Below are 144179 nucleotides of genomic sequence, written 5' to 3'. Positions count from 1 at the left end.
GAAAAAAATGGAGAATCATACATGCATTTGATAGAGTTAACATGCAACTAAGTAGGGACAATAGGGGAAAAGATAACATAATGAAGAAGAAAAAATCGGGGCTTAGAGCAACCTCCCTTTTCATGGACTGAAATGGAGGAGTGCTCAAGCTTCCAAAAGTGCATTCTAATCCATCCAAATGTCATGCATACATGGATGCAATAAGCATTAGATTTCATACTACAAATATGCACACGATTTTCTCTAGAGCAAAGGAATAAAGTGTCAAATATCACCTTGTTTTTCGAAAGAGAAGGGGAGGTTTGGTTGCAAGAGCTTCCACGCCAAAAATGGCTCACCCACACTACTCGGCCAAGGGAAGGAGAGAATGAGGAGAGAGAGAGAGTCTAAAAAAAATTGCCCTTCTTGGGCTCCTTTCCTTCCAAAAAAGTTTTTATATCTCTGCATGCCAAATGAATAGCCAGGATTACACCAGAGGATCCAACGGCTAGAGTGGATTTCACACCCCTCTAGGTGGTGGCAAGGATGAAATATCCTTGCATGGCCGCCCAACTCCTCCATTCAGCACTCGGATTTCAAAAGAGGCTCATAATTGCCTTCTTTGAAAAGCCAAAAAAAAGGATTTCCTTGAAATCTCATGGGGCGCAGCCCCATGCGGATTTCTTGGAGAGGCTTCCCATCTTCATGATGGTGTCCATTGCACCATCATGAACCAAGACCCAAAACAAAAAAATATATCGACTTTTATGGGCAGGGCCAATTGTGGCCCTCCCTTTTAAAACCGCCCCTCATAACTTACGAAAACACCATTGCCCCCAGCTGGTCAACTTGACCAGCTGGTTTCAAGGCTATAATCATCCCAAAGCATCCTAAGGTGGTCAACCCAAGGCTTGGTCGACCGTTTGACTAACCTATCCAAAAATGGTTTTACCAACAATTTACCAAATTCGTTAATTAATATTAAATACATATATTGTGACACATATCCTTATTTTAAATTTTCAATACACTACCCTCCAGAAGCTCAAAACAAGAAAAATGTTTCCATCTCATATAAAAATTGGTCTCGTATAGGCTTTCGTTCCATTACTAGGCGATCTCCCGTAAATCATATGCACTGACGGGGTTTTTTCATCGTTTGGGTCTCAAATTCGGGGACAAACTATACATATACATTATAGACTTACCTTTAAAATATCATAAGTCAAATCATCACAGATTTCTCTCAATTTCCATTCACATTCTACTTACGTGATTTACAACATGGTATATCCATACAGGTACAAAAATGAAAAATTCACGAATTGCACAAGAAATTTCCATTCGCTGAAAAACTTCTCATATTATTAACTCAAAAATATCATGGACCTTACAATGCTCGTATTGATTATCGTACTAGGGAGATAGATGTTTCTTTTGGTAACAAGCGACTGCGGATAAACATTTTTTATGTTGCCACGAGAGCGAGAGGAAATGACGAATGCTTCCATATGACAGATGTTAAATTGAAGCAATCTGATCCACCGTTTGATGCTTGCATGGATAGAAATTTAGTTTATGGCTCACCATCATGTGAAAATAGTCTTTATATGGAGACTAAGCTCGTTCTTAGCAAACTAGAGAGCCATTGCAGGGTTCAGAGGGGTAGAGTTTGAGGAAATATTGTGGGCAGGGTCATAGATGAAACTATTTTTCTCAGAACCCCCGATTGAGCATGACTTCATGTCCATTGATCTCATGAACGATGAAGGGCAACTAGAGATTCGTCCAGCTGAGGACATAAAACTTAGCGCTTTATGGGAGGCAGCCCATACTAGTATTGTAATATTAGCAAAAAAAATCTCTTTGTGATTTATGTGCATTAAAGATAGATCATGTATGCATTGCACTTGTGAATTATTATGAGTTGAAGACAGAGATATAGGTTGGAATCTCTACAGAGCCAGTACAATGCCACATCAGGTGAGATTTCACATCATGGATCATGTGACTTCTACTCCTTCCCTTGTATCTCTTTTGGTTCCATAGTGTGAATTCATCTAGTTTCATGCAAGCATGGGGGAGTGCCACTGAGGACAGTGTCATTCAAGCATAGGGGAGGGTGTAGTTTGCACACCCAAATTTTTTTTGTCTATTTAGAAAATTTGTAAGCCCCATAAAAAAAATCTTGACACTAATCTAAAAAAATATGGTTATTTATGTGGATTTCAAAGAAATGGCAATAGATGCATGTTAGAGTTTATTTTGAATCACAAATATGAATATGCATAATTTATTTTTAAAAACTAAGCAAATGAACAAAATTAAAAATAAGATTTTAAAAAGTGAAAAAGAGCATGTGTTTAGTTGTTTGATGTCTTTATATTCCCTAGTAGTTGGGCTAAGACACAAGTTGAAGTGTTTGATTCTCATGTCAAAAAGGATAATGAAGGAAATCACTTCTCTGTCTAAGTTGATATATGTGTCCTATTTGGTTCGAGCAAGTACAACCTAAGGGGTGTTTACACCTGGTGCCTTAAAATCATTTGGCTTGAGAGTTACCGGCCCAAAAGCTTGTTACATGGACTTTATAGAGAGCCTAAGAGATATTGACATTGCACATGACAAGAAGCAAGCTATATGTAAAACTATTAAAATGAAAGGTTTAGTGACTTGAGCAATTAAGTTCGAGAAATACTTTGTATCTGGTGCCCTAAGGTCGTCTGACCTAGGAGTCACTGACCCAAAGCTCGATACATGGGTCATGAAAACTGAAAATTTGATATAGTGCTCAACAAAAAGAAAAAAAAATATGAAAAAATTGAAAATTTGAAAAAGAAAAGAAAGAAAAAGTCAAGAGCATAAAGATTAAGTTCACTGCTTAGGAATAAGTATTGAGAAAACCTATGCAGAAAATATATGAGTGAAGATAAATAAACAATGACATGTGTGTATTTGATTTTCTGTGAATAAAGCATAAATAATTATGCTTTTTCTTGGAAAAGTAAAAGAAACAGTTTTACTCTGTGGTGGCAGGTAAAAGGCTTTAATTATATTTTGAAAGTATAATGACATGAAATATTTGTGAAAATAAACTCCTTAATTACCTAATGATTCTTGAATTGAAATCTTTATGCATACATGACCGAGATGTTTGTGGGTAGCAGCACTGCAAACCCTCATGAGACCTTACTCGTCCATTGGGGTAACCCAGGGATTTAAAGGGCTTATTGCAAATGCTAAATGCAACTGTGATTCATATGAAAGTAAGTTAGGTTTTTTTGCTTTGTTTAGTTTGTCTTTTGCTTTTTATTCAAGGTCAGTTTGCTCGAGGACTAGCAAACGATAAGCATGGGGAAATTTGATCATCCATAATTTTTGTATTTTATTCATACTATTTTATACATAATCCAGTGAAAGTTTACATTAAAAACTCATTATTATCAGTGTTTTTAAGAAACTGCTTTAAATTAAAAATAAAAAAAACACATATTTCAAGTTCTTGCATTTTTCAGTGTTTAGTTTTGTTTAGAACTTTTTAATTCTTAGTTTAATTAGTTTAGAAGTGTTTAATTAGTATTTTATTCAGTTTAGAAGAGTCCTTTTTTGTGAAACACGTTTTTTCATAAGTACTATTTTAGATTTTTTGAAAACTAATTGGAGTTTTCTAAAAAAATGTGTAACCTAATTTCAGAAGAAACACATCTTCTTCTCAACCCCTCCATCGAAGATAAATCATACGATTTGCTTCTCCTCCCCCTTCTTTGTAGTATTTAGGATTATTGTATGCATTATATTTAATTTGCTATATCTTCATAGCATAAAGCACAATCTGATTTGTATATGTTTCATTTTCGCATCTTAGAATAGTTCATATGCATCGTAGAAATTAGTGTTGTTGTGTTTCTCTGTCATAATTAATTTTTTGTTGGTTGTTTAGATAGCATGGCTAAAAATATAATTTGTTACCATAATTAATCGATAGATCATATTGTTTCTGTTGTTACTGTTTGTTTGTTTGTTTTTTGTTTGTTCTAGTTTATTTGTTAGTTGAGATCACGCATAACGTGCAACATCGGCAACACGATTGGATCGGCGTGATTTGTTGTTCATGTAGTCTGTATCCAACGACAGACGGTAGGCACTGATCAACATATGTGCTTCATGGCTGGCTGAATACAGTTTAAAGAAAATAATTTTTTGTACAGCAGGACAGGAGCTGCACATGACCACGAGCTGCAGTGTTTCAAGCTCCAACCAAACAGTGTGACACGTTGTTCCGATTTCGAGTTTAAGCCAGCACAATGTGAAACGTTGTGCCCACATCACACACTCAGCATCAAACATGCTCGGCGTGATTGACGCTAAGTCTAAATCTGATTTTTTTTTGTTGCATGATCTGCGTTAGTTGTTGAGTCAAGATTGGTTTAGCATTAGTCTTAACAATTAATTGTAGGATTAGCTTAAAGTATTTTATATTTTCCGTCAAGTTACATAATTTGTTTTAATAACATTATACATGTGACAGATCCATATCATATATATACAGAACAACATTTCACGTTGTTTTGTTTTAAGGGATTAACGCCAAACATGATTCTGTGTGTTTGACAATAACTCTAGTCCAACGCCTGCATGTTTAGTAATAGAGTTGTCTTTAGATTTAATTTATTAGTTCAACAATAGTTTATTTAATAAAAATAAATTAGTTAGCTTCTTTTATTATAGTTAATTTAGACAAACATATTTTTATTATTTAGTTTATTCATGTTTTCTTTACTGTGTTAGTCTAAATAGTTAGTTTAATTGGGCATAGTTATTATTTTGTGGTGTACAAATTGCTTGTTTTGAATTCATTAGGTTCATAGTTTCTTTAGGTAGTTTAGTTTGTTTCATATTTGTTACACAGTTTGTTAGTTTGTTTTGCTATTTTGTCTTTTAATGAGTTAGTTAGTTTGATTGTTAGTTGTTTAGATTCTTGTTTTGCTGATTTTTAATTCAATTAACCTTATGTTTTTGTCTAGTTTTGCATTGTTTTTTTTTGTTTTGTGATTTTTTTTTGCAGGGAAGCAGTTGAACATGCAGTGAGCCCTCAAAAGTACCTCTGAAGAGCTCTCTGAGGTTTCCAAAAGGTCCATTTAAGCCCTTCTGAAAGCCCCTCAAGGGAGCCCTTTATGAATAAGAAAGAAAGCATAAATCAAAAACATCAAAAGGACTAGAAGCTCATGCACTGAAGACCCTTTTTCTCTTTTCTTTTATATTAGGGTTGTTTATTTCATTAATTTAAACTTATAAAAGGCTTGTAACTATTTATTATTTGTTTAAGCCCTCCGCAGAGGGTCACACTCTTATTTACTTAATTAATTATTTTTATTTTTTTCAAGGCAATAAAGAGTAGATTCCTGTGAAATACACAGTTTTCTCCCGTCCCCTGAGTTCGACCAAGATCTCACCTTAGTGTGAGCCGGTTTTTATTATTTGGTGTATGGCTTTCATAAATATTTTTTTATCAAAAATATCTTTTAAAAATCTATTTCATAAAATTCACACCAATAGTATACCACCAAATAAAGGACCCTATCACAAAGTCCCATATCATAACCCTCATCGTGAATAACTTCAACTAGTAGTTAAATGGGCTCCTGGCCACTTAGAAATATGATATATTTATGGAGCTCATAGATGCATCTAGTTAGATGGAGTCAAAACACAAATGAAGGATGTATGATAGTTACTGGTTAAGATTGGTGACAATCAAGTAGTCAAATCCCAAAACCCATGTCAGCAATTTGAACCCTTAGAAAGATAAAGGACAGTTTGGGTCAACTCAAAATTAGAACCTGTAGAAACTTTAGGGTATCACAGGCCACATGGAGAACAGAAACAATGACTCCCAAGTCCAAACCGAAATCTCAACTGAACACGAGATCATAAGTTTACCTAATTTCGTCAATTTCTCAATGGTCATGGAATCCTTGCTAAAAGCTTGAATGACTAAGTTGCTAGAGGTTCCTAACCCGCTTCTAGTCAAGAGAAGGATCCTAGCTCATCGAACACTGTGACATGATACTTTGAGATGCATCACTTTCGGACACATCATCCAAGATTTTCTAGACAAAAGAGATTCTAGCTCATAGTAGTCGAAGAACGAGCCATAATGAACAACGATTTGGGTATTTATACCACCCCATTCCTTGACCATTTGCAGGCAAACAATTTGGAGGTTGTAAAAACCACCAACCACGATGAATGGTCACAACAGTCCTCGCACCATAGATGGTCACATATCATGATACTTCCTCGAGTCTCTATCAACGAAGAGGACAAAAGTCAATACCAATCAGTTTCAAATTAGATCATCGTGCCAGTTGTCAAGGTGAGATAGGCAGCGCATAAAAAATAGGAGAACTAGAAATAATTGATGTTGTATTCTTGGATTAGTCAACTAAGAAAATTTTTGTACCAACAAAACAAGGTAGCGATCGACAAAAAGATTCAAGGGCACAATCTTCCATCATTATCTCTTCGGATCATTTTCTGACAAAAGGAGTCGACCACTTCACTTAGTACAAATGAATTTATCAACCTGATAACCTTCGAAAGGGTGCTCTTCTCCTTCCCCATCAACCCAGATCCTGCACATCACATACCCTTGAAGAAGTCATGTTTTCTCCTACTGGGTCAAATCCTACGGAGAAGGAACATTATGACATTAAGAGTCACATGTCCAAGATCGCAACGCCTATCACTATACTGAAGCTAATCAAAGTGTTAGATTAGCAAGGAAAAGCACTCGAAGACATTCTGAACAAGGTCAAAATCGCTCTTGCTATAGATCCCTACAGTTTGGGGACACTGGTGTTCCAAGACATGAACTAGATGCCTATCACATTTTTAGAAGGTGACTCACCTAGGCCAGTGTTCTGACACACCTAGGTTTTACACATCACTATCCATATCAAAGGATTTTTCATTCTCAATTGTCTGGTAGATGGTGGTGGAGGTCTGAATATTTGTCCCTACATTATGACTTAAAAACTCAATGTTACTTGATCAGAATTTGAAGACCACTACATTAAGATTAGTGGTTACCACGGGGACATCACCATAACTTTGGAGATGATAATATTGGATGTGGAAATCAGACCGGTCTCCCACCAAACCTTGTTCTACGTAGTGGACATACCTGCCTCCTGTAACTTTCTCTTGGGAAGACCTTGGATCCATGAAGGTTGTTCCATCTACCTATTACCAATGTGTAAAAATTTTATGAAAATATCAGATTATTGTTGTATTTGTCGATGATCGGACCATTAGGGTAGCTCAGCCAATGCTCTCTAGGTTGGAAAGGTTGTTAGATAACTTCATCCATAGAGCCTACTTCTAGAAAAGCACCCAAAGTGTCCACCATTGATTGTTCGAAGAGGCCAAGATTCATCAAATTCTTTTAAAGAATTGATGACTCAGATTTCAGGAATTGTGAAATATATCCTAAGTTTGCCAAATATGTCAAGGAATGGTCAATACTTCTAAGAATAGGACACCAACCTTTTAAAGGTTCGAAGAAAGATAACCAGGGCATACTAGTCCCAATTCAACCCCATAAGACCAACTGTAGAGAAGGCCTGGGTTACGACAAGGACAAAGGAAAAATAGTAAACAAGATGAATCTCAAGTCACCTCCCGAATTTATTCACGGTGACACTATCTATCATGAAGTCGTACCAGAACCCATCCCTAAAGAAGGAGAAATAAGGAATAAGGATGTCATTTCAAAATTGCAAGAAGAATTGGGTCTTGAAGGCCTAACCACAATGTTCCATGAAGTCAACCTAGAGAGTAACATGGTGGGCTACTTGGATTGGAGAAAAATCAGAAATCCAGAAGAACCCTCCACTCTAATGCAAGGTTTTAAAACCCAGTGACTCGGGACTCGACTCGTTCTTTATTGACTCGTGACTCGGCGGGTCAACTCGGTGACTCGGACCGGGTTTTGTTAACTTTTGATTTTAAAAGAAAAACAATATATAATTTGTCTCAAACCATGTTTTTCAGTAAACAATAGATGTTTTTTGGCTCCATGCAGAATCTTGGGTTGAACTGAAATAAGGAGATCGTAGCATGTGGATAAATTGTTCATTAATGAGCAATAAGTTGGAAATGTGGAATGAAAGAGCACAATTTATTCCAGTTACATAGATGCCTTTATGCATTAAAAATGCACATGCCTATAAAGAAAAGAGAAATTTTTGTTGGATGTAATAAGGCAAGGTGAGGACAATTGGTTCTGATTAAAGGGGTATAGCCTATATGAGATTATGAAGTCTGAAAGGACAAGAAAGAAGCACCAAGTAGATGTTGGAACTCTATGGATGTTAAGGCCAAAGTTATGTATGACTTTGTTCCAGTTTCTTGTCTATTATGCCTTCATAAAGATGGGGCAAAGAGGAAAGGTGTGAGGAGAAAACCAAATTCTTCCTTGTTATATAGTCATGTTAGTAAAGTTTAAAGCAAAATATTAAATGCATTTATGCAAAGAAACTGCAAAAAATATAATTGTGTAGAACATAATAAAAGCAGCAATCTACTTGATCATAAAATATTAATTAGCTGTTGTTGAATTTGAAGATTGTCCTGCCTGATGCTTCTAGAAATAGATTCATATCCAATGACATTTACCTTAGATCATAGTCACATATTGTCTTCTTTACATATTGAAGACATTAAGAAAGTAACAACAATATTCTCAATAATATTACAAATTTTTTTTATTCTGAAATACTCAAAAAATCAAATTTTAAACATTCCAGAACTCGCCCGAGTCAAGCCGAGTCACAGCCGAGTCTTCGCAGACCGAGTTTAGCTTGTTGGGTTGACTCGCTGGAGGGCCGAACCGAGCCGAGTCACCGAGTTGACTCGGCGAGTTTTAAAACCTTGCTCTAATGAATCTAGACCTCCCGAAAGAATACGCCGAGCCAAAAGTGCAGAACTCAGTCCTGACATACAAGGAAGTAGCCCTCTTCACAGAAAAAACCAGATATGGTACATGGGGACAAAATTCCAAACTAGGCACTGAAACGGAATCTGCCTTCTAACAGTGGGTCATCTCCATCCAAAACGACTTTGAAGGAAGTGCATCTTAAGAACCCTGTGACTACTATTTTCAAGGGAGACTACAGTTGTTTATCTTTGCAGCATGAGACAGTGCAAACACCATAAATAAATGGGCAATACTGTGAGGTGGCGATTGAGATATATGCCGATTGGAGCGGGTATTTCCATTGGTGTTGAGAGTTGAAAAGTAGTATTTGTCAGTTAAAGAAGCATCTAGTGAAGTTTGAATATGGGCATTGGGAGAGTCGCTTAAAGAAGTTGTATCTGTCAGTATCCACCAACTGGTGTTGAGAGTTTTGTCTGTGTAAAGCTATATATCATGTGAAACCCGAGACAAAAGGCTTTCCCATTAATTCAAAATCTCTTATTGATCCAACCACTTCCTCAGATCAGCAAAGGGGACTATGTCTTGGCCCTGCCGGCACCAACTATCAATAATAGATACAATGATCCATAAACCCTCGATGGAGCAGATTAAGATATGGAATCTTGGGGAATATACAGGCCTTTCATGATATACGTAAGATAAGGTCTTCTAGTACATGCGATCAAAGGCACTTGCAATCCGGGGTCACTTACCAATATACCCAATCTAAAAGCTTCTGGTACGTGGTAGGAGGATCTTGCTATCCAAGAAGTAAGCCAAAGTAGTTTGAAAACTTTTAACATAAAAATTAGAGTGACTAATCCTAGAGAGAGTGGATAAAAAAAGGAGAAAACACAAGGACTATATTTCATTCTCAAAGTAGATTTCATTTTTCCTTTTGACTCTTCTTGGCACTTCCTTTCTCGACTGCCTTAGCAATGTTGGCACACCAGGGTAGAACAAATGGCTCGTATTGCTTTTTTTCTTAAAAGCCTTTGCATTGTTGTCAGGACTTCACATCAACGAACAAAATTTGTCACATTTTTACCTTCAATGTGGATGTCCGAACCAAGATTTCAGCCTCCATCATCTTCGATTGCCCATTTGGCCTTCTCCCAACTAAGTATTTAGGTCTTCCCCTCCACTCCTCTCTGGTGAAGGCATCTTTGTGGCACCCTGTTGTCGATCAGTTTAGGGAAAAAATGCGATCATAGAAGGCTCGTTACTTATCCCACATGGTCAGGTTGACATTAATCAAATCCGTGCTGGCGTCTATTCCAATTTACGTTATCTCGGTCCATAGGATTTTTGCATCTGTTGCGAAGGAGATTGATGGGAATCGCAGACAAAAAGAAGCCACTCCCTGTTAATTGGGACTTGGTCTTATCTCCTCCAGATCACGGCGGACTGGGCATTCATCCCCTGCATAAGATGAATTCGGCTCTTCTATTTCTAATGAAGTGTGGTTGTGGCCAATCTGTGACTTCAATCGGGAAGACGAACTGGTACGTATGCTTAGTTCAAAATATAACTTAATGCCACCCTTGGAACTGGGCTCCTTGGTCCAAGAACCTGACGGTTTCAATGGCCGTGTTTCTGTTACAATCACTACTCAGCTTATGGTCACTTGGAATTGTTCAAGTGATGGAAGGTTCACACCTTCTTCCTGTTATAAATCCCTTATTGCACCTGGGGTCGAACTTCTGCCGGAGAGATGCTTATTGGCACCAGGACTGTCTTCTCGATCCAAGTTTTTTGCTTGGATTCTGCTCTTTGATAAAGCCCTAACACAGGAAAACCTTCCTCTTGGGGATCGTTATCTCTGTCGGTCCATGAGGACTCCTGGAGTAGAAATCCATTCATTGGCCCTCTCTCCTTCTCTACTGAGAAAGCCTTGGCAAAGTATCTAGAGAAGTTGGATCTTAACCTCTTGGTAATACATTTGGAAGGAGAGGAACTCTAGGATGCATCATGATAAAGGTCTTCCTCCACAATGGCAGCATATCTTCACTGATGAGAGGGTGGTGTATGTTCTCCCCCGATGATTTTCCAGGTCTGTGTTCGGGGGTACGAATGAGCACCACCTATACCAGCACATGGGGCTCGTATTCCCGTGTATGTTGACATTCTTAGCATTAGAGTTTGGTGTGGTTGCAAAGACTTAAGTACCCTTTCTTGCTATTCTTTTCATAAAATGACGGTTTGAGAAAATAACAAAAATGCCCTTCATTCAAAAAAGAAAAAACAAACAATTCAAAAAAAGACAAACATGTCCTCCATCTAGAAAGTCAATGATGATGTTGACTCTTCAAAGTCTACACAGCGAAACGAACCTTAATCATTTCGTCGATAGTGATCCAGCGAAACGATGGTGAGCCGACGATCCGATGATGAGCCGGTGATCCGATGGTCATCCGGTGAAACGAACCTGAGCCATCAAAAATGTTTGTTTGAACTTTTTATTGTCATTTTCTTCTTCTTCCTTCTCCGTAAAACACTGTAAAACCCTCTGTCTATCTCTCTAGAGAAGAAATCAAGGGAGGCAAAGAGTTTCTCCTGGACAAGACCATGAACATCAACTCTCTCACTCTCTCTCCCTTCTTTTTCTACTTCTATGCACATCCAACAGACGATCATACATTGCTCCATCAAACACCAACTGACCTACACACTAATTGTAGCATCGTTCAACTTGATGAGTGGTGGAGTCTGATTTATAGTTTTTGCCCTTACAGGAGGGGGTTTGGGGGCTCCTCCCAGCGCGGGTAGCATCATTCAACTTGATGAGTTATGAAATCTGATTTAGAGTTTTTTCCCTTACATGAGGGGGGTCCGAGGGCTCCCCCCCAGCGCGGTCAGCGGGCGGGGGTCCAGGAGGGGCAGCGCCTCCCGGACCAAATTTTTTTGGGGCCTTGTATAATTTTTTTATTTTCTTTCCCTCTTTTAACTATCGAAAAAGAGCAATAAAGTGTTTTCTTTCCCACGATTTTTCTATTTTTATTTTTTTGTTTCTTTCCCACGATTTTTTCAAGGACTCTCCTATAGCGATTTTTAGTATTGTCGGGTCTCCAACGAACCCCACAGCGATTTATAGTATTGTCTGGTCTTCCAACAACGATTTGTAGTATTGTCTGGTCTTCCAACAACGATTTGTAGTATTGTCGGGTCTTCCTACAGCGATTTGTAGTATTTTTTGGGCTCCAACAAGTCCCACAACGATTTATAGTATTATCCGATCTTTTAACAACGATTTATAGTATTATCCGATCTTTCAACAACGATTTGTAGTATTGTCGGTCCTTCTTAAAGTGATTTGTAGTGTTTTCAGGTCTTCAACGAGCCCAACAATGATTTGTAGTATTATCTGGTCTTCCAACATCGATTATAGTATTGACGGGCCTTCTTACAACAATTTGTAGTGTTTTCGGGTCTCCAATAAGCCCCACAATGATTTATAGTGTTATCCGGTCTTTCAACAACGATTTGTAGTGTCTTTCGCAAATCATTATAGCGATTTGTAGTGTTTTGGGGTTACACAACACAGAATAATAGGGGTCTGGTTTTTTAGTTAAAATGGGGAATGAAATGACCATGGAAATCGCTAAAAATTTATAGGAATAAACTAGACTCAATAATGAAGACACCACTTTTTACGAATTTGGAATATGACCTCCGGTTAGGGAGATATGACCATGACAAGTTGGTCCTAATTCAGGTAGCGATTTACAGCGAATTGCTTACTGAATAACACTACAAATCGCTATAGTTATTTGTGGAAGGCACTACAAATCGCTTTATTACTCTTTTTCGATAATTAAAAGAGAAAGAAAATAAAAAAATTATACAAGGCCCAAAAAATTTTGGTCCGGGGCGCGCTGCCTCCCGATCCCCCCTCCAGGGGTGGCCCCCTCTGGACCCCCACCCGCTGACCGCGCAGCGGGACTCGCGTCGGGGGGGAGCCCCCGGACCCCCCTCCTGTAAGGGCAAAAACTCTAAATCAAGCTCCACAACTCATCAAGTTGAATGATGCTACCCACGTTGGGAGGAGCCCCCAAACCCCCATCCTGTAAGGGCAAAAACTCTGAAACAGGCTCCACAACGAATCAAGTTGAACGATGCTATCCACGCTGAGAGGAGCTCCCAAACCCTCCTCCTGTAAAGGCAAAAACTCTGAATCAAGCTCCACAACTCATCAAGTTGAATGATGCTACCCACGCTGGGAGGAGCCTTCAGACCCGCCTTCTCTAATGGTAAAAACTCTGAATCAGGCTCCACAACAGTCAATGTGCAGGTCAGTCGGTGCTTGATGGAGCAATGTAGGATCTCCTGCTGGATGTGCACAGAAGCAGAAAGAGAAGGGAGAGAGAGTGTGAGAAGGTTGATGTTCATGGCCTCCTCCAGGAGAGATTTCTTTCTCGGATAATCCTGCAGTGCAGAGACTGGGTCTTAAATAATCATCTTCGGAGCACTTAAGTCTTTACAATCACTCCTTTTCTAGAATCGCTATTTTTTTTTGCACCAATGGAAGAGAGGGTACTTAAGTCTTTGCAATCACATCAAACTCCAATGTTAATTAATGCTGACAAACATGGGGATACGAGATGCACATGCTTAAATACGTGGTGCTTTTTGGTACCCCGAGCATGAGATGCCCTGTTCGGGGGGGAACATATAACCTGCTTCGTTCACTGAGGCCTGTTAGAATACCATATCCATAACCATACCCGATTAATCCCTCTTTGTTCGCTTGTTGTCCTCACATTTTTTTAATCCTTCTCTGTCGACATCTAGTCGATTTCTTATGTTATATAAGAATGTTTTGTGAATGAATCATTTTCCTTTGCCACAAAAAAAAATGTCCCTAATTTTCACATATCCTTCAGATATTTTCTGAAGTGAAAAGTTTGTCTAATTTGAGTGATGTGATGCAAATCTTTTTATGAAGGATAACGCACCTTCGGATGAATAGAACCATGGATCCTTAGAGATATTTTCTAATGTTTATCATAGTTACGTGCAGCACAACTTTGGTTTAGTTTGTAGAAAGGATAACTTTTTGGATGAATAAAGCCATATGGTTGTATTTCCCCTGTATGACTTGCAGGCCATATCAATCCCCCATGTATGAGCCTAACCAACTGCCGCTCAATCTGCAGCCTATGGTGTATGCTCGAACCTTTAGCTATTATAGTTGGGAAATAAGTTTACTAAACTTGCCTTCTTTAAAGAGTTCACGTATAGGGGTGTAACTAGGATAGTGGACCCATCGGTTTGGGTCAGCTCCAAAATAGACCTGTTATGAGAATGGGTGGTGTCTTGGGTATTGCAATTGAGATCCCGACCCTTTTGGACCCGATATGCTTTTTATACCCAACCCAAATGGTTTCCCATATTAGGAGTGTCAATGGTCGGGTTTGACTGATACCAAACCCTATAGGGCCAGGGTTTGCTAATAAAGAAGAAGGTCCAATTAGAATCTGGGTCAAACCCAAAAAATCAGACTAATATATGGAGCCATGTATGGTTTGGAAAATTTCATACGAAGATCTGCAATTTTCAATATAAAAAAAGATAAAATTTATTATTTTATCGGGTATGGTCTGGGTTTGGTTCATTCAATTCTTATAGGACCTAGGTATGGTTTCTCTTATGGTCAGCCCTTGTACCATCATCTTAAATGAGACCCGGGTTCGGTTTCACCTGGGTCCGAACCAGATCTGACACGTTGACACCCCTACCCCATATTGTGAAATCCAACCGACCCGAACTAGACCCGCTTATGTACCAAAATCTGTTTTATTCTTGAATTGACCTGAACCCAAAACCGTTTCATACCCGAACCCGAATCAGTTATGTAGTACCAAGAAATAACTAAAATAATTAATAAATATTATGTTATATGGTAAATTAAATATTAAAAATTGTTGATAAACATAGAAATAATATGTATTATTTTTAGTGATCAAAACTTTAATTATTTTTGTATAGATACTTTTGATTACCCTTTTAGTGTGAAAATTATTGGGTTGAAGTGAATCATAATACTCAAGAACTTGCCAAATTTGATACATCTTAAATATCATATATCATTGATGTTTTTTATTTCAACTTAAAATGATTGGCTTGGTATGGAAATATTCTTTTCATATTTAATTTTTGGCAATATTTAGAGTAGTTAATAACTTCTCATTTGTTAGCATATAAGTTCTTAATGAATAGTTAATTCTATTAATTTACATATTTTTGTTGTGATTGTTACCTGCAACCCTAAGACTTATATCGCGGTACATCTCAGTGGTTTGGGAGGTACTAAAAAAAGATGGTCAAACAACTAAATCGGGTAGGTACGGTTTGGGTCCAGTAAGTGTTTCGAGTGTAGTTTCAATTCAGAACTGAGAGGCTTTGGTTCAGGGGTTCTAGGGATACTTAAGAACGTATGTGAGGGTTTGAGATATAACCTAAACTTAGGAGAAGGCTGTTGGTAATCAAGGGTTATCGGTGTAGTGAATTCAGGCATTTCGGGCACCCGACGAGATGCAGTTTTGTGTTTCAAGGCTTAGGAAGATAACGAAGGCTAAATTAAGGCTAAGAAAGGTTGGTAGAAGTAATTGGGAGGTCTAAAGCAGAATGGTATGAGGTCTCACATATTCTAAAACTTAGACACATGAATTGCAATGCGAAGATGTTACCTGGCTCACCAAAAAAGCAAAATGCACGGTCCGAGCATTGAGGTAAGGCTCAGGCTTCATAGAAGGGCTGAACATCCAACCCTTGTAGGTCTGTTGTGCTTGGAATGTCTAGGGAGGACCAAAGGTCATGAGCGGGGAGAGAGAATAGAGTGAGGAACAAGAAAGAAAGAAGAGAGAAAGAGATGTTAGAGAAAGAGGGAGACAATTAGAGAGAGTGAGAACTTCAATTCAATATTTCATTATCAAATAAGCTCTCTAGGCCTCCTTATATAGAGAGAGCTAAGGTTGAATCATAATTACTAGTACTCCATCCAATTATAAACGATAATAACCCATCTAAAGCTAAGACTCCTATATATCTAAGAACTTCACACTAATTAATTAAATTAATTAAAGGCAAGTTTGGAATTTGTAGCTAGGATGGGCATTTATGTAGTTTATGCATTTGAAGAAATGGCAGCTGTCAAATCCATGATTTAGTGTAAGTACAAAGGAGAAAGCGCCTCACTTTTCATCCCAAATGCATGAGCGCCCATTCTAGCACCAAGATTCCAAACAGGACCACCAAGGTAGTTTGACCAAGATTTTACCTTGGGACCACCAAATGCATAAACGCCCATCCCATCACAGAGATTCCAAACAGGCCCTAAGAACTCTTAATTAAAAAGTAAATAATGAACTTTTAGAAGGAGGGGCGTCCTCTAGAACTCTTTGGATTCATGCCCTCTCATGTGGGGTCCTTCTACTAATTGACTTGTCTTCTGGTGATGCCATGTGTTTGGCTTCTCCTATTCTTGATTGAGACTCTGAACAATTAGTCTTTCCTTAATTAGATAAGTCACTTCATCTACCATGTCATCACCTTGGGACCCACACACTGTTGGTTGACCCTTTTGGGGCTCCAGTCTGGATCCTGAGTACTAGATCTGGATCATCTTCTAATTTTTTCAGACCATAACAAATCACCACGCTCTGCACCACTTTGCGCCCAAAGTGAATACCACAACCCTTTAAATTACCGTTGTGATGCCCCAAAATTTAAAACCAGAAAATTTATCGAAAATTTTGAAAATTTTTCCTTTTAGATATTGACAGGAAAAAGTGATTTAATGTCATATATGGGTTTCAAAAATTTTGGGCGGGCCACAAGAGTGAATCAACAATAAGCATTATGAGAGTAAAACCAAAATATTATTTACATCATCATTATCAAAATGTTCAAAATGCAAAACTTGGGAAACAAGATTTTATAAACAAAATCCCAAGCTGGGTTCTGGATCCACTGGAGAGTATTGGTCCTCGATATTGCTCCTACCCCACTTCATTCACTGTGTGCCATGACTTATACCTGAACAAAATTTCTTTAAAGGGTCAGTCTTCTGACAATCGAGTAAGTTTATACCAATTCTATGTAATTCAGAATATTAAAATATGTTCAACTATCACAGTTCATCTATGACTGGAGCTATTTCACATAAAGTATGACCAAAACACAGAAAAGAACATACTTAATTGTTTGCATTATAAGGGCATATTTTTATCTCAAACTGTGTGATTCAAAGGTCTTTGTTTCAATATTTACTAGCCAACCTGGTACGTGAGAGAGCACAATATTGCATACAACCAAAGCATCTGGGGGTATATTATTCTTAGTATTTTAACCTGGGTGTCTAACTGAGCAGACCCAAAGTAGGCAGTCAGTGACCGAAAGAAATCCCTGCTAAGGCGAAACAATATAAGATGTATCTTAGACTAGCTGCAGTAGTTGGTGAATCTATCACCTATGACATGTTTGATAACCCCGACTTCAAAAACCTATAAGTGAGTAGAGATTTTGGGAAACCTTTCGCTCCCAAACACAATCAAAATCACTCAAGGTTGTACCATCTACCTTCTCCAGGGTAGAGATCAATCAAGAATGGGTATGGAGGTTTATCTTTATTACATGAATCATTATTTCATATTCCTTACCTTTGGAGGCCAAACTGGGGTTTAGTAACCTACGTACCCATTTTAGGGTAGCAATTATAGTCTTTCGACCAAATTTAGTGAGCACTTTGCCTGTAAGGTGAATCCGAATTTTAGTTGTGTGTTGGCATATTTCACTTTTCACTTAGTGCCTTTTTTCGCACTTTGAGGGTTCAAGTTACCCCGAGCTTGTATTTGAGACAAACTCAATACAAATATATTCCCTACACACTATTGTGTGCTTATAGCACTAAAAAGGTTCCTCGAACCTTGGCCTCCTTTGGGCCACAAGTGTTTTGTTTAACTCATCGCCTACAAAGTATCGAAACCCATGTCTCTATTGTCAAACCACAACCATTATTGCAAGTTTTTATGTATGTTTATTGTATGCGAACTAAAATATATGTGCAGATCTTAAGGTAATGAATGCATATCATATGCACGTGAATCTAATTTTATCTGTAAAACCATGTATGCAAATATCATTTTTGCACATAAAATGATGCATGCAAATTTACTGTTATTTTAAGTAGAGCGATGCATGCGAATTAAATATTATTCAAGTAAAGAGATGCATGAAAAAATATCTTTTTTCATGTAAAGCGATGCATGCAAAATTGAATATTATTTAGGTAAAACGAAGCATGCAAAAATATTTTTTTTATGTAAAGTGATGCATGCAGGTTTGAATATTATTTAAATTAAGAGATGCATGTGAAAATATCTTTTTTCACATAAAGCAATGCATGCAAGTTTGAATATTATTTAAGTAAAACAATGCATGCAAAAATATCTTTTTTCACGTAAAGTGATGCATGCGAGTTTGAATATTATTTAAGTAAAGCGATGCATGCGAGTTGAATATTATTTAAGTAAAGTGATGCATGCAAAATATTATTTTATGCATGTAGCAAACAAAAAACACATGTGATACGAAACTATAAATTTCTCATATACTAAGCATGCGATGATTTAACGTAGTGAAAACACATCTGAAAACAATATTTTTCTCATAATCGAGCATATACGTTAAACAATATATTTTAATACCAAAATTATGAGCATTCGATATATGGACTTACCTCATAGAGCGTAACGGTAAGAGAAAAAATTTCTAAAATATCCTTGAGGAATTTTCCTCCAAGATATGAATATTTGATAATTCCTAAGCATATGCGACAGAAACAAAGAACTGGTTTGAGGGAGACTGGGTTGCTAGGGAACACCGAATCAGGGGGGTACCAAACCGGCTAGGGGAACATTGAACCGGTTAGGGAAGGGACCAAACAGGGCCAAGGGTGACCGAACCAGGTCAAAAGGGGACTGAACTAGGTCAAAATGAGGCAAACTGAGTCATTAGAAGGGGGAACCAGGTCCAAATGAGAGGAATCAGGTCAATAGGAGGGGGAACTAGGTCACTAATGGAGAGAACCGTGTCACTATTGAGGGAACCAACTAGGCTACTTAGTGAGCACTACCAAAAATGGTGGTAATAAGGCTTAATGGAAGAGAAAGAGGGAGAGAGAAGAAGTGTGTGTGTGTGTGTGTGTGAGAGAGAGAGAGAGAGGGAACTTCGAATGAGTGGCAACACCAAGCCCTCCACGTGAGAGTTATTTTCCTAACAAGTGTTAATGTTTATTAGCACTTGTTAGTATAGCCAAAACCATGTACGGTTTTGGTGAAGAAAAATGTGTATGGATCTTGGGTAAGATCCATATTCAACCCATAAGACCCAACCAGATCTAATCTGGTTAGTTTCTAATTGGTTTTTAGTTTAGTTGTGTTTTAACTTTTACTAAGTCTCTAGATTTTTCCTAAATTCTAACTAACATCAAATGAAAACCTTTAATTATAATTGATGTTTTATAAAAGTAGGATTTTGACAAAAATAATTATATAATTGGTTGAACTGGGTCAACAAGGGCATGAACGATCATGACCATGAGGTCGCTATGAACCTTAAAATCCTTTTAAATTACTAATTTGCCATTGAGTTTATCGGGTGAGTTTTAAGAGTGTATGAACTTCATTTTTGAAGAAATCACTTTCATTGTCTTCAAAATTTTGATGTGAACGCAACCATACATTCGAAAATCACAAAAGAAGTCATCAAAATATCCACCACTTAGATATTATCATTGATAAAAAATACCATTTTTTTTTGTTATTACGGTCATGCCTCTGGGGTCAAACACAATGTTTTGATTGTCCTCATGCATTGAGACGATTTTGCGGTTGCTCAATCACGGCTTATTACCTGTTACTAAACTCGCAATCTAAATCAAGTCTTGGTGAAGGAGTTAGGGACAAGGCCTCTGAGTGCATGCGTTGGTGAGGAGCATGCCGCTGAGCTCATAACGACAACAGGGTAGCACTTTTGAGGAACTGTCAGGATGTCGCAACTGCATAAGAATGACCACAATCAATTGACAATAGACACATCCTTCATGGTGACCCTGGTGGTCTTTTCCACTTGTTTGGCTATGTTGTTCATCAACTGCACTGCACTGCGTTGTTAACTGCAAGTGCAATTGTATCTTGTCGTTGCTTATCTTATTGGGTTGCTGATGAGCATGAACAAAGAGAGGTTCAACCTGCACCTCAAGATCTACATGGCCCTCTGTAGGGCTCATGTGGTTTCCTTTTATGCATATGGTTATATCCTTTTTGCATTCAGGGATACACTCGATCAATATAGAACTTGACTCATCTACCATGCATAATGGTGCTTCCTCACTAGGCACAATGTGTCGTGTGCATTCGGTCCATAATTGCGGTTAGGTTCGTGCACAATTTTAACAACACATCAACCGTCGTATTCGAGGTTACGACACGCTTTGGTGATACCTTGCTCTGATACCACTTATTGTGGCTACTACCCATAACCTCAGTACCTATGTCATGGTACATCTCAACAGTTTGGGAGATACAAAAACAAGATGGTCAAATGGCTAAATTAGGTAGGAGCAGTTTAGGTCCGGTATGCATTTCAGGTGTAGTTTTAGTAGAGAACTAAGAGGATCTAGTCCAAGGGTTCTAGAGACACCTAGGGACATATATGAGGGTCTGGGATATAACCTAAACTCAGGAAAAGATTGTTAGTGATTAGGGGTTATATGTTTAGTGAATTTGGGCATTTCGAGCATTCGATGAGATGCAATTTTGGGTTTTAGAGCCTAGGAAGCTAACAAAAGCTAGACTAAGGCAAATGAAGATTGGTAGAAGTACCTAAGAGGTTTGTAGCAGGCTGGTATGAGGTCTCACACATTTTGAAACATGGATACATGATCTAAAATATGGAGATGTCACTTGGTTCACCGAAAAAGCAAAATGCATGATCTGAGAATTGGGAGAAGGCTCAAGCTTCAGAGAAGGGTTGGACGTCCAACCCTTGTAGGCCTGCTATGCTTGGAAGGTCCAAGGAGGATCAAAGGTCATGAGAAGGGAGAGAGAATAGAGAGAGGAACGAGAAAGAGAGAAGAGAGATGAAGATGTTAGAGAGAGAGGGACGACTAAAGAGAATGGGAACTTTAATTCAATATTTCATTATCAAATAAGCTCCCCAAGAGTTCTTATATAGAGAGAGTTGAAGTTGAGTCCTAATTATCCAGTACTTTATCTAATTCGAAAAATCAATAACCTATCTAAGCTAGAACTCCTACCTATCTAAGAACTCCACACTAATTAATCAAACTAATTAAGAACTCTTAATTAACAAATAATTAATGAACTTTGATTCACGACATCCTCATATGAAGCCTTTTTACTAATTGGCTTATCTTCTGGTGGTAATGCCATGTGTCTGACTTTTTCTTTTACTGTCTAAGACTCTAAACAATTAGACTTTTCTTAATTAGAGAAGTCATCTCAGCAGCCATGTCATCATCTTGAGACCCACGCACTACTGATTGACCCTCTTGGGGTTGGGTACTAAATCTGGATCTAGATCATCTCTAAATTTTAGGCTGTAACAATTTTTTAATGCCTTTAACTGGTGGACCATGTAGGGCCTCACTTGGGATTTACCTTGCATAGGGGCAGGTCTATTAAGTGACTTGGTTCTTGGCGAGAGTACCTTGTCATAAAAAAAATCAAAAAATGATTGTATTATATTATAAAAATGATGTATTTTCTGAAACACCCTACAATTTTAGAAATTCACTCTATATCCAAATTCACAAATTTTTTACAGTAAAATAACCTTTTTACCTTTTGCACAAGATAATTTTCCCCAAATATGCGAACTTTTTTTCAAATATGTATCTTTTCTCTCAAATATGCGATTTTTCTTCTAAATGTGTGAATTTCCTCCCAGACATATGTGATAATCCTCCTAAACATATGTGAATGTCCTCCTACTTATGCCCCTTATGCAATTTTATTAAAAAGAGGCTCACACATTTTGGGGACATTTGTAACCATGAGTTGCGAAAGTTCTCAAAATGTGCACACCTTTTTTAATTGAATACTCCCACATTTGTGAATGTCCTTACACATTTATGAATATCTGGTTGCTTGTTCCCCTTATGCGATTTAATTAAAAGAAATTTGACGCTTTCAAAGTGCCACTAATGCTTTTAGGAAGAAATTCACATATTTGGGAAAAAAATCACATATTCTCACATTTGAGAAAGAGAATTCATATATGTGGGAGAAAATTCATATGTTTGAATATTTGGGAGAAAAGTTGCATATCTAGAAGAAATTTGTTCGTGTAAAGGGTAAAAAGGTTTTTTATAAAAAAAATACAAATTTAGACATCTGGCAAATTTCGAAAATTATAAGGCATTTCTAGAAACAAATCATTTTTGACATAAGTATGGTCATTTTCTAAAAAAAAAAGTTAGGTCTAGAATACCTCATATGAAGACTCAAGCGCGTACCCAAACTCGTTAAGACCTTAACTGATCCTACCCAAGCCGGATAACCCATATGGGTTTACTTTTTCAGCCATACGTCTATTAAAGACCTGAGTCGATGCGTACCTGTTAACCCATATAGGCCAACAATTTCTGGTTGTATCCGAACCCCAACCTGAACCTAAATTAGATTGGATGCGACCCAATTCAAAGCTCCAAACAGATCCAACCCATTTTCCAGCCTTTGGAATGGAGCCGTCAGGTTTAGCGTGAAAGACATGCTAACCCCCACAAAATCCCCAATTCTTGTAAATGCCAATGATGACATCATAAAGAGCATAAACTTACAAACCACATTAGGGAAATGTACTATGGTATATTCATTATCCAATACAAGGATCAAGAAATATGGCAATTGGCATATTCCTTCTAATACAATGGTCTCTTACAATCTTAATGCCCATTTACCTCTACTCATTTGGAGGGTCTATTTTAGCTAGGGCGAAAGTGGGTTAGGTTCTATTGGATCACTAACCCGAATTTGGTACTTTTTTTCTTGGATACAGATTGAAAAATAGGACCCGGTTAGGTATTATCTAGATCTGGATTTTCATGACAGACTTTGCTAGGTCTGGATTCAGTTTCAGATTGACATTTTTTATCAGATCTATGTTTGGGACTGAAATAGACATGGTCCTTTTCTAAAGGATCATATGAACTTAATCATCATTCAAGCGTTTTTTTAGAAAACCGTTGGCATATTGGATTCAGAATCTACCAACGACTTTGGATGTGGGACAGATCCAAATCTGGACTTGGATCTACTGTTCCTTAATTAGCTTTCGGGCAATAGCTTTTTTTTTTGAATTTATATACCGAAGAAACTGCATCGGGCACGAAGACCTGGTTGCGGTGGCTCAGCCTGCCATACCTATGGTCATCTTGCCAACAGCATAAAACTCTGAGGCTAGGACCTCTGCCCCGGGGATTTCCGACAATTAGCTTGCTTGGACCTATGTCAAAAAGACATGGGTAGGACCGGACACATGACTGGAGCTCGGCATGTGCATTATTTTTTTTTGAAAAGTGGGGTTTTTAAAATTTTGATCAATAAAAAACTAATTTTTGGTTTTTAATATATAATTTTTTTATTTGAATGTTATTGAGAATGTTAAAATAATTCTAAATTATTAGAATAGAACCTATACATGTAGAGTAATAATGACAAATCTTGCTAGATTCATGAAAAATCTCGCAAAAATATCACAAGAAATTACTTGAAAGTTAAAAACGGCAATTGCTCACAATATTTTTAATTTCTTGCAATTTTTTAATCAAAAACATGAATATCACGTTTTAGATACGATATTTATGTTTTTATTAACTTATTATCATGAAAAAATAGTATGTTTTTATTTTTAAATAATTTGTATTTACATTTCTATATACAAAATTATTTTTATATTTTAATTTAATTTTATTGTCAAGATTTTGTAAAAAAAAACTAGATTAAAAAAAAAAAATCAATTTCTCGCGAGTTTCTGGGTGCCAATAATTTGCCATTTTTAAACGTTGTCACTATGGTCAGAGTCAGTGTCAGCGTGTCTAATTCGTTTCACCTACAACGTGTCCTCCAAATGGCGTGTCACTGTGAAACAGGTTTGGAATTGTAGGAAATAACCAAAAAAGAGAAAAACAAAAAGGCCAGTCAAGGTGGAAGCAGATCAGGTCATGCTGAACATGAGCGTTTTTGCTCATGCTGACATCGTGGCCATTTGCATTTTAAAAAAGCTCAAAAGTCAACAAAACCACGTGGCATTCATCCAAAATACAAACAGACGGCCACGATGTCGGCATGAGCAAAAACGCTCATGTTCAGCATGACCTGATCTGCTTCCAGTCAAGCTATCCTAATCTCATTATATTAAGAGAGAAAATGTTAAATAGGGGCGGCTTAATTCAGATAATCTCATAAAGATGTATGTATATTATCTTTTAAAGCATGATCTCCTTTCTTCGTTTGATCATTCTTTGAAAGAAACGGGGTACTTTAATTTCAAATTAGCAACTAATTTTTCAGCATAATTCAAAGTGCACCTAATCTATGAAAATTATATGACTGGATTTCACTATATATTTTCAGCAACATTCCAAATATGTCTGCTAAATTTTTTCTTCAACTTGAAAGTTTGATTTCTCTTTTCTTAAAAGTTTTTTTTTATGACGACCCTTCTTCTCTTAAACTAATTTACCAACGGGGCTCCATGTGGTTGGTAGGAGTTGTCAGTGCACGTCTCCTTGTGGTGGGACGTTACAGGTTCAAACCCCAGTAGTAAGATTGAATAATAACTGGTAGGGTCTAGGGGTGGCAAAACCTAACCCGACCCGCCAACCCGCCTCTTAGGCGGGTTTGGAAAAAACAAACCCGTTTAATAAATGGGTCGACCCCCTAACCCATTTATTAAATGGGTCAGGTTCATGTTAGGGGTATGCCAACCCGCCAACCTGGCTGACCCATTTAATAAACGGGTTAGGCGGGTGGGTCAACCTGCCAACCCGACCCGACAACCTGCCAACCCTCGACCCGCCAACCCGACCCGTCAACCCGACCCATCAACCGAACCCGCGAACCTGAGAACCCGTTTACCCGACCCAACCCATTTAAATGGGTTGGCGGGTCGTGTTGGGTTACCCGTTTATTAAACGGACCGGGTTCGTGTTTGCCACAGCCGACCCGTTTAATAAACGGGTCGGGTTCGGGTTGAGGTATGCTGACCCGCCAACCCGTCAGGTCGACCCGCCAACCCGACACGATTGCTACCTAGGGTCTGCCTAATCCCAAATTGCCTTTCAAAAAAAAAGAAAAAGAAAAGTTAAAACTAATTTATTCCACTGGCATACTTATGTTCGTTGTGGACCTGTTAGTTATTTCTAGAAAATAACGAGTGCATTTTCGGCAATTCAAGTGACACACCATCCGGTCAGAACCAAGCAATCATGGGTAGAACTTTGGACAATGGTCCAGTCGAGGGTTGCCATGCCGTCTCTTCTTCTGCTTCTTCTTCAACCTCTCATTCTTCCTCTTCGGCTTCTTCTTCTGCCTCCCCTCCTCCGACCCCAATCCTCACCCTGACCGCCGTAGTTCTTTGCCTGAGATGCTTGGAGGTTCCGGCTGGTTCTCGTGCTTCCGACGCCGGAAGGCCCGCAGAAATGGCAATCCGGAACCCGTTCTCCTGGTCTCCGGCATGGGGGGTTCCATCCTCAATGCCAAGAACAAGAAGAACGGTGGCGAGTCTAGGGTTTGGGTGAGGATCATCTTGGCCAACCTCGAGTTCAAGCGGAAGCTTTGGTCCTTGTACAACCCCAAAACTGGTGAACCTTCTCTCCTTCCATTTTCTCTCTCTCCCATTTTCTGGTGAACTTTTGGTTGAATTGAACTTTTTTTTTTCGCTTTTTCTTGTTTTTCTTGTGTTTTTTTCCTGATGGATAAAGCCTAGATTTTGAATTCGTCGCGATGTTTTATGGTGGTTTTGATGAAGAGAATTCATAAAGAGTTTTGCATGATTGCGGGGTTTTCTGCGGGGGTTTTAGCGGCGCTTTTGTGGAGTGTTCTGATTGTGAGGAGTCATGGTTTTTTAGGTTATACGAAGTCATTGGATCCCGATGTTGAAATTGTCGTTCCAGAAGATGATTACGGTCTGTATGCGATCGACATTTTGGACCCTGCGTGGGTGAGCTTCTTCTTTCGCTTCTGTATTTCTTTCTGGTTGAGAGCACATGGTTGGCTTCTGTAAGGGCTGAAACTGAAAATAAATACATTCCTCCTGCCATGAGCACAGCGGAATGAAGATGATGTTAATGAAGACGTCAAACATGTGAGGGAAAGGCCTTCAAATCTCTCCTAGATAGCACGGGAGATGGGCACCCACAGGCATGTGCACTTTTCTATCTAGTGAGTTACCCGTCGCAGAGGAATCCAAAATGGATGGGTAACTGAATAGGATGAGATAGGGATTATCTAGATTCAAAATATATGCCCTTCTTAATGTGATGAACACGGGTCATAACCCAACATTCTCCCACTTGGCCTAATTCATCACAATTCTGCAATCCCAATCAAAGTCTTAAACAAGAACTCCTAATGGCATGAATCATGGCTTTAAATACTCTCAAATGAATATATCCTTCAATGTATTACATTACCACTAGTTTATCCTTGAATGAGTTCTTAAGGGAGACAATGATACTTAATTATCTAATTATCAAGCTACTTAAAAGCTAACTTAAGGTCCAAACAATAACAATAATGAAACTGAATTGCTTTCTATTCACCATAATGACATGTCTAAAATGAAAGCATTAACAAATGAGATCAACATAAATGATGACATGAGTCAAGTGTCAGATATCACATATCTAAAGGTACACAAAGTCCCATACGGGTTACATGTTCATTAAACACTTTTGGCACCAATCCCTTCGTCAAAGGGTCTGCAATCATGAACTCTGTACCAATATGTTCAGTAGACACTATCTGATCTTGCACCAAATCCTTCAAAGTTAGATATTTAATATCAATACGCATGCCAGCTCGCGTAAACTTATTATTCTTGGAGAAGAAAACTGCAGAGGAATTATCACAAAGTAACTTAAGAGGCTTCGAGATGGTGTCAACAGCTCGAAGATCATAAATAAAATTTCTCAACCAAATAGCCTCTGGTAGTGCATCATGACAAGCTATGAATTCTGCCTCCATAGTGGAAGAAGCAATAGTGCCTTGCTTTCCACTCCTCCATGAAATAGCACCTCCCAGAAAGTAGGAAGTTTGACCCTGAAGTAGACTTTCTATCATCCGGGCATTTGATATAATCTGCATCTCAATAACCAACCACCTCTAAATGATCAGTCTGTTTGTATGTGATCATGTAATCTTTCGTGCCCTGTAAATACCGCATAACCTTCTTTGTAGCTTTCCAATGATCCGATCCAGGATTGCTCTGAAATCATCCCAGCATATTCACTATATAGCAAATGTCAGGCCTTGTACAAGTCTGAGCATACATCAGGCTACCAACTGCTGATGCATAAGGTATGCCTGTCATTTGCTTTTTCTCTAATTCATTCTTCGGACACTGTGCCAAACAAAATTTATCTCCTTTAACAACAGGTGCAACTGTAGGTGAGCAGTTTTGCATACCGAATCTTTCAAGAACCCTTTTGATATAGGTTTTTTGAGACAGACCAAGTATTCCTTCAGTTCTATCTTTGTAAATTTCAATGCCCAAAACATAAGAGGCATTTCCCATATCCTTCATTTCAAATTTCTTGGAAAGAAGCTGCTTAGTTTCATGCAACATGTCCAAATTATTGGTTGCAAGTAAAATATCATCCACATAAAGGACTAAAAACATAAACTTGCTCCCACTTACCTTAAGGTATATACAATTATCCACAATGTTCTCAGTGAAACCAAAAGAATATACCACATCATTGAACTTAATATACCATTGACGAGAAGCTTGTTTTAGCCCATATATGGATTTCTTAAGCTTGCAAACAAGGTTGGAACCTTTATCTGAGATAAAACCTTCAGGTTGACGCATGTACACCTGTTTATTTAGGTCTCCATTCAAAAAAGTTGTTCTTACATTTATCTGGTGAAGCTCTAAACCGAAATGAGCAACTAAAGCCATGATTATCTTAAATGAGTTGTTCTTAGAAACTTGAGAGGTCTCATGGTAATCGATGCCTTCCTTTTAAGTGAATCCTTTGGCTACAAGTCGGACTTTATAACGATCTATGTTGCCTAATGAGTCTCTTTTAGTCTTAAAGATCCATTTGCAGCCAACTGATTTGGCCCCTTTAGGCAACTCGACTATATCCCAGACTTGATTTTTAGCCATAGATTCCATCTCTTCCTTCATGGCATCATACCATTTTATGGAATCACTCCCACTCATGGCTTCTGAGAACAATGTAGGATCTTCATTAACCCCAATGTCATAGTCAACTTCCTGCAAATAAGTGACATAATCTGAAGCAATTGCAGGTCTTATCACTTTACCAGATCTTGTTGATCTTACCCTTTGTTCTGTATCCTGTAAGGATATAGGAGTAGGATCTACAACTTCAAAGATGATTGATTCTTCATTGGATTGTACATCATTGATTGATTGTCCCTCTAATGCCTTCCTTTGTTCAACACAAGGCATTTGAACAACAACCATATCACCTGAATTTTCAGGAACCGAAACAGATTCCTGTATATTATCGAAATTTATATCTCGAGGTTGTACACTCCCACTAATCTCATCATTCTAAAAAAATCTGGCATTTCTTGCATCAACTATTTTCGAAGTATGAGATGGACAATAAAATCTGTAACCCTTAGACTCATTCGGATAACCAATGAAATAACCACTGGTTGTCTTCATGTCTAACTTTTTTTTCATGTGGATTCCAAATATTAACCTCTGCAGGACAACCCCAAACGTGTACATGTTCCAAAATAGGTTTCCATCCTTTCCACAATTCAAAAGGTGTCTTTTGAATTGCTTTAGTAGGAACCCTATTTAATATGTACACTATAGTTTTCAAGGCCTCTCCACAGAGATAAAGGGAGAGTAGAATTACTAATCATACTCCTAACCATGTCCATTAATGTTCGATTCCGCCTTTCAGCTACACCATTTTGTGATGGTGTACCTGACATTGAATATTGAGGTTCAATACCTTGTTCTTTAAGGAATCTAGCAAATGGACCAGGTTTTTGTCCATCATCATGCTTCCCATAATATTCACCACCTCTATCTGATCTCACTATCTTGATTTTTTTCCGGTATGCCTTTCTACTATTGATTGATATTCCTTAAAGGCATGTAGTGCCTCAAATCTCTCATGCAGTTATCTAGAGAAGTCATCAATTAAGGTAATGAAATATTTTTGACCATCAAGACATGAAGTAGAAAACGATCCACAAATATCTGTGTGTATAATTTGTAAGAGCTCAGAGCTCCTTCTGGCACCTTTAGCGGTATTATGATTAGTTTGCTTTTCCTTAATGCAATCTACACATACCCCAAAGTCAGTGAAATCAAGAGTTTTAATAACTCCATCATTCACTAATTTCTTTATTCTCTTAATGGAGATATATCCCAATCTCCTATGCCATAACATTGATGACTTACCGTTATCACATTTACGTTTCATGCTAACATGCAGAGTTAAAAGGGTTTGTTCATAATGAGAATCAAGAAGCAATTTATATAAACCATTTATAAGAATTCCAGAACCAACAATACGGGAGTTTTTATATAAAGAAAAAGATGTCCCAAATTCAAATTGAAATCCAAATACATCAAGTTTGGAAACTGAAATAAGGTTTTTAGAAAATAAAGGAATATAAAATGTATTCTCTAAATCCAAAACAAAACTAGACTGAAGAATAAGCCTAAAAGTTCCAACTGCTTCCACATGTGATTGCATCCCATTTCCCATACAGATGCATGATTCACTTAGCATCAGACTCCTTCGGCTTAGAAAACCCTGCAAGGAGTTGGCAATATGGATTGTAGTACCAGAATCAATCCACCAAGTATTATGAGGCACATCAATTAAATTAGATTCAAAACACACACACATATAGAGATTACCTTTCTTCTTCATCCATTCCTTAAACTTGAGGCATTCTTTCTTTACATGTCCTGTCTTCTTGCAGAAGAAGCACTTGCCATTCGGCTTCTTAATGTCCTTCTTAAAACTTTGGACTTTCTTCCCCTTTCTTGCATGTCCCTTTTCCTTATGAGTGACCAGATGGGCACTATCTAGTCTCTCCTGCTTAAGCCTCCCTTCTTCTTGAACACACATGACTAATAAGTCATTCACAGACCATTTAGCCTGTTGTGTATTATAAGAAATCTTAAATGGCCCATATGACGAAGGGAGTGAATTAAGAATAAAATGGACAAGGAATGATTCTGACATCTCAATCTCAAGTGTCTTAAGTTGGACAACGATATTGTTCATCTCCATGATGTGTTCACGCAGTCCACTGGAACGGTTGTACTTCATGGAATAAAGTTTAGTCATTAGGGTGCTGGCACGAGCTTTATCAGAACTTTCAAACTGTTTTTCAACAACCCTCAAGAAGTCCTGAGCAGTCCTACATTCAAGGATAAAACCCCTCATGTTGTCTGCTATATGAGATTGCATAAGCATTAAGCTCAAGCGGTTAGACCGCTCCCACTTATCATATGCGTCTTGTTGTACTTGTGTACTTTTTTTTGTAGGCTTGGATGGTTCATCCTCACAGAACGCAAGATCTAAATCCATGCACCCTAAAGCAAACTCGATCCTCTCTTTCCATAAATTGCTTAAACATGAAGCACATATAAAAATTCACTTAATCCAAAATATAACACATGTTATTATTTTGGTAAACAACACATAGCATTATTATGATTCTTGCTGTGGCCACATAATCAAAATTATGCTAATATAATATGAACATGATAAACATGAGATGCCATAAAATGCTAACTTAATGTAATAATAATAAATTTATATCATATTCTCGGATGCTGTGGCTATTCCATAGAACAATCAATAAATTTATAATATCACCTTCTTAATGTGATAAAATATTATTATTCTCGTATTTTGAGATGCTGAGGCTATTCATAAAAAATACTCAAATAATAATATAACTACTCTTTAACATAACGAAAATAAATATATTTTATACATAGGATGCTGAGGCTACTCCTAGTATAATAAATATTTATTTATCCATAAAGAATAGGCATCAATTAATATCCAACAATCACATGAGTATTCATATCGAACATGAATTTCTTACTAAATGCATAATCATACATTATATAAACAAAAATACTACATAGAATACTCATTTAAATTATCATGCACAATCATACAATAGACCAAAATTCAGTACATATTGAATGAATTCATATTCATGTCGAACATATAGACCCGATTTGACTCCAAAGCATATGATTCAAATTGGATTTAAATTTTTGGATCAAATTTAATTCATTATTGAATAATGGACACAAGACAATTAATCTTAATTTGTATCTATAAATCAATAAATTAATGAATTAAATTTAACTGAATCTTAATTGATCCAAAACTGAATTAAATCCAACATTAACAACTTTAGACACAAATCTTGCTAAAAAAAAATGAATTGACACAGGTTTATCATAACTTGATGAATTCAGGTTTAAACTGAATTGGATCAGCCCCATTGAAACATACTTGGGGATTGAACCCAAAACCCGACATACCGATGTCAATTGGTTTAGCAAGGATTTGTGTATACTTTAAATCATTTGATCGGATCTAAATGGTCCATAATAAAACCCACAACCTCCGCACGAATGTTGCTCAACAATGTGAGCTTGTAACCTAAGTGCATAAATCCAACAGCATATGCACAATATTCAACAACAGTTTGGGTCAGGTCTTAATGACCCACATAAGGCCTGGACCCAAAAACCCAACGAGCCGTGACTTAATACAACAAGTTTAAAACGTGAGTCACATGGACTTGGGTTGGATCCAAATGACCCAAATCAGGTAATGAGGCAAAAACAACCCCTCACAACATGAAATCATGCGGTTACAGAAAGAAAAAAAAATTAACGTCACCAACCTCCCTGTCACGCCATAGGCAACAAGGCGCTGGAAAAACCAGAACGTCGAACGCGACCACCACCTGCGGCGAAGGCACACCGACGTCAAGGCTGCCAGCACCGTTCTATAGAACACCTTTCCGGCGATAAAACAATGCCGATGAAGATGGTCGCAACATTGCCGCCATGGCTAAGGGTCGGGTGCAAGGCATGAATCGTCGAGGCCAAGTGCCAAAACGTCACCGTCACAGGGATAATTCGAGAGACATTGCAGACGCAGGGCGAAAACGACCCCGTCGCTTACCGACATGCCCCTTAATCAGCGATAAGGGCTGATGGGCGTTCACTGGCAATGACGATATCCGCCGGCGAACCGGCGTCAATATCCAACCATGGGTCGTCTGAGTGACGCAGCAGAGGGTAAAGCCCCATCCCAGTTGACTGATTTTCGGCTAACTGTATCTAGCACTTCGCCGGATCTCGAATATCTTAATGAATCCTATATATAGATTTCATAAACGACGACCAACATCGTCGGCGGCGGAAAGGCTAGGCTCTGATACCAATTGTAAGGGCTAAAACTGAAAATAAATACATACCTCCTGCCATGAGTGCAGCGGAATGAAGATGATGTTGATGAAGACGTCAAACAGGTGAGGGAAAGGCCTTCCAATCTCTCCTAGATACGCACGGGAGATGGGCACCCAGAGGCATGTGCACTTTTCTATCTAGTGACTTCTGGGGACCTCTCTCTTAAAAATATATATTCATATTCCTCAACCCATCGTAGAGGAATCCAAAATGGATGGGTAACTGAATAATGAATGGGATGAGATAGGGATTATCTAGATTCAAAATATATCCCCTTCTTAATGTGATGAATACAGTGTTAAAATGTAAACTGCAATATATATATATATATATTATTTAATATTATTATATTTTCTTTTTCTATTTTTTTATTTTCTTTTTTTAGCATCTAGTTCAATAGAAACTAGATATTTTGATCCAGTCAAGTTCCTGTTGGAACTTGACTGTGCAAGTAGCTGTTGGACTGTAGTCCAACAGCTATATTAAGAGACGTTGGAATCCAACGTCTCTTTTTGGAGAGCTCAAAATGAGCTCTCCTCTCTCCCATTTTTTTGTATATATAGGGGTGAACCCCTTCAATGTAAATAACCATGCTTCTTAAGCATTTTGTTCATGAATAAAGTATTATTTATTTTTCAAGTGTTCTTCCCTTTATACCCTTTCAAGGGTCATGCTTGTAGTGTCTCCAATAGACACTTGTTTGTGAGTTATTTGTGCATTTGTTGAAGACCACCATTTTATTACATGGTATCAAAGCTACGAAATCCTTAGATCTTGAAGTGCTTTCGCCTCGATTTCCGTGCCACATTTACAAAAGGTGTTTCATCACCTTGTTCTTGGCTCAAGAAGATTTGTTTGAAGAAAGGCGAACTTGTGCTACAAAAAAAAATTGGTTTTGTATCCTCTCTTATTCCTTTGTCTACTCTTTTTCTTTTCTTTTTATTTTTCTCTCTCTCTCCTCCTATTTATTCCTCTCTTACCCTTGTAAAAGATGGATGACAATGATAAGATCACCATCATTCCTATGAAGCTAAATGATACTAACTATGTAATGTGGGCTTCGATTATGAAGCACCACATTTGGGGAAAAGGTTTATGGGGTATAGTGGATGGTTCCGATTTGGAACCTAAACTATCTCTTACCAAGAAAGAGGGTGATAAAGAGGTTCCTCTAACGGAAGAAGAGAAGAGTAAGGCGTTAGCCACTTATGAAAAGAAATGAAAAGAATGGAGGATAGGGCATGCAAAAATTATGTCATGGCTCATCAATAGCATAGACATTAAAAAATGCTCTAGTCTAGCTAAGTTTGAGCATGCCGATAAGGCTTGGGAATACCTCAAAAACATGTATTCCCTTAAAGATATTGCACATGTATGCAATTTACAAGATAAAGTTCGGACAATGACTCAAAAAGATAAAACTATTCGAGAATATTATAATGAGTTGTCCGAACTTTGGGAAGAGTTGGCTCTTCTTGATCCCAAATGGCATTGTGCCGAAGACATCGAGCTTCGCCAAAAGCAACTCGATATGGAACATTTCTATCAATTTGTGAATGGTCTAAGGCCAGAGTTTGAATCCACCAAATCGGCCCTTTTACATCGTGGAAAAATTCCTTCTATTGCTGATACTATAGAAGAGCTCATTATGGAGGAAAATAGACTTAGAAAAAGTACTCCAAAAGTTGATGATGACTCCGTTTTAGCTGTATCTAGACCGGGGAATCATACTCGTACTTACAAGCCGCCTCATTTTGGAAGGCAAAACGACGACTTTCATAAAAGAAAAGTTATTTGTCATCATTGTCATGAACCGGGGCACTATAGGCCTCAATGTCCAAAGTTAAAAAGAAGAGAAGAAAAAAGAGTTGCATCTGTTGAATCTGAGTCAAAAGATCAAGATGCACCTGTGTCTATGATTCAACTGATGGAAATCCTTCAACCTCTTCTCAAAGGGGTATCCTCCTCAACCGAAGCCTCAATTGGAGCGGCAGTTGCATCTTTCTCCGGTCCAGGTAACTTTCCTTGGCTTTTAGATTCTGGTGCTTCTTTTCATATGACCCCAAATGTCAATAGTTTATCCGAATGTCAAGTGTGTCAAAGGTTTTTACAGCCGATGGCACATCTCTCGAAGTAAAAGGAATAGGATGTTTTGAAAATCTTCAAAAATCCAAAAGATTTTTTATCCCAGAAGTTAGATATATCCCTAAACTTAATTTGAATCTCTTATCTGTCTCGCAAATATCTGATTATGGATGTAATATCTCCTTCTCTTCTCATGGGTGTTGGGTACAGGATCGCCAGTCAGGGAAGCTGATTGGGGAAGGCCATAGAGAATGAGGACTTTATTACATGGACTTTTTGGAATTACCCAAGAATGCATTTTGTTATAATATTCAGAAATTAAAATTGGATTTATGGCACAAAAGGCTTGGCCATCCTCATATGTCTAAAATTCAATATTTTCCAAGTTTGGAAAAATTTTGTAATTCTGAAAATTTTTCTTGTAAAGACTGCATTCTTGGCAAAATGAAAAGGTTACCATTTCTTAGTAGAACTTTTGTTTCCTCACGACCACTTGAGTTAATACATTCGGATGTTTGGGGCCCCGCACCAGTTATTTCCAAAGGTGGTTATACATATTATGTCATTTTTGTTGATGACTTTTCTAGACATACTTGGATTTATTTTCTTAAACATAAATCTGATGTCTTTGCTAACTTCCAAATATTTCATAAAATGGTTAAAAATAAGTTTCAAAATGATATTTCTGTTTTTCGCACTGATTCAGGGGGAGAATTTATGTCCAACGAATTCAAAGACTATCTCAATTTACATGGTATTACACATCAAAGATCATGTCCACACACTCCACAACAGAATGGCCTAGCCGAACGCAAACATCGGCACATTATGGAAACTACTAGGACATTGCTAATTGCAAATCAAGTTTCAAAAAGTTTTTGGGCTGAAGCGGTCCTAACTGCCACCTACCTCATTAATAGGATGTCATCTTCCTCATTAAAGAATACAACTCCAATAGAAAAGCTTGTTAATTTAACTCCAGATTATTCTAGATTAAGAGTCTTTGGATGCAAATGTTTTGTTTTCACCAACAGAAATGATAAACTCTTTCCTCGTGCAATCCCATGTGCCTTTTTAGGATATGCTGATAATCAAAAAGGCTACAGGTGTTTCGATTTTCAAAATGACAAATTATATGTGTCAAGAAATGTATCTTTTTTGGAAAAAGAAAGCTTCTTTGAATTTGAAAAATCCAAGGATGTCACTGAATACTCGTTTTTAATTGATCCAACTTCAAAATCCAATGAATGTGATGTTGGATGTGACCTTGACAATGATCAAAGTCCTATTGTTGTTGAAAATGATGATAATGAAGAGCAAATCCATAGGGATGTTAGTCTACAATATTGAAGACGTAGAGAGCAAAATCTTCCATGTGCATTACAAAAATACTCTGAAGTCTCACCTAGAAGAACGTCTAGAATCTCTAAACCTCCAGAAAAATTTGTGTCTTATGAATCTTTTTCACCCACGTATAGGGCCGCCATTACATTAATACAATCATATGTTGAACCATCATCCTATTCTCAAGCAAAAAATCATATAGAATGGATAGAAGCCATGAAAATAGAATTGGATGCACTAGAAAAGGCCAATACTTGGACGATACAAGATATTCCTCCGGGTAAGAAACCTATAGGTTGTAGGTGGGTATACAAAGTCAAAACCAAAAGTGATGGGACCCTGGAAAGATATAAGGCCCGTTTAGTAGCAAAAGGATATGCCAAGAGTATGGCATCAATTATGAAGAAACATTTGCTCCTGTGGCCCGTATGACCACTGTTAGAACTTTAATAGCCTTGGCCTCCATTAGAACATGGCCTATCTTTCAATTAGATGTCAAAAATGCTTTCCTGAATGAGAATCTCGTTGAAGAAGTATACATGGAAGCCCCACCTGGTATTAGTATCCCTAAGGGTAAAGCTCTTCGTCTAGAAAAAGCTCTTTATGGTCTTAAACAGGCTCCAAAAGCCTGGTATGACCGATTTAGTCATGTTATGCTTGATATTGGTTTTCAACCTTGTTTAACTGACACTGCTTTGTTTGTTAAGAAATCTGATGCAGGCATCATTATTCTTCTTCTCTATGTGGACGATATGATCATCACCGGAGGCGACAAACAGGGAGTTGCAAATATCAAATCTCTTCTTACCACTCACTTTGAAATGACTGACTTAGGTTTATTAAGATATTTTTTAGGCATTGAAGTTGCTTATTCCCCTCGGGGGTATTTGATATCTCAATCTAAATTTGCTCTTGATATCGTTTCCAGGTCTGGAATTACAGATGATAAGAAAGTAGACACTCCAGAAGTTGTCAATGTTAAAATGAAAATTGATGATGGAGAACTTCTTGATGATCCTACTCCTTATAGACAACTTGTTGGAGCTCTTTCTTATCTTTCCATTACTAGGCCAGATATAACTCATGCGGTTCATACAGTCAGTCAGTTTCAGCATGCTCCCACCTCCGTGCACATGGGAGCGATTTTGCGTATTATTAGATACTTAAAATCCTTTCTTTCACGAGGACTCTTGTTGTCTACTTCATCTTAATTAAATTTAATTGCATATACTGATGCTGACTGGGGAGGTGATCCCAATAATACACACTCAACTACTGGTTTTTGTGTGTTCCTAGGTGAAACCTTAATTTCGTGGAGGTGCAAGAAGCAACAGAAAGTCTCTCTTTCCTCCACCGAAGCTGAATACAGAGCCATGGCAACCACCACTATGGAGGTTGTTTGGCTCAGACGATTGCTAGCGGATATGGGAGCTAAAGCAACGCAAGCTTTAAAGATGTGCTGTGACAACAAAAGTGCGATCTACATTGCAAGCAACCGGACATTCCATGAGCGCACTAAACACATTGAGATGGACTGTCACTATGTCAGAGAGGAATACTTACATGGAACCATTGATCTGCCATATGTTACATTAGAATATCAATTAGCAGACTTCTTCACCAAGCCTCTCGCTGCTCCCAAATTTCACTTCCTCTTAGACAAACTTTCGCTCATTGTACCGTAAGTTTGAAGGGGAGTGTTAAAATGTAAACTGCAATATATATATATATATATATATATATTATTTAATATTATTATATTTTCTTTTTCTATTTTTTTATTTTCTTTTTTTAGCATCTAGTTCAATAGAAACTAGATATTTTGATCCAGTCAAGTTCCTGTTGGAACTTGACTGTGCAAGTAGCTGTTGGACTGTAGTACAATAGCTATAATAAATGTTGTTGGACTATAGTCCAACAGCTATAATAATAAATGCTGTTGGACTGTAGTCCAACAGCTATATTAAGAGACGTTGGAATCCAACGTCTCTTTTTGGAGAGCTCAAAATGAGCTCTCCTCTCTCCCATTTTTTTGTATATATAGGGGTGAACCCCTTCAATGTAAATAACCATGCTTCTTAAGCATTTTGTTCATGAATAAAGTATTATTTATTTTTCAAGTGTTCTTCCCTTTATACCCTTTCAAGGGTCATGCTTGTAGTGTCTCCAATAGACACTTGTTTGTGAGTTATTTGTGCATTTGTTGAAGACCACCATTTTATTACATACGGGTCATAACACAACAACTTCATCCTACGCTTCAGCTTCATTATGTTGCATCGTTTTTTGGTTGGTGGTTTAAAACTTTAAATAAAGAAATTCAATTAATTTTTTCACTCGGTGCTTTTTTCTTATGGTGTAAAACATCATATTTTAGTCAACTTCCACACATGGGAATAGTAAATAGAACATGTTAAACATTATTTTTGATATGTTCTATTTACTATTTTCATGTATTAAATTTGACTGAAATATGATCTTTTATACTTTCTAGACAACATTTATTTTCACTAATTGTGAGCAGTTGATTTTCACTGTCTCAAAAATAGGATCTTATGATCTATGTAACAGGGACACGACACTTAGGGTGCCGTACCTGTGTCGACACGGGTACTGGTACCTGGACACGACATTTTCCCTGTCCTATATTATATTATATATTTTCAGTATATATTTTAGATATATAATATATATTTAGATATATAATATATATTTTAGATATATAATATATATATTTTTAGTATATATTTAGCCGTGTCCCCGTACCCACATTTTTTGGAATTGCTGTGTCGTACCCTTTGAACCCGTACCCATACCCGCACCCTTACCCAGGTGACATAGCTTATGATGTATTAGACATGATAAAACCTTCTAACATAGTAAATAAACCATATAAACACATTTGTATGCTGTCTATATAGTTAGATCTACCATTTGGTGGCTAAATGCATAAAAACAAGAGTGTGTACCACCGTATGGTGTCATGGTATAAAACCACCTTATATTTTCCTTATATATAGTCAATAGAATATGTTTACTAGAAATATGTTTTACTAGAGCGTGAACTAGGTATTTTTGAGGTTTTTTGTTGTGAATCTGGCCTTGCAGATGCTTTGATGCGTTTCAGTGGGCTTGGGTTAGGTTTTGAGCAGAGTTGCCAGTCGAGTAAGCATGAGTGATAAGCAGAAGTCGGAAGCAGAAGCGGGAAGCGAGGCACTTTCAAAATTTTAGGAAGCGAAAAATGTGAGACGACTTAGAAGTGAACCAGGAATCATCTCGGAAGCAACCTAGAAAGCGAATCAGAAGCAACCTAGGAAGCGAGGGGGAAGCGAAAAAAGAGAAATAAATAAATAAAAAAAACTACAAAAAAGGAAAAAAGCGAGAAGCGAGGGGAAGCGCACTTTCCCACTCCCTATGGCGCTTCCTGTAACTCTGGTTTTGAGAATTAGGTGGGTTAAGTTAGGTTGAGGGTTAAGTCAAAAAGTCAATTCGGGTAACAAGGTAGGTTGGTTCTCACAAAAGTTTGGTATAAAATCTAGTATGCCCAAATGGGGTGACAAAAAAATCCCAAAAATTAGGGGATGATTTTAGACACCTTAATGAATATGAGTGCCAAATTTTAGGGTCAGGGGATTTGTATTTTGACAATTAAAAATCGGGCAAGTTGCAGGTCAAGATTAAGTTTTCTGCAGGATAGACTGGGTTTGGGTAAAACAAACCTGGTTTGTAAAATCAATATCTTCTTACGGTGATACGATAAAATTTTGATTTTTGGAGGGTTTGATATAGGTATCCTATGGGAGTTTGGATCCAAGTTTCAAACCCGAATGACTAACTGTTTGGGCTGGGCTACTTCTGCAAGTCTGACAAAAATTTAGCTATGCCAGAAAACAGATTCTGAACAGGTTTGGTCTTAGGAGGGGTTAAGGCTTAAGTGAGGCTTAGGAAAGGAATTCCAACGACTTACACATTTTAGAAAGGATGTTCTAAGGCTGGGGAAAGGTTTGGTCTGTTCGGGGTTGGCCAAGGTTCTATATACGAGGCTAGGTTGGGTCGAGATGTTGGTGCAATCCACATGAACTCAAAGTAGAAGCAGTCCTACTTTGTACTTAGGAAATTTCAGACTCAAGCAAGGTCTAAACTACCTCAATTGGTAAAGAGAAGAGCCCTTAGAGAAGGATGAATGGGTCAGGAGGTAAGGACTCACATGGGTAAGGAAGGAGAGAGGGGGACGTTAACTAGAGAGAAGAAAAGAGAAAAGAGAAGAGAAGAGAAGAGAAGAGAAGAGAAGAGAATAAGACAATTTTGAGAGAAGGGTTCTAATTCATTTTATGTTTATACATCCAAAATGAGCTCCTTTTATAGACCAAAAGATCTCTCATAAAAACATTACAAATAACAAAGCACAATTAAACAATAACACCTACTTAGATACTACCTATTTCCCTACTTAGATACTACTTATTTCCCTAATTCGCTTAATAAGGGCCCAAATTCACAAGAGTCTCTTGGGTTTCAAAGGATCATTAAGGAGAGAACCCCAAAGGGCCACATGATTTCCATGAGAGGGCTTAATGACCCTTGGGAGGCGCCAATTGGGTAAGGCCCACACATCTTCCATGTAGGCTTCTAGAGGGGATGCCCTATGTTGGCCCCACTTGCATTTATTTCTCTCATTGAATGAGGGGTACGCATGGGCGGGTCCCACATGGTTGATGTGGTGTCACTTTGGCATGGGTCTCATGTGGCTGAGGTAGCATCAACTGGTGTAACGACCCCAAACTAACCCTCGAAAAATGCAGATTTTTTTTTTAAAAACCATTGTGGAAAACCTCCCTAGGACCAGAGGCACATTAAGATTTAATATTCCTAATCCATCAACCATTTCAAACGTAGAGTCAATTTAAACTATGAATTGAACTTCATTTATTTAATCAAATAAGTCAAGAGAGTTCATAAATTTAAAATCAACTCTATTTCATCCTGTGCACATCAAAACCCCGACCACCAGATCACAAGCCTCTACTACTCTAGCTAGCCAGTTCCTCTTATCACGGAGCCTCAGTGTCTGAAAAACATTTTTAAAAAATGGGTAAGAACCAAAGTTCTTGTACGAAATCCTCTAACTTTCCAACAATAAGAAAAATAACATAAAATAAATCAAACACAAGTTTAAGAGAAATCATATGCAACAAATCATCAGAACAACGTACCATCTAAGCAATTCAAGCAAGCATTCAACAATTTCATGCTAACTCAAACATATCAAACATTTAGGGATGCATGAAATTAATGCTAAACAGTTAAGGATGCATAGATTAATGCAACATGCATGCTTAGCTTTTTAAGTTAATTATCATAATTGCTTTTGTATGCATGTCCCTATTTAAATGCACACAAATTTAATTTTCACTTTCTTACAAACTTGCAGATACTGAAAACGGATAAAGTTCTCGAGGTTCAAGAAAGTTCACAGTCATAGCTTAACACACAAATTATATTTTAATTACTGGGTTCCACACTTGTTCTTCGACCGATATCAAGAATCCTCATCATTTATCAGAATATTAGGAATCCTCACCTAATGCCAGGACATAAATGTAAATCTACAACCATTGATGCACTTTCTTGGTATATCAATAACTAAAGCTAAGTCAATAAGACCACCCCCAGGCAAAGTGGTTGAAAGTTTCCTACAACCGTGGCCGGGAACATGAACCACATATCGGGTTCTTGGGGACAACAATTGTACACGATGTTTAGTATCCTCACGGTCTCCCATGAGCACCATCCAAGGTTCTCACCCTTTCAAAGGGATACCAAGAAAGAAAATTATTATAATGTTTAGTTTCTTTTACCATTTTAATTTATCAAGAGTTCTTTACACAAGAACAATTATGCAAATCCATATGCAATAACAAATTTGGGCTCTTCCCTTATTAATTTAACAGTGTAATTAATTCAATTTTTTTTTTCAAAAATCATTTTGCAATGCATTTACAGTTTCACTAACTCAAGAACAACACATGCTTCTGTCCTTGAAATCCTTGAAAGGCCCATCAATAATTCACACATAACCACTATTCAATTGAATGACAATTTAAATGTCATTGCAAAATTTTAGTGAACATATATCACACAAAGATATTCAAGCTGGAGTCCACAATACCACATCAATGCATATCCACCACACATAAGCTAATGCACATTGAACCAAGCAACTAAAAATATTCAGATTCCTTTTACATGCATGAAAATCAGATTTTTGTGACATGCTAGGGAAATCAATTTTTAAAAATATGCCCAACTTTCATTTAGAATCAGGTTTAGTTAAACATCCACACAAACCGAATGACAACAAACAACATTCGGTTTAGATATAACTAATTATCCAAGGCCAACTGATTTTGTGGTTCCCAAAAAGGATTTGAACATTCGGAACAGCTAATAACATAATCAGTTTTGTGCTTGTTCAATGCTCTAAAAATCAGTTTTAAGAATGTTTGTGCAAACTGATAAAAAAATTAGTTTATAAGTGAGTGACTGTGCACCTCTGAAATTCAGATCTATGTGCGTAAGTGTACATATCTGAAAATCAGATCTAGGTGCGTCAATGTGCATGTCTGAAAATCAGACCTAGATGTGTCAACGTGTATTTCTGAAAATCAGATCTATATGTGTCAACGTGTATTTCTGAAAATCAGATCTAGGTGCTTGCCTTGCTCAAGTGCAAACAGATATATGCCTTGTTCGAAATCATGAACATATATATATATATATATATATATATATATATATATATATATATATATATTCTGGTCGACGTATGTATGCATATATATTTCGGATTCAGAGATCCCATCCAAATCTGAAGATTCAAGAGAATTCAAGAACTCAAACTTGATGGGTTCTAGGCATATGCAGTAGCAAACAATTTTACATGCCCATAAAAATTTTACACAGTAAAAAGAATCAGTAAAGAACTAACAACCGAAAATACTTTTTCAATCTAAGAGTGATCTGAACCTGTCTGCATTGAAACTGTTTGTAACTAACATGGTTAAATGCTTATTTCAATTTCTACAGATTGCAAAACAAATTCAGGCTGTAATTAAAATATACAATCAGATTCAAAAACATGCTGATAAATACTTACAAAATACAACATAATTCACAAATCTGATTCATGCGGGTGTGCACAGCACACAACCGTGGGTATGCATGACACACACCACGTACCAGTTTCTATATACATTTTTTTTTGGCGCGTGTGCACACAGCACACATACTTCCAAGGATAAAACCTTGATGCCTGAACACGCAAATCAAGCTGTAATTTCACAGGTTTAATTAATACATCACAGTTAAATAAATCTGGACAGCATCAGTCAACTCCCACACGCATATTAATTTCATGCTAAGTTATGTCTAAAAATGATAACTAGTTAAAACCTCAACCAAAAATAAAAATAAAAGTTCAGACTTTTTAAAAAAATTCATGTCTACGCTAAAAAAAATGACAGCTAGATTAACAGTATATATATATATATATATATATATATATATATATATATATATATATATATATATATATATATATATATATATATATATATATATATATGTGTGTGTGTGTGTGTGTGTGTGTGTGTGTGTGTGTGTGTAGATACTTATATATAGGCTGAAAAGAAAATCGACTCTATCAATGTAGTTCCAGATTTGATAACGTTGATAAATCTGTATAGAAATATACGATTTGATTTCTCTTCAAACCTATACTTTCAGTTTACATAGATCTTTCCACTCATCGGAATAGATAGAGAATCCGGTACCTTGTTTTGATGATTCATGAAAAAGAAGTTAGAAGACGAAGAAGAAGTTGATGGTGGTGACGTTGAGGAGGTACACACTGCACCTCTCTTTCTCTCTCTTTTCTTTCCACTTTCTCTCTCTCTCTTTTCTTTCCTTTTTTCCTCTCTCTCTCTCTCTTTTCTCTTTTTTTTTTTCAGCTCACGATTTTTGAGAGGGGTTTAATCTCTCTTTTTTTTATAAAGAGAGAGGTTTCCCTTATTAGGGGGTGACACCCCCTTCTAGTTAGTTAGGGGTAGAGTTCTACCCAAAGTAGAACTCTATCTCTACATTCTTTCTTATTATTTTTTATTTTTATTTTTATTTTTAATGAGGAGTTTCCTTCTTAAGGGGTGACGCCCCCTTCTAGAAGGATTGCTTGAAGGTAGAACTCTACCCTATCATATCCTCTTTAAATATATAAATATATACATTTTACTTATATATATGTTTCTTAAAGTTTAAATTCATTTTTGTGTTTTAAATAAGTTATGAGTCCAGGTTGGATCCATGATCCAAATCCACATTCATTTGGTTCTCAGCCTATACATGACACTAGTCAATATGGATCCCAAACTAGATCCAGATCCATATTGATGTCAATCCAAATGTAAATATTGCGGGTCGATTCTGATCCAAATCGAAAAAGACCCAGAATAGAGGCCGGTCAAATCAGAAAAATGTATTTTCTGAACCAACCTATGTCCAAATTCGACAAATCAGATCTCTTACGAGATCTACGTTACATAACGGATTTAATTACGGTCCTAGATCCATTTCACTCCTAAATTTTGCCTGAATTTAACCTAAATTTTGCTCGAATTTAAAAGTCCAAAATAAATAAAATTCACATGTTTTGCATATCATATTTAGACATCTTCAGTGGGCCCTGGACAGGTCCGGACCTCCATTGACGTCAGCCATATTTAATTATTTTCAACAATTTCGACATATTAAATATAACTATTTAATTAAAAATAGTATTTTTGAGCTTAAAAATATAGGAAAAATTACAAGATATTACAACTGGAGCTTGGATAACGGATCCAGATCCACCACACTTGGACCCGTTTGCATGATTTGGACCTTTGGAGTTGGATCGGGCTTACTCGAGACTGGGTCCGTATCACGTTCGACAATCCATTTGTAAGGAATTGACTGTGGGATCATGTATTTTTGATAAAAAATATGATTTTTGGATGCTCGAATATTTACAATAATTTTGAGCCATCAATTTTCAAGCCTTAAAAGGCTTTGCATATGTGTTTTAATTGGCCGATCCAAGAGTCAGTCCCCATATGCCTGAGCATGTGGATCACATCCGTGTGGTGAAATTTAAGAAAAAAATAAAAACTCAGAAAAATCTCGGTTCACACTCCGTTAAATATATTCTAGTGATTGCATATATATAAATATTTAAAATATAGATATTGCCAATATTTTTAAAATATCATGATATTACCACTGTATTTTGGACAAACAATATTATAGGTAAAATATCATGATATTTTGAAAATATCGCCAATTTGATAATATCGCAGTATTCTCGTGATAATATCACAATATTATCAAATATTGTTACTGTTTTTATTTATTTTCTACATCTTAAACATGTTTTTCTTCTTTATCTTGCATTTTTTACTTATTTTTTTATTATATATCTATTTTATTATCTAAACATGATACTTTCTTACTTATTTTTGTTATTTTTAGATATTTTTTAATTTTTTTAATCCCTGAGATTTTTCCAAGATTTATCATTAAACCTATAATATTGCAAGAAATAGCCGATATTGATATTTGTGACTATGATATATATACCCTCGTGAGTAAGGAACAGAGTTACCGGAAGCGCCTAGGCGTATGGGGAAGCGCGCTTCCCCGATACGTGATTCGGAAGCGCGAAATGTCGCACTTCCGAAATGCGTGGGGAAGCATCCCCTTTTTTGGGAAGCGCGCTTCCCATTTATGGGAAGCACGCTTCCCCCTCGCTTCCCCATTTTTTTTATTTTTTTCGCTTCCTCCTCGCTTCCGGTTCGCTTCCTAGGTCGCTTCCGAGATGGTTCGTAATTTTCTTCTAAGTGGTCCCACACTTCCCCGCTTCTTAAATTTTTGAAAGTGCCTCGCTTCCCGTATCGCTTCCCGCTCCCACTTCCTCGACTGGTAACTCTGGTAAGGAACCCCCCCTCCAGTTGGAACTCATAGTGGGGGATGTTTTGACCAAATCTAATCTCATGGATGTGTTCTGCATGGTCAAAATCATAGGAATCAACTCTTGGATTGTAGTTTTTTTGACGTAAAACATGATTTTATAAGGGTTAAAAATTTGGTACATCATAGGCTGTTGATTTTTAAGGCCCTACAAAATCTTACATACATGTTAGAATAACATGATCCAAGCACCAATTTCTACTAAGTTACTAACCCAAACATGTAGGTCACATCTCTGGAGGGTCTGATGTGCAAAAACATTAAAAAAGTAAAAAATGTTACAGTTTTCTACTAGTGGATGTATACGGGCGTAACATCGAATGAATGCCTCGTCAAAAAATGTTAGATGCACCTGGCGTGTCCGATTCTACTAAAAAATGACTTTTAGCGCGGTCACAACTGCCACTAAAGGTAATTTCTTTTACACTTTGTGAATGCTGCCGATCGTGCACGGCATGCGCACACCCGATACAACAAGTTTGATGTTACACTGGTTCATATATATATATATATGTGTGTGAGAGAGAGAGAGAGAGAGAGAGAGAGCCATGCATCTAATAATCTTATCTAGTTACTGTCTGAAATGTCTGTTTGTAACTTTATATGGTTGCATCAGAGCTTTGTTTATTTTTCTGACAATCATTTTTTGCATTTCAGTGGGTAAAATGCATTCATCTGACTGATGTTTATCATTTCCATCATCTGATCAATATGCTTCTCAAGTATGGATACACGAAGGGAAGCACACTGTTTGGTTATGGTTATGACTTCAGGCAAAGCAATAGGTATGTAGTCTCTATTAGTTTGAACCAGGAATTCTTAAGTTGAAACCTTAGACCATTTGCAATAAACTGATGTAGCTTTGTCTCGCTGCATGATCTGTTCTACCTCTTTTTAGCGTCTTTCAAAACTCGAAATATTAGGCATTTGCAGTCAAACTGAAAATTTGCATTAGTCACTGTAATTTTTCACTTGCTTGTTGATCATGTTGTTTAGGACTGACAAGGTAATCGACGGCCTGAAAATAAAGTTGGAAACTGCTTACAAGGCATCTGGGGGGAGGAAAGTGAATATAATCTCACATTCAATGGGTGGACTGCTTGTGTTATGTTTCTTGTCACTTCATAAAGATGTATGTGTTTCTTGTTGTAATTATCATTCAGGTTATTTGTACATAGTTTGTATCTGATAGGTTTAGGCCTTTCATCTTTACATGTTGGTTCACATATTGTGCATTCTGTTTTTTTTAGCTGTTTGAGAAGTATGTGAACAAGTGGATCTGCATTGCTTGCCCCTTTCAAGGTAATGTTTAACTGACTTCATTTACTATATGTCCATTTTGTGGTGTTTGGAGATTCTGTTTGTTTCTGATTATGTTATAAGTATTTTATGTATCTACTTTGAATTGATTTATTAGTCACTAGACTCTTATCTAAAGTTAATGCTTGTATTATAACAGGTGCACCAGGATGCATCAATGATTCACTTTTAACGGGTCTCCAATTTGTTTATGGTTTTGAAAGCTTCTTGTTTGTATCCAGATGGACAATGCATCAACTGGTAACTTTTTACTCCATTCAAGTTTTTTCATTATATGACTACTATGGCATTTCTTCCTTTGTAATTAAAGATTGAAGGGTATGTTAAAACACATTCATTGACACAAGTGACCATTAACCTGTGAACAACCATGTATAAGAAAAGAATATAAATTTTTGTGCAAGTCATGAAAAAATCCACCCACCCATGAATATGGTTATAGATGAATGAAACAACAATGTACAAACCATCTAACATTTATCCTGTTATCCATCTCCATGGAAATCTCCATCTGTCAAATGTCAAATTATGTACGCTCTGAACAGGAACACAATCCATGGTTTTCCTTTCCTGAATCACCTCTTTGTTTTTTACCCACTCTCCCTGTCTCCCTTAATGCATCACTTCTATTTTGTATGTCAGAGCTGTAATGAAATATGCGGAAAAGCAAAGAGTGCATTAAGCACTTACAACATCCACTAATGAACAAACAAAAGGGCTAACACCCAAACCCACAAGAGACAACACAACATAAAAATATAAATGTCTCTTATTGAAAAGAGAGAGAGCTCTCAAGAGTAAAGAATACAAGAGGGGTTCACCCCTATTTATACACAAAAGGAGAGGAGGAGTGGCCTTGGGGTCTTAAAAGAAGAGCCACCTAGGGGCTCCCATGGAGTCGTTGGGAGCCCCCAACGGTCACAAATGTGACCGTTGGGGGCCCCATCGACTCCATGGTGGGGCCCCTTTTAGGTGGGCAAAAATACAAAAAAGAAAAAATAAAAAAAGAAAAAAGAATTTACAAAAAATAAAGAAAAGAAACAAGTACCCCTATCGGGTACTTGTGAAATGACTAAAATACCCCTATCGGGTATTTTAGATAATACATATATATATATGTATATAAACATATACATATATATATATATATGAATTACATATATTTTAACACCCTCCCTCAAGCTTTACGGGGATATAACCGAAAGCTTGTTAAGGAGAAACAAAAAACGAGCAGCAAGGGCCTTAGTGAAGAAGTCCGTCAACTGGTACTCAGATGTGACGTAAGGTAGTGCTATGGTTCCTCTCAGGTATTCATCACGTACGTAATGGCAGTCCATCTCAATATGCTTAGTACACTCATGGAAGGTGTGATTGCTTGCAATATAAATTGCACTTTTGTTATCACAACACATCTTCGAAGGAGTAGAGATGACAATGGCCATATCACCGAGAAGACTTCTTAGCCATACAAGTTCCATGGTTGTAGTGGCCATAGCACGATATTCCGCTTCCGTTGAGGAAAATGATACTTTGTGATGCTTCTTGCATCTCCAAGAAATCATAGTCACCTAAGAAAACACAAAATCCCGTAGTTGAGACTCGGTCATTGGGATTTCCTCCCCAATCAGCATCAGTATAAGCAATTAAATCAAGTGATGGGGAGGAGGAAAGAAAAACTCCCTTAGTTATGGTGTTTTTGATATATCTGACGATCCTTAAGACTGCACTCATGTGCATGGTTGTAGGAGCATGTTGAAACTGACTGACATAGTGGACAACATGAGCTATGTCTGGCCGAGTAATGGATAAGTAGGTTAGAGACCCAACAAGTTTCCGGTAGGGAGTAGGATCCTCGAGAGGTGTTCCATCTTCCAACCTTAATTTTGCATTGATGACTTCAGGGGTTTCTGTCTTCTTATCATCGGAGATACCAGATTTGGAACAAATGTCAGCAACCAGTTTCATCTGAGAGAGAATGTACCCTCGAGGAGAGTACGCCACTTCAATCCCTAAAAAATATCTTAAAAAACCAAGATCAGACATCTCAAAATGTTTTTTTAAAACTTTCTTAATATCATAAATTCCTTGCTCATCACTTCCAGTGATGATCATATCATCAACATAAAGTAGTAAAATAACTACTAAAGACCCTGCACTTTTCACAAACAAATCAGTGTCAGTATAACATGAACGAAAATTCAAACTTGTCATTACATTACTAAATCTATCATGCCAAGCCTTTGGGGCTTGTTTTAAACCATATAATGCCTTTTTAAGTTTGAGAATTTTATTTTTACCAATACATACTCCTGGTGGGGGATCCATGTAAACTTCTTCATTTAATTCGCCATTTAGAAATGCATTCTTAACATCTAGTTGATAGATAGGCCATTTTTTCACTGACGCAATGGCAATAAGAGTCCTAACATTAGTCATTCTAGCAACAGGTGCGAAGGTTTCTTCATAATCTATACCATATTCTTGAGCATATCCTTTAGCTACTAACCGTGCTTTATAACGTTCTAATGAACCATCACTCTTAGTTTTAATTTTGAAGACCCATCTACATCCAATTGATTTCTTTCCAGTGGGTAACGAAGTTATTTCCCAAGTTTTTGCCTTTTCAAGGGCACTAAGCTCTAAGTTCATGGCTTCAACCCATTGGGGAATGTTTTTGGCCTTATTATAGTGTGAAGGTTCATGAAATGAGTGCAACGCAATTAGACACGCTCTATATCTTGGAGTTAGGGACTCATAGGAAACAAACCTATTAGGAGGATTGGAGATCCGACCGGATCTCCTTAGAGAGGTTTCTTCTATGTTGGATCCTTGAGAGTATTTTTCTAAGGCGCTCATTTGAGTTTGTTGACCACGCCTAACATAGGTTTGTATTGGTCTATCACTTTCATCTATAACATTGTCAAGAGGAATATCCTCTAGCTCATTCAAAGATTCATTAGAGATTTCCTCTTCTTGAGGAGTCTCATCTTCTTGAGATAGAAGATCAAATAAAAAAACATATTCACTTTCGTCAATATCTTTAGTTTTCACAAAACCATTTTCATTTTCCAAAAAGGTTACATCTTTGGATACATAGAGTTTGTTATTTTTCAAGTCAAAACATCTAAAACCCTTTTGATTTTCTCCATATCCTAAGAAAACACATTCAATAGCTTTAGGAGATAATTTGTCCCGTTTATGTGTAAGGACAAAACATTTACATCCAAAAATTCTTAATCTATTGAAATCGGGTGTTCTTTCAAATAGTTTTTCATATGGAGATGTATTTTGTAAGGATGAAGATATCATTCTATTTATTAAGTAAGTTGAGGTTAAGGCCGCTTCGGCCCAAAAACTCTTTGGAATTTCTTTGGAAATAAGGAGTGTCCTAGTGGTTTCCATGATGTGTCTATGCTTTCTTTCGGCTAAGCCGTTTTGTTGGGGAGTCCTAGGACACGATCTTTGATGACAAATTCCATTTACTTCTAAATAATTTTGAAATTCATTTGATAAATATTTTCCACCCGAATCGGATCTAAGAGTAGAGATATTACTTGAAAATTGATTTTTAAGTATCATATGAAATTTTTTAAAGAAGTCAAAGACTTCGGATTTTAAATTGAGAAAGTAGATCCATACATACCTAGTGAAGTCATCAATGAAAGTAACGTAGTAGGAGTACCCTCCTTTAGACATGACCGGGGAAGGACCCCAAACGTCCGAATGGACTAACTCAAAAAGTCTTTTGGACACAAAAGTTCGGTTTGGAAAAGGAGTAGATTTCATTTTGCCAAAAATACAACTCTTGCAAAAAAAATGTTTTTCATTACAAAATTTCTTTCCAAATGGAAAAGAGTACATTTTTGAGAAACTTGGATGTCCAAGTCTTTGATGCCAAATTTCAATATTTTTATCTTGGACATGGTTACAAAAAGAGTTAGTGGAGAGTTTCAAGTTGCTCATGTAATAGAGATCTCCCCTCCTATGGCCTTGCCCAATCTGCTTCCCAGACCGGAGATCCTGTATAGAGCAATCCTTAGTTGAGAAGGAGATTTCACATCTATGATCACATATTTGAGCAACAGAGAGGAGATTTAAATTAAGTTGAGGTACAACTCTCACGTTTGGCACAAAGAAATCTTTTGAAAAGTTTAAAGTTCCAAAACTTTTTACTTGTAAAGATGTACCATCAGCAGTTGAAACATAGGAGTTTTTCTAATTATTACACAAATCGGAAAGCTCATTTTCAAGTGGGGTCATATGAAAGGAAGCTCCAGAGTCAAGGATCCAAGAAGACATACCTGGAGGAGAGGAAGAAGCTATGGCGGCACCCGAGGTTGATGGTATCTTGAGTAGAGTTTGTAGTGCTTCCGATAGTTGAGCAAGAGAAAAATATTCCTTTCCTTTGATGGTTTCCTCTTTCTTTTGAGTAGCTTCTTCAACGGAAGCAACCTTATTTTTAGGTGCTTCATTCAACTTAGGGCAATTAGGTCTTATATGACCCGACTCTTGACAATGATGGCAAATGGCTTTTCTATAGTTGCCATTATAATTATTTTGCCTTCCAAAATGTGGAGGTTTGTAAGCTTTCATATGGTTGCCGGGTTTTGATACGGCCAAGACATCATCTCCTCCTTTAATCATGCCAAGACGAGTTTCTTCTTGGCATATTTCGGCTATGACATCTTCCAAGTGAAGAGACTTAGATCTATGTAGGAGGGAAGATCTAACTTGTTTATATTCGGGCCTAAGCCCATGTAAAAATTGGAAAAAGTGCTCTTTTTCCATTTGTTCTCTCCTTAATTCCACATCCACACTAGAAACCCATTTTGGTTCTAGTAAAGATAGTTCATCCCATAGGGGACCAAGAGTGCTAAAGTAATCCCTTACACTCATTTCTCCTTGCTTGATAGTCCGAATTTTTTCTTGAAGAAAGAATTGACGAGCAAGGTCTTTTTGAGTAAACATACCTTTCATAAAGAACCATGCTTCATTAGCCATCCGAAACTTGGCAATGTTGGCGCAAATCTTGAGCTCCACATTGTTCATGAATCAAGCTAGAATCTTGGCATGCTTACTTTCCCAATCTTCCACTTTAGATTGGTGATCTTCAATGGCCTTCATGCGGGCATTTCCTTCAAGAGCTTTTTCTTGATCACCATCCATCTTAGTTAGTTGGAGTTGTGGTTCCGGAATGGTGCCCATAACGTATCCCAAAAGTTTTTTACCTTTGAGGTTGTTCTCCATGGCGGCGGCCCACATCATGTACTTGGAGCCATTGAGCTTGAAGGAGAGATCAATCTTTTGTTCTCCTTCCATTTTAATCACTCACAAGAGGATAAATGAAGAGAGATACAACAAGAAAAAAGTACAGCTACACAACTAGCTATATTAAGAAGAAGAGCATACACAAGGCTCTGATACCATGTAATGAAATATGCGGAAAAGCAAAGAGTGCATTAAGCACTTACAACATCCACTAATGAACAAACAAAAGGGCTAACACCCAAACCCACAAGAGACAACACAACATAAAAATATAAATGTCTCTTATTGAAAAGAGAGAGAGCTCTCAAGAGTAAAGAATACAAGAGGGGTTCACCCCCTATTTATACACAAAAGAAGGAGAGGAGGAGTGGCCTTGGGGTCTTAAAAGAAGAGCCACCTAGGTGTAATAAAATGATGGTCTTCAACAAATGCACAAATAACTCACAAACAAGTGTCTATTGGAGACACTACAAGCATGACCCTTGAAAGGGTATAAAGGGAAGAACACTTGAAAAATAAATAATACTTTATTCATGAACAAAATGCTTAAGAAGCATAGTTCTTTACATTGAAGGGGTTCACCCCTATATATACAAAAAATGGGAGAGAGAGGAGAGCTCATTTTGAGCCCTCCAAAAAGAGACGTTGGATTCCAACGTCTCTTAATATAGTTGTTGGACTACAGTCCAACAACATTTATTATTATAGCTGTTAGACTATAGTCCAACAACATTTATTATAGCTGTTGGACTACACTCCAACAGTTACTTGCACAGTCAAGTTCCAACAGGAACTTGACTGGATCAAAATATCTAGTTTCTATTGAACTAGATGCTAAACAAGAAAATAAAAAAATAGAAAAATAAAATAATAAAAGAAAATATAATAATATTAAATAATATATATATATATATATATATATATATATATATATATATATATATATATATATATTGCAATTTACATTTTAACACCCCTTCAAACTTACGGTACAATGAGCGAAAGTTTGTCTAAGAGGAAGTGAAATCTGGGAGCAGCGAGAGGCTTGGTGAAGAAGTCTGCTAATTGATATTCTGATGTAACATATGGCAGATTAATGGTTCCATGTAAGTATTCCTCTCTGACATAGTGATAGTCCATCTCAATGTGTTTAGTGCGCAGATTAATGGCAGATTAATGGTTCCATGTAAATCAAAATTTTATCGTATCACCGTAAGAAGATATTGATTTTACAAACCAGGTTTGTTTTACCCAAACCCAGTCTATCCTGCAGAAAACTTAATCTTGACCTGCAACTTGCCCGATTTTTAATTGTCAAAATACAAATCCCCTGACCCTAAAATTTGGCACTCATATTCATTAAGGTGTCTAAAATCATCCCCTAATTTTTGGGATTTTTTTGTCACCCCATTTGGGCATACTAGATTTTATACCAAACTTTTGTGAGAACCAACCTACCTTGTTACCCGAATTGACTTTTTGACTTAACCCTCAACCTAACTTAACCCACCTAATTCTCAAAACCAGAGTTACAGGAAGCGCCATAGGGAGTGGGAAAGTGCGCTTCCCCTCGCTTCTCGCTTTTTTCCTTTTTTGTAGTTTTTTTTATTTATTTATTTCTCTTTTTTCGCTTCCCCCTCGCTTCCTAGGTTGCTTCTGATTCGCTTTCTAGGTTGCTTCCGAGATGATTCCTGGTTCACTTCTAAGTCGTCTCACATTTTTCGCTTCCTAAAATTTTGAAAGTGCCTCGCTTCCCGCTTCTGCTTCCGACTTCTGCTTATCACTCATGCTTACTCGACTGGCAACTCTGCTCAAAACCTAACCCAAGCCCACTGAAACGCATCAAAGCATCTGCAAGGCCAGATTCACAACAAAAAACCTCAAAAATACCTAGTTCACGCTCTAGTAAAACATATTTCTAGTAAACATATTCTATTGACTATATATAAGGAAAATATAAGGTGGTTTTATACCATGACACCATACGGTGGTACACACTCTTGTTTTTATGCATTTAGCCACCAAATGGTAGATCTAACTATATAGACAGCATACAAATGTGTTTATATGGTTTATTTACTATGTTAGAAGGTTTTATCATGTCTAATACATCATAAGCTATGTCACCTGGGTAAGGGTGCGGGTATGGGTACGGGTTCAAAGGGTACGACACAGCAATTCCAAAAAATGTGGGTACGGGGACACGGCTAAATATATACTAAAAATATATATATTATATATCTAAAATATATATTATATATCTAAATATATATTATATATCTAAAATATATACTGAAAATATATAAGATAATATAGGACAGGGAAAATGTCGTGTCCAGGTACCAGTACCCGTGTCGACACAGGTACGGCACCCTAAGTGTCGTGTCCCTGTTACATAGATCATAAGATCCTATTTTTGAGACAGTGAAAATCAACTGCTCACAATTAGTGAAAATAAATGTTGTCTAGAAAGTATAAAAGATCATATTTCAGTCAAATTTAATACATGAAAATAGTAAATAGAACATATCAAAAATAATGTTTAACATGTTCTATTTACTATTCCCATGTGTGGAAGTTGACTAAAATATGATGTTTTACACCATAAGAAAAAAGCACCGAGTGAAAAAATTAATTGAATTTCTTTATTTAAAGTTTTAAACCACCAACCAAAAAACGATGCAACATAATGAAGCTGAAGCGTAGGATGAAGTTGTTGTGTTATGACCCGTATGTAATAAAATGGTGGTCTTCAACAAATGCACAAATAACTCACAAACAAGTGTCTATTGGAGACACTACAAGCATGACCCTTGAAAGGGTATAAAGGGAAGAACACTTGAAAAATAAATAATACTTTATTCATGAACAAAATGCTTAAGAAGCATGGTTATTTACATTGAAGGGGTTCACCCCTATATATACAAAAAAATGGGAGAGGAGAGCTCATTTTGAGCTCTCCAAAAAGAGACGTTGGATTCCAACGTCTCTTAATATAGCTGTTGGACTACAGTCCAACAGCATTTATTATTATAGCTGTTGGACTATAGTCCAACAACATTTATTATAGCTATTGTACTACAGTCCAACAGCTACTTGCACAGTCAAGTTCCAACAGGAACTTGACTGGATCAAAATATCTAGTTTCTATTGAACTAGATGCTAAAAAAAGAAAATAAAAAAATAGAAAAAGAAAATATAATAATATTAAATAATATATATATATATATATATATATATATATATATATTGCAGTTTACATTTTAACACTCCCCTTCAAACTTACGGTACAATGAGCGAAAGTTTGTCTAAGAGGAAGTGAAATTTGGGAGCAGCGAGAGGCTTGGTGAAGAAGTCTGCTAATTGATATTCTAATGTAACATATGGCAGATCAATGGTTCCATGTAAGTATTCCTCTCTGACATAGTGACAGTCCATCTCAATGTGTTTAGTGCGCTCATGGAATGTCCGGTTGCTTGCAATGTAGATCGCACTTTTGTTGTCACAGCACATCTTTAAAGCTTGCGTTGCTTTAGCTCCCATATCCGCTAGCAATCGTCTGAGCCAAACAACCTCCATAGTGGTGGTTGCCATGGCTCTGTATTCAGCTTCGGTGGAGGAAAGAGAGACTTTCTGTTGCTTCTTGCACCTCCACGAAATTAAGGTTTCACCTAGGAACACACAAAAACCAGTAGTTGAGTGTGTATTATTGGGATCACCTCCCCAGTCAGCATCAGTATATGCAATTAAATTTAATTAAGATGAAGTAGACAACAAGAGTCCTCGTGAAAGAAAGGATTTTAAGTATCTAATAATACGCAAAATCGCTCCCATGTGCACGGAGGTGGGAGCATGCTGAAACTGACTGACTGTATGAACCGCATGAGTTATATCTGGCCTAGTAATGGAAAGATAAGAAAGAGCTCCAACAAGTTGTCTATAAGGAGTAGGATCATCAAGAAGTTCTCCATCATCAATTTTCATTTTAACATTGACAACTTCTGGAGTGTCTACTTTCTTATCATCTGTAATTCCAGACCTGGAAACGATATCAAGAGCAAATTTAGATTGAGATATCAAATACCCCCGAGGGGAATAAGCAACTTCAATGCCTAAAAAATATCTTAATAAACCTAAGTCAGTCATTTCAAAGTGAGTGGTAAGAAGAGATTTGATATTTGCAACTCCCTGTTTGTCGCCTCCGGTGATGATCATATCGTCCACATAGAGAAGAAGAATAATGATGCCTGCATCAGATTTCTTAACAAACAAAGCAGTGTCAGTTAAACAAGGTTGAAAACCAATATCAAGCATAACATGACTAAATCGGTCATACCAGGCTTTTGGAGCCTGTTTAAGACCATAAAGAGCTTTTTCTAGACGAAGAGCTTTACCCTTAGGGATACTAATACCAGGTGGGGCTTCCATGTATACTTCTTCAACGAGATTCTCATTCAGGAAAGCATTTTTGACATCTAATTGAAAGATAGGCCATGTTCTAATGGAGGCCAAGGCTATTAAAGTTCTAACAGTGGTCATACGGGCCACAGGAGCAAATGTTTCTTCATAATTGATGCCATACTCTTGGCATATCCTTTTGCTACTAAACGGGCCTTATATCTTTCCAGGGTCCCATCACTTTTGGTTTTGACTTTGTATACCCACCTACAACCTATAGGTTTCTTACCCGGAGGAATATCTTGTATCGTCCAAGTATTGGCCTTTTCTAGTGCATCCAATTCTATTTTCATGGCTTCTATCCATTCTATATGATTTTTTGCTTGAGAATAGGATGATGGTTCAACATATGATTGTATTAATGTAATGGCGGCCCTATACGTGGGTGAAAAAGATTCATAAGACACAAATTTTTCTGGAGGTTTAGAGATTCTAGACGTTCTTCTAGGTGAGACTTCAGAGTATTTTTGTAATGCACATGGAAGATTTTGCTCTCTACGTCTTCAATATTGTAGACTAACATCCCTATGGATTTGCTCTTCATTATCATCATTTTCAACAACAATAGGACTTTGATCATTGTCAAGGTCACATCCAACATCACATTCATTGGATTTTGAAGTTGGATCAATTAAAAACGAGTATTCAGTGACATCCTTGGATTTTTCAAATTCAAAGAAGCTTTCTTTTTCCAAAAAAGATACATTTCTTGACACATATAATTTGTCATTTTGAAAATCGAAACACCTGTAGCCTTTTTGATTATCAGCATATCCTAAAAAGGCACATGGGATTGCACGAGGAAAGAGTTTATCATTTCTGTTGGTGAAAACAAAACATTTGCATCCAAAGACTCTTAATCTAGAATAATCTGGAGTTAAATTAACAAGCTTTTCTATTGGAGTTGTATTCTTTAATGAGGAAGATGACATCCTATTAATGAGGTAGGTGGCAGTTAGGACCGCTTCAGCCCAAAAACTTTTTGAAACTTGATTTGCAATTAGCAATGTCCTAGTAGTTTCCATAATGTGCCGATGTTTGCGTTCGGCTAGGCCATTCTGTTGTGGAGTGTGTGGACATGATCTTTGATGTGTAATACCATGTAAATTGAGATAGTCTTTGAATTCGTTGGACATAAATTCTCCCCCTGAATCAGTGCGAAAAACAGAAATATCATTTTGAAACTTATTTTTAACCATTTTATGAAATATTTGGAAGTTAGCAAAGACATCAGATTTATGTTTAAGAAAATAAATCCAAGTATGTCTAGAAAAGTCATCAACAAAAATGACATAATATGTATAACCACCTTTGGAAATAACTGGTGCGGGGCCCCAAACATCCGAATGTATTAACTCAAGTGGTCGTGAGGAAACAAAAGTTCTACTAAGAAATGGTAACCTTTTCATTTTGCCAAGAATGCAGTCTTTACAAGAAAAATTTTCAGAATTACAAAATTTTTCCAAACTTGGAAAATATTGAATTTTAGACATATGAGGATGGCCAAGCCTTTTGTGCCATAAATCCAATTTTAATTTCTGAATATTATAACAAAATGCATTCTTGGGTAATTCCAAAAAGTCCATGTAATAAAGTCCTCCTTCTCTATGGCCTTCCCCAATCAGCTTCCCTGACTGGCGATCCTGTACCCAACAACCATGAGAAGAGAAGGAGATATTACATCCATAATCAGATATTTGCGAGACAGATAAGAGATTCAAATTAAGTTTAGGGATATATCTAACTTCTGGGATAAAAAATCTTTTGGATTTTTGAAGATTTTCAAAACATCCTATTCCTTTTACTTCGAGAGATGTGCCATCGGCTGTAAAAACCTTTGACACACTTGACATTCAGATAAACTATTGACATTTGGGGTCATATGAAAAGAAACACCAGAATCTAAAAGCCAAGGAAAGTTACCTGGACCGGAGAAAGATGCAACTGCCGCTCCAATTGAGGCTTCGGTTGAGGAGGATACCCCTTTGAGAAGAGTTTGAAGGATTTCCATCAGTTGAATCATAGACACAGGTGCATCTTGATCTTTTGACTCAGATTCAACAGATGCAACTCTTTTTTCTTCTCTTCTTTTTAACTTTGGACATTGAGGCCTATAGTGCCCCGGTTCATGACAATGATGACAAATAACTTTTCTTTTATCAAAGTCGTCGTTTTGCCTTCCAAAATGAGGCGGCTTGTAAGTACGAGTATTATTCCCCGGTCTAGATACAGCTAAAACGGAGTCATCATCAACTTTTGGAGTACTTTTTCTAAGTCTATTTTCCTCCATAGTGAGCTCTTCTATAGTATCAACAATAGAAGTAATTTTTCCACGATGTAAAAGGGCCGATTTGGTGGATTCAAACTCTGGCCTTAGACCATTCACAAATTGATAGAAATGTTCCATATCGAGTTGCTTTTGGCGAAGCTCGATGTCTTCGGCACAATGCCATTTGGGCTCAAGAAGAACCAACTCTTCCCAAAGTTCGGACAACTCATTATAATATTCTCGAATAGTTTTATCTTTTTTGAGTCATTGTCCGAACTTTATCTTGTAAATTGCATACATGTGCAATATCTTTAAGGGAATACATGTTTTGAGGTATTCCCAAGCCTTATCGGCATGCTCAAACTTAGCTAGACTAGAGCATTTTTTAAGGTCTATGCTATTGATGAGCCATGACATAATTTTTGCATGCCCTATCCTCCATTCTTTTCATTTCTTTTCATAAGTGGCTAACGCCTTACTCTTCTCTTCCGTTAGAGGAACCTCTTTATCACCCTCTTTCTTGGTAAGAGATAGTTTAGGTTCCAAATCGGAACCATCCACTATACCCCATAAACCTTTTCCCCAAATGTGGTGCTTCATAATCGAAGCCCACATTACATAGTTAGTATCATTTAGCTTCATAGGAATGATGGTGATCTTATCATTGTCATCCATCTTTTACAAGGGTAAGAGAGGAATAAATAGGAGGAGAGAGAGAGAAAAATAAAAAGAAAAGAAAAAGAGTAGACAAAGGAATAAGAGAGGATACAAAACCAATTTTTTTTTGTAGCACAAGTTCGCCTTTCTTCAAACAAATCTTCTTGAGCCAAGAACAAGGTGATGAAACACCTTTTGTAAATGTGGCACGGAAATCGAGGCGGAAGCACTTCAAGATCTAAGGATTTCGTAGCTCTCATACCATGTAATAAAATGGTGGTCTTCAACAAATGCACAAATAACTCATAAACAAGTTTCTATTGGAGACACTACAAGCATGACCCTTGAAAGGGTATAAAGGGAAAAACACTCGAAAAATAAATAATACTTTATTCATGAACAAATTGCTTAAGAAGCATAGTTCTTTACATTGAAGGGGTTACATTGGATTCCAACGTCTCTTAATATAGTTGTTGGACTAAAGTCCAACAACATTTATTATTATAGCTGTTGGACTATAGTCCAACTGCATTTATTATAGCTGTTGGACTACAGTCCAACAGCTACTTGCACAGTCAAGTTCCAACAGGAACTTGACTGGATCAAAATATCTAGTTTCTATTGAACTAGATGCTAAAAAAGAAAATAAAAAAATAGAAAAATAAAATAATAAAAGAAAATATAATAATATTAAATAATATATATATATATATATATATATATATATATATATATATATTGCAGTTTACATTTTAACACTAGGGGCTCCCATGGAGTCGTTGGGAGCCCCCAACGGTCACAAATGTGATCGTTGGGGGCCCCATCGACTCCATGGTGGGGCCCCTTTTAGGTGGGCAAAAATACAAAAAATAAAAAATAAAAAAAGAAAAAAGAAAAAAGAAAAAAGAATTTACAAAAAATAAAGAAAAGAAACAAGTACCCCTATCGGGTACTTGTGAAATGACTAAAATACCCCTATCGGGTATTTTAGATAATACATATATATATGTATATAAACATATACATATATATGAATTACATATATTTTAACAAGAGCTCTACCCTCCACCATATTGGAGAACAAATTATGACTTTATCATGTTCGAGATGTCCCTTTGCTTCTGTTTTTGTCCATGCGGGATGTGCAATTTTTGAAAGCCATGTCTCCCATCTCCCTTTGAAAATAATCTATTGCTTTCCCTCAAAAAAGGTGCCATTCATCAAAACTTTAAAGGTTTTCTTGAACTTGCCCGTACCCACCATATCGGCGAAGGTTGCTAGAAATCTGGATATATATATATATATATATATATATATATATATATATATATATATATATATATAGTGCATATATTTGTGTCTATATGCACATCCATAGCCTGGTGGGCTTTAAACTTGAGAATCTGAGACAAAGTTGCCAGGCGAGGAAGCGGGAGCAGGAAGTGATTTGGAAAGTGGAAGAGGAAAGCGAGGCACTTCTAAAATTTTAGGAAGCGAAAAACGCAAAATGACTTAGAAGCGAACCGAGAATCAACTCAGAAGCGAGAAGAGAAATGAACCGGAAGCAACCTAGGAATCGAACAGGAAGTGAACCAGGATTCAAAGGGAAAACAAAGAAGGAAGCGACCTAGGATTTGAGTGGGAAGCGGATAGGAATCGAACAAGAAAAGAAAATGTAATTATATTTTTCCTAATTTATCAAAATATAAAATTTATGTTATCATTGACAAAGTAAAACATGAATAGATAACATTAAAGCTGATCTATTAATCTCAAACTCATTCAAATGCATAATTGGTACCCACCATCATAGGAAATCCAGCTATTGGACTTGTGAAACACAAAAAGGTATGCAGTTCATGTATCACAGGACCAATAAATAGCAACAAAACGAAATTTAACATAGCAAAATCCAAGCACATATTAACCACAAATCCAATCAAAATTTACAATCACATAACAAGGGTTCCCTCACTTTGTTGGACGGGTGGGGGTAAAGAAGTTAGTCCAAGACCATAAAATTAGGTTAGCCACTTGGAACATAGGGTCTTTAACTGGTAAGTTGGTAGAGTTAGTAGATGTTATGTGTAGGAGAAAGATTGATATTTTATGTCTTCAAGAGACCAAATGGGTAGGTGAGAAGGCTAAAGTGATAGAACCTTGGGGATATAAGATTTGGTATACAGGAATAAATAGGAATAGGAATGGAGTAGGGATTGTTATGAGTCGTCAGTTTATAGATAATGTAGTTGAGGTCCGTAGGAAGGGTGATAGAATTTTACTTATTAAATTAGTATTAGGTACGGATATTATTAATATTATTAGTGTTTATGCACCTCAAGTAGGTTTAGATGATTCCATTAAGCATCAATTTTGGGAAGATTTAGATGGAGTAGTACAAGAGACATCTTATGGAGAAAAGCTTTTCATCGGCGGTGACCTTAATGGACATGTAGGCATTAGTAGGGATGGATTTGAGAATATCCATGGAGGCTATGGTATAGGAGAAAGAAATGAAAGTGGAGAAAGGATTTTAGATTTTTGTTTGTCCTATGATATGATCTTAGCAAACACTTGGTTTAGGAAAATGGAGTCTCACCTAGTAACATTTAAAAGTGGGGTTAATACGAGTCAAATAGATTTTTTCCTACTTAGAAAGAGAGATAGGGGTTGTTGCATCGATTGTAAGGTTATACCAGGAGAAAGTGTAGCTACACAACATAGAGTCTTAATTTTAGATCTTAGAATTAGACAATGCCGCAAAAGGGATAGACATAGGATAGATCCTAGAATTAAGTGGTGGGCACTGAAAGGAGCTAAACAAGGAATGTTTGTAGAGCAGGTAGTTAAGGAAGTTGATTGGTGTCTCGAGGAGGATTCAGAATCAATGTGGAATAAGATAGCGGGTGGTATGAGAAAAGTAGCTAAGGAGGTATTGGGTGAGTCTAAAGGCGGTGCACCACTAGGTAAGGATACATCATGGTGGAACGAGGATGTCAAATTAGCTATTAAGGTTAAAAGAGAGTGTTATAGAAATCTAAGAGTCGTGATAATGAGAATTTGGAGAAGTATATGATAGCAAAGAAGGAAGCTAAAAAAGTTGTTCGAAACGCGAGGGCTAAGGTATATAAGGAGGTTTATGACAAGTTGGATACCAAAGAAGGCGAGAAGGATATTTATAGGCTTGCAAAGATGAGAGATAGGAAATCGAAGGATTTGGGTATGGTTAGATGTATCAAAGATGAAACGCAAAGGGTTTTAGTCAAAGATGAGGAGATTAAGGAGAGATGGAAAGATTATTTGGATAAGCTATTTAATGATAGTCATGCTCAAGATCTTGGAGACTTCTCCATTCCTTTTCATGAGATAAATCGTGACTTCATGCGCAAGATTCAAAAGAAAGAAATTGCAGAGGCTTTGAAGAAAATGAAATCAAGAAGGGCAGTTGGCCCAGATGGTATACCTATCGAGGCTTGGAAATGCTTGGGAGAGAAAGGTTTAGAATGGTTGACAAATCTTTTTAACTTGATTTGGCGAACAAATAAGATGCCTAATGAGTGGAGGAAGAGTACTTTGGTGCCTTTATATAAGAATAAGGGTGATATACAAGATTGCACAAACTATCGTGGTATAAAACTCATGATTCATACTATGAAACTTTGGGAGAGGGTGATTGAGTCTAGGTTGAGGAAGGTTGTCATGATATCGGAGAATCAATTTGGTTTTATGCCTGGAAGATCAACTATGGAAGCTATACATCTTCTTAGACAACTTATTGAAAGATATAGAGAGATGAACAAAGATTTGCATATGGTTTTTATTGATTTAGAGAAGGCATACGATAGAGTACCTAGGGACGTTCTCTGGTGGACAATGATGAAAAAAGGTGTTTCTCTCAAGTACATTAGTATAATTAAAGATATGTATGAAGGAGTAGTAACCAATGTCCGCACTTGTGGAGGGGTGACAACCAATTTTCCGATAACGGTTGGGTTACATCAAGGATCTGCTTTAAGCCCTTTCCTATTTGCGATAGTGATGGATGAACTTACGAGATCAATTCAAGAAAATGTACCGTGGTGTATGTTGTTTGCTGATGATATTGTTTTGATTGATGAGTCTAGAGCTGGGGTTAATGCTAAGTTAGAATTATGGAGACAGACATTGGAAGCTAGAGGTTTTAAGTTGAGTAAGAGTAAGACTGAATATATGGAATGTCGGTTTAGTAAGCAACGAAGTAGTGATGGGAGTGTAGTGAAGCTTGGTGAGCAAGATATACCGGTGAATGATTATTTCAAATATTTGGGATCCATCATTCAAAAGTATGGAGAAATTGATGGAGATGTAAATCATAGGATAAAGGTTGGGTGGATGAAATGGAAAAGTGCTACTGGAGTGCTGTGCGATCGTAGAATGCCATTGCGGTTGAAGGGAAAGTTTTATAGGACGACTATTAGACCCGCTTTACTATATGATACGGAATGTTGGGCTGCCAAGAGACATCATATTCAAAAAATGAGTGTAGCTGAGATGCGGATGCTTAGATGGATGTGTGGAAATACAATAAAAGATAAGATTCGGAACGAAGAGATACGTAAGAAGGTAGGTGTTGCACCCATTGAAAATAAGATGCGAGAGAATCGTTTACGGTGGTTTGGACATATTCGGCGAAGGCCTAATGATGCTCCAGTTAGAAGGTTGGAGAAATGGGAAAATATATTAGTTAAAAGAGGTCGGGGTAGGCCTAGGAAGACTTGGATGGAGATGATAGGAAAGGATATGAATGCTTTGAACCTCACCGAGGACATGGCGTTGGATAGAAATGATTCGAGGAAAAGGATTCATGTGGAAGACCCAAAATGAATTTCTTTTTGGTTCATATCGCTGACCCCAATTGTTTTGGGATGAAGGCGTAGTTGTTGTTGTTGTTGTTGTATAACAAAATTGGAACCACATTGAGAAAGAGAGACTCAAAGTTTCAAACTCACCCACTACAAGAAAAAAAACCACCCAAGAAAATACCAAATAACACGTTGCATCTCAAAAAACCAACTAGTGACTAGAATTGGGTATTTTGCAATATAGATATGAGCATCAACATTGGGTTGAAATCATGGTTGCCAGTTGAGGAAGCGGGAGCGGGAAGCAATACTGGAAGTGGAAGCGGGAAGCGAGGCACTTTCAAAATTTTAGGAAGCGGGAAGCGTGGGACGACTTAGAAGCGAATCAGGAAGCGTCTCAGAAGCAACTTCGGAAGCGAACCGAAAGCGACCTAGGAAGCGAGGGGGAAGCGAAAAAAGAGAGAAAAAAAATAAAAATACAAAAAATGAAAAAAATGAGGGAAGCGAGGAGGAGGCACGTTTCCCATAAAAGGGAAGCACGCTTCCCCAAAAAATGTGTTTCCCAACACGTTTCGAAAGCGTGACATTTCGCGGTTCCGAAACTTGCTTTGGGGAAGCGCGCTTCCCTAGTTACCTAGGCGTTTCCGGTAACTCTGGTTGAAATACAAGAGAGAGAGAGAGAGAGAGAGAGAGAGAGAGAGAGAGAGAGAGAGAGAGAGAGAGAGAGAGAGAGAGAGAGAGAGAGAGAGAGAGAGTACCTGAGGACCCCCATGGTTGCTGAAGACTATCGAAGTCGCTGGTGAACGAGAGTGAGACCACTGCCACAAACCCTAAAAACTCGAAAAACCTCTCCCCTGGTTTTTAACACGATTTTTTAAGGACAGTTTTTCCCTTTCAAAAAATAATGCTTCTTTTTATTTTTATGGTAAAAACACTTTAGGGGGAAAGATTATCCAAGCCCCAAAATACAAGGGAACACGATTCCCAGAGTTGGGAATCACGTTTCCTTCCAAAGAGAAACTCACTTCCCAATAATGGGAAGCTCGCTTCCTCTAAAATGGGAATTGAGCTTCCCATTTAAAAAGTGCACTCCCCATGCTTCCTAGCACTTCTGGTAACCCTGATCTGTGACCCCTTAAGATAATGCAACTAACCCAGACCTCATTTGGTCCGCTTCATAGGATAATTTGCCCTGTTGTCATTGTTGATCCTACTGGGTATCTCTCTCTCTCTCTCTGTATGTGTGTGTGTGTGCTAGGGTTACTTTATAAAAGCATCTTCCCTGGACAGTTAAACAATGTACATTAAAATGACTAGACCTCTCTCAAAAGTAATAATGTTAAAATATATATCTATATATATTTCAGTTAATACAGGTGCAGTGCTCAAGTTATATATCAACCTAACTTATTTGCTGATATATGCAAATGACCAATATCAATATGTTGTTGCAGTGATTGCTTATGCTTGTTTTGTGGTTAAAATTTTTTAATGTTCATTCTAGATACTCATTCATAACTGGGTTTGTGCCTGCATTTATTTGTTTTTGGTGCATATTTTGTTCTTTTTAGAGCGTTCTTTTGCACTAGATTCATATTGCTAGTATCCACATCATAAGCATGATTTCTACTCATTGATAAGGAAATGAAACCATCTTTGGATTATTTGTGAAATTCAATATTTTGAAAAATGTTGAGGCGTAGTGAAGTGCTCCACCAAAACATGAAGCGTGGCGTAAATCATAAGCCTCAAAAATATATATTTTAAAAACTTTTAAAAAATATCTAAAAATACAAATAAATAAAAGAAATGGTTTATTCATGAAGCAACAACTGATAAATAATAGGAAATATCAAATAAATATCGAAAAATATAAGAATAGCAGGTAACATCAACTTGTTCTATCTAAGTATCTAACAAATAAAACATGAGCATTCAATAAAAATTTAAGTAACAAATTCACTAACAATTAAATTCACCAACCTCTTAGCATTAACAACCAAAAGTTAATGTATTTGTCCAAGACTCTCCAAAACGAGAGTGTTATGACATTCACAAGTGCAAATAAAGAACCAAAAAACAAATCACTATAGTTGACCAGTCGGTTTTTACTTGACAGTTAGTTGGCAGGCGATCTCTATCTAGGCAAGTGTGATTAAGGCGCTTGTACATAAAAGCGGGAAAAGGGAGATGGCATTCCATTGCTGTCTTATTTGGAGGAAAAATGCCCATAGTCCTATTATATGAACTAGGCTCTAGGTTCTTCTTGTGTCTCGTCATCATCAATATCCAAGCTTCCCATGTCATCATCACAGGAATCCATATAAACATGTTCTCCTTCATCCTCAGTCTATGTCTCTTCATCATCTGCACTTTCTTCCTCCATATCAATCGCTTCATGTCCTTTTCTTTTTTCTTTAATAAAAAATCATGTATTAAATGCTTATTCAATATAATTAAAAAAAGCATTTATGTTCATAACAAGGTAAAAGGTAATATAACTTAAGCTAGAGCTCTTGATGACCTTACATTATTGTCTTGCCTAGAACCACTTTATGAACCATGATGTGAAGTGGTTTCTTCAATAAGCACATGCTCAATGACACTTATGTTGAAGTTCAGATCCAACCATGAATCCTCCAACCAATTAGGATCACTAGGCAATACTTGATCTTCTTTCTCAATAATCCACTCATCATTTGAGTCTATGTGATCTAGACAAATTTATTCTTTGGTAGCCTTTGTCCTCGTATTTTTCTCCCTTAACTTCATAGATCAGCAGAAGTGGGAGAAGGGGGGACGATCTACTGAACTGATCAGTCGCTGCTTATTGTTAGCTAAGAAATAGCTTACCTCTCTATAGATGCGAAGCTTAAGCACTAAGGCTTCAATCGATTCTTTCATCTTCGGCCTTCGGATAGCGAGACGAGGAACTTCACCTTCACTCCTCACCTGCGTCATGACGCCCTGGAAGGGCTAGGCTTGCTGCTCTGATGAATTGTCTGTTCACTCTTCCCCTGTACAGCTGCTACAGGATGCCTTGGAAGGGCTAAAAGGCGCATAGTGAGGAGGGCTCAATTCAATACATGACAAAAACTAATGCATTCATCTTCTCTTGCTCAAGTCTATTCCTCCGTTTTGAATGCACTTATAATTTCAAATTATTCACTGCGCAATAACCAATTTGGTCCCAAGGTAAAGAATAACCAGTTACAGTCAATACAACCAGAATTGCACCTGTAACCCACGCTAATTAGTGTGGTTTCTTAAAGCCGCCTGTGAGATAAACACGAAATACGTCAGGATCATCATTAGAACCATCATACTTGTTGACCATTGATGAACTGATCGGATTAACCAACCGAAGTTGGCTTCAGTTATTACGTATTGAACAAAGGCAAAAGCTTCTGTGACGGCCGAACGATAGCAAAAAGTCATAGCAAAACATGTAGCTACTTGTACTAAAAAGCAAGTGTGATCCCTCCTAAACAATGAAATATATTGACATAAGGAGGAACATATTTACTAGTTATATCATCTTCCATTGCATCCAATCACTTTTTCGAGAAATATGAGACATCTAAGTCGCACAAGTAAATAGATCTATTCATTGATAAGAAAAAACATGTACAATGATTGGATTGATGATCAAATATAATCTTGGCTCTCGAATAGTGATTTGATTGATGATGAATAAAGAGAATTCTTAGTTCAGTTCTCCACCTTAACGACAAAAAAAAGGATTGATCAAATTCTATTGAGTCTGACTCATAGTGATCATTTATCAAAGAATGACTCTGGTTATCAAGTGATTGAACAACCAGGATCCATTTACTTACGATACTTAGTGGACATTCATAAAAAGTATCTAATGAATTATGAGTTTAATAGACCCTGTATAGCAAAAAGGCGTTTGGACCCATTCATAAAACACTCAAAAAAATTTAGAAAAGTCAAAAAGATTTTTTTTTAAAATTCTAAAAGACAAAAATGGTTTCTTAGAGACTTTCAAAGAAAAAATAAGATGGGTTATCAAAATAGTTCTATTTATAAAATAAAAAGTCATTTTCTTTTTTAGATTGACGTGGGTCTTGGACCCAATTCAAAATAAGAAAGATTCCAAAATAAGTAATAGGATCAACCATGAATCACCCATTAGAATTGGGTCCAGAGATTGGGCAAATGTTCATCGACAGAAAGAAAAATTAATGATCTAGCTAATAAGACAATCAAAATCCGAGATCAAGTAGAAAAGATTATGAAAGAGCAAAAAGGGTTTTCTGTGAGATGGGGAAATGAGAATTATTAGACCCACACGGGGTTTATGAATAAGTAATTGTTTGACGATGAGCAAGGAATATCCGTCTTTATGCTAAACAGGATCTATTGAACTCATAATTCATTAGATACTTTTTATGAATGTCGACTACATATCGGTTAATACTAGGGGTTAAGTAGTTATTAGCTTTTGATATGGATCATGAGATCCACAAATGACTCATCCCAACAAGTTCTATTTCAGATCGAGTAGGAAAAATGCATGGAGGAGAGGCTGATATATATGGGATATAGCTATCCATATTGAATTGCGGATACATCAATGATATAATCATTTATGACTCACTTATAAATCCATTCATATTAGAGCTCGTCGAGAAGTATATGGTATTATACGAGCTATTCGTACCGAGGGTTCAAATCCCTCTCTCTCCGTTCCCTATGCTCACTTGATATTTATCTTTCTAATTCTATAAATCCTGAGTCCCTTTGGTTTGGTTGGATTGATGATTTTATATTATGACATACATAAGTGTTGGATTTAGGTTTTCTGAGGTTCCTGCAGAGAGAAATAAGACAAGAAAAAGGTTTGTGCTGAACTCTCATGATTCTCAATGTAGGAAAATCGTGCCTAATTGTGACTATATATATTCACTTTACACTAAAATACATCTTTACTAAAACACCCTTATTAACACAAAATACAAGGAGACTAATAAAGGGTATTTTAGGAACACAATATATAATAAAATACAATAGGAAACTAGGAGACGTGAACAATAACATCGTGAACAATGATGTGAGTGATATGGATCTGGATTAAGATCCAGATCCGACCACCTCAAACCTCACACCCTAATAGCCTCCCTCAAGTTGTACATGGTTAACAACCGTGGACAACTTGCTTATTAAATACCAAAACCTATTCTTTGTGAGACCTTTAGTGAACAAGTCAACCACTTGGTCTTCAGTCCAGACATAGCTGGTCTCAATCTTCTGATCCTCCACTTTCTAACGAATAAAATGTTGATCAATTTCGATATGTTTTGTCTTTCCATATTGAATGGGATTTACTGAAATCTTGATAGCTCCTTGATTATCACACAACAATAGTGACTTGGGGATGACTTCTCCCAAATCATACAACATGTGTCTGATCCATATCATCTCAGCTGCAACTGCAACCATGGAACGATATTCAACCTCTGTACTAGACCTCGCAACAACCTTTTGTTTCTTACTACTCCATGAGACCAAATTTCTTCTAAGAAAAATACAGTATCCAGAAACAAACCGTCTCTCATCAGGATATTTTACCTAGTCGACATCTGAATAAGCCGTAACCATTAACATATTTTCATGTGGTGCGTTATTTCTGTAGAGCAAGCCATCTCCAACAGTGCTTTTTAAATATCTCAAAATTCCTTTCACACCTCCATATGTGATGTTCTAGGTTGATGCATGAATTGTGACACTTGATTAACAACAACGACAATATCTAGACGAGTGAAAGTGAGATATTGCAACATTCCAACTATGCTTTTGAACTATGTTGGGTCATGAAACAATTCTGAGAACTGGGGTTACAACGGGTTTACAATCTTTCATGCCCATTTTATTTAGGAGATCCTTCATGTATTTGTCTTGAGTTAAAATAAGGGAATCAACTTGCCGATCTACCTTTATCCCAAGAAAATATCGTACCAGACCAAGATCTTTCATCTTAAAATTTTTGTGCAAGAACCTCTTCACTTCTTCAATATGTTCACTACAAGTGCCAGCTGTCACTAACAATTATATCATCAACATAAATTAGTAAGACAGTGATAAAATTGTTACCTTTGTAAATGAAAAGTGAATGATCTAATGGGGACCGAGTAAAACCATAGCCTTGATTTGCAACCGAAAAACTCTCAAACCAAGACCTTGAAGCTTGCTTCAGTCCATAAATAGCTCTTTTTAACCTGCAAACATGAGTTTTTGAATCCTTTTCATTATACCTTGGTGGCTGCTCATTATAAACTCCCTCCTTAAGATGCTCCTTAAGAATACATTCTTTACATCCAACTGACTTAGTTGCTACCTATAATCAACTGCTAGAGAAATGATGATTCATATAGTGCCTATTTTGTCTATAGGATTGAAGGTCTCATCATAATCATGCCCATACTCTTGAGTGAATCCTTTTGTTACTAGGCGAGCTTTATATCTCTCGATAGTTCCATCCAGTTTATATTTTATTTTATAGTATTATACACCCATTTCGAACAAACTACATTTTTATCAGGCGGTCTTTTCACTATCTCCCATGTCCTTGCATTCATGCAAGGCCTGCATTTCTTTATTCATAGCTTCTGTCCACCTATTTGACTGCACTGCATGCTGAAATATTTTGGGTTCTTGCTGCTATCAGATTTGAGTAAAGAAGCACTGAAAATCTATGCTGAAAATTTCATAACTCACTCATCTTTCAATCATATGTCTCTATAAGAAATCATGCACCTGTAATCTGCGTCTTCTGTATCACTGCTGTAAGGAAGAGAAGAGAGGAGGTAGCGACGAGAAGCACGATTCTTAATCAATAAGAATCGTGCCCTATTCCTTGATATATATATATATATATATATATATATATATATATATATATATATATATATATATATATAATACACTGATCGGATCGGGTCTGAGGGTCCAAATCTGGACCCGTATGTACATATACACTCTTAATAATCTCCCTCATGTTGTGCATGGTTTCGTACCATGGACAACTTGTTCTTCAAAAACCAAAAGTGGACGCTGGTAAGTCCCTTAGTAAACAAATCCGCCACTTGATCAGCTGTGGGAACATAAGCTGGCTCAACTTCTCTATCTTCGATCTTTTGCCGAATGAAGTGTTGATCAATCTCTATATGTTTGGTACGACTGTGATAAATGGGATTAAAAGCAATTTGTATGGCACTTTGATTATCGCAAAGGAGATTGGTGGGCATAATAGATTCTCCGATCTCAGTCAAAAGATGTCTCAGCCATGTAGCCTCTGCTGTAGCGGCCGCCATGGATCGGTACTCAGCTTCTGTACTGGATCGTGCAACTGCACGTTGTTTCCTGCTACTCCATGCTATCAAGTTCCCATCCAGAAAAACACAAAATCCAAAAACCGATCGCCTGTCATCTGGATCTCCAGCCCAATCTGCATCTGTGTAAACATCTAATCGATGTCGCTCCCCTTTGGACTTGGACTGATGATAAACTAGACCATCTCCAAGAGTGTCTTTTAAATATCGAAGAATTCTTTTAACAACATTCATATGCTCTGTTCGTGGATCATGCATGAATTGTGACACTTGGTTCACTGCATACACAATGTCTGGTCTGGTAAAGGTGAGGTATTGAAGCATTCCAACAAGACTACAATATTGCTTGGAGTTTTTATATGATTCCCCATCTTGAGAGCTGAGCTTGTGGTTTAATACACTAGGAGTGGATAGTGGTTTACAATTTGTCATGCCTGCCTTTTCCAACAGATCCAAGGTATATTTGTGTTGGTTTAATGAAAGAGATCCATTCTGTTTATCCACTTCAACTCCCAAGAAATAACGTAAGACTCCCAAATCTTTCATCTTAAACTGTCGACTTAGTAAGTTCTTCGTGGCTTTTATGTGTTCATCTGAATTTCCAGTAATAATAATGTCATCCACATATATAAGAATCAAGGTGCGTACCTGACGATCACAGAAAATAAACAATCAATGATCGAGGTGAGAACTAATAAAACCGTATCGCTGAACTTCAAGGGAAAAACTGTCAAACCATGAACGAGAAGCCTGCTTTAACCCATAGATGGCTCTTTGTAGTTTGCAAACATGTGTGCTGGGGCTATATTCTGCATAACCAGAGGGTTGCTCCATATACATCTCTTCTTTCAGGCTACCATGCAGAAATGCATTTTTGACATCAAGTTGATCAAGAGTCCATCCATACTGAACCGACAAAGACAAAATTAGTCGAATAGTTCCCATCTTGACCACAAGAGTAAAAATCTCATCATAATCTTGCCCATATTCTTGAGTGAAACCTTTTGCCACCAACCTCGCCTTTTAGCGTTCAATAGATCCATCCAGTTTATACTTTATTTTATAGACCCATTTAGACCCTACAACATTTTTGTCGGATGGTCTGGGAACATTCTCTAGTGGACAATGATGAAGAAAGGTGTTTCTCTCAAGTATATTAGTATAATTAAGGATATGTATGAATGAGTAGTAACCAATGTCTGCACTTGTGGAGGGGTGACAACCAATTTTCCTATAACGGGTGGGTTACATCAAGGATCTGCTTTAAGCCCTTTCCTATTTGCTATAGTAATGGATGAGCTTACGAGATCAATTCAAGAAAATGTGCTGTGGTGTATGTTGTTTGCTGATGATATTGTTTTGATTGATGAGTCTAGAGTTGGGGTTAATGCTAAGTTAGAATTATGGAGACAAACATTGGAAGCAAGAGGTTTTAAGTTGAGTAAGAGTAAGACAAAATATATGGAATGTTGGTTTAGTAAGCAACGAAGTAGTGATGGGAGTGTAGTGAAGCTTGGTGAGCAAGAAATACCGGTGGATGATTGTTTCAAATATTTGGGATCTATTATTCAAAAGTATGGAGAAATTGATGGAGATGTAAATCATAGGATAAAGGTTGGGTGGATGAAATGAAAAAGTGCAACTGGAGTGATGTGCGATCGTAGAATGCCACTGCGGTTGAAGGGAAAGTTTTATAGGACGACTATTAGGCCCGCTTTACTATATGGTACGAAGTGTTGGGTTGCCAAGAGACATCATATTCAAAAAATGAGTGTAGCTGAGATGCGTATGCTTAGATGGATGTGTGGAAATACAATAAAAGATAAGATTCAGAACGAGGAGATACGTAAGAAGGTAGGCATTGCACCCATTGAAAATAAGATGAGAGAGAATCGTTTACGGTGGTTTGGACATATTTGGCGAAGGCCTAATGATGCTCCAGTTAGAAGGATGGAGAAATAGGAAACTATATTAGTTAAAAGAGGTTGGGGTAGGCCTAGGAAGACTTGGATGGAGATGATAGGAAAGGATATGAATGCTTTGAACCTCACCGAGGACATGGCATTGGATAGAAATGATTGGAGGAGAAGGATTCATTTGGAAGACCCAGAATGATTTTCTTTATTGGTTCATATCGCCGACCCCAATTGTTTTGGGATGAAGGTGTAATTGTTGTTGTTGTTGTTGGTCTGGGAACAGTCTCTCAAGTTCCACACTCATGTAAGGCTTTCATTTCCTCATTCATGGCTTCAACCCATTTGAGTGACATAGATACTTGTAAAAAATTAATAGGTTCATTTTTTTTTTCAATCTGAGAGATGAATAACTGCAAGTCTGTAGAGAAGTTGTTATAACTAACCCATCTTTCAATAGGATGACGAATCCTTTCAGGCCTTCTAGGGTGCACATCGGTTGACTCAACATTGTCTTTATTTCGCCGTACATAGACAGCCCCTTGAAACTTGGTAATATCTGTAGTGGTAGACATAGTATTATGCGTGGTCGGCGTCTCTTCCCTTTGTGTATACACATCAAGTTTATTCTATTCAGTCGATATTGTATGACATGAGGGATCATCATGGGTAGCCATTTGATCAAACACCTTAGCAGCAAGCCACGACTGATAACCTCCATCATTCACGCTGTGTTCTTTTACCCTTCCTGGGCTCTCAGTATGAGTCTCATCAAACACAACATTCTGTGAGATTTTGATGCGATTAGTAGTGGAATCGTAGCAGCGATAACCTTTGTATTCATCAGCATAACCAACGAACTTACACTTGCATGCCTTGTTTTGGAACTTGTCACGTTGGGAACTGTGAATATGAACATAACATATGCAACCAAACACTCACAATTCATTATAATCAGGGTGAGTCTCAAAGAGTGTAAAATAAGGAAATTGATTCACAAGTAATTTCATTGGCAATCGATTTATGATATACACAGCAGAATGAAAAGCTTCTGTCCACAAGCTTAAAGGGACGTGAGTGCCATGTATCATGCTCAATGCACTTTCAACAATGTGTCGCTATTTTCTTTCTGCCACACCATTTTGTTGCGGTGTGTGCGGGCAAGATTTTCGCCGACTTATTCCTTTATCCTGGAGAAATTGAGTAAATTCCTTTGATAGATACTCACCCCACCATCACATTGGAAATGTTGGATTTGAGATGAGAACTGATTACAAACTAAGGCACAAAATGAGCGAAAAAGCTTGAACACTTCAGATTTGTGTTTAATAAAGTAGATCCAAGTATATATGGAATAACTGTCGATAAAAGTGATATAATAGCGACTGCCCGATAAGGAAGATTGTGGGGCAGGTCCCCAAACATCAGAATAGACAATTTCAAAAGGCACAAAAGCTCTTTGATTTATTGAGTAAAATGGAAGAACATGACTCTTACATAAATGACAACTGGAACAAAGAGAAATATCAGACTCAATACTCAAACTGGACTGTGAAACAAGTCCACTAGACACAAGTTTCTCAATGAATGAACAATTACAATGACCCAAACGACGATGCCATATTTCTAACTTATTACACTGAGACAGACTAAAACAATTTTTAAATGACACTGGCTGAACTGACTGTGGATTTATTAGAGTAGCACGAGCATAAAGACTCCTTGAGGACATACATATTTTCTTGTCGTTCTCCTTCAACGAGCGTCTTCTTCGTGAGAAGATCCTTAACACATACAAAAGTTGTAAATTCAATACAAGAATTAGTATCATCGACAAGTTTAGAAACATAAACAATATTTTTAACAATACTGGGTGAGTGATAAACATCAAACAAAAGAAGTGAAGAATTGGGGAGTGAAAGAGAAATATTTTCAACATGGGATATAGGGTGGAGGGCACCATCTCCAGTTTTAATATTAAATTTATCATGATAAGGAATGAGTTGTGAAATCTTACCAACATCACCTATCACATGTGCAGCAGCCCCAGAGTCAATGTACCAAGTGCCCTGCTCAGTTTGCTTGAAACTTAACTCGGAAAGGGCAGAGATCAAGAGGTTCTTCACATTCTCCTTTTCATCCCTTGCTTGTCCTCTAGTGGAAGGCCCAACACCACCAAATTTGCTTCTGTTTTGCGGATTATGCCAACAATTTGCCCCCCTTTTTATTACACTGAAAACACGTTGGTATCTGTCTAGAAGATTGGTTAGCTGAGAATGAGTTGGGTGACATGTTAGGCATGGGACGCAATCCACGACCTCCTTGATTACCTTTTCCCTGTCCCTGTCCACCTCAAAAGCCTCCACGACCACGTCCTGCCACCATGCCTGTGACAAGGACCTCATGATTGCTGGAATTGGAAGTCAACTCCTCACCTCTAATAGTAACTTCATCCTGTAGGAGTTTCGCGCGCAAATCATCAAAGTTAGGCAATGAAGGAAGGCATAAAAGCGAGGTGACCAACATGTGATAGTCAAATTGAAGACCATTCAGCGCCTGTTGAACTTTCTCTTTGTCCGGAATAACACATCCCACCATCGCTAATTGGTCTGTGATGCTCTTGACTTTGTTCATGTATTCTGTAACCGATAAATTCTCTTTCTTTAAGAGCTGAAACTCTCTCTTTAAATGAATAATCCTAGCCTCAGAAATCTGTGAATAGGTCTCTGCTAGTATCTCCCACAGTTCTTTAGCTGAACATTCATATGGAATGACCACTAATACCTCTTAAGAAAGTGTAGAGGTAATGTAAGCCACAACCGCCTGATCTTTTCTTTTCCATGCTGTAAATTCTGGTTTGCGAACTAGTTTATTAGAAACCTCCCCTTTATCATCTTGCTCTTCCTGCGGGAGAAACTCGAAAGGGGCATGAATTGTTCCATCGAGGTGACCAGAGAGGTCCAAACTACAAATAAAAGGCAAAATTTGCCTCTTCCAGGTGAAGAAATTAGAGGTATTCAATTTCTCAGATATGAGTTGACCAAGAAAATTGGACGAAAGTGATAGGGAATCCATGAAAATAAATAAATAAATGAACGAGTTGACTAAAGGGAAGAAGGAGAAAACACGAGATGATGAAAATGAAAGAATGGATTAAGAGATAAAGAGAAAAAGCTTTGGTTCAATTCCTCAGCAATTCATTGACCCAACAACACAAGTCCGTCCGTCCACTTTTTTTTTTTTGGAACAGTCGTGCTGTAGTTCTTCAGACAGACTTGGCAGAAGTCGTGATGTTGGAAGTCAAATATAAAAAAAAAGCCAACTCGTGATGTAGGTAAGAAAAAGAACAAGTATGGTTTAATTTGAAAAAGAACAAATGTAAAACGAGAGCAAAAGAGGGGAAAAACGAGAGCAAAAGAGGGTAGAACAGTGTTGTTAAAAATGCGCCTCAAGGCGCAAAAAGCGCGCCTCGCCTCGAGGCGAGGCCCTTTTCGCCTTGAGGCGCACTTAAAAAGCGCAACAGGCTCAAGGCGTACGCCTCATGCGCCTTGAGGCGAGGCGCGCCTCAAAGTGAGGCGCACATTAAAAATCGATGGCCCGGACCCGAGTTTGACCCGGATCCGGGCCCGTATTCTCGAAAGATCGAGAACCTGTGTCTTTAAAAAAGACACATGCGCTTCGGGGCGGGGGAAAGCCCTCGCCCCTTCTCTCTCCACTCCGTCCCCTCTCGTCCACCGCCACTGCTATCGCCGGCCACCACCCGTCGCCGATCATCGCCTCTTCCACCTTCTTCTTTCCTCTGCTGAGAAGGCATCGGCGACCCGCTGCGCCAGCGACTCACAACCACCGCCGTGCAACCACTCGCCGCCGCCACTGTTGTCGCCGGCCACCACCCGTCGCCGATCATCGCCTCTTCCACCTTCTTCTTTCCTCTGCTGAGAAGGCATCAGCGACCCGCCGCGCCAGCGACTCACAGCCACCGCCGTGCGACCACTCGCCGCCGCCACTACTGTCGCCGACCACCACTCGCCGCCGGCGACCTCTGCGTTTTTCGGTGACAAGTAAAGTTCTCTGTTTTCTGAGACATCGTTATCTGTAGGTAACGATTTTCTGGGTTTTTCTTCTACCCTTTTCGTTTTTTATTTTGTTTCTCTGTCTTTCTTTCTAGTTGCTTTTCGTGATTTATACGTAGATGTGTTTGTTTCTGAACAATATGTTCCTTTGTTTTTATGTTATTTTGCATCTAAATATGAATGAAATGATACCATTTTTATCTTTAAATGTAATTGGTATGTTTTCTTTCCCTGTTGACTGATTTCGTTCATTAGAATTAGTGGGTTCCTCTTTTTATTAAGTTTCATCTTTTTTTTTTGGTGTTGATTTGTGTGAACTCATCTGATCTAGATATTTTAAGTTTAATTAAAATATGTATTTTTTATCCCTGTCGAATTGCTGGAATCAAAAGATCTCAGTCCTCTGATTGGGAATTTTCCATATATTCCCCCTTTCTTATGTTTTCTTTCCCCTGTTGACTGATTTCGTTCATTAGAATTAGTGGGTTCCTCTTTTTATTAAGTTTCATCTGTTTTTTTTGGTGTTGATTTGTGTGAACTCATCTGATTCAGATTTTTTAAGTTTCATTAAAATATGTATTTTTTATCCCTGTCGAATTGCTGAAATCAAAAGATCTCAGTCCTCTGATTGGGAATTTTCCATATATTCCCCCTTTCTTATGTTAAGCATCTGAAATATTCGAACATAATGGTGACCTCTGTTTAGCATATTCAATATATGTTTTTTTTTTCGGCATTTTCACAATTTCTTGGGGTTGATCTCCAGAGAAGTTCTTGATATACCTTCTTGTTGAATTCTAGGGATGGTTATTTTGTTGGTTTAACATGCTCTTCTTTCTTCGAAAAAAAGGAAGACAAATTTCGTTGGTGTTTTATTTGTGTTTTTAAGGATATTTTTTGTCTTTTGTTGGTGCTTTTTTGTGATGGTATTCATTTCAATCGATGCAAAATTTGTTTTGAGTGCCTTGGAGTTGGTTGGTGTTTTCTTTTGTTTTTGAGAAGAAATTTGGGATCCAAACCACTTCCACTCTATCTCTACTATGTGTGTGTGTGGCTATAAGTGTGCATTATTGAATGAACTTTGAGACTCAATTAAAAAACTGACCTAATTATATTTATTATTTTTTTCTTGTCAATTATGTTTTTTTCTAGGATTCGTATATAGCTTATACACCAAGATTGTTTATTTTGCATTTGTTTTCATGTAATGTGGTCAGCAGAATGCATGATGTTAATATATATTTTGTGTTATGTATTTTTGCAGTTGAACAATGACAAAAGATGTAGGATGGGATCATGGAGTTAAAGTTCCAAATCCTACTAAAGATCCCATAATTTGCAATTACTGTCATAAACAGACTACAGGAGACATCTATAGGCTAAAACATCACTTAGCTGGCACAAAGCATGGTGTAAGCATGTGCGAAGCGGTTTCACCTGACGTGAAAAGATTTTTTCAGAATCATCTAAAGGATCAGAGGCTAAAGAAAGAAGAGTTAGAAAAAAATAAGTTGGATATCGGGAGAAGTGTTTATTTTGGATCATCAACCGGCGATAATGTGAATAAAGAAGTTAGTGGATCAGGTAGTGATGCAAAAACAAGTGCAGCTGGTCCTATGAACCTTTTTGTGAACAAAGAAGCATGACAAACCACAATAAACACTACTTTTAAAAGGGATGAAAGAAAAAATGTATGTCGTGCCATTGGTAGATTTTTTTATTCAAATGCCTTTGCAACAGTCCATATTTTGGTGCAATGGTAGAAGCTATTGCAAATTATGGGCGAGGGTTCAAACCACCTTCTTATCACGAGATCAGAACGTGGATTTTGAAGGACGAGGTAGATTGTACTCATGAAATTTTGAAAGAGTTCAAAAAAGAGTGGCCAAAGGTTGGTTGCAGTATTATGGCAGATGGTTGGACAGATGGGAAAGGAAGAAACTTAATTAATTTTCTTGTGAACAACTCATCTGGGACAGTATTTTTGAAGTCCGTTGACATCAGCGACATGGAAAAAACTGGTGCAAATTTGTGTAAGTTGTTTGAAGAAGTTGTTAAAGAAGTTGGTGAAAGTAATGTGGTGCAATTCATTACAGATAATGCAGCAAATTATGTGGCAGCTGGAAATATGTTAACAGCAGGAAAAACATGTTTTTGGACACCATGTGCAGCCCACTGCTTGGATCTTATGTTAGAAGATATTGGAAAGATATCAATTTTTAAAGATACAGTGGAAAAGGCAAAAAAAATTACAAGATACATTTATAGTCATGCATGGGTATTAAATTTAATGAGAAAAATTCACAAAGAAGAAAGAACTTCTGCGTCCAGCCGTCACTCGTTTTGCCACAACATATCTTACACTTCATAGTATTGGATGTTATAAGAAAGAGTTAAAGTCGATATTCTTATCTTCAAATTTTAAAACATCTAATTACTATAAGAAATCTGATGCTAAGAACATTTCTTGTATTGTTCTTAATGATCATAAGTTTTGGGCTGCCATATCATATGCAATTAAAACTACACTACCTCTCGTGAAAGTGTTGCGACTCGTTGATGCAGACGAACCTGCTATGGGATTTTTGTATGAGGCAATGGATAGAGCGAAGGAGGAAATTGCTTCAAACCTTGACAATGTCCAAAGTAAATATAAACCTATTTGGGATATCATTGATAGACGATGGGACTTGCAATTTCATAAACCTTTGCATGCAGCTGTCTATTATTTAAATCCACATTTTCATTATGCTAACAACTTCAACCCTGATGGAGAAGTTATGGGTGACTTTTATGATTGTGTTGAAAATTTAGTTTCTGATGCAAATATTCAGTTGAAAATTACAACACAAATGGATGCATTTAAAAAGGCAAAGGGCTTGTTTGGCAGAGAGACAACTCTTACAACAAGAAAATTAAAAAGTCCTGGTAAGTTTGCAATTATGTTGTTATTTGTCAATATTTTTTTATGTTTTTGTTAATTATGACATTCTTAATGTTTTTATCAATTTTTTATTATTTTATTTGAATGCAACTGATTGGTGGAGTTCATTTGGGCACGAAAATCTTGAGTTGATGAATTTTGCAATTCGAATTTTAAGTTTGACATGCAGTGCATCAGGCTGTGAGAGGAATTGGAGTACTTTCTCATTGGTTTGTGACTTTGTATTTTATTTTTGAAATACATTTTTATAAGTTTAATTATCTTATAATTGATTATCAATGATTTGCAATTATAGGTGCATACAAAACGAAGAAAATTATAGGTGCATACAAAACGAAGGAATAGACTTGAACATGAGAATATGAATGTATTGGTTTTTGTAATGTACAATATGAAATTAAGAGAGAGAAATATGAAGATGAGGGTTACCAAAGACCCTATATGTCTAGATGATATAGACTCAGACCATGAGTGGATTGTGGAGAAGGAAGATCTTGTGTTGCCAAGTGATCCCAATTGGTTGGAGGATTCATGGTTGGATCCGAACTTCGACATAAATGCCATTGAGCATGTGCCTATTGAAAAAGTCACTTCACCTCATGTTTCACAAAGTGGTTCTAGGCAAGACATGTCTTCAAGAGATCGAGGTAAAGTTATATTCCTTTTACTTAGCTATGAATATAAATGTATTTTTTTAATTACATAACATAAATATTTAATACATGATTTTTTTATTGAAGAAAAAAAAAGCAAAAGAAGTAATTGAGGACGTGGATGAAGAAAGTGTAGATGATGAAGAGTCAGAGAATGAAGATGAAGAAGAACCTATTTATATGGATTCTTCAGATGATGATATTGAAGACTTAAATATTGATGATGACGAGACACAACAAGAGCCTGGGCCCTAATTCATATCATAGAGCTAGTGGTCATTTATATGTTTTTTGTGACTTTCAGTTGTAATTGTGAATGTTAACACTCTCATTTTGAAGAATTCTGGACAAATACATTAACATTTGGTTGTTAATGTTAACGTGCATTTTTTAATTATGACATGATGTAGTTAGTGCTAATATGCATTTTGTTGTTAATGTTAGTTTTTTATTGAATGAATGCTCATATTTATGCAATTAGATAGTTATATAGATCAAGTTGTTGCATTAATGTTACTTTTACATGTTAATCTCATATTTTTTTCGTATTTATTTGAGATTTTTTATTTCATGTTGATTGGCGCTTCATCAATAAAGCATTTCTTATTTATTTATAATTTTAGATCATTTTTATAGTTTTTTTTAAGTTAAAATTTTTTTTGAGGCTTACGCTTTGCGCCTCGAGGCTTACGCCTCGCCTCAGATTTTGGTGGAGCGCCTCGCTACGCCTCAACGCTTTTCACAACACTGGGGTAGAAGAATAATCAAAATTTAGAAAACTGATCGGATATGATCAGATTCAATTTGACGTTGGAAAGAGGGGAAAATCAATTTACCGCAAGCAGATCTGATTCAATCTGCCTTCAGACGATAAGATCTGATCAGAATGATCAGATCCGACGAAGAGAAGAGATTTGGGTGGCAATCCGGATTAAAAAAAATAAGATCAAATAACGGGGCCTGGGTCGATATCGGAAAGGGAAAAACCTTTTGAAGAAAAAAGAAGAAGAACAAATCTGATCAGACACGATCAGATTCCGATTGACGTTGAGAGTGAAAGAATGGCTGAAAGGAAAATGACCCAATACGATCAAATCAAATTTTTTTTTTGAGAAATGAAAAAAAAGAATCTGATTTAGAACAAGAGAGAAAAGGGAGGAAACCGACCTGATCGTTAGGCTTCAACTTGCTCTGATACCATCTAAGAAATCACACACCTGCAATCTGCGTCTTCTGTATCACTGCTATAAGGAGGAGAAGAGAGGAGGTAGCGACGAGAAGCACGATTCTTAATCAATAAGAATCGTGCCCTATTCCTTGATATATATATATATATATATATATATATAATACACTGATCGGATTGGGTCTGAGGGTCCAAATCTGGACCCGTATGTACATATACACTCTTAATAGTCTCACCCTGCTTGATCTTCTTATTGACTGAAGTTGTCTCTCTTGATCTGACGATTGTTGTTGTTCTTGCATAACCAACTGGCTTTGATTACGCCTTGTATAAACACATCCTTGTTTGAATCTCCCTGATGTGCTTTCTACACTGCCTGAATTGGTTTCTATATCACAATCCAATTCGGTTGGTGGATCTTCTAAGACATCTTGGCTTTTATCAGGAAAAAGATCAAGCTGTTGTACCCTATCATTCATGGTTGAAAATAGGCTATTATCCATCCAAGGCTGATATACTTCAATATTATTCTTGTCTTGCAAAACATAATGGTTGCATTGATCATTAGAAAAGTTGCACTCATCAAACACAACATTTTTAGATATTTTAATTCTGCCTGACTTGGAATCATAGCACATGTAACCTTTGTAATCATCAGCATATCCAACAAAACGACAAACATGGGCTTTATCTTGAAATTTGTCTCTCAGCTGGCTGTCCACATGAACATAACACACATCCAAATGCCTTTAACTCATTATAATTTGGGTGCTTCCCATATAGTAGGGATAATTGTTCTGCAAAAGTTTCATAGGCAATCTGTTTATGACATATAAATGCTTCGGTCCATAGCTTTATGGGAACTTTTAATCATGAATCATGAACATCACACTTTCTACAATATGACGATGCTTTCTTTTAACAATGTCATTTTGTTGAGGTGTTCGTGGGCATGAAACTCTTCAACCAATTCCATTATTCTATAAAAATTCAATAAATTCCTTTGACGAGTATTCACCACCACCATCATATTGGAGATTTAGAATATTTGATGAAAATTGAGTACGAACATAGACCCAAAAGGTTTTAAACACACCAAAAACATCAGACTTATGCTTTAAAAAAATATCCAAGAATACCGAAAATAGTCATCTAATATTTGCTACCAGAAGAGGAAGTGAAGATGATCCCTAGACATCAGAATAAATAATATCAATAGGTTTCAAAGTTCTTTTATTTTATGAATTAAATGGTAAAACATGACTCTCACAAACTTGACAACTAGGACATAGACTCACAAAACTCTTCACCCAAGACAGATTTGAGTAACAATTTATTTAAAACTAGTCTTTTAAGAAAAACTCCACCACAATGAGCTAATCTATTATGCCAAACATTTGACCGACTGAACTTGTAATATTGAAAACACACGCAGAGGACTTAGACTTCAAGTGACTATCTAATGTAGCTTGAGCAGTCAAAGGATCTTCTTTGAAGACGTACATGTTGCCATATCTTTTTTCCTCAGCGAATGTCTTTCTCATTTGAATATCCTTGACATACACAAAAGATAGAGTAAATTCAACAAAACAATTGATATCATCAACAAGCTTAGAAACAAAGACTATATTATTTTTTATATCAGAGGAACACAATACATTAGACAACTGGAAAAAACGTGATTTAGACAAAGAAAGAAAAATATGTCCAGAGTGTGTAATGGGGTGGCGTCTTCTATGTATTCTTTACTTGTATTTGTTATTTTGTATTTCGGGTCTGGATAATATATCAGACCCGACCCATACTGTAAACAAAGGATATATATACATGTTTTAGGTCACAATTTCATTATTGAAAATCGTGACAATCACAACTCCTCTCTCTTTCATCTCTCTTTCACGTGTGACAGATCCTAGTGAAATCTAACATTGTATCAGAGCAGAGATCCATCTAGGGCTCCAAAGCTGCTTCCAGAAGGTCTGACCTGAGAGATCGACCTGCATCCAATCAAGAGGTTTTCTTCTTCCACACTTTTCTTCCATCTTCTTCTTCCTTCTTTCATTTACTCCTCTACTATTCTTCGTGCCTGAATATTCAGATTCGACGTGAATCTGCGTTAGATCTGAAAGACTTCGGTTCTTCTTTCTATTATCGTCTCACAGTTTGTTTTGAATATTCAGATCTGATTGTGTACATACGTCATATCTGAAATATTCAATCATCGCGTCAGATCCCAAATTTTCTTGATCATGAATATTCTTCGTCTCGCACTTCCTCGTTCTGTCATATATGAAATACTCAGATCTGATCATGAATATTCTTGGTCTCGCAATTTCCATTTCTGTCAAACCTTGTCTGAAACAATCAAATCTGATCATCCATCAATATTAGATCTGGAATACTTCTTGATTGCTGAATCACGCAAATCGCTGTGCCAACAAATCGTTGTGGCTACAAATCGTTGTGCCTACAAATCGTTGTCTACAAATCGTTGTGCCTACAAATCGTTATGCCTACAAATCGCTGTGTCCACAAATCGTTGTGCCTGTAAATCGTCATGTCTGCAAATCATTGTGCATGAAATATACCTGTTGTCAAATTCCATACTCACGGAACCCTTTGTTCTTGAACCAACATAGTTCCCATCTGCGATTTATTAAAGTTTGTTCAGCGTGAGCTGTTCTGCTTGCTTTCCTGCATTTATCACAGCAAAAAAAAAGCAAGAAGGGACGACCAACAAGTTTCTCATGCAGTGGACTGTGCATCTTGTGAACACCTTGTTAACTTTAAGCTATGGACTCCTCCCATTCTTCCCAATCTGGTCTCTCTTCGAGTTTTCTCAATCAGCTTGTTTCTGAAAAGTTGACCACCTCAAACTTCTTGATTTGGAAAGGACAGATCATTCCTTTTATAAGGAGTCAAGGTCTCTTAGGTCATCTGGATGGAACTGCTTTAGCTCCACTGGAATTTATTGCGCGAGAAGAGAAGGATGATAAAGGGGCAATCTCTATTGTGTATATCAAAAATGCAGAATATCTCAACTGGAAAAAAAAAGATCAGTCAGTGGTCGCGTACATTACCTCTACACTCTCTCAAGAGGTACTTATTGCAATTCCTGACGATTGCACAACTATACAACTTTGGGATAGACTGGTTCAGACCTATTCACAAGTTTCTCAGGAAAGAATGTTTTTTCTCAAGAGAGAATTTCAACTACTGAGAAAAGACTCCATGACCATCATGAAGTATCTAAACATGATGAAGACTATCACAAATCAACTTGCAGTTATAGGATGTGCAGTGAACGACAATGATATGGTGCAACAAACCTTGAGTGGATTGAGATCAGAATATAACATGATTGTTACCTCATTACTGTGTTTGCCTGCTCTTCACACCTTTGATGAGCTTCATGCTAAATTAATCCAGTATGAAATGACTCTGAAAGGCTTTTCTGAGGAATGACTTATGGTCGAGGACGAGGGCGAGGAGGACAAGGGCAAAATGGACACAGGGGACGTGGATTACTTTCCACTCCCATCGTTACTCAAGGATCAAGACCCATCCCCACATGCTTCTTTTGCAACAAAAGGGGCATATCAAGGCGAATTGTTGGCATAATACTGAAAATAAATGAAGTCTCATCAGGCAACATCCAATAGGAAGTCCAACAGCACCAAAGACAGTGGAGAGATTAAAGAATTATTACTATTTGCCTTGTCAGGATTGAATCTAAAGCAGAATGGACAAGGAACTTGGTTCGTTGACTCTGGGGCAACAACTCATGTGACCGGTGATGTAGGTAAACTTTTCAAACCTATTCCCTATTTTGGAAAACGTAAGATTGTCACTGGAGATGGATCTTACCACCCTGTTACTCACATTTGAAAGTCTATCATCCCCATGTCACATTCTACTCTTGAACTCTCCAATGTCCTTCATGCTCCCAATATCAAGAAAAATATTGTCTCTGTTTCTAAACTTGTTGATGATAATCATGCTTCAGTCGAATTTACTCCCTTCTCTGTGCAGGTCAAGGACCTTCGCACAAGGGAAGCATTCGCTGAAGGAAAGAGACAAGGCAATACATATGTCTTTCAAGAAGATCCATGTCATCCTGCCTGTCCTGCTCACCCTGATTTGAAGTCTCCATTAGAGTTATGTCTTTATGAAAATGTTCTTAGTATTTATGAATGTAATAAGCCTTCTCTATGGCACAGTCGTTCAGGGCATTGTGGGAGTCATTTTATTGAGAAACTTGTTTCTAATAATCTCATTCCAAAAGAAAGTCTCAATGTGGAAGAGAGAAGTCAAAAGTGTTTCAGTTGTCTTTTATGCAAGTCATGTATTACCTTTTCCTTCCATTAACAAGAAAGCTTCAAATACTTTTGAAATAATATGTTCTGATGTATGGGGGCCTGCTCCCGTCATCTTTGGATCTGGAAGCAAGTACTATCTAATTTTTGTTGACAGTTACTCTCGATACACTTGGATATACTTCATGAAAAATAAGTCTGAAGCTTTCCTTTTGATTCAAAACTTCCTGTCCTTAGTAAAAAATCAATTCTTCGAGTCCATTCAATTTTTCCAATGTGACGGAGGAGGGGAGTTCACGTCCAATGACTTCATTTCCTTTCTTCAAAATAATGGGATAGGAATAAGAGTGTCCTGCCCACACACGCCACAATAGAATGTGATTGCTGAGCTCAAACATAGGCATATTGTTGAAAGTGCGATGAGTATGCTTCATGACAGTCATCTTCCCACTAATTTGTGGACAAAAACCTTTCATTCAGCTGTACATATGATAAATAGACTGCCCATGGTTGTCTTAGACAACAAGTCTCCTTATCATTGCCTTTTTGGAATTCATCCTAATTATCATGACTTACGTGTTTTTGGATGTGTTTGCTATGTGTATATTGATCAGTCATTGACAAACAAGTTTCAGCATAAGGCTCAGAAGTGTAGATTTGTGGGATATGCGGATGACTACAAAGGATACAGATGTTATGATCCCATTAGCAGACACATCAAAATCTCGAGAAATGTTTTTGACGAGCTAAACTTCGATCATAAAATTGGCACATGTGACATGTCCTCTTCTTCAGTTGAAGTTTATTACCCTTGGCTGAATTCAGAGCTCTTTGATAATTCAAATGAAGAATGTCATTCAGACTGTGTGCAACACGAACAAGAGAGTCCCACGATCGTTGGTACATCAGAATCGCAGAACTGTGAAGCACCACCACCATTGGAATTGGGAAGGTACAACGCCATTTCCTACACTAGACAAAGAACGACTGCTTCAGGACTCCTAAATCGGGCTCAAGAGGCTCCACCTACCTCCTCACACATCATTGACATCAGGAGATCCACTCGCATGCGACAACCTATTGATAGGTGGGTCAGCTACAACAATTTCTCCATGGATTTTCAACTAAACTCTTTTTGACCGCTCTCAATAAGGAGGATGAACCTATTATGTACTACCAGGCAACCACTTCTAAGAAATGGGTAGAAGCCATGAATGATGAGATGCAAGCCTTGCATGAATGTGGAACCTGGGAAATTGCTCCTAGACCGCCTGACAGAAACGTGGTAGGATGCAAATGGGTCTATAAAATAAAGTATAAACCAGATGGGACCATTGAACGATACAAGGCAAGACTCGTGGCAGAGTTTCACACAAGAAGCAGGACAAGACTATGATGAGACTTTTAGTCCAGTAGTGAGAATGAGAACGATTCAAATCATTCTTTCTTTAGCTGTTGAACATATGGATGGACACTGAGTCAACTTGATGTTAAGAATGCATTTTGGCATGGAGATTTGAAAGAGGAAGTTTACATGGAACAACCACCTGGATACTGTGAGGAAGATTGTAAGACAAATGTATGCAGACTAAAAAGGGCTATCTATGGCCTAAAGCAAGCATCTCACTCTTGGTTTGGTAGCTTCTCTCTTGAGATTCAGAAGCATGACTTTGCTCACTCCCTACTAGATCACTCATTGTTTATCTTTAGAGGGCAAAATATAATCACCTTATTGCTAATTTATGTTGATGACATTGTCTTCACAGGAAACTCTGAGGATCATATCAAAGAAGTCAAGAAACTTCTGAGTCAGAGATTCAAAATGAAAGACCTTGGTGACCTGCGTTATTTTCTTGGAGTTGAAGTTGACAGCCGAGCTGATGGGTTGACTCTCACCCAACACAAGTATACGATGGACGTTCTAACCAAAGTAGGTATGAAGGATTGTAAACCTCTAGGGACTCCAAGTATTCTTCACTAAAAACTGAGCGCTCATGATGAAGACTTGTGTGAGGATCCCACCAGGTACCGCAGTCTAATAGGGATGTTACAGTATCTCACACTCACTCGACCTGAAATTGTTTATTCAGTCAATCAGGTGTCTTAGTTCATGTATGAACCGCATACTGGGCATATGGAGGCTGTTAAAAGGATACTCAAATATCTGAAAGGAACAGTTGGGGATAGATTGATATATTCTCTAAAACCATCTGGCAAGGACATGCACGATATTACTGTATATTGTGATGCAAATTGGGCAGGGGATCCAGATGAACGAAGGTCTACATCAGGATATTGCATCTTCATTGAAAGAAATTTAGTATCCTGGAGCAGTAGAAAACAAAAGGCCATTGCTAGATCAAGTACTGAGGCTGAGTACAAATCTATAGCTGCCGCTACTGTTGAAGTCACATGAGTCGGACATTTGCTAACTGAAGTGGGAGAAGTGATCTCTCGGTCTGTCTTGCTGTGCGACAATCAAAGTGCTTTCAACATGTCATTCAATTCGGTTCATCACAGTCGTGCCAAGCACATTGAGATAGATCAACATTTTGTGAGACAAAAGGTTGAAGAAAAGGAGATCGAGCCCGAATTTGTTAACACTGAAAGACAAGTTGCAGACATATTCACAAAAGGCTTGACCAAGGATCGTTTTTGAACACTTAAAGGCTAGTTGTTCATGGTTCAACACCATGATCAACTTGAGGGGGGGTGAAAAAGTATATTTGTCTATGTATCCTTCCTAGGGGAGCTTGCTCCTCTGGTTGGAAAACTCGACTTGGGTCGACTGGACTGGTTACTACGGGAGGTCCTATATTCCTGCCTTCTTTTCAACTTTTCCTCAACATTCATGGTGTAACTGCTTGCTTGATCTAATGTCTCGACTGTGACACAACTAAAATCGTCAGAAATAGCAGGACGAAGACCAGAAACGCAGGGATAGACGATGGGACTCAACCGTGTACTCCGATACGGTACGGGTGCCTTAACGCAGGGTCAGGTATTCCTTGTAGGCTCGCTCGACGTGGTCTGAAGGCACAAACTTTGACTGCATCTCCTCCCATGAGATGCAGGGTCAGGTATTCCTTGTAGGCTCGCTCGGAGATCGAGCCCGAATTTGTTAACACTGAAAGACAAGTTGCAGACATATTTACAAAAGGCTTGACCAAGGATCATTTTTGAACACTTAAAGACAAGTTGTTTATGGTTCAACACCATGATCAACTTGAGGGGGGTGAAAAAGTATATTTGTCTATGTATTCTTTACTTGTATTTGTTATTTTGTATTTCGGGTCTGGATAATATATCAGACCCGACCCATACTGTAAACAAAGGATATATATACATGTTTTAGGTCACGATTTCATTATTGGAAATCATGACAACCGCAACTCCTCGCTCTTTCATCTCTCTTTCACGTGTGACAGATCCTAGTGAAATCTAACACATCTACCATCTCCAATAATAATGTTATGTTTACTAGAATAAGAAATTAGTTTGGAGAATTTACATACCTGATGCAGCAAAGAGGATCGACTTGCTCGTTCCGTGATGTCGACTGACGAGGCAAGACTATCGTGTTCGTGCAAGGTGCAGAAGATGAAAAAAAAGTAAAGGCCCACCGAAACGATGGGGCTTATTTTATTCAATGGAAGCTTTAAAGGTACAATAAAGAATGTAAACTAAAAGGGATCAAACAATTGAATGGAATAAAGAAAACAAAAGGAAAAGTCGGCTCGAAGAAAACAAAACAGAAAACGTAAAGGCTGCTGCTCTTCTTCAAAAATCCCCCTTTCACGCAACCCTAGAACAGGGCTTTAAAGGCACCTACTGGATTCGGGTCTCGGGTCCGGACCCAGACTCGGACCCGAGACGACTTCAGTTTGGAGTCGGATCGGTGGCGATCTGGGCCTTCCCTCTTCTGGAGTAGGTGCGCAGTACATCCCTGCATCGAGTCACCTTACCTGCGATCGGGTCATGCTGTTGAACCCGATCGTCCATCCCTTGTGGTGGGTCGGGTTCCCTGGCCGTGCCAGGGTCACGCAGTATAGCCTGCTCTGCATCATTCTCTCCTGGTTGGGAAGAAGTCGACTCTGACGACCCAAACTAACTGGCCTACTTAGAACTGGATATCTCGATGACCTTGGTCAACGAAAGCTTTGTAAGCTTCGTAACTCTCAACGAGTTTGGCTCGGACTTGCCTATGTATATTACGCATGTATTCAACGGCATCAAAGGCGTCTGGGGTTGGGTCGGGGGGACTGGACATTGGTGCTAGATCTACGACATGAGTGGGTGACCGACCATAAACCACTTGAAAAGGAGACATGCCCGTGGACCGGTTGATGAAACTGTTATATGCGAATTCGGCTTAAGGCAAGACTAGGTCCCATGTTTTGACATTCTCCCCCATAAGACTCTGTAACAAGTTCCCTAGGGTTCGGTTCACAACTTCGGTTTGGCCATCCGTTTGAGGGTGTTATGCACTGCTGAACTGGAGCTTGGTTTTCAATCAGGCCCATAACGATTTTCAAAAATGGCTCATAAAATGCGTGTCACGATCTGATGCGATCGTGTGAGGCAATCCATGAAAACGAGCTATGTCCTTGAAGTAGTATAAGGCTACTAACGAAGCATCAATGGTTCGCTTACACGGGACAAAGATAGCCATCTTGGAAAATCGGTCAACCACAACTAAGATGGAATCAAAACGATGCAAGGTCCTGGGAAGACCCACAATAAAATCCATGAACACATGTTCCTGGGGCCGCTCAGGGTTGGGCAACGGAGTATACAAGCCACTATTCTGACGACGACCCTTGGACACCTGACACACTCGACAACTCTGAACAAACTTGACAACGTCTTTACGCATTTTGGGCCAAAAGTACCACTCATCCAACAGGACGAACGTCTTATCATGTCCAAAATGCCCAGCTAGTCCCCCTTCATGTAACTCAAAAATCAATTGGAGTCTAAGGGAGAATGCAGGCACAGATAACTTATTACCTCGAAAAAGGTAACCATTATGAATACTAAATCGTGGATCGGCTGTGCTATCAGGACAGAGACACCCCTCCTAGACCTGCTGGAAGTCAGGATCTGTCGGGTACAACTCATTGCACTGCTCGAACCCGATGACCTGCACAGACATAGTCATCAAAAGGCTATTCTTCCTGCTAAGTGCGTCAGCTACCTTATTTAGAGTACCAGATTGATGACAAATGGTGAAAGTGTACTCCTGCAAGAAACTGACCCACTTGGCATGCCAAACACTCAATTTCTTTTGACTATTCAAATACTTTAATGCCTCGTGATCCGTGTACAAGACAAACTCCTTATAAATAAGATAATGCCTCCAATAACGAAGGGCTTGTACCACGACATAAAACTCAACATCATAAGTGGAGTATTGGCACCTGGCTTGAGTCAGTTTTTCACTGAAGAAAGCAATGGGTTTACGGTTTTTACTCAGGACTGCACCAATTCCCACTTTGGAGGCATCATACTCAACCTCAAAGACTGCATTAAAATCAGGGAGGGCTAAGGTCATTTTCTCCTTGATGAGTGTGAGGGCTTTTTTCCAATGAAAACTAGAACCCTTTAGGCATTCCGTGATGGGGGGCATGAGGGTGCTGAAGTTTCTCACAAAACGGCGGTAGTAAGTGGCTAACCCATGGAAACTACAGATTTCTCCTATAGTCTTTGGGGTAGGCTATTCCACAATCGCACGGACCTTGGCGGGATCCGCCTTAACTCCATCCGAAGACACAATAAAACCCAAAAATACGACACTTGGCGTCATAAACTCACACTTTTTAGCATTGACATACAATTTTTCCCTTCTTAAAATCTCCAAGACCTGACACAAGTGACTTAAATGATCGGACAACGACGAGCTATAAATCAAAATGTCATTAAAATAGACAACAACAAACTTCCCTATGCACTAACGCAACACTTGGGTCATCATATTTATGAAAGTACTAGGGGCATTTGATAGCATAAAGGGCATGACTAACCACTCATACAACCCATCGCGTGTCTTGAATGCCATTTTCCACTCGTCCCCCTCTCGGATACGGATTTGGTGGTACCCACTTTTTAAATCAATTTTGGAAAAGATAGAGGCACTAGCCAACATGTCAAACATATTGTCCAAACGAGGAATGAGAAAACGGTATTTGACAGTAATGCGGTTGATCGCACGACTATCAACACACATGCGCATGGACCCATCTTTCTTAGGGGTGAGCAGGGCGGGTACGACGCAAGTGCTCACACTCTCACAAATAAAACCCTTTTGCAGTAACTCCTGGACCTGCCTCAACAACTCAGCATGTTCAGTTGGGTTCATGCAGTACGCAGGGAGGTTAGGGAGACTAGACCCCGGGACAAGACAATTGCGTGTTGAACCACCCTCATCGAAGGTAGACAATCAGGGAGATCGTCTGGCATAATGTCGCGAAACTCCTTAACAATGGGGGCGATGTCCGCGGGAACGGGCAACGACGTACTCATCGATGGCTTAGCCACCAGGGCATAGCAATAACCATCCTCCCAACAATGGCTCAAGAAAGACCGATAAGATAGGCCCACAAGTCAGGGAACTCACTAAGGCTTATCCACAGTGGGAAAACCGGTCTCCTTGATAGGGAGAAGGACTATTCTATGACCCTTAAAGATAAAGGAGTAAGTGTTCCGACGACCATCATGAACAGTCTTGCGATCAAATTGCCAGGGACGCCCCAAAAGGATGTGACACACACTCATAGAGGCTACATCACACCGCACCTTATCGTGGTAATGCTCCCCCGTAGAGAACCGAACTGGACAACGCTGGGTGATGAGAACTTCGTTCCCTCTCTTAAACCATGCCATTTTGTAAGGTTGGGACAATTTTTCCGTTTTCAGGTTTAGGGTGGACACGACACTCTCGGACACCATATTCTCACACGCCCCAGTATCGATGATAACATCATAGGCGTGACCCTCACAGTTGCACCGGGTTCTAAAAATGTTGTTCCGCAACCATTTTTCAGTTGTCGGCTCACGGGGTGTAGTCAAAATGTGACTGATGGACAATAAGTTCTCGATGTTGTCATCGAAATCTACAACTTTCCTCTCATCCTCTTCCTCAACTAATGACTCACCCTCACTCTCACTATCAGATGCTGACTCAACAATACCCTCGACAAGGTGGGCGAACTTGTTCACAGTAGGACACTTAGATGCGACATGCTATAACTCCTGACATCTAAAACACCAGATGGTAGACTCGCTAGGTTTGACTTTGGATCTGGTATTGTATGCGGTGCCAGACTCGTCAGGTTTGCTAGGATCTACTCTAGGTGTGGACTTGGAATCTTCGTAGGGGAGTTTGCTCTCCTGGTTGCGAAACTCGACTTGGGTCGACTGGACTGGTCAATACGGGAGGTCCTATATTCCTGTCTTCTTTTCAACTTTTCCTCAACATTCATGGTGTAACTGCTTGCCTGATCTAATGTCTTGACTGTGACACAACTAAAATCGTTAGAAATAGTAGGACGAAGACTAGAAATATACCTCGTAACCTACTAACGGGCAGTCTCCTCGATATGCACTCACAGGGATAGACGATGGAACTCAGCAGTGTACTCCGATACGGTACGAGTGCCTTGACGCAGGGTCAGGTATTCCTTGTAGGCTCGCTCGGCGTGGTCTGAAGGCACAAACTTTGACTGCATCAATCTCTGCATCTCCTCTCATGTCTGTACGCGCTCTAGTCCCTGCCGTTCCCTCGACCTCTGCAGTTCAACCCACCATGTCTGCGCTAGGCCCCTCAATCGGGTGGATGCTAAAGAAACACGACAATGTTCAGCTACCATGTGGTAATCGAAGAAAAACTGTACGGCATCGGACCAGTCGAAGAACTGCTCTGCATCGAATCGTCCTGCGAACTCTGGAAGGTCGAGCTTCACCCCATAGGTGGAGGGGTGCTTTGGTGTTATCTGCTGACGGGTCTCCACCATTCCTGCAGGATGTTCGTTCCAAAAAACGTCGTCATCCCACACTGCTTCATCACCCTCTGCGCGGTACTGCTCGCCTGGATGCTGGTGCTGACGAACTCCAACGACATGTGGTCGACACTCAGGTCGCGCCGGTCCTTGCTGAATCTGCCTCAGTCTGGCTGGCCCGTGGGTGGGAGCCATCAGTGGCCGACGTTGTGGCATCGGTATGACAGGAGGTCCAAAGCAGGGTTACCGGAAGCGCCTAGCTAAAAGGGGAAGCGCGAAACGTCGCGCTTCCGAAGCGTGGGGGGAAGCGTCCCCCTTTTTTGGGAAGTGCGTTTCCCTTTAATGGGGGACGCACTTCCCTTTAATGGGAAGCGCGCTTCCCATCATGCTTCCCCCACGCTTCCTCCTCGCTTCCCCTGTTTTTTTCAATTTTTTTGTATTTTTTATTTTTATTTTTTTCACTTCCACCTCGCTTCCGAGACACTTCCTAGGTCGCTTCCGAGACACTTCCCAAATCGGTCCTAAGTGGTCCCACGCTTCCCCGCTTCCTAAAATTTTGAAAGTGCCTCGCTTCCCGCTCTCGCTTCCTCAATTGGCAACCATGGTCCAAAGTAAGGGGAATGGGGCTGCCGGGTCTCAGGCTCTAAGTGGTTAGGAACGGGATAATATGGATCTGGGTTGGGATAGGGGCAGTGGATCGGGTTTGGTACGAGGTTCTGGATCGGGGGTGGGTTAACGGCTTGGGTCTGGTGAGGGTACCGGGTTTGGATAGTGTAGTATTGGGATGAATCAACCGATTGGATCCGGATCGGGTCTAGTCCTAAACTATGCGTCAGACCCAGATTTGGATAGGTCGGATCGGGGATCGAGTTGTGGGGATAAAAGGTCTGGTTTGAACTCGATCCACGGTCCATATGAGTATGGGTCTGGTCCTGACCTGACTCAAATCCAAACTGGAGTTCCGTCCGGGTCCGATATGGGTTTAGGTCGGTAAGGAGCAGGGTTACCGGAAGCGCCTAGCTAAAAGGGGAAGCGCGCTTCCCAGAAGTGCGCTTCGGAAGCGCGAAACGTCGCACTTCTGAAGCGTGGGGGGAAGCGTCCCCCTTTTTTGGGAAGCGCGCTTCCCTTTAATGGGGGACGCGTTTCCCTTTAATGGGGGACGCACTTCCCATTAAAGGGAAGCACGCTTCCCATCACGCTTCCCCCACGCTTCCCCCTCGGTTCCCCTGTTTTTTCAATTTTTTTGTATTTTGTATTTTTTATTTTTATTTTTTTCGCTTCCCCCTCGCTTCCGAGACGCTTCCTAGGTCGCTTCTGAGACGCTTCCTAAGTCGCTTCCCAAATCGGTCCTAAGTGGTCCCACGCTTCCCCGCTTCCTAAAATTTTGAAAGTGCCTCGCTTCCCGCTCCCGCTTCCCGTATCGCTTCCCGCTCCCGCTTCCTCAGCTGGCAACCATGGTAAGGAGTCCATTTTGAGGCTCAAAATGAATGGGTTGGGTCAGGTTCGGGGCGAACCGCGAACCAAACCCAACTGGGTAAGTCGGGTTAGGGGCTTCGATACTCGGACTCGCTCCCAAGGACCCAAAGGGTGGTCCCCGAAACGCGGGCCCGGGTCCTATGTTCACGAACTCGGGTCCGGGCCTGGTCAGTGGTTTGCTGCTTTCTTGCTTCCACGCACAGATTCATAAAAAAAAAAAATTGCCTTCCCGGGTCGGGCCGACACACCCGGGTTGACAGCAAGGCCCGACGTGATGCTGGGACCCTGCTGGCACGACCCACTCAGTGGTGCCGTCACAGTGACTTGCGGCCACGAGCCCGGACTCTCGGCAGGACCCAGCGTAACGTTGGGGTCCTGCAGAGCAGGTCTGGCCTGTAGTGCAGCCGCAGGGACCGACTGCAATGATGGTGGTACACCCGAGTGATGCGGCGTACCTGCTGTGATTCCCTGATTCGACTAGAGTGGAGGATTCAAATCAGAATAAGGAGGGAGAACCGAAGGCGAGGCAGTGAATCGAGTAGGTTGAAGGTGCATCGACTGACCCATTTTAGCAACGATAGGGTTCCCATGGGTCGCTGCGCTGTCGACCAGATCTGCCCCCAGCGTTGGGGTTGAAGCCGCGTGTCTCTCCATCGGTGTTTCAAGGGCAACTAGTCGATCTTCAATTCCGTCTAGCTGCTTCGATATCCCGACTATCTCTCTGTTCATTCGCGACATGTTTTCCTCCATTCTGGTCATCATCTCTATCATACGCAACATTAGACCCTCGTTGTCGGCATCCTCCTGCTCGTTTCCATTCGCCGGATCGCTCTTCGCCTTTTAAACCATATTGCTGACGAAGAAGGGGACATTGGGCTCTGATACCACTTTGATGCAACAAAGAGGATCAGCTTGCTCGTTCCGTGATGTCGACTGACGAGGCACGACTCTCGTGTTTGTGCAAGGTGCAAAATATGAAAAAAAAAGTAAAGGCCCACCGAAACGATGGGGCTTATTTTATTCAATGGAAGCTTTAAAGGGACAATAAAGAATGTAAACTAAAAGGGATCAAACAATTGAATGGAATAAAGAAAACAAATGGAAAAGTTGGCTGGAAGAAAACAAACCAGAAAACATAAAGGCTGTTGCTCTTCTTCAAAAATCCCCCTTTCACGCAACCCTAGAACAGGGCTTTAAAGACTTCTACTAGATCCGGGTCTCTGGTCCAGACCCGAGACCGCTTCAGTTTGGAGTCGAATCGGTGGCGATCTGGGCCTTCCCTCTTTTGGAGTAGGTGCGTCGTACATCCCTGCATCGAGTCACCTTACTTGCGATCAGGTCATGCTGCTGGACCCGATCGTCCATCCCTTGTGGTGGGTCGGGTTCCCTGGCCGTGCCAGGGTCACGCGGTATAGCCTGCTCTGCATCACTACCTCACCTGTGACATGACTGACAACTCCTGAATCAATATACCAAACACCCTAATCGTTTTGCTTGAAACTGAGTCCGGAAAGGGCAACCAACAAAAGCTCTTTGCCAGGGCCAATTTGCTCCATGTTCTACCCTTGAGCAGTAGGTAAATATTTGCCTTTAGCTTCAAGATTGTACCTCAAATCATCTTTGAACCAACACTTTGCTTTTACATGTCCTTTTTTTTTGCAAATGTAGCATGTAAAAATGTTATTATTGAATGCACCTCTTCTTCTTGGAGGGATGGGAGTAAGAAGAATTCCTCGGCCTCCCTGATTGTAACCTCTGCCTCTACCATGTCCTTCTTCTCGTCTACAACCTGAAAAGGATCTCGTAAACAACACATCATGGCAATCTGCTTTAGTCTTTTCTGTATCTAACGTCCCTTTCAACGACATCTCATAACTGAGGAGTTTGACTTTCAGAACATCAAAAGTACAAACGGTCCTAGTATAATGTAAAGTAGTGGACAACACATGGAATTCGGGTCCCAAACCAACTAGAGCTTGCTGAATTTTGTCCTTCTCTGACACTTGACATCCAATTAACGCTAGCTGATCTGTAATGGACTTGATCTTATTGAAATATTCCATAATAGACATGGATGTATCCTTCTTCAATATCTAAAATTCTCTTTTTAAATAAATGATCTTGGCCTCTGAAATCAGTGAATAGGTTTGTTGTAATGTATTTCATAACGTCATTGCAGTGCAATCATCTGGAATTTCCACTAATACCTCCTGAGATAGGGTCGAAGTGATTTAGGCTACTAAGGCTTGATCCTTCTTTATCTAGTTGACAAAATCTTGATTCCTAACGGTCCTCGTTGCAGTTACAGCCCCTTTGTCATCTTTATCTTCCTGCATAAGAAACTCAAATGGAGCAGCAACTGATCCATCAATATGACCAGCGAGACCCTGACTCCTAATAAAAAGAAATAATCTATCTTTTTTAGGTAAAGTAGTTGGAGTTATTCATTTTTTCAGAAATTAATTGGCTAAGAAAGTTAGCAGAGATGGATCCTGAAGAGGAACTTGAATCCATGACAGGTGAATAAAGAATCAATGCAAAATGAACAAAATAGGACAACAAATAATTAAGAAAATGAGATAATCAATAACCAAGATGCAGAAAATTAGCGACAGTAATTGGCAATAATAAAAGTCACGCCTTCTTTTTGTTTTTTTTTTTGCAGAAAGAAACGTGAGCAATAAATTAGATATACCGCTGCAAATAGAATATCTTAATGAAATCATGCTTCAAGGTCAACTTGGAATCCCTTTTTTTTTGAATGATGTAAAACAAGAATTGTTGTCCATAGGTGATGGCAATCTGTTTTTCAGATTTGATACATTTTTCAAATCTGATAAATCTGGTTCGGCCAAAAAGATGCGACCCAAAACACAAACGAGCCGAAATTTATAAGAGATTTCAAATCCAAGATCTTAGGGAGAAAAGAAAGAGTCAAGAAATACACAAATCTGATTTAAAGGGAAAGAAATAGCGAGAAAACGAAGATAAAGAGAGATTAGAGAATAAAAAAATACGCAAATATGATTTAAGAATTAAGAACCAAGAGAAGAGACACAAATTTGAGAGAAAAAGAAAAGAAAAGAGACGAAAAGAGAAAAGAATAGAAGACTCCATTGTTACCTGGAGAAAGAAAGATCAAATCTTGAAGGTCACCAAGATTTTCTAGCCCCACTATGGATCATGGCTCTGATACCATGTTACATTGAGGTTTTCTGAGGTTCCTGCAGAGAGAAAGAAGACAAGAGGAAGGTTTGGGCTGAACTTTCATGATTCCCAATATGAGAAAATCGTGCCTCATTGTGAGTATGTATATTCACTTTACACTAAAATACATCTTTACTAAAACACCCTTATTTATTAACACAAAATATAAAAAGACTAATAAAGGGTATTTTAGGAACACAATATATAATAAAATACAATAGGGAACTAGGAGACACGAACAATGATGTGAGTGATATGGATCTGGATCAAGATCTAGATCCGACCACCTCAAACCTCATGCCCTAATAGTAAGCATGTCTTATTGTATCGGCCCAAAACCTCAATAATTGATCTTTACGATGCTTCTTCTATCAATTAGATCCTTTATCCGTAGAATCTAGTATATAGGCCATACTTAGTTCTTCATATATTGACTTCTATGAAGTTTGTTTTTTGCTACAACTTATAAAAAGCATTCCCCTTTAGACAATGGATATGTAGAAAGCCTATCCCCCACGGATAATCCCAGCGAGATCTAATTCACGACTGAATGAGGAGACAAGATAAATTGTATTGATAATGGTTCCTAAACCATTTTTTCCATTAATTCATTCCAGAATTCCGCAGTTTCTTGTGTTTTGATTAAGAATCAAATATTCCCCGTGTATGGAAATAGTCTTTTATTCTATTCTTAATAAAAGAATATGTTCTTTATTATTGAAATATGGATTCTGACTTATATTTGTTACTAACTTGGGTTTGCAATAATTTGTAAAACACAGGCTTGGGACAAAGAAGATAAGTCGCAATAAATCGGTGAATGACTATTACTACTAATAGTAGTAGTATAAGACTATAAGTAGAAAGAGATTTTATAGTTGAAATGAACAAAATTATATTTGGACTCGTTTCATTAGTATCCTTTTCTTTTGTTTCATCATTGTAAGTGTATCTATTTAGAATCTTTTCTGTTGAGTAAAAAAAATTGTACATTGATCTTGTAAATGTTAGTGATACATAGAATGATGCCCATGTATATATTCTTTCAATGAAAGATTTCATAAAAGAGTTCCATTTAGGAATTAATTGGGCACTTCCTTTTTTAGATATTTGCCAAATATGTTTCTGTGATTCCGCTTTTTTTTCTTGTCTTTCATAATCCTTTCTACTTGATCCCGGATTTTGATTGTCTTATCAGCCTGATCATTAATTTTTCCTTTTGTCAGTGAATCGTTTGCCCAATCTCTTGACCCAATTCTAATGGGTGATTCATGGATGATCCCTATTATTTATTTTGGAATTTTCTTATTTTGAATTGGGTCAAAGACTCGTGTCAATCTAAAAAAGAAAATGACTTTTGATTTTATAAATAAAACTATTTTGCTAACCCATCTTGGGTTAAGGATAGTAATGGTGATAGTTATTCCGTATATTTTGATATTGAAAATAACATTTTTTAGATTGACATTGATATTTATTTTCTGGGTGAACTAGAAAGTTTATTTTCTAGTTATTCGAATCTAAATAGTGGGTCTAAGGATTACAATTGTTATTATGATCAATATGTGTATAATACTAAGCATAGTTGGAAGAATCTACATGTCAAACTTAGAATTCAAATTGCAAAATTCATCAGTTCAGGATTTTCATGTCCAAATGAACTCCACCAATTGGCTACATTAAAATAAAACAATGAAAAAGTGATAAAAACAATAAGAATCTCACAAATAACAAAAAAGTAAAACGTAAAACTAGTATTATATTTATTAACAACATAATTGCAAACTTACTAGGACTTCTTAGTTTTCTTGTTGTAACAAATACCTGTCTACGAAACAACCCCTTTGCCTTTCTAAATGCATCTATTTGTGTTGTAATTTTCAATCAAACATTTGCATAAAAAACCATTATTTCAACACAATCATAGAAACCAGTCGTAACTTCTCTATTTGGGGTGAAGTTTTTAGCATAATGAAAATGATGATTTAAATAATAAGCTGCATGCAAAGGCTTATGGAGTGGCTTATGGAGTTGCAAATCCTATCGTTTATCAATGATGTCCCAAATAGGTGTATATTTTCTTTCAACATTACTAAGGTTCAAATAAATTTCTTCCTTTGCTCTATTCATTGTATCGTAAAAAAGTCCCATGATAGGCCCATCTGCATCCATTAATCGCAATACTTTCAAGAGAGGCAACATAACTTTAATTGCATGTGATATGACAACCCAAAAATTATGACCATTAATCAAAATATGAGCAATATTCTTAGCATCGGGCTTCCTATAATAATTAGATATGAAATCTGAAGACAAGAACAATGACTTCAACTCTTTCTTGTGGCATCTAATGCTAGTAAGTGTGAGATATGATGTGGCAAAATGAGTGATCGCTGTAGGGGCGAAGCTACATATTGGTCTTGCCCACCCTGACCCAAAAATCCCAATAAGGTGGTCTAGGTCATGTTGGATAGCGTCCACCCTAACCCCAATGTTGTGCCCTCCTCTCTCTCCCCCCTAACCAACCACCCACCTCTCTCTCTCTCTCTCTATCTCTCTATCTATATATATATATATATATATATATATATATATATATATATATATATATATATATATATATATATATAGAGAGAGAGAGAGAGAGAGAGAGAGAGAGAGAGATCTATGCCCACCCTAACTTGGATTTTGGGCTTCACCCCTGGATGGTTGTACATAGAAATTCTCTCTTCTTTGTGATCTTTCTCATCAAATTTAAGATCCATGCATGGCTATAGATGTATCTTGTGATTTTTTTTGCTTTTTCTATTGTATCTTTAAAAATTGGTATTTCCCAATATCTTTTAACATCAAATCCAAGCAATGCGTTGCACATGGTGCCCAAAAAAATGTTTTATCTGTTGTTAACATATTTTCAGTTGCCACATAATTTGGTGCATTATTTGTAATGAATTGCACCACGTACTTTTCATGAACTTATTCAATCAACTTACACAAATTTTCAACAGTTATTTTTATGGCACTGATGTCAAAAGACTTCAAAAACATTGTCTCTGAAAGCTATTCATTGGAAAATTAATCAAATTTCTTCCCATGCCATCTATCCAATAATGCTGCAACCAACTTTGAATCATTCTTTTTTTAACTCTTTTAACATTTCATGAGTAGACTGTACCTTATCCTTCAAAATCCATGTTCTGATCTCATACTAAGAAAGTGGTTTTAACCTTCACCCATAGTTTGCAACAACTTCTAGCATTGGACCAAAAAATTGGGCCATTAAAGAGATTAAATGATAAGGAATTTGCATAAAAAAACCTCCCAATGGCACAACATACGTCTTTTCTCTCATCCCTTTTGAATGCGTTATTAATTGTGGTCTGTCATGCTTGATTTTGTGCAAATTGGTCAATGGGACCAGTTGTGCTTGGTTTTTACATACTACTTGATCCAACATCCACATTATAAGCCATTGATGATGCTAAACCAAAATAAACACTCCTACTTCCTCTATTCCTCTTGTTTCCTTATGATCCCCTAGATAATTCTTAAAAAACCTTTTCACATCATCTAGAACTCTGTTGCATGGAATTACACTGGCTTGTGCGGGCTAAATGATGTTTCAACCTTGAAATGCCACTTGTAGTCTCTTTCTCACAGTAATTGCATATTACGTGTCGTATTTCTTATCCTTGGTGTGATTTAGTGCTTTAGTTCCATGATCCTCTCCAGGGTCCTTTTTCATTGTTCAACTGCAACAATGCAAATGAAAATTATATATATTTATCATGACATAAGAAAAGACCATAAACGTAAAACTCAAAAACACATTTTCAAAAACTTAAAAAAAACTTTAAAAAACTTAAAAAAAATCTAAAAACACAAATAAATAAAAGAAATGCTTTATTAATGAAGCAACAATTCATAATACATAAAAAAAAATCTAAAGTCCATCTAAAGTTTTAACTTCTAAACAAACATCAAGCTAATTTCTCAAGCACTAGGATATATGTAATAATGCATATCTAATTATCTATACTTACACCAACAAAAAAAGCTTAAACTTATTTTCAATTTCTGTGATCTAATGACAAACTAATAGTCACAAATTCACATAAACAATCTTTATATACAAAATTACAAACCTACACATACACAATAGATTACATGTACATACACAATCTTTATATGTACATGTACAAACCTACACATACAGTCAATTACATGTATATCTACCTTTCAAAAATTTATTTTTAAATAATGACAAACTAACATTCACAATTTGATATACACAATCTTTACAAAAACCAACACATAAACGTTCAATTACATGTACACACATAATCACATGCACAGTCAATTAATTCCACAATCTTTACAAACCTACACTCACAGTCAGTTAATCGCACATGCACAATCAATTAATTGCAGTCTTTACAAACCTAGACTTGTGATCAATTAATTGGACATCAAGGAGGAGGAGGGAGGAAGAAAAAGAAGAAGCATAGGAAGGGACGATGAGAGAGAGAGAGAGAGAGAGAGAGAGAGAGAGAGAGAGAGAGAGAGAGAGAGAGAGACGTGCTGGTGGCGGTGGCTGCTGCCAGTAGTGAAGAGAAGGGTGTGGGCCTGGTGAGCAAAAGAGGGGGAGAAGAGAAGTTTTTTTTTTGTAATTTATTTTAGGTCAAATGAGGCCTTTGACCTCATTTGACCACATTAGAAATGAGGCATGCACCTTAAGGCGTACGAGCCGCACAACTCATACTACGCACTTTCAACAACACAAAATATATATATCATAGTCACAAATATCAGTATCTGCTATATCTCGACGAGGCTATTTCTCGTGATATTATAGGTTGGTGATAAATCTCAAAAAAGTCTCGGGGCTTAAAAAAATTCAAAAATATATAAAAATAACAAAAATAAGTAAGAAAATATCATGTTTAGATAATAAAATACATATATACTAAAATAAAGAACAAAAACACATTTAAGATTAGAAAATAAATAAAAATAGTAACAATAATTGATAATATCGCGATATTATCATGAGAATATCCCAATATTCTTGTTATAATATTTCAATATTATCATTTTTTTGTTATTTTCAAAATATCAAGATATTTTACCTATAATATCGTTTGCTAAAAATACAACGACAATAGATATTTTGAAATATCTCTGATATCATTGACTATATATATGTATATTGCAGTTAATCTATGTTAACGAGACATGGCAAAACATGCCACATACTCGTGTCGACAAGACCCGACACACGTACGGGTATCGGGTGCGGCACGGGTATGTGGGCCTGTGGGTTGGGTCGTGTCCAACTAAGACCCAATCCAAAACCCACTCATTTTTTTTCTTGTCAAACCTCCCCCTTCCCACCCTCGGCAGGAGGAGAGAGAGAGAGGCCTCTGGCGAGCGACTGTGGTTTTCGGCGAGGGGAAAGAATGAGAGAGAGAGAGGTACCTATCTTTGTCTTCTTCTTCACCTCCTTATTCTCCTTTGTATTCATAGAGAGAGACGGTGGAGCTGGGGTCGGTCTTCTTCGTCTTCTCCTCATTCTCTTTCGTGGAGAGAGAGAGACCCCTTTTCCTTTATATAAAAAACTTTTTATTCCCCCTCCTTTTTTTTGAAAATTACACGTATAGACCTTATTTTCATTCCCCTCCCTTTTTTTTTTCGAAAATTACATACAGACCTTAATATGGATCGACGTATGATCCAAACCCAAACATTATATATATATATATATATATATATATATATATATATATATATATATATATATATAGCCATATCCCCATACCCTCATTTTTTGAAATTGCCGTGTCATACCGTACCCGTACCCACACCCGCTTCCTTACCCAGGTGACATAGCAGTTAATACAGGTGCAGTGCTCAAGTTATATATCAGCCTAACTTAATTAATGATATATGCAAATGACCAATATCAATATGTTGTTGCAATGGTTGCTATTGCTTGTTTTGTGGTTGAAATTTTTTAATGTTCATTCTAGGTACTCTTTATTCGTGACTGTTTGTGCCTGCATTTATTTGTTTTTGGTGCATATTTTGTGCTTCGTATAACATTCTTTTGCACTAGATTCATATTTCTAGTATCCACTTCGTAAGCATGATTTCTGCTTATTGATAAGGAAATGAAACCGTCTTTGGATCATTTGTGAAATTCTTTTTAATTCATTGTGAGATTCTTTTTATTGCAATGTGATTATGCCCTTAAATAGACTAAAGAAGTTTTACTGTGTAATGATTTGGCTTCCTTGATGGCATTACGTGAGCTAACCAGGATTTTTTTTTCCACGTGCAGTTGGTTGAATGTCCGTCATTCTATGAGATGTTACCCAATCCAGATTTCAGGTGGAAAATAGAGCCCCTTATTCAGGTTTGGAGAAAACAATCTGACTCTAAAGGTGTCTCTTTTGTAAAATTAGAGACATTTAGTCCCACAGAAAGTATTTGTCTGTTCAAAGAAGCACTACGTGATAACGAGGTACCATTACTTCTAGACTTATATAGTGTTCAACTATTTTGACTTACATTCTATGTCAATAATACTCGATTTTTGCACCCATATGGTGTCCCCTTATATATTAGTCATATTGAAAACTTTACAAAAAATGGTAATATTCCCATACCCAAGCCTTATCCATGTGACAGCTTTTATTAGAATCAGTTAATATGGTTTTTCATCTTGCTGCCTTCAGCTCAGCTGGAAAGTTGGAAACACATAAAACATGTGCTGTTTGTTCTTTTATGTTTATCTTTTTTTGTAACTGCTACGTTTTGTTCTCTAAAGGGAAAAAGTGCAGATTTACTGTGAATAGGTTTGTCCCAGAGTTGCCAGTCGAGGAAGCGGGAGCGGGAAGTGATTCGGGGAGCGGAAGAGGGAAGCGAGACACTTCTAAAATTTTAGGAAGCGGGAAGCATAGGATGACTTAGAAGCGAACCGAGAATCGTCTCAGAAGCGAGAAGAGAACCAGAAGCGACCTAGGAAGCAAACCGAAAACGACATAGGAAGCGACCCAGGAAGCAAATAAGGAAGCGACCTAGGATTCGAGTGGGAAGCGAAAATGTAATTATATATTTTTAATTTATCAAAATGTAAAAAGGTAGGCGTTGCACCCATTGAAAATAAGATGAGAGAGAATCGTTTACGATGGTTTGGACATATTCGGCGAAGGCCTAATGATGCTCCAGTTAGAAGGATGGAGAAATGAGAAAATATATTAGTTAAAAGAGGTCGGGGTAGGCCTAGGAAGACATGGATGGAGGTGATAGGAAAGGATACAAATGCTTTGAACCTCACCGAGGACATGGCATTGGATAGAAATGATTGGAGGAGAACGATTTATGTGGAAGACTCAGAATGATTTTCTTTTTTGGTTCATATCGCCCACCCCAATTGTTTTGGGATGAAGGCGTAGTTGTAGTTGTTGTTGTATAAGATTTATGTTATCATTGACAAAATAAAATATGAGTATCTAAAAAATGAATCATATATGCAAAGTGCAACCATTTAACAAATACATTTGTTGCAAACATTTAATAAATAATATATGAAGTAAAATTTAGAATTCATAATTTCATATTCATGTTGCAACTATTTAACAAATGCATCATGTTGTAACTTTCAAGCATTTAATAAAATAATACATCAAGAAAAAATCATAATTCACATTCCTATTGCAACCATTTAATAAATGCATGCAAGCATTTAATAAATAATTCATTAAAAAAACTAATAAATTTGATTAAGAAGCGTACATTTTTTCAACAGAAGTATCAATTGACTTGTTATTTGATGTTGTGATATCTGCAACATAGAAAATGAGAAATCAATAAACTCAAAGATTACATGGAGATACGGTTAAATTTTTAAGTGCAAAAAACAAATTACACATTTAAGCACTAAAAAGTAAAAACATAATTTAGTTTTAAGCATTTTAAAGTTTAATTAAAGTATAAAGTTATAAACTTTAAAATTAACATAATCTACTCATTCACTTTATCATGCAAACTTCAAAACAAAAGTACATATCACCGAAATCAAACTAACAAAATATTACAAGATCATGACAAAAAAAAGTCATTGCCAAACGGCTAAAGCAACGTAAAAGTTTCTAAGTTGGACTACTTCAACTACATCTTCAAAAGAATAATTAAGAATTCAAGAGTTCATTTCTTTGTCAACAATCAATAATCTGTCATCTTTCTCTTCTCCTTCGGGTCAGCAATAGATCGAGAAGAACTTTCTGCATCATCACGTCCTCCGTGCCCTCTACGACAATGTATTTTGTTCCTTCATTTCCTATAATGAATATATTAAAAAATTCAAATGTTTAAAAACCTTAATCTAAAATATAAAAAATACATATATAGAAGAAAGTAAAAATAAAAAACACAAGATGCATAACGCATACCTTGCCTAAGTCTCTTGTTAAATAAGCGATAAATCTGGCCTTGGGAAACTGATGGTCACTCTTATATATCTATACTAGTTCTACTAGCTCTATTGGATTGATTTGTATCCTCTTCAACCTCATTTGTACGTATGATTATCGGAGGCAATAGAGCTCTTAGTTGTTTATCTTTGGTTTTGGATTTGAAAATATTACTCGATTGTTGTGCATTATCATTCAAATCTCTCCAACGCATGTCTTCTAATCTTAACGTATTTTCTTCTATAATAGGAAGTTCTGGATTGATATCCTATTTTCAACTAGGTTCTTCTTTATAGCGATTGTTGCACCTTTTTATAACAAGAATACCAAATATGAATGCTAATAAATAATCAATGATAGATAAATATTTTACAATATATCAAAACAAAAATACAAAACACTTTAATTATACCTGTCAATCAATCGAAGATTCAAATGAATATACACCAAGGTATCAACACGATATTCATTGAGCCCATTTCTTTTAACATTATGAATGTAGCAATAGGTGCTCCACATTCTTTCTGCAGAAGATATGCTAATAGGTTGAGATAAAACCTTAATGGCTAATGCTCTCAACTCGAGTGTACCACCACAATAAAAATGCCACCAATTAAGGACCATCACTGTAGGATTCAATGCATCTATTTTTGTTGTATTCTGATTAAATATTTCACTTCTTGATGCAAAAGCCACAAGTTGTGACCTATAAAGTTTAGAGAGTTCTTCATTTCCAGCAGATATGACTTCAAGCGCGAGCATTGCACCATCTAAGATATCATTGTCTTTTTTTGCAAAAAAAAATTGTTTAATTATAACAAGAAAATGCAAATGAAATAATAAAATAATTAAATCATTAAAGTTTAAAATTTAAACTTTATTAAATAGATATAATAAAATTTTTACCAAGTGAAATTCGTTTGACCCCTCCTGGTGTTGGGATCTTGAGATACTCTGACTCGTAATATTTTAGAGTAAGCATGTGAGCTAGACTATGGAGGGGTATATTCATTCTATCTCATCTATTTGAGACAATCATATGAATCTTTTATACCAATGTAGTTGTCCTTTTAGATTGTCTTTGATTTTTTCCAACATGTTGTCCATGCCTTCATATAATTCACCAATTATAAGGCCTTCATAATCACAAAATTTGATCATCTTGTAGATGGGTTTTGTGATCATTAATGCTAAACGAACAAAATTCCACTATTCTTTATCATAACAGTTGTTTCTGTCGTAACAACCCTCATTTTCATAGTCTCATCAGATTGCTTCAACTCACTCCATCTATCTGATATGATTGTAAGCCTCAAGCTTCCCCTCATATCAAGCTAGCGCTTCAGAGTAGTATAATGTGAATCAAACCTTCTTTTTGCAATATTTATTAGCTCCAATTTTTTATTACTTCTAAAGATTGCTAATGTTTTTCAATGATTGGTGATATATTTCACAATTTCTTTACTTTGCAAATATGTCTCTCTTAACCAATGAAACTCGTGTGCCAAATCTTTGAAGATCAAATTAAGGGTGTGCACAATATAAGGTGACCAAAAAATATATTTATATGTTTGTCTCAATTCTTCACCAGTTAACTTGCAATTTGTTGCATTGTCTGTAATAACTTGCACAACATTAGAAGACCCTATAATTTTAAATCCAGTCTTCAAAAACTTGGCAATATTTGCAGCCGACTGTTGTACATTAGAAAAGTTGCTCACATATAAGAACATCGATTCAAAACAATTTGATGCAAGTATATTTATCAGGTGTTTGTTCTTTATATTTGTCCAACCAAATTTTTCTTAAAATTCATTTAACTCTATGTAAACATACTCTTTCTCACTATCAAGTAACGTTGTTCGAGCTTTTTCATATGATTGTTTATATTCAGACACTTTACTAACTGCTGATATAATATCTTTTCAATACGGTAATCAAAGCACATTAAAAGGTATGCCATTTGCACAAAAAAACCTAATAATTTTATGATCTACATCGTTTTTTTCTACCATTTTAAAGGTATCACTAATATCAACTGTGCTTCAGATTCTACTAGAGACAAAAGAAGATATCTTTTAAACTCAAATGTATTTGATGAAACTTTCACTCGTCGAACTTCCCTCTTAATTTTTTTTTGTCAACTGTGCATTTTTTGCAACTGTAGGACAAAAGACAATCCCAACACTTTGTCCCTTTGGAGCTCCCATGAGATATGCAAAAACTCGAGTATATTACCCATGATAAATATTTTTGAGTGCTTGCACATAAAAACCTGAGTTCCACCTTGCTTTTCAAACTGATATGGACAATCAGACCCCTTACCCTGTCTGACATTCTTATTCCTAACAGTATAGAGGATTCATACTCCAAATTGCAAAAGGAATCATCCTCATCATCATAATTGTTGAGATCGTAATTTGTGATAGTTATTAGTGAAGCAAATAACAAGCAAATATACCTGCATTATAAAAGTATATGCATCAGTCTAAAGCAACTATTACTGACAGCAAATGATGGGGAGTGAACACAAATCATTACTCTCATAATCTGCCAATTACTAAAACAAAAAAATTCAATGTGCCATCAAGAAACATTCAGTCGACTCTATCATATGCCATCAAGAAACATCAAGACTCACAGATAAACAGCCAACAAAGAAAACCTAAGAGATGGTACTATTACTGATGTTATTTCTGTGGCTGCTACTACCAAGACTGAAGAAAACATTTTAAATATAAATCAGGATTCAGGAATGAGTACACCAATGGAAGTTTAGCAGTAGCACTAAAAGAAGAGAGAGGTAATAAGAAAGATGAAGAAAATGCAGCTATGTGGCAGAATCTGAAAAATATGGAAGAAGTCTTTGAAAAAATTTGTTTATTGGAAGAATCAATGTTAGATAAAAACAATGATCTAGAAGTTCTGAGAGAAAAAATGAAGAGTTTGGAGGAATCCTTCCATTCTCTTATGGAGGATAAATTAGTCCTTGCCAAAGAGGACAATCTAGCTGCCAAGATTGATAACGTGACATATACTCTGCAAATATTGGAGGCATTGAATGCAAAGGCTGAAGAAAAATGTCTTTTCTCTGGAAACATTGATGCTTAATCAGATTGAGGAGCTCCAAACATGCTTAAAACTAGAAGAGAAGAACGTGACAGTATTGTTCAGTCTAGCAGTACTCAGTTGAATACTTTTGAAACCAAGATAAAATTTCTGCTGAAAGAGTCAGCAGCCAAACAAGAAGAAGTTCATGTCCTTAGAGCTCAAATCAAAATTATTGTGCTCCAATGTCTTGTACTTGATATGTGCAGAACGAATAGCAATCTCTCATTGGAATGCCAGAAGTATCAAGAGATCTCATCAAATGCTATCAAACTGGCCTCTGAATTGAAAAAGAAGAGTATAGAACAACAAATGCAATTAGAATCCATTCTGGACAAGCATTCTTTGACTGCAGAACAAAATCTAAAGCTTACATCTGGTGTAGAGCAGTTGATGGAATTACTCAATATAGATCTTGTTCATGGCTACCCCAACAACATTGGGACTGAACTAATTTTTCATAACCTTGGGAGCAGAGTTGGGCCTGCCACTACCCAAAATGAAAATGCACAGTTGTTTTTTGAGAGCACAATAACTAGTACTTTACAAGAGCAGGTGGGGCTGGAAATGTCTGATCTATTTTTGAAAAAGGCACTTGAAATGAAGGTTGTTGCACAATGAGAGAGAGAGAGAGAGAGAGAGAGAGAAGAGAGAGAGAGAGAGAGAAGAATCCTTGCAAACAATCAAGTTTTCAAATAACTTGATAATTCAAATACTCAAGACACAAAATAAATGCATAGTGTTTATAAGCTTTACACCACAAAAGAAATGCAATAAATGCGCGGTGTTTATAAGCTTTACACCACAAAAGAAGTGCAATAAATGCATAGTGTTTATAAGCTTAAGGAGACAACTCCTTACTGAAATTGTCCCTTTACAATGGGCTTACAGCCCTAGCTCTAATTAGAGCCGTTGGGAGTCACCCCAATGTCTCTTATTCTTACCTGTGGCTGACTGTGTACACTGTACACAGTCAGCTACTGACTGTGTACAAAAATAGTACATAAAAAAATAAAAAGAAAAAGTTACAAAAATAAGAAAAATTAAAAGGAAGAATTACAATCATATTCAACGACATGAATATGCGTAAAATGACTAAAATACCCCTACAACTAATAAAAAAAGGAATATATATTATATATATATAAGTAGATGGATACATGTACATATATATGAAATATATATGTATATGTATCTTCTTTTATACATATAAAATATATATTATAAAATACATTGTCTTATGTATTACAATTTAACACCCCCCCTCAAACTTAGGGCATAATGACCGAAAGTTTGCCAAGAAGGAAGTTGAATCGCGGAGAGAACAATGATTTGGTGAAGAAATCTGCCAGCTGATATTCTGAAGTTACATATGGAAGATCTATGACTCCTTTCAGATATGCTTCTCGGACATAGTGGTAGTCTATCTCGATGTGTTTGGTCCGTGGTGTGAGTTTTATGAAAACCCTTTTTAAAACAATATTTTTAGTGAAAATTCAGTGAAAGCCAGACACCAAAAATATAAAAACCGGCTTGCACAAGTGGTGGAGTCCGGGTCGATCTCAAGGAACGGAAAATACTTCGTATTCGAACACACAATCTAAACTACTCTTTATTGCCAAAATGAAAAGAATTGATTAAATAATTAACTAACTACGAGAGTACGACCCTACGCAGAGGGTTTAAACAAATAATTAAAGTGCCTTATTACAAACCCAAATGAATTGAATTAAATGAAATAAAAGCCTAATCTAGAAAGAAAAGCAAGTCTTCAGTGCTTGAGGCTTTCTGTCCCTTCTTGAGGTAATGTATGTTTGCTTGCACTTTGTTTTTTTTTTTTATATTTTTTGGCTCGAAATCGCTTCTCTCACACGTCCAAATGCTTCCCTGCAAAACACAAAACACAAAAACAAAGCAGTACGAGGAAACTAAACAAGAAATTAATAACTAATGACAAAAAAAATTATTCAGCAAAACAAGAGTTGAATTGACTAACCATGAACTAAACTCTGAGAAACTAATCTAACGACCTAACACTAAAAGACCAAATATCAAAACAGATTTGACTAACAACCAATTAAACACTTTAAAACCAGAAAATCATGAACTAATCAGACTTCCTAATGTATGATCTAACTTAGCCTAATTGAATATACCCACTAAAGTTATATTCTAAAAAAAAAACTTACAGAATTAACTACACGATTAAAGAAATTCACCTGTTGGAACTAAGCAATAAACTATTTGCTATCGACTAATTAAACTTTCCTTAAATGGCCTAATGAGATACCAAGTGCTAAACTATATTAAAACTGATATTAAAGCTGAACCGTTTACTAAAACAACTAAGGACTGGAGTGACTAACGCCTAAGATACAAAATGACTACTGCAAGACGTCAATGCAAGTATAAAATGCTGTAAACAAATACCTAAGTGATGAATCAAAACTAATAACATATATATTAAACCCAATAGCTAATGACTTGACTTGTGACTAATGTAATGAACAAAGAACTCAATTAACGTGTACTGTTAATGGAATAAAAGCAACAAATAGCTAATGCACCACTTAACTATGAAACTAATAAAAGCAGAAAACACACAGCTTAACTACAATTCAGGAATAAAGAAAACGTGAACTCTAAAAGTATGCAATAACGTAAAGCAATGTAGAACTGATGATCTGGACTGGTGATGAAACCAATAAATAAAAACGCTGCCACACAGAGTTATACGATCCAGCTAATCATCAGGGAAAATATGCAATCAGACCTAACCTATATGCATAAAAAAATAGAATCAAGATCTCAACGTATGCTACAGGCAATGAAGATGCAGAAAAATGGGAAGAAGGCATGTACTGATCCTATGCTACTAAGATGGGTAGAGAGAAGGACTTACCACAGTCGGCTAGATGGGTTGAGGAAAGACTGGTTCATCCTGGCTGTTGCTGCACCTTCCCAATGAAGAGGATGGAAGAATCGGTGCTGGGGAATACATCAAGAAGAGCAAGAAAAGGAAAAAGGGAGAGGAAGCAAGAGAGAGAGAGAGAGAGAGAGAGAGAGAGAGAGAGAGAGGCGTGGAATCCACCAGGAAAAGAACGACTTTTTCTTGCTGTATGATACTATTTATAATATTATATTAGGGTAAAACCATTTTTTCAAAACAAGTCCAACAACTTTCAATGATTTCCAAAATACCCATTTTAGCAAAACATGCTTTATTGTCTAAAGAAAACAAACAAACTTCTTAAACTAATTAAAGATTACAAATTAGCTACTCAAACTTAAGCTAACTAAACTACAATTAAGAAGTTCTAACTAAAAAAATTATATATATATATATATACAAGGAAAGCTTTCAAGAACACGATTTTCTGATAAAATTCAATGCAATGCGGTTTCTCAAAACTAATGGTAAAAATGGGTTTTTAAAGCAATTTTTACATGGATCATGCATCAATAATGATTAATAAAATGCAAATATTATGCATGATCAGTCCGCTTATGAAATGTATGGTTTTTGACAATAAAATTGCACTTTTGTTATCACAGCATAGCTTGGTGGGCCCTTCTACATTAATCCCAATATCTTCTAGTAGCTGATGAATCCATACAATCTCCATGGTAGTAGTCGCCATGACACAATATTCAGCTTCTGTAGGGGGTGGGATCAGAGAGAAGAATACCATCATCAATCTTCATTTTGGCTCCTACTATAGCAGGAGTTTCACAAACCTTATCATCCGTAATACCTGACCTGTCAATAATCTCAGAGGCAAGCTTAGTTTGAGAAAAAAAATACCCTCTATCAGAGTATGCTACTTCAATACCCAAAAAATAAGTTAGAAATCCCAAATCAGACATTTCAAACCTATCATTCAAAATTGATTTTATGCTTTTAACCCCTTTAGAATCACTTCCGATTATAAGCATATCATCCACGTATAAAAGCAAAATGACAATCCCTCTATTGGTTTTTCTAACAAATAAGGCAGTGTCAGTGAAACAGGAATAAAAACCATTTTCTAACATTACAGAGTTAAATCTATCGTACCAAGCCTTGGGGGCTTGTTTTAAACCATAAAGTGCTTTTCGAAGGAGGAGCACTTTCCCTTTGGGAGTCTCTTTTCCTGGTGGAGCATCCATATATACCTCTTCATTCAGATCACCATTTAGGAAGACATTTTTAACATCCATTTGATAGATGCTCAATTTGTTGATTGAGACACCAGTAATGAGACATCAGACAGTAACCATTCAGGCCACAAGGACAAAAGTTTCTTCATAGTCAATTCCATATTCTTGACTATATCCCTTTGCAACTAATCGAGCCTTATATCTCTCAAGAGATCCATCGCTCTTAGTTTTTACCTTAAATACCCATCTACACCCTATTGTTTTCTTACCCTTAGGAAGATCTTGGAACTTTCAAGTCTTTGCCCTGTTGAGAGCAGAAAGCTCACATTTCATTGCTTTTAGCCATTCATCATTCTTTTTGGCTTCTTCAAAGTTTCTGAGTTCTATATAGGAATGAATGGCGCTAAGGCATGCTCTATATTTAGGAGTAAACGAATAATATGAAATAAACCTACAAGGCATCTTTCTACTTCTCTTAGATCTTCGTAGGTTTTCATCATTTGTTAAATTGGACCCACTAGGTTTATTGAATTTTTCAATTGCACTCCTTAAATTGTTTATATCTCTATGGGTATATGTTATAGGATTTCTCAATGCTCCTTCATTTTTATGTTGGGTGATAGGTGGATGGGAAGAGCCATTTTATTTGTCATTGACGTCATTATGAATGAAATCGTCATCACTATGATCACTATCATCATCATGTTCTAACATTTCAAATAAAAAAGAGTAATCCATGTTTTCTTCAAAGGGTTCACTCTTTTCAAAACCATTAACATTTTCCAGAAAACAACGAAACTCTTTTTGGGTTTCAGAATATCCAAGAAAAGCGTAGGCAATGGCTTTTGGTGAAAGCTTGTCGTTCTTGTCAGTAAGAACAAAGCATTTACAACCGAAAATTCTCAACCGACTATAGTCGGGTTCTTTGGTATACAAATTTTTAAAAGGCGAGATATTGTTCAAGTTTTTAGAAGGTAGCCGATTTATATGATAGACAGATGCTAAAGCCGCTTCAGCCCAAAAACCTTTTGGGATGTTTTGAGAAACAAATAATGTTCGAGTTGTCTCTATTATATGTCTATGCTTTCTTTCGGCTAATCCATTTTGTTGAGGGGTTTTCGGACAAGATCTTTGGTAAAAAATACCATGACTTTCAAGATAATTTTTAAATTCACTTGAAAGGTATTCTCCACCAGAGTCGGTTCTAAAAATTTTTAGATTCCCATTAAATTGATTTTTAATCATCATATGATAGGTTTTAAAAATTGAGAAAACTTCATATTTGTGTTTAAGAAAATAAATCCAACAATATCTCGTGTAGTCGTCAACAAAAATGACATAATATGCAAAGTTTCCTTTTGATAGGATGGGTGTCGTTCCCCATACATCCGAATGGATAATTTCAAAAGGTCTTGTTGTAAACATTAATCTTTGACAAAAAGGCATTTTTTTCATTTTCCCAAGAATACACTCGTTACAAGTGAAATGACTTTTACATAGACTTTTAACAAAAGGTAAATGAGAATTTTTTGTAATATTTGGATGTCCAAGTCTCTTGTGCCACACATTAATATCCTTTTGTTGGACTACATTACAAAACAGGTTTTTTGAAATTTGAAGAGAATCGATATAGTATAGATCGCCCTTCCTAGAGTCTTCCCCAATCAATCTTCCGGACCGGCGATCCTGTATCCAACATTTGTTAGATGAAAACTTTATATCACACCCATAATCCGAGAGTTGAAAAACGGAAAGCAAATTTAAGTTTAATTTGGGTATAAATCTAATTTTTGGAATAAAGAACCCTTGTTTTTCAAAATTTTCTATTCCTTTTACTTCAAGAAATGTTTTATCCGCGGTTGAAACAAAAGATGGAGAGCGATTTTTTAAGTATTCGGAAAAAGAACTAAAACTTGGGGTCATGTGAAAAAAAGCACCCGAATCTAAAAGCCAAGAGGTCTTACCGGGAGGAGAAGAGGTTGACATGGCGGCTCCGGAAATAGCCCCTTTTAGAAGAGGTTGAAGTGCATCCACGATTTGTTGAAATGAGAGAGCTCCATTTGAAGATGACGAACACTCTTCCTTTTGAGGTTGGGATGTAGTAGCCATGGCAAGTAACTTTTTCCACTTTGGGCAAATATGCTTGATATGCCCCGCTTCCTTACAAAAATGGCATAAAAGCTTTGCTATAATTCTTCTTCCCTCCTTGACCACTTGAGTTTTGATTCTTGAAGTGAGGAGGCTTGTAAGTCCTTAAGTTGCTCCCCGGTCTTGAGACGACATTAACTCTTTCATTTTCTTCATCATTCGAAGGTGTAGCTAGAACACTTGGGTTGTTCTTGCTTATACCCATACGAGTCTCTTTCCCCACTTAGTTTAGTAATCACATCTTCAAGAGAGGAGGAAGTGAAGGCGGATAAAAGAGAAGACCGGATTTGTTCGAATTCAGGCCTAAGCCCATTCAAAAAATTAAAAAATCTATCTTCTTCCAATTGTTTATGACGAAGCTCTATGGTTTTTCCACTCCACTTGGGTTCGAGCATAACAAGCTCATCCCAAATAGAAGAGAGTTCGACAAAATACTCCCTTATAGTCATTTCTCTTTGATGAAGAGTTAGCGCCCTCTTTTAGACATAATATTTATGAGACAAGTCCCTAGAGGTATACATCTTCTCAAGGTACTCCCACACTTGAGAAGCCTTCTTAAACTTGATAATATTGGCGTTAATTCTTGTTTCTACGGATGAGAAAATCCATGAGAGGATTTTAAAATTTCTCATCTCCCATTCTTCATGCTTTTTTGTGTAGTCTTCAAGAGCCTTGGCTCTTTCTTTGCCTTAAAGGATTTTTATTTCTCCTTTCTCCATCAAGGTTATCTTTGGCTTCGGTTCGGGAATCGAGCTTTGGACATAGCCCCAAAGCCCTTTTCGTTTAATATGAGCCTCTATGTTTCGGCCCAAACGTGATAGTTGGACCCATTGAGTTTGAAGCCGAGAGAAAAATGAGTCTTTTTCATCCATTAGAGAGGAGAGATGATGAAAAAGAATACGTACCGTAAACGATTCTCTCTCATCTTATTTTCAATGGGTGCAACGCCTACCTTCTTACGTATCTCCTCGTTCTGAATCTTATCTTTTATTATATTTCCACACATCCATCTAAGCATACGCATCTCAGCTACACTCATTTTTTGAATATGATGTCTCTTGGCAGCCCAACATTCCGTACCATATAGTAAAGCATGCCTAATAGTCGTCCTATAAAACTTTCCCTTCAACCGCAATGGCATTCTACGATCGCACAACACTCCAGTTGCACTTTTTCATTTCATCCACCCAACCTTTATCCTATGATTTACATCTCCATCAATTTCTCCATACTTTTGAATAATAGATCCCAAATATTTGAAACAATCATCCACCAGTATTTCTTGCTCACCAAGCTTCACTACACTCTCATCATTACTTCGTTGCTTACTAAACCGACATTCCATGTATTCTGTCTTACTCTTACAACAACAACAACAACAACAACTACGCCTTCATCCCTAAACAAATGGGGTCGGCGATATGAACCAACAAAGAAAATCATTCTGGGTCTTCCACATTAATCCTTGTCCTCCATTCATTTCTATCCAATGCCATGTCCTCGGTGAGGTTCAAAGCATTCATATCCTTTCCTATCACCTCCATCCATGTCTTCCTAGGCTTACCCCGACCTCTTTTAACTAACTCTAACTTACCAGTTAAAGACCCTATGTTCCAAGTGACTAACCTAATTTTATGGTCTTGGACTAACTTCTTTACCCCCACCCGTCCAACAAAGTGAGGGAACCTTTGCCTATTTGACACCACACCCGGGTGCCAGTGTGACGCGTCGCTTTCGGGCGACGACCTAGCAACCCTTGCCCATTTATCACTGCCTCCGGGCCTATAGAGTACAGCGCGTCGCTCAGTAGGGAACGCCCCAACAAAATTCTCATATTGGTTCATATTCATAGGGTATGACTAAGTTTTTATGCTGACTGTCACAGGCCTACCGCAACCCTCCTCCTTTATCCGGGCTTGGGACCGGCAGTGTATAACTAAACAGTTATACACAGGCGGAGTTATTCTGTCTTACTCTTACTCAACTTAAAACCTCTTGCTTCCAATGTCTGTCTCCATAATTCTAACTTAGCATTAACCCCAGCTCTAGACTCATCAATCAAAACAATATCATCAACAAACAACATATACCACGACACATTTTCTTGAATTGATCTCGTAAGCTCATCCATCACTATAGCAAATAGGAAAGGGCTTAAAGCAAATCCTTGATGTAACCCAACCGTTATAGGAAAATTTGTTGTCACCCCTCCACAAGTGCGGACATTGGTTACTACTCCTTCATACATATCTTTAATTATTTTAATGTACTTGAGAGAAACACCTTTCTTCATCATTGTCCACCAGAGAACGTCCCTAGGTACTCTATCGTATGCCTTCTCTAAATCAATAAAAACCATATGCAAATCTTTATTCCTCTCTCTATTTCTCTCGATAAGTTGTCTAAGAAGATGTATAGCTTGCATAGTTGATCTTCCAGGCATAAAACCAAATTGATTCTCCGATATCATGACAACCTTCCTCAACCTAGACTCAATCACCCTCTCCCAAAGTTTCATAGTATGACTCATGAGTTTTATACCACGATAGTTTGTGCAATCTTGTATATCACCCTTATTTTTATATAGAGGCACCAAAGTACTCTTCCTCCACTCATTAGACATCTTATTTGTCCACCAAATCTTGTTAAAAAGATTTGTCAACCATTCTAAACCTTTCTCTCCCAAGCATTTCCAAGCCTCGATAGGAATACCATCTGGGCCAACTGCCCTTCTTGATTTCATTTTCTTCAAAGCCTCTGCAATTTCTTTCTTTTGAATATTGCGCATGAAGTCACGATTCATCTCATGAAAAGAAATAGAGAAGTCTCCAAGATCCTGAGCATGACTTTCATTAAATAGCCTATCAAAATAATTTTTCCATCTCTCCTTAATCTCCTCATCTTTGACTGAAACCCTTTGTGTTTCATCTTTGATACATCTAACCATACCCAGATCCCTCGATTTCCTATCTCTCATCTTTGCAAGCCTATAAATATCCTTCTCGCCTTCTTTGGTATCCAACTTGTCATAAACCTCCTTATATTCCTTATCTCTCGTGTTTCGAACTACTTTTTTAGCTTCCTTCTTTGCTATCATATACTTCTCTAAATTCTCCTTATCACGACTCTTACTTAGATTTCTGTAACACTCTCTTTTAACCTTAATAGCAAATTTGACATCCTCGTTCCACCACGATGTATCCTTACCTAGCGGTGCACCGCCTTTAGACTCACCCAATACCTCCTTAGCCACCTTTCTCATGCCACCCACTATCTTATTCCACATTGATTCTGAATCCTCCTCAAGACACCAATCAACTTTCTTAACTACCTGCTCTACAAACATTCCTTGTTTAGCTCCTTTCAGTGCCCACCACTTAATTCTAGGATCTATCCTATGTCTATCCCTTTTGCGGTGTTGTCTAATTCTAAGATCTAAAATTAAGACTCTATGTTGTGTAGCTACACTTTCTCCCGGTATAACCTTACAATCGATGCAACAACCCCTATCTCTCTTTCTAAGTAGGAGAAAATCTATCTGACTCGTATTAACCCCACTTTTAAATGTTACTAAGTGAGACTCCCTCTTCTTAAACCAAGTGTTTGCTAAGATCATATCATAGGACAAACAAAAATCTAAAATCCTTTCTCTACTTTCGTTTCTTTCTCCTATACCATAGCCTCCATGGATACTCTCAAAACCATCCCTACTAATGCCTATATGCCCATTAAGGTCACCGCCGATAAAAAGCCTTTCTCCATAAGATATCCCTTGTACTACTCTATCTAAATCTTCCCAAAATTGACGCTTAATGGAATCATCTAAACCTACTTGAGGAGCATAAACACTAATAATATTAATAATATCTGCACCTAATACTAATTTAATAAGTAAAATCCTATCACCCTTCCTACGGACCTCAACTACATTATCTATAAACTCACGACTCATAACAATCCCTACTCCATTCCTATTCCTATTTATTCCTGTATACCAAATCTTATATCCCCAAGGTTCTATCACTTTTGCTTTCTCACCTACCCATTTGGTCTCTTGTAGACATAAAATATCAATCTTTCTCCTACACATAACATCTACTAACTCTACCAACTTACCAGTTAAAGACCCTATGTTCCAAGAGGCTAACCTAAGTTTATGGTCTTGGACTAACTTCTTTACCCCCACCCATCCAACAAAGTGAGGGAACCCTTGCCTATTTGACACCACACCCGGGCGCCGGTGTGACGCGTCGCTTCCGGGCGACGACCTAGCAACCCTTGCCCATTTATCACTGCCTCCGGGCCTATAGAGTACAACGCGTCGCTCAGTAGGGAACGCCCCAACGAAATTCTCATATTGGTTCATATTCATAGGGTATGACTAAGTTTTTATGCTGACTGTCACAGGCCTACCGCAACCCTCCCCCTTTATCCGGGCTTGGGACCAGCAGTGTATAACTAAACAGTTATACACAGGCGGAGTTATGAGGATCCACTTTAATCACCAAAAAATCGAGGGCACGCTTTTCGAGACACCCAAAAAATTGAGAATCCACACGATCTTTCTTTCTCCAACCTTGCTCTGATACCATGTGAAGAATCCTTGCAAACGATCAAGTTTTCAAATAACTTGATAATTCAAATACTCAAGACACAAAATAAGTGCACAATGTTTATAAGATTTACACCACAAAAGAAATGCAATAAATGCACAATATTTATAAGCTTTTACCCGCAAAAGAAGTGCAATAAATGCAGAGTGTTTATAAGCTTAAGGAGACAACTCCTTACTGAAATTGTCCCTTTACAATGGGCTTACAACCCTTATTTATAAGCTTTAGCAACTCATAAGAGTTGTTGGGCTGATTCCCAACAGCTCTAATTAGAGCCGTTGGGAGTCAGCCCAACGTCTCTTATTCTTACCTGTGTACAATAATCAGTGTACACTGTACACAATCAGCTACTCTCTGTGTACAGAAATAGTACATAAAAAAAGGATAAAATAAAAAGAAAAAGTTACAAAAATAAGAAAAATTAAAAGGAAGAATTACAATCATATTCAACGACATGAATATGTATAAAATGACTAAAATACCCCTTAAGCTAATAAAAAAAAGAAATATATTATATATATATATATATAAGTAGATGGATACATGTACATATATATGAAATATATATGTATATGTATCTTCTTTTATACATATAAAATATATATTATAAAATACATTGTCTTATGAATTACAATTTAACAAAGAGATGGAGAGAGCGAGATGCAATAGAGAGTGAGTGAGAGAAACAAAGAGAGCGAGAGATGGGGAGATAGAGAGAGCGAGAAGAGTGAGAGTGAGCGAGAGAGCGAGGGATACTGAGAGACAGAGACAGAGTGAGTGAGAGAAGAGATGGAGAGATAGAGAGAGCGAGAGGAGAGTCAGAGAGAAAGGAAAAGGGGTTCGCACCTACCGAAAACTTGAGAGAGAGGGAGAGAGTTCCGACTTCCGAGTGAAACAAGAAACCCTAGTTGTTTGAGTTTTTTTGTTTCTTCACAATTTTTTTAAAAATCTCCATTTTGTCCTCATTAACAAAATATTTTCTTTTATTTTTTTTTGTAAAAAAAGTTTAAGAAAAGGGCAAAACTGTCCACCGATTTAATTTTTTTTTAACAAGTAACTCGCTCTATTAAAGGGAAGTGCATTCCGCTTTAATGGGAAGTGTGTTTCCCTTTAAAGGGAAACACACTTAAAGGGAAACACACTTCCTAATTAAACTACTTGCTTCCCCGCACATTTCGGAAGCACCATGTTTCGCTCTTTCGAAGCGTGTTTTGGGAAAGCATGCTTTCCAGAGCCTATTGGCGCTTCCGGTAACTCTGGTTTGTCCCAGTTATGCCTTTCCCTTGGTACAACCATCAGTAACAGGTTGTAACCAGATCCTGTTGGGTCTGGGATAGACAGGTTTATGTTTGTCTTCAGATCCGTCTGATTTAGGTCCACATTTGTTTCTGATGGTTAAGTCCCTTCCATTTCAGATTTTTTATTGGATATGTGATGCAGAGCAAGATCGACCCAGATCCATACAGCTTGACCATGGTAGGGAACCAGACCTGCACGATGGGATCGAGGATCAGACCCAAGCAGTGGATCCAACCCAATTCCAATCGGTACCAAGACGCCCCAGATCCCTGCGTACCTACTCCAGACGAGCATAGGGAACACATGCCCGGACGCCCCAGATCCAACAACAAACAGAAGTTGTCTCAGGTCCAAAACCGGACCCGAGACCTGGACCCAACTACACCCTTTAAAAGGGCCAGTCTAGGGTTGCATGAAAAAATACACAGAATATGGGATTACCGCAACCTTTGTTTTCTTGAGTTTTCTGATTGCCTTTCAGCAACCTCTTTTCAACGTTTGTTTATTGTTCTCCTTACCTGCTTGTTTCTTTGTTTCATTTCCTTGTTAGATTGCTTATTATTGATAATAAAATCAACCACTGTTCATTCAACGGTGGTTTTCAATATCATTCTCAGCATACTTCACGACTAGTGCAATCGTGAATCTCATTTCTCAGCCCCTACGTGCCAAGTTACAAGCAAGAAACGTTGCGTCACGTGCAACACGATACCTCCCTGCATCAAAGTGGTATCAGAGCACAACCTTCCTCCTTCGTCAGCGGCATGACTCAAGAGGCGAGAAATGATCCTGCGAGTGGAAAAGAGCAGGAGGAAATCGGTAACGAAGATCCAATGTTGCGTATGATGGAGATGATGACAAAAATGCAAGAAAATATGTTGCGTATGAACAAAGAAGTGGTGGCGATATCCAAACGGCTGGACGAGATTGAAGGTCGGCTCGTCGCCCTAGAGTCGCCAGCGGAGCCGCACACGACGTCAACATCAAAAATGGGTACGGGTGTGGGCGACTGTGTAGTCAATCTCGTCAATACTATCGTGATCGACCCCACCCAACTGAGCCGTCAGCCTGTCGTGCAACTGGAAGGCACCGAGGAGGACTTGCGCAGGGATGCTGGTCGTGCGACATTCCCGCCGGTGGTACCGTTTCTGAACCTTGTCCCGCAGTGAATAACCAGATCAACAACACTTTCCAACCGAACGCGGGGGTCGTCATAAGGCCTTCCGACGCCGGCCTGAGTGCGTAAGCCTGGCATCGAACCCTAGTACAGGGGCTGCAGGCCAAGCATGACCTGCAGGGTTCGAATGAGATGCGGGGCTAGGCTGCAGGCGCGCCTGCGTTGGCTCGGGTCATTGTTGACCTAACAACCCTCCCGCCGCGCGTGCTTGGTGGATCGGTCGCAGCCCACCAGCGCGCCGGGGGGTGTGGACCCTTGTGGGTCGGACCGAACCCGATAGGGTCCGGTCAGGAGCCAGTTTTATCGAGCCCCAGATCCGGATCCAAGGGACCATCCTTTGGGTCCTATGGGGCGGGTCCGGGCCCCGAAACCCATTACCCGACCTACCCAGTTGGGTTCGGTTCGCGGTTCACCCTGAATCAGACCCAACCCACTATGTTTGAACCCCAAAATGGATCCCATGCTGACCCAAACCCCTATCAGACCCGGACGGAGCTCCAGTTTGAATTTGAGCCGGGTCAAAACCAGACCCATCCTGTTATGGATCAAGGATCGAGTTCAAACCAGGCCTTCTCACACCACAACTCGATCCATGATCCTACCTACCTTATTCTGGGTCCGACGAGTAGTTTAGGACTTGACCCGATCCAGATCCAATCGGGTGAATCATCCCGATACTACGCAAACCAAACCCAATACACGTACTAGACCCAATCCATTAACCCAACCCCGATCCAGAACCCAATACCATACCCGACTCACTACCCCTACCCTGACCCAATCCATAACCCAAACCCACATTATCCCGTTCCTACCCACCTAGAACCTGAGACTCGACCAACCCACACCTTTAGTAGGACCCCCTTTCGTACTGGTGCCACAACGCCGGACACAGATGGCTCCCACCCATGGGCTAGTCAGACCGAGGCAGAATCAGCAGGGACCGACGCGACTTGAACGCCGACCACACATCGTTGGAGTTCGTCAGCACCAACATCTAGGCGAGCAGTACCGCGCAGAGGGTGATAAAGCAGTGTGGGATGATGACGCTTTCTGGAACGAGTATCCCGCAGGAATGGTGGAGACTCGTCAACAGAGAGCACCATAGCACCCCTCCACCTACGGGGTGAAGCTAGACCTTCCGGAGTTCGCAGAACGATTCGATGTAGAGCAGTTCTTCGACTAGTCCTATGCCGTACAATTCTTCTTCGACTACCACACTGTCGTTGAGCACCGTCATGTCTTTCTAGCGTCTACTCGGTTGAGAGGCCTAATGCAGACATGGTGGGTTGAGCTATAGAGGTCGAGGGAGCGGCAGGGACTAGAGCGCATACAGACATGGGAGGAGATGCAGTCCAAGTTCGCGTCGTTAGATCACGTTGAGAGAGCCTACAAGGAGTACCTGACCCTGCGTCAAGGCACCCGTACTGTGACGAAATACACTGCTGAGTTCCATTGTCTATCCCTGCGAGTGCAGATCGAGGAGACCGCCCACCAACAGGTTACAAGGTATATTTTTGGTCTCTGTTTTGTTATTTCTGATGATTTCAGTTGTATCACAATCGAGTCATTAGATCAGACAAGCAGATATGCCATGAATGTGGAGGAAAAATTGAAAAGGAGGCAAGATTATAGGACCTCTCGTAGTGACCAGTCCAGTCGACCTAAGTCGAGTTTCCCAACTAGGGGAGCGAGCTCTCCTAGGAAGGAAGACTCAAAGTCCACCCCTAGAGTAGACCCTAGCAAACCCGACCAATTCGGACCTGCATACAATACTAGATTCAAAGCCAAACCTAGTGAGTCTACCATCCGTTGTTTTAGGTGTCAGGAGTTAGGACATGTCGCGTCCAAGTGTCCCACCATGAACAAGAACGCCTATCTCATCGAGGGTATAATTGAGTCAGCATCCGATAGTGAGAGTGAGCGTGAGTCATTGGTTGAAATGATGAGAGGGAAGTTGTAGAGTTCGATCGCAACATCAAAACTTATTGTCCATCCGTCACATTTTGACCGCACCCCGTGAGCCGACCACTGCAAAATGGTTGCAGAACAACATTTTTAGAACCCGGTGCAATTGTGAAGGTCATGCATGTGATGTTATCATTGATACTGGGGCGTGTGGGAATATGGTGTCCGAGAGTGTCATGTCCACCTTAAACCTGAAAACGGAAAAATTGTCCCAACCTCACAAAATGACATGGTTTAAGAGAGGAAACGAGGTTCCTATCACCCAACGTTGTCTAGTTCGGTTCTCTATGGGGGAGCATTACCACGATGAGGTGTGGTGTGATGTAGCCCCTATGAGTGTGTGCCACATTCTTTTGGGACATCCCTGGCAGTTTGATTGCAAGACCATTAATGATGACCCCAAGAACACGTACTCGTTTATTTTTAAGGGTCATAAAATAGTTCTTCTCCCTATCAAGGAGATTGGTTTTCCTACTGTGGATAAGCCTGAGCGAGTTCCTCGACTCGCGGGCCTATCCTACTGGTCTTTCTTGAGCCATTGTCGGGAGGATGGTTATTGTTATTCCCTGGTGGCTAAGTCGTCGATGAGTACGTCATTGCCCGTTCCTGCGGACATCACCCTCCTTGTTGAGGAGTTTCACGATATTATGCCGGATGACCTTCTTGATGGTCTACCTTCGATGAGGGTGGTTCAACACGCCATTGATTTTGTCCTAGGATCTAGTCTCCCTAACCTCCCTGCGTACCACATGAACCCATCCGAACATGCTGAGTTGTTGAGGCAGGTCCAGGAGTTACTGCAAAAGGGTTTTATTCGTGAGAGCGTGAGCCCTTGCGCCGTACCCGTCCTGCTCACCCCTAAGAAAGATGGGTCCATCCACATGTGTGTTGATGGTCGAACAATCAATCACATCACTGTCAAATACCGCTTTCCCATTCCTCATTTGGATGATATGTTTGATATGTTGGTTGGTGCTTCTATTTTCTCCAAAATTGATTTAAAAAGTGGGTACCACCAAATCCGTATCCGAGAAGGGGATGAATGAAAAACGACATTCAAGACACGTGATGGATTGTATGAGTGGTTAGTTATGCCATTTGGGTTGTCAAATGCCCCGAGTACGTTCATGAATATGATGACCCAAGTGTTGTGTCCTTGTATAGGAAAGTTTGTCATTGTATATTTTGATGATATTTTGATTTATAGTTCGTCTTTATCTGATCATTTGAGTCATTTACATCAGGTCTTAGAGATTTTAAGGAAGGAAAAGTTGTATGTCAATGCCAAAAGTGTGAGTTTATGACGTCAAGTGTTGTTTTCTTGGGTTTTATTGTGTCCTCTGATGGAGTTAAGGCAGATCCCGCCAAAGTCCGTGCGATTGTAGATTGACCTACCCCAAAGACTATCGGAGAGATTCGTAGCTTCCACGGGTTAGCCACTTTCTACCATCGTTTTGTGAGAAACTTCAGCACCCTCATGGCCCCTATCACGGAGTGCCTAAAGGGGACTAGTTTCTACTGGATGTCTGCTACGGGAAAAGCCTTCACGCTCATCAAAGAAAAAGTGACTAGTGCCCTCGTCTTAGCCCTTCCTGATTTTAGCGCAGTCTTTGAGGTTGCGTGCGATGCTTCTAAAGTGGGAATTGGCACAGTCTTGAGTCAAAACCGCAGCCCCATTGCTTTCTTTAGTAAAATGCTGACTCAAGCCAGGTGCCAATATTCCACTTATGATGTCGAGTTTTGTGCCATGGTACAAGCCCTTCGCTATTGGAGGCATTATCTTATTTATAAGGAGTTTGTCTTGTACACGGATCATGAGGCATTGAAGTATCTGAATAGTCAAAAGAAATTGAGTGCTCGTCATGCCAAGTGGGTCAGTTTCTTGCAAGACTGCACATTCACGATTCGTCATCAATCTGGTACTCTGAACAAGGTAGTTGGCGCTCTTAGCAGGAAGAACAACCTTCTGATGACTATGTTAGTGCAGGTCATTGGGTTTGAGCAGTGCAAGGAGTTGTACCCGACGGACCCTAATTTCCAGCAAGTCTGGGAAGGGTGCCTCTCCTCTGATCGCACAGTCGACCAACGATTTAGTATACATAACGGTTACCTCTTTCGTGGTAACAAGTTATATGTGCCTTCATTCTCCCTTAGACTCTAGTTGATTTTCGAGCTACATAAAGGGGGGCTAGCTGGGCATTTTGGACATGATAAAACGTTCGCCCTGTTAGATGAACGTTACTTTTGGCCAAAAATGCGCAAAGATGTTGTCAAGTTCATTCAAAGTTGTCGTGTGTGTCAAGTGTCCAAGGGTCGATGTCAGAGCAGTGAATTGTATACGCCGTTGCCCATCCCGGAGCGTCCCTGGGAACATGTGTCCATGGATTTTATTGTGGGTCTTCCTAGAACCCCACATCGTTTTGATTTCATTCTAGTCGTTGTTGACCGATTTTCCAAAATGGTTATTTTTATCCCATGTAAACAAACCACTGACGCCTCGTTAGTAGCTTCATATTACTTCAAGGACGTGGCTCGCTTTCATGGATTGCCGCACACGATCACCTCAGATCGTGACACGCGTTTTATGAGCCATTTTTGGAAATCGTTATGGGCCTTATTGAAAACTAAGCTTCAGTTCAGTAGTGCTTACCACCCACAAACCGATGGCCAAACCGAAGTAGTGAACTGCAATCTAGGGAACTTGTGAAGGAGTCTAGTGGGGGAGAATGTCAAAACTTGGGACCTAGTATTGCCTCAAGCCGAGTTCGCATATAACAACTCCATCAACCGGTCCACAGGCAAGTCTCCTTTTCAAGTGGTTTATGGTCGGTCACCCACCCATGTAGTAGACCTAACACCTGTGTCCAGTCCCCCAGACCCAACCCCAGACGCATTTGACGCCATCGAGTACATGCGTGATATCCACCGATAGGTCCGCGTCAAACTTGTGGAAAGCTACGAAGCCTACAAAGCTTTCGTAGACCAAGGTCGTCGAGATGTCCAGTTTCAAGTCTGTCAGTTAGTATGGGTTTACTTGTGTCCCGAGCGTTTTCCAGTGGGTACTTATGGCAAGTTGAGTCCTAAGAAGTATGACCCTTTTAAGATTCTTCGACGATTGGGCCCGAATGCTTACCTCCTTGAACTGCCCGAAGATTGACACATTTCGGCTATCTTCAATGTGTCTGATCTATATGCTTACTGTGGAGACAACAAGTCGTCAGAGCCGACTTCTTCCCAATCAGGGGAGAATGATGCAGAGCAAGATCGACGCAGATCCATACAACTTGACCATGGTAGGGAACCAGACCTGCACGATGGGATTGAGGATCAAACCCAAGCAGTGGATCCAACCCAGTTCCAGTCGGTACCGAGATGCCCCAGATCCCTGCGTACCTACTCCAGACGAGCACAGGCCCGGACGCCCCAGATCCAACATCAAACAGAAGTTGTCTCGGGTCTGGAACAGGACCCGAGACCCGGATCCAACTGCACCCTTTAAAAGGGCCAGTCTAGGGTTGCGTGAAAACACACACGGAATATGGGATTACTGCAGCCTTTGTTTTCCTGAGTTTTCTGATTGCCTTTCAGCAGCCTCTTTTCAACGTTTGTTTATTGTTCTCCTTACCTGCTTGTTTCTTTGTTTCATTTCCTTGTTAGATTGATTATTATTGATAATAAAATCAACCACTGTTCATTCAATGGTGGTTTTCAATATCATTCTCAGCATACTTCACGACTAGTGCAGTCGTGAATCTCATTTCTCAGCCCCTACGTGCCAAGTTACAAGCAAGAAATGTTGCGTCACGTGCAACACGATACCTCCCTGCATCAATATGATTATTGAAAAGAGCAAAAAAATTGAAACAGTCTAGTTTGCAGTCCAACTGAGAACTGATTCCAAGCAACACCCCCAGTAAGGTTGTGTGATTAACTTCAGTGAGACCAGATCTCTTGTCAGCAGTAGCTGTTCATTTTATTTTTTTCCCTAAGGTGCTTTGCTGCTCTAAAAGAATGCTTATTCTCATTGAAGCTGATAGAATGTGCCTGTAAAAGTAAGGTGAGATATGGAATCCAGAGATTTTTCCTTATTCGTCCTTGTGATTTTAATGGTTTCCCTATGCTATTGTGCAACTTTAATCAGTTTATATCAGGCAAGGAGGTTGTTTATGGATTTGAACTATTTTGAGGACAAAAAAAAGTTCAGGTTATGGAAGGACTGTGCAATGTAGGTTATTAGGAAACTATGTTGTCAATCAATTGCTAAAATTAATAACAAACATGTATGCAACATAGAAATCAATCAACAATAAGTAATAGACAAAAAAATGACATGTAGTCAACCACTGTAAAAGAATCAAAACATATATATAGCTAATAAGATGTATGCATCAACTAAGTACACATGCTTTCAGAATCATGATACATAGTAACAAAAAATCATGCAAATAGACATGCATTTAAAGAAACATGATATATATAAACAGAAAAATTTGGATTATAGTCATATACTAACACAACATTCATATATAGATATAGAGATATTATAACTATACATGCTTTCAGCTGAATATGTATTTCTAATCAAAACAATATATACCATAGGTGGTACACACATGTTTACATAGATTTAGCCATCAAATGGTAAATTTAACCGTACAGATGTATTTGGCATGATTTATTTACCATATTCGAAGGTTTTATCATGTTTAATACACCATAAGATTCCATTTTTGAGATGGTGAAAATCAATGACCCACAATTGATAAAAATAAGGGTGGTTTAAAAATGACATAAAACATCATATTTGAGTCTATTTTAATGCATGAAAATAATAAATAGAATATGCTAAACATGATCTAATGGTTAGATTTTGCTTTTGGAGCATAGATCTATGTAAATTAAGTATGTATGTGGTACAATACCATCATAGAGGCACCCTATATATATATAAAATAAGAAGATTATATAGAAAAATATAGGAATGTAGTTGTCTCCAATAAGCCCTAAAGTTTCTTGCCGCCGAGAACTCTTCCAAGAAAACGCTGCTTTACGATTGATCCTATGCGCCCAGAGAATGCTATGCGTTCTCTTCGATCGATCTATATCTTTCCCCATAGCCTTGGATTTGTGTCTCGATCTCTACGTTCGAAAGATGAGGGACTAGTTCCTATGGAGAATAAGGAGAAGAAGAGGGGGAGCAGGAAGAAGGGGCTAGAGGAAGTGGGGAGTGAAGAGGAAGAATAACAAGAGGTGGAGGAAGAAGGGGCAAGAAGAAAAGGATAAAAAAAGAAAAAGAGAATAGAAACAAGCAGAGGGGAGAGAAGAAGAAGAAGAAGAAGAAGAAGAAGAAGAAGAGGGGGGAGGAAGCAACAAGATTACAGGAAGCGCCCATAAGGCTAGGGAAGCACGCTTCCCCAGAACACGCTTCAGAAGCGCAAAACGCAAGGGGAAGCACCTATTTTAAATTTGAAGCGCACTTCCCAATATTGGGAAGCACACTTCCCGATCGACTGGAAACATGCTCCCTCATTAACGGGAAGCAACTTTCTTTTTTAAGGCAAGACAATTTTAGCCTTGGATATTTGTTTTCTTACTTAAAAAACAAGCCTTTTTTTTAAAAGGGTAGAATGGTAATTAGACTTTTTTGAAATTATAAAAGAAAAAATCAATCTCTCTTGCTCGCTCCATCCCTTTGCGGCTACCTCCAGCGGTCTCGAGTGACCACCATGGGTTTCTTCTTTAAGTCTCTCTCTCTCTCTCCGTTTGTCACTATCTCCTCCTCTCTCTATCTCTCACTCTCTCCTGCTCTCCCTTTCTCTGTCTCTCTCCTCTTGTAAGCGTTTGACTGTTCTCTGTATTGCCTAGCCATGATCAGGTGCCAGTGGTTTTTTACTGCATTGTTTGTTCTACATGGAAATAGTCTAGCAATCATGGCCCACTTGTTCCCATATAGCCGGTGGGCAGCCATTAACCTATCCTCTTCTTCATTGAACGTCCTATGGTTGATTCTTGGATTCAATTGATTAAACCATCTCAGCCTGCAACTTTTACTTTTAAAAGAACAAAAAAACAGAAGAAATAGTTTAAAACAATACCCACCGACATGGACATATCGCCATCTGCAAAACTGTCAAATGCTTGCCAAATCCAATAGAAACATATAAACGAAGAAACTTAAGACCTTTTGTTTCTTGGAAGAAAGAAAAGAAAAACTCTAGAGAAAAATGCTGGATTTTTGTGTGGGATATGATGCTTCAAAGCATAGCTAGGATGATGAGCACCATACAAGAACTTTCAGGTGTGAAGAACAAGGAATAACACTCAAATGATTCTTCCTGGTGCAAGAAAAAAAGGTCCGGAAGTTTTTTTTTTCAGGTCACCATCACTAGCAACATAGACAACTAGATGTTTATATTTTCTGCATGTATGACAGTTTGATTATTTGATCTTCCTTCCAGTTTCTCTGCTATAAGGTTCCAGTTAATTTATGCTTATTTTTTGCATATCGTATAAAAGGGAATGAAATTTATCCTTAGGAATTAAGTATCAAATATTAATAAATGATTCCATAATTCCTCTTTTCTGTGGACTTTGTGTTGTTTACTGCTTGGCTAATTGCTGTTTTGCTGAATGCTAAAGAAGAAAATTTGAGTGATGGTGAATGTTATACGTTCTACCATACTTTTGTGATGCAGGTATATTTGCTTCACAAATGGCTTTAGTAAAATAGGAAAAATATAATTACATTTTCGCTTCCCTTTCGATTCCTATTTGCTTCCCATCGCTTCCCTCTTCGTTTCTCCTTCACATCCTGGTTCACTTCTCTTCTCGCTTCCAAGAAGTTTCCCGATTCACTTTTAAATCTCTTCTCACTTCCCGCTACCTAAAATTTTAGAAGTGCCTCACTTCCTGAATCGCTTCCCATTCCCGCTTTCTCGAGTGGCAACTTTGGGAATAAGGGGCAAGGAGAAGAGGGGAGTCGAGGGGGAAAGAAGAAAAGGAAGATGAAGCAAAAGGAAGAGAAGAAGAAGAAGAGGGGAGAGAAGGGGAGGAGGAAGAAGGGAAAAGAGGAAGAAAAAAATAGGAAAAAGAAGCAGGAGAGAGAGGGGGGGGGGAGGTGTTAGGGTTTTTAACCCCCCTTTGTATCCTTTTCTTAAAAAAACATTGCAATTACTAAGTTGACCCTGCACCTAGGCGGGGATAGCCCAGTTGTCGACTAGGAGACCTAATCAGCGTGAAAGAGACCTTCACAGTGTTTGTAACAATGTAATCTATCACAGTTATCTTGTGAAAAGAGAGTGAGAGTAAAATATTAATTCTGATTGGCCGTTATACCTTTGGCAGTAGCACTGGTAATTTTAGTGCTTGAATGACATCACAGGTACTTTGGCCAATTTGGATTTGAAATTTTCTGTAACGTTGCTTAAAATACCATGTATAGAAAGAAAGAACGGATCTTAAGTTAGAAATAGAAATGCTACCAAAGAGAATTACAAGCAATATGGCCTTGATGAAACTGTATTGTTGATTCTATTTGATGATTTATCCAAAATATGGTAACAAAGTTCAGCATCCCTTCTGGGACTTCATTGAGTATAAGTAGGAATTAAAAGCAATTAGACTGATACAGTACTACAGTACAGAATTCTGTTGATGTTGCATTACACATATGTATGCTATTTGATGATCCCACTTGGACATAATCCCAGAGGAAGAGTATGCTAGGTCATTATTTGGGCCTTAACTTTTGGATGTGGTAAATAATTAAGTGCATGCTATGAGCACACAAAGCTTGTGGGATGCCTTTCTTTCAACAGTTTATGGGATATCACAAAGATGGTGGATATAAAGTTTACCTACTTCTTAGGTTGCTGCATCGACTTTTGATGTTTGCTTTTTTCCATGTCATTGGTTGTCAGTATGCTGTCAGATGATTGAAATCATTGTGAAAATGGACTTGTATCCCTGAATTGCTATGCCAATTTATGAATCAAGGATAAATCTGCAAAGAACAAGGTCAATCAACTGATCCTGTGTTCTTTCTTGCCTCGATCTCTTCACGTTCTTAGTTTTGTTTTTCTGGTGATTTTTGTGCTTCAATATTTTGTGAACTTATTTTTTATTTACATAATTGCAGCTTACATACGATGGGAAGTCAGTACCTTTACCTTTCAATCGTTCCATTCTCAAGTGGTCAACAGAAACTCGCAAAATATTCAACAAGGCTCAACTTCCAGATAGTGTGAAATTCTATAACATCTTTGGCACGTCATTTGACACACCTTTTAATGTTTGGTATGTCTAGCAAGCATGCTACTCTTTTAGATGTTTCTTCATCAAAAAATAGAGGTCACATTTGGATTAATGCAGCTATGGATCTGAGAGTTCGCCTATTGATGATTATTCCGAGATTTGTCACTCCATGGTAAATTAAGCAACTTTATCATCAATTCTCTTTAATGGATTGGCAAGCAACATTTTATGCTTTTACTGTTTTGTTTTCAGCCTAAATACTCATTTGTTGATGGTGATGGAACTGTTCCTGCTGAATCAGCCAAGGTGGGTGGCACTTACATATAAATTTCATAGGGAATATAGCTGCCACCAGTACATTTCTTGTGTAGGATCGATGACTCTTCTTATGTCAATTAATACACATTCAGATGCATACTTGCACAAATTAACAATTATATAATTATGAATTTTCTTTTGCACCCCTCACTGTTAAAATGTAAAACTGTACATATATGTATATATAATAATATTATATTATATATATAAAAATACATTTTTCATTTCTTTCTTTTCTGTAATTTTTTTCCTTTATTTTTATTTTTTGTCTTTATGTCATCTAGTTCAGTTTGAACTAGAATGACTGTTGCTAGTCAAGTCCTGTCCAGACTTGACTAGCAATAGAGCTGTTGGACTGACACATTCCAACAGCTCTAAATAGAGCTGTTGGACTGTGTCCAACAACTCTATTGAGTCCTCTTTCAGCTGTGTATATAAAGGGGAGCAGCCCCTCTTGTATTTTATTTCAATGCTTCTTAAGCAATTGGTTTTTCATATCAATAAAGAATACATTTTTATTTTTATTTTCTTTCCAGTTATACCCTTTTTAAGGGTTATGCTTTAGTGTCATTCTTGACACTTGCCCTTGTTAATCTAAGCTCGTGTTTCGAAGATCCCCATTTCATTTCATGGTATCAGAGCCGCGGAAGTACTAAATCTTGAGGAAAAGCTTCCTCGGTTTCCGTGCCCGTTTGCAAAAGTGTTCGCCACTTGAAGAGAAGTGTTTTATCACTTCATTGGAGAAGATTTCACATCTTGTTGTATTGTTTTTTTTTCTTCTTTCTTTTTCATTTTCCTTTTTGTTTCTCTTCTATCCCTATTCTTTCTCTCCTTGTAATCGATGGATGACAATGATAAAGTCACCATCATGCCTATGAAACTAAGTGATACGAACTATGTTACATGGGCTTCAATCATGAAGCACCATATATGGGGAAAAGGCTTATGGGGGATTGTGGATGGTTCCGATTCGGAACCTAAGCTATCTCTTACTAAAAAGGAGGGAGATAAAGAGGTCCCTCTATCGGAAGAAGAGAAAATCAAAGCTATTGCCTCATACGAGAAGAAATGGAAAGAATGGAGAATATCTCATGCGAAGATAATGTCATGGCTTATCAATAGCGTTGACATTAAAAAATGCTCAAGTCTTGCCAAATTTGATCATGCTGATAAGGCATGGGAATACCTTAAGAATATGTATTCCCTTAAAGATATTGCACACGTGTGCAACCTCCAAGAAAAAGTTCGAATGATGACACAAGGAGACAAAACTATTCGTGAATATTACAATGGGTTGTCCGAACTTTGGGAAGAACTTTCCCTTTTAGAACCAAAGTGGCATTGTGCCGAAGACATCGAGCTTCGTCAGAAACAACTCGATGCTGAACATTTTTACTAGTTTATCACTGGATTAAGGCCGGAATTTGAAACCACTAAATTGGCCCTCTACTTCATCGGGAAAAAATTTCTTCTATTGTTGAAACTATTGAAGAGTTAACAATGGAAGAAAATCGTCTCCGGAAAGGTTCTTTAAAAATTGAAGATGATTCCGTTTTAGCCGTGTCTAGACCAGGGAATCATGTTCGATCATATAGGCCTCCTCACTTTAACCGACAAAATAGTGACTATGATAAGAAGAAAGTTATTTGTCATCACTGTCATGAACCGGGACACTACATGCCACAATGTCCCAAACTTAAGGAGCTGAGAGAAAAAAGAGCTGCAATTGCTGGATCGGAGCCTAAAGACCAGGATGCACCAGTTTCCCTGGCCCAACTAATGGAGATTCTTCGGCCTCTCATCAAAGATGCCTCTTTCTTATCTGATGCTTCAACCGGCGCAGCAGCCTCATCTTTTTCTGATCTAGGTAAAATTTCTTGGCTTCTTGACTCTGGTGCATCTTTTCATATGACCCCAAATAATCAAAGTCTATCCAAATGTGTTAAAAATAAAACAAGTGTGTCAAAGGTCTTTACTGCTGATGGGACTTCTCTTGAAATAGAAGGAATATGAAATTTTGAAAAAATTTATAAAACAAAAAAATTTTTTATTCCAGAAATTAGACATGTTCCCAAATTAAATTTAAATCTTTTATCTGTATATCAAATTTCTGATTATGGGTGTAATATTTCTTTTTCTTCTCATGGTTGTTGGGTACAGGATCGTTAGTCAGGCAAGCTGATTGGGGAAGGCCATAGAGAAGGAGGACTCTATTACATGGTTTTTTTGGAAATGCCGAAGAAAGCTTTTTGTTATAATATTCAAAAAATAGAGTTGGAACTGTGGCATAAGAGACTTGGTCACCCACATATAGCCAAAATCCAACATTTTCCAAGTCTAGGGAAATTTTGTAACTCTGAATCATTTGATTGTAAAGATTGTATTCTCGGCAAAATGAAAAGATTACCATTTCAGAACAGAACCTTTTTCTCTTCAAGACCACTTGAATTAATACACTCGGATGTTTGGGGTCCTGCACCAGTAATTTCTAAAGGAGGATTTGTTTACTATGTTATTTTTGTCTATGATTTCTCCCGACATACGTGGATGTACTTTCTCAAACATAAGTCTGAAGTATTTTCATACTTTCAAACTTTTTATAATATGGTTAAAAACAAATTTCAAAATGATATTACTATTTTTCGCACAGATTCAGGGGGAGAGTTTTTATCCACAGATTTTCAAAATTATCTTAAATTGTATGGCATCACACATCAAAGATCTTGTCCTTATACACCTCAACAAAATGGACTGGCAGAACGAAAACATCGCCATATTATAGAAACCACTAGGACTTTATTAATAGCAAATCAAGTCCCGAAAGACTTTTGGGCAGAAGCTGCCTTAACTGCCACCTATCTCATTAATAGGATGCCATCTTCTTCGTTACAAAATATCACTCCCATTGAAAAACTTATGAACATTTCTCCAGACTACTCTAGACTAAGAATATTTGGGTGCAAATGTTTCATATTTACTGACAAAAATGATAAACTTTCCCCTCGTGCGATTCCCTGTGCCTTTTTAGGATATGCTGAAAACCAGAAAGGTTATAGATGTTTTGACTTCAAAAATAATAAACTATATGTGTCTAGAAATGTTTCCTTTCTTGAAAATGAGAACTTCTTTGATTTTAGAAAATTAAAAGACGTCACTGAGTACTCCTTTTTGCTAGATCTAACATCAACATCTGATGAATATGACCTTGACTGTAACTTTGATGATGATCAAAGAATTATTGATCTTAATGTTGAAAATGAAGAAGTTCATAGAGATACTAGTATTCAATATTCCAGGCGACAAGAGTCTAATCCTCCATGTGCACTTGAGAAATATTCTAACATTCCAACTAGACAATCATCCCGAATCTCGAGGCCTCCAGGAAAGTTTTTATCATACGAGTCTTTCTCACCCACATATAGGGCAGTTATTGCATTAATTCACTCATATGAAGAACCATCCACATATTTTCAAGCAAAAAATGATATCAAATGGATAGAAGCCATGAAAGCTGAATTAGATGCACTTGAAAAGGCTTCTACATGAAATATTCAAGATCTTTCTCCAGGGAAGAAAACTATAGGATGTCGATGGGTTTATAAAATTAAAACCAAGAGTGATGGTACTCTTGAAAGATATAAAGCTCGTTTACTAGCCAAAGGTTATGCCCAAGAATATGTGATTGATTATGAAGAAACCTTTGCTCCGGTGGCTCGTATGACTACTGTCCGAACCTTAATTGCCTTAGCTTCTATCAAAAAATGGTCTATTTTTCAAATGGATGTCAAAAATGCTTTTTTAAATGGAAAGCTAGTTGAAGAAGTATATATGGAACCCCCTCCTGGTCTAAGTATTCTTAAGGGTAAAGTCCTTCGCTTAGAAAAAGCTCTTTATGGACTTAAACAAGCACCAAAAGCTTGGTATGATAGGTTTAGTCGTGTTATGATTGATATTGGTTTTCAATTCTGTTTAACTGACACTGCTTTGTTTATTAAGAATTCTGATGCAGGGATCATTGTGCTTCTTCTTTATGTGGATGATATGATCATCACCGGAAGCGATAAACAGGGAGTTGAAACAATCAAAACACTTCTTAAATCTCATTTTGAAATGACTGATTTGGGCTTGTTGAGATATTTTTTAGGCATTGAAGTTGCTTATTCTCCTAGAGGATATTTATTATCTCAGACTAAATTTGCTTTTGATATTGTTTTCAGGTCTGGTATTACTGATGATAAGAAAGTTGACACTTCAGAAGTTGTTAATGTTAAAATGAAGATTGATGATGGAGAACTTCTTGCAGACCCTACTCCTTACAGACAGCTTGTCGGGGCACTTTCCTATCTATCCATTACCCGACCAGATATAGCACATGTTGTTCATACAGCAAGTCAATTTCAACATGCTCCTACTTCTGTTCATATGGGAGCAGTCATGCGTATTATCAGATACATCAAGTCCTCTCTTTCACGAGCACTTTTCTTATCTTCCTCCTCTTCTCTTGATTTAATTGCATATACTGATGTTGATTGGGAAGGTGATCCCAATAACAGACACTCAACCACTGGCTTTTGTGTCTTTTTAGGGGAATCATTGATCTCGTGGAGGTGTAAAAAGCAGTAAAAGGTATCTCTCTCATCCATCGAAGCTGAATACAGAGCCATGGCAACCACGACCATGGAAGTAGTTTGGCTCCGACGACTGCTTGCTGACATGGGAGCTGAAGCAACAAAGGCTTCACAAATGTGTTGTGACAACAAAAGTGCGATCTACATTGCCAGTAACAGGACATTCCACGAACGCACCAAACACATCGAAATGGATTGTCACTACGTCAGAGAGGAATATCTACACGGGATAATTGATCTGCCATATGTCACTTCAGAATATCAGTTAGCAGACTTCTTTACAAAGCCTCTCGCTGCTCCCCGATTTCACTTTCTCTTAGACAAACTTTCGCTCATTGTACCGTAAGTTTAAGGGGGAGTGTTAAAATGTAAAATTGTACATATATGTATATATAATAATATTATATTATTATATATATATATATATAAATACATTTTTCATTTCTTTCTTTTCTGTAATTTTTTTCCTTTATTTTTATTTTTTGTCTTTATGTCATCTAGTTCAGTTTGAACTAGAATGACTGTTGCTAGTCAAGTCCTGTCCAGACTTGACTAGCAATAGAGCTGTTGGACTGACACATTCCAACAGCTCTAAATAGAGCTATTGAGTCCTCTTTCAGCTGTGTATATAAAGGGGAGCAGCCCCTCTTGTATTTTATTCCAATGCTTCTTAAGCAATTGGTTTTTCATATCAATAAAGAATACATTTTTATTTTTATTTTCTTTCCAGTTATACCCTTTTTAAGGGTTATGCTTTAGTGTCATTCTTGACACTTGCCCTTGTTAATCTAAGCTCGTGTTTCGAAGATCCCCATTTCATTTCACTCACAACTTTTAGTATGTTAATATTTGCTTGTGTATGTTTGCATGTGTTTGTCATATACTTTGAATATAATAATTACATAATAACTTATTGATATTCTCTTGCAACTTAAATTCATTTGCGAACACACACGCACACAAACTGTGTATGTTTGTGCCCTCCTATGTTCTGTGTCTACTTCCATCTGTGGCTGCTGTATGCTGGAACAGTTATTTGTCAATTGTTCACCTATAAGCTATTTCCTTTCTCCCTTCCTTCCACCCCCAGGAGTATTTTCCTACTTCATATGTGAAGTAACCCTGCATTCAAAATAGTAGGTTATACCTATATTCTTCTAAAGAATCAATGAGAAAGCACTGTAGAAAATGTGTTTAATATCAAATGTGTGGAATTGTAGGAATAGTCTGACATGGTAATCATTTGTAAGTTATTGTATTTTAGGAAAAGGAGAAATCGGCTCATCATTCGAAAAAAAAGGAGCAATACAACCACTGGAAGCATATGGAGCTATTCCAGAATTTTGAGAACTAAAACCAATGGAATGATAAGACATTTTTTGTATCAAAGAATTTAAATAAATAATTATTAGGAGTTGGACCAAGAAATATTTTGTGGGAGGTTCAACCTACTTATCAAATATTGACTTTTTCATAGTATCTACTTATCACATTTCTTTCAAGTTTAGTTGCATAACAATGTCATGGTTCACATTTTTATCATGCATGTGACCACTCGAATCTCTGAATAAAATTTAAGTGACACCTGTGCATTTCACTATAGCCACATTTTGTTTTGAAATTGAAAAGAAGTTTCCCTTGGATCCTAAAATTTTGATGATTTATGCTTTATTTATGTGCCATTCAAGGATTGTTTCTCAGTTTGCTTAAGTCCAATTGTTGAAAGTAACAATAAAAATAAAAAATAAGGGAGCTATCTTCAAAGCTGGTGGAAGATTTGTAGGGTGGAAATGTTTTAACTAGATATGAATTATTCAATGTGTTCATCCGTGCATCCCTTGGGTTTTTATTGTTGTTGTCAAGTACAGTTTCATAGATGAGAACTTTTTGTTATGGCAGCAATGTGATGTTTGTTGCTTCTCTACCTTTGGTGTTCAAAATTTTTAGGTAATGGCAATATTTATTTACTGTTGGACTTGAATATCTCATATGCCCAAAATATTGGATATTACCTAATGTTCCATTACACTGATAATTTTCTCTTTTCTTACCTATTTAAATGATCTTGAAAAGCATATCGTTTGATTTTCATTCTTGAACCAGGCTGATGGTTTAGCTGCAACTGCTCGAATTGGAATTCAGGCATCTCATAGGGGATTATTGAACAATAAAAATGTGTTTGAATGCATAAAGCAGTGGTTGGGAATCAATGAAATGCAGCAGTTGAGAAAACCTAAATCTAGATATTCAAGAAATTCTAAGGTAGCCGATGTTTTCTTCAATTTAAACACCAAACAATTGGGTAAGTTTGTGCTCTGATTTATCTTGATCATGGCATGTGATTTTTCAACGGGTCAATCAATCTGACCCAGTTTTCTATTGAAATTGGGTCAGATTGGGTCTAGTCAGTTCTCACTTCATTCTGAGTTTTACAGTTTCCATTTGTTTTGCTTCTGCTGAAAGGCAGAAATATTCTTGCCAACTTTTATGTGCGGAGTATGATTTATCTGTTGCTCAGAATATTACTAGTTTTGAAAGTAGCTGTTGTGATTGTAACATACCGTTTTTTTGTCTTTTGCAGGCTAGATGAGTAATGGCAGATGCACATTAACAAAGTAACCATACTGTATGTGGAGTCATCATCATCATCTAAGGCAGGTTGCCTTAGCTCTCCTTAATGATGCAGAATAGATGTGCCATTCGTGCCCTCACATGCTTACTGCTGTGATTCTGTTCACAACATGGTCATCAAGAATATTATATATAATCATATCATGCATTTTTCATTCTAAAGTTGGTAAATTTTGCATAATTCGGCAGGAGGGATGCCTAGCTAAAACTCCAGTTCTTTTATAGCAGTAGAGAGAGAAACCACGGTGGATATGGGAGTTGCCTTTTCATTCCCGCTGCTATCTTTTAACTACATCAGTGTCTGAAAGGCACTGTCCTAGCCTCCTGGAAGATATGCACCATGGAAATTGAGAAAATGGCACTTTGGAAACATGCTGGTTCACTTGTACAGCATTGCCTCCCAAATGTAGTTTTTCTTTTGGAAAAATGATCTTATGAGCAAGCTGCTCCTACCAAACAATTGGAGCCCCCATTGGTTAATGTGATTCACGGGTATGATGATAATTTTGGTTCCAAGGGCAGGTAAATGAGCTGAACAAGCTGAGCTTGCATTGCTCAATCTTGGCTTATTTCGATTAGATAGAGCTGAAGGCAGATCATCATGACCATTCTTTAACTGCCTCACAAACTGGCTTGTTTGAATAATCATATAATTTTTGAAGAAACCCTGAACCTTCACTCTCAATTTGAATAAGTCGTTAACTTTATTGATTTGTATTTGCTCATCTCAACAAAAACTCCTGTCAGGTTTCTTTTCTTCGTGTAGAACTCCAACATAGAGCAAAAATGAATGTGGTGGAGGTTAGCACGAAAAGATGGGGGGGGGGGGGGGGGGGGGGGGGGGGGGATATAGGAGGGGTAACTCTTTATAAACATTGAAAGTTCACATAACAGTCCGCTTGCACAATCTTGGTGTTTTTTTGTCATCGTGGTCTTTACACAACTTTATGTGAAAAAAAGAAAATAAAAGAAAAGCTTCACAATATGCAACCGTGGGTATGAAGGGATGACGAGATGATGCTAGTTATCTATTTGATGTTGCAACAATAGGTTGTTGGTCAAAATTATCTGGCCTTTGATGCCCAACCTCCTCATCCCTTACAGTGTGTCGTTAATTGTTGATTCGGCCATCCTCTGCTGCTTCTTGTCTTTGTTTCTAAGCCCTGTATGAATAACACAATTATCATCAATATGCTCCTCAAAAAATGTGCTACAGATGGGCCTTTCAAAGGCGGGTAACCATATGGATGATGATATACCATGAGTAAATTATTATCCC

At 37.9% G+C, this 144179-nt stretch overlaps 1 protein-coding gene across 5 annotated transcripts; it reads left to right on the top strand.

Moving 5' to 3' along the window:
• The first annotated feature begins 25518 nt into the window (after window positions 1-25518).
• On the top strand, window positions 25519-143611 carry LCAT3 (lecithin:cholesterol acyltransferase 3). Of its 5 annotated transcripts, none has more exons than XM_089993979.1 (13): window positions 25712-25847; window positions 25968-26206; window positions 43937-44053; window positions 46868-46995; window positions 47207-47342; window positions 47461-47512; window positions 47670-47770; window positions 106484-106666; window positions 135208-135365; window positions 135441-135495; window positions 135576-135629; window positions 142373-142571; window positions 142851-143611. In XM_089993979.1, the coding sequence occupies exons 3-13, from the start codon at window positions 44000-44002 to the stop codon at window positions 142853-142855; spliced, it is 1125 nt and encodes a 374-aa protein (XP_089850105.1). In that variant the 5' UTR covers window positions 25712-25847; window positions 25968-26206; window positions 43937-43999; the 3' UTR covers window positions 142856-143611. The 5 variants fall into 5 exon arrangements, with proteins under 5 accessions (XP_089850102.1, XP_089850105.1, XP_089850103.1 ...); XM_089993980.1 differs by having other exon boundaries at window positions 25817-25847; window positions 26115-26206; XM_089993976.1 differs by lacking the exon at window positions 43937-44053 and having other exon boundaries at window positions 25519-25847; window positions 26115-26206.
• Window positions 143612-144179: the final 568 nt, after the last annotated feature.

The sequence above is a fragment of the Nuphar pumila genome, chromosome 17, assembly GCF_984573655.1.
Source record: "Nuphar pumila chromosome 17, dmNupPumi1.hap1.1, whole genome shotgun sequence".
NCBI lineage: Eukaryota > Viridiplantae > Streptophyta > Magnoliopsida > Nymphaeales > Nymphaeaceae > Nuphar > Nuphar pumila.
This window is presented reverse-complemented; position numbering and strand designations above follow the sequence as displayed.

Excerpts from the sequence above, each read along its gene's own strand:
- LCAT3 (XM_089993976.1), top strand. The coding sequence starts at position 25,631 with ATGCTTGGAGGTTCCGGCTGGTTCTCGTGCTTCCGACGCCGGAAGGCC. Across the intron at positions 106,667-135,207 it reads AAGCACTACGTGATAACGAG|CTTACATACGATGGGAAGTC; the intron begins GTACCATTACTT and ends ACATAATTGCAG. Across the intron at positions 135,630-142,372 it reads TTCCTGCTGAATCAGCCAAG|GCTGATGGTTTAGCTGCAAC; the intron begins GTGGGTGGCACT and ends TTCTTGAACCAG.